The sequence below is a fragment of the Anguilla rostrata genome, chromosome 8 (genome assembly GCF_018555375.3).
Source record: "Anguilla rostrata isolate EN2019 chromosome 8, ASM1855537v3, whole genome shotgun sequence".
Classification (NCBI taxonomy): Eukaryota; Metazoa; Chordata; class Actinopteri; order Anguilliformes; family Anguillidae; genus Anguilla; species Anguilla rostrata.
In genome coordinates this window covers 51915531-52057080 of record NC_057940.1, presented here as the reverse complement: position 1 = coordinate 52057080, position 141550 = coordinate 51915531, and the positions used below count along the sequence as shown (strand labels likewise).

The 141550-nt window shown below is 47.8% G+C and overlaps 6 protein-coding genes, 1 long non-coding RNA gene and 1 other non-coding gene across 18 annotated transcripts; 2 read left to right on the top strand and 6 right to left on the bottom strand.

Annotated features, from left to right (window-relative positions):
* Positions 1–4732: 4732 nt before the first annotated feature.
* Positions 4733–13473, bottom strand: LOC135261982 (polyadenylate-binding protein 1A-like). 2 transcript variants are annotated; one of them, XM_064348707.1, is made up of 15 exons: positions 12505–13473; positions 10339–10532; positions 9838–9953; positions 9243–9382; positions 9003–9097; positions 8745–8882; positions 8316–8411; positions 7672–7944; positions 7430–7520; positions 6800–6910; positions 6542–6690; positions 6340–6424; positions 5759–5889; positions 5298–5396; positions 4733–5129 (listed from the first exon to the last, which is right to left on the bottom strand). In XM_064348707.1, the coding sequence occupies exons 1-14, from the start codon at positions 12695–12697 to the stop codon at positions 5304–5306; spliced, it is 1905 nt and encodes a 634-aa protein (XP_064204777.1). In that variant the 5' UTR covers positions 12698–13473; the 3' UTR covers positions 4733–5129; positions 5298–5303. The 2 variants fall into 2 exon arrangements, with proteins under 2 accessions (XP_064204777.1, XP_064204778.1); XM_064348708.1 differs by having other exon boundaries at positions 6542–6687.
* LOC135262295 (small nucleolar RNA SNORA5) lies at positions 8570–8706 on the bottom strand. The gene has a single exon (XR_010332175.1). It is a non-coding gene; the product is annotated as a small nucleolar RNA SNORA5 (small nucleolar RNA).
* A 6866-nt stretch (positions 13474–20339) lies between the features above and the next one.
* LOC135260413 (14-3-3 protein beta/alpha-A-like) lies at positions 20340–38190 on the bottom strand. The gene is made up of 6 exons (XM_064345626.1): positions 38032–38190; positions 33166–33489; positions 28381–28504; positions 22919–23076; positions 22086–22232; positions 20340–21794 (listed from the first exon to the last, which is right to left on the bottom strand). Exons 2-6 carry the CDS (start codon positions 33475–33477, stop codon positions 21735–21737), a joined length of 801 nt encoding a protein of 266 aa, XP_064201696.1. The 5' UTR covers positions 33478–33489; positions 38032–38190; the 3' UTR covers positions 20340–21734.
* LOC135261980 (uncharacterized) lies at positions 26667–28364 on the bottom strand. The gene is made up of 2 exons (XR_010332068.1): positions 27779–28364; positions 26667–27743 (listed from the first exon to the last, which is right to left on the bottom strand). It is a non-coding gene; the product is annotated as an uncharacterized LOC135261980 (long non-coding RNA).
* A 16357-nt stretch (positions 38191–54547) lies between the features above and the next one.
* On the top strand, positions 54548–76485 carry LOC135261979 (grainyhead-like protein 2 homolog). 2 transcript variants are annotated; one of them, XM_064348706.1, is made up of 16 exons: positions 54548–54864; positions 57999–58185; positions 58978–59045; positions 59966–60356; positions 61150–61205; positions 61397–61553; positions 61811–61922; positions 66208–66302; positions 71444–71602; positions 72249–72336; positions 72777–72916; positions 73814–73851; positions 74134–74222; positions 74583–74668; positions 74813–74877; positions 75106–76485. In XM_064348706.1, the coding sequence occupies exons 1-16, from the start codon at positions 54845–54847 to the stop codon at positions 75218–75220; spliced, it is 1866 nt and encodes a 621-aa protein (XP_064204776.1). In that variant the 5' UTR covers positions 54548–54844; the 3' UTR covers positions 75221–76485. The 2 variants fall into 2 exon arrangements, with proteins under 2 accessions (XP_064204776.1, XP_064204775.1); XM_064348705.1 differs by having other exon boundaries at positions 72249–72348.
* Positions 76486–80219: 3734 nt separating this feature from the next.
* On the bottom strand, positions 80220–113825 carry ncaldb (neurocalcin delta b). 5 transcript variants are annotated; one of them, XM_064348700.1, is made up of 5 exons: positions 113651–113825; positions 110818–111022; positions 85466–85862; positions 83122–83227; positions 80220–82642 (listed from the first exon to the last, which is right to left on the bottom strand). In XM_064348700.1, exons 3-5 carry the CDS (start codon positions 85841–85843, stop codon positions 82545–82547), a joined length of 582 nt encoding a protein of 193 aa, XP_064204770.1. In that variant the 5' UTR covers positions 85844–85862; positions 110818–111022; positions 113651–113825; the 3' UTR covers positions 80220–82544. The 5 variants fall into 5 exon arrangements, with proteins under 5 accessions (XP_064204770.1, XP_064204771.1, XP_064204774.1 ...); XM_064348701.1 differs by lacking the exons at positions 110818–111022; positions 113651–113825 and adding an exon at positions 98779–98955; XM_064348704.1 differs by lacking the exons at positions 110818–111022; positions 113651–113825 and adding an exon at positions 95692–96052.
* A 4712-nt stretch (positions 113826–118537) lies between these two features.
* ptpn2b (protein tyrosine phosphatase non-receptor type 2b) lies at positions 118538–130915 on the bottom strand. Of its 3 annotated transcripts, none has more exons than XM_064348696.1 (10): positions 130671–130915; positions 129072–129162; positions 128788–128888; positions 126649–126747; positions 125256–125393; positions 124942–125151; positions 124379–124546; positions 123935–124122; positions 122453–122551; positions 118538–119215 (listed from the first exon to the last, which is right to left on the bottom strand). In XM_064348696.1, the coding sequence occupies exons 1-10, from the start codon at positions 130725–130727 to the stop codon at positions 119194–119196; spliced, it is 1173 nt and encodes a 390-aa protein (XP_064204766.1). In that variant the 5' UTR covers positions 130728–130915; the 3' UTR covers positions 118538–119193. The 3 variants fall into 3 exon arrangements, with proteins under 3 accessions (XP_064204766.1, XP_064204769.1, XP_064204767.1); XM_064348699.1 differs by having other exon boundaries at positions 122412–122551; positions 124385–124546; XM_064348697.1 differs by having other exon boundaries at positions 124385–124546; positions 130671–130913.
* An 892-nt stretch (positions 130916–131807) lies between these two features.
* seh1l (SEH1-like (S. cerevisiae)) lies at positions 131808–138889 on the top strand. Of its 3 annotated transcripts, none has more exons than XM_064348695.1 (9): positions 131808–132107; positions 132630–132680; positions 132776–132922; positions 133303–133514; positions 133682–133780; positions 133924–134064; positions 134355–134512; positions 135147–135294; positions 138015–138889. In XM_064348695.1, the coding sequence occupies exons 1-9, from the start codon at positions 131997–131999 to the stop codon at positions 138193–138195; spliced, it is 1248 nt and encodes a 415-aa protein (XP_064204765.1). In that variant the 5' UTR covers positions 131808–131996; the 3' UTR covers positions 138196–138889. The 3 variants fall into 3 exon arrangements, with proteins under 3 accessions (XP_064204765.1, XP_064204764.1, XP_064204763.1); XM_064348694.1 differs by lacking the exon at positions 138015–138889 and adding an exon at positions 136450–137342 and having other exon boundaries at positions 131810–132107; XM_064348693.1 differs by lacking the exon at positions 138015–138889 and adding an exon at positions 136522–137342 and having other exon boundaries at positions 131811–132107.
* The last annotated feature ends 2661 nt before the right edge of the window (positions 138890–141550 follow it).

The window sequence follows — 141550 nt, the reverse complement described above, 5'->3', positions numbered from 1 at the left end:
GTCAGTTTTCTGCCTCCTCAGAGAACAAAAAAGAAAAAAGAAAACACCAAACCACTGTGGCTGACGTGCGAGATGACGTGCCATTTCCAAACATAATCAAGTAATGTTTAAATTAACAGAATGGAGCTGACAGAAAAAAAATAAAGTATGCCCTAGTTTAAAAAAAAAAAAAAACATTTAAAAAAATAAAACAAAATGTGTAAGTGTAATTCTCAAAATGACAAGAAGGGTCATCACATAATTATTGATATGATGTGGTTTATAGATAAGTCAGAAAAGTAAAAATATAAGTAAACTCACCACGCCATGTATTACATACTGTATGTACTGTACTAAAGTAGGGGCTTGTTTGAAAGCCTTTAACATTTTGAGTGTTCATAAGCAGAAACGCTGTTCAGAAAACCTTCCTGTGGTGAAGATGTCCAGGGAGGTGCTGGGTGAAATGGTTCCAAAATTCTCTCCTTTGTCTTTTACAGGGAACAAAAATATGCACCAGTAAACCAGACAGCTGTGAAATCAGGCCCCCAAAGTTTCATTGAAGAAATATGCATGAGGATCAGTCCAGATTAAACAAGGGTGTGTAAAGTGTGGAAATGTTTGTGCTGGGACAGGGTGAGACTCTGGACCAGATGGGATGTATAAAACTGCCCTGAGGCCCCAGGCCAGGCCTGGAGACTGGGCTGACACAGGCTGGGCACAGGGTGACTGTGACATAGGGTGACAGTGACATGGGGTGACATAGGGTGGGCATAGGGCGACATAGGATGACATTTTGGTGACACAAGTGATAGTGAGATGGGGTGACATAGGGTGGGCACAGGGCAATAGTGACATGGGGTGACATAGGCTGGACACAGGGTAATGGTGACATTGGGTGACAGAGATGACAGTAACATGTGGTGACATAGGGTGACATTAGGAGACACCGGTGACAGCGACATAGGCTGGACACAGTTTGAGAGTGACATAGGGTGACATTGTGTGACGCAGGTGACAGTGACATAGGGTGACACAGGGCTCAGGGCCTGGGTTTGAGCAAAAGCAATCTTCAATCCTGGTCCTGCAGTGCTGCAGATTCTGTTGGCTATTGGTGTTACTTGGCACTAAATTGTTGATAACCGTTAGCTGACCACACCTGGCTTCCCGCATACAAATCGACTGTTGATTTCAGGAGGAAGTCCAGTAAATTACAACAGTATAGGAAATCTCAGTTAACACACTCGTCAGTGGAGGTAAATTTGGCTAGAGCTTCCTTTACTGCTGCTTACATCTCCCTCTAGTGGCCACCAGTATTATATCCTGTTGGTAATGGGCATGTGATTCTTCCTTTTATTGCTGCCAAAGCATGACATGCGTCCTAAAATAGAACAGCTCAAACAGGACTAGCAACCACCTACCTGGTCACAAGGAAACCAAAATATATCATGAATTACTCAAACTTAATGAATGGTGAAATCAAGACGAAAGGTTTGAAGACTTTGCCATTCTGAAATATAATCTTTTGTGTGTTCTATTCACACAATCTTTGAGTTTGATTGCTTATATGATAGCTGTTTAGAAACCCTGTAGCACAGCTCACCCCAAAGAAACATCAGTGTTTAAATGTGACCACAATGCGCACAGTGTTTCAGAGGGCAAACGTGGGAAAAGTTCCCTGTTTAAATTCACAAGAGTCAGCCTTTTACCTGTCCTAGCTGCCAAGACAGACTGGGTAGTATTGTAGTATAATAGGTAAGGGGCTGGTCTTGTAACCTAAAGGTCACAGGTTCAATTCCCAGGTAGAACAGTACTGTTGTACCCTTGAGAAAGGTGCTTAACCTGCATTGCTTCAGAATATATCCAGATGTATAAATGGATGCTATGTAATGCTATGTAATGCTAATGTAATGTAATGTAATGTAAAAAGTTGTGTAAGTCGCTCTGGATAAGAGCATGCTAAATACCCGTACTGTAATGTAACGTGTCTACAACCCTGGTCTTTACATTACATCTATTTGGCAGACGCTTTAATCCAAAGTGACATACAATACGTGCATACCGAAGGTCATTGGAGCAACTACAAAACACAGATTCAATAAGGTACAATACTCATTTTGTATGGTTATTCATTGTCCTAGAGCAGGGGTGTCCTGTCTTACCCGAAAAGGGCCGGTGTGGGTGCAGGCCTTTGTTTTTGCCCAGAACTACAACACTTGATTTAACTATTTAACAAATCATGGTCTTTAATCAAAACCTTGAAATATAGAATCCAGGGTCTTAGATCTGGGTTGAAAACAAAAACCTGCCCCCACACCGGCCCATATTGGATAAGATTGGACACCCCTGTCCTGGAGAACCATGAGCTCAGCTGGTTTTTGTTTTAACCTTAAAATCAGCACCCAATTTAGTCCCAAGTAGCCGAGTAGAGAGTTATCGGTGTTATCAACTGCTCTAATGGAATAAGTGCAGAGTAACAGGAAAAAACAGCAGAGCCTGTGGCTCTCCAGGACCAGGGTTGCAGGCCCCTAATCCAGTGTCGGGAAAGGCAACCCCCCAGGGGCAAGCTTCTTTGCAACCGAAAAGAGAAACAATACCTAAATTGGTTGCTGATTGTCCTGCGATAGATTGGTGGCCTGTCCAGGGTGTATTCCTGCCTCTCGCCCAGCACCCCCCTGCCCAGGATAAGCGGGTATAGATAATGGATGGATGGTTGCTGATTTTCTAAGGCAGGGTTGCCCAACCCTATTCCTGGAAATATACCCGTAGGTTTTCATTTCAACCCTAACTTGGTGCACCTGACTCTACTAATTAGCAGCTCAAGAAGATCTTAACCTGTTGAATGAGGTGCGCTTTGTTAGGCTTGGAATGAAAACCTACAGGATGGTAGATCTCCAGAAACAGGGTTGGGCAGCCCTGCTCTAGCTGTTGACGGAAGTGTTCTTTGTTAGGCTGGGAGTGAAAACCTACAGGATGGTATATCTCCAGGAACAGGGTTGGGCAGGCCTGTTCAAAGGTGAAACTGAAAAGCCAGCATACCTTATGCCAGTGATCTTCATTCCTGGACCTGACATCTACAGTGTCAGCTGGTTTATGTTTTTGCCTTAATATCAGCAACCAATTCAGACCCAAGACACCGTGTGAGGTAACTGTGTAATCAGCTGCTTTAAGCAATCAAGTACTGAATAACTACAAAAACCAGCAGACCCTGCAGCCCACCAGGACCAGGAAGAAAGATCACAGTCTTATGCCTCTTCAAGGCCAGCCATATGCCTGTTCTCAACTGACATTCATCTTGAACTTTAACTTGCAACTACATGCAAGGAATGCCACTTCCCTCTCCATGAACTCAGTTTGCCAGGTTAGTGTTAACTGCTAAACGTCCCAAACCATGTGAGGACAAAGAAAAGATTGCCTCGGTCAGCCACAGTTAAGAGCTGAAATTCCAGCCACTCTTTCAGTCCCACGATTTGTAAAAAGATTTGGATACGAGCGGCAAAATGTGATAGGACTTAGGGGAAGCTCAAGATGTCATTTTAATTAAGTCTGAGCCCTGGAAACAGGCTTGTTGACAGGTCTCGTTGATTGATTACTCAGCTCAGTACACACAGTGAGGAAGCATCCCAGTCTAATCTGAGGACTCACGAGGTTTCTCTGCTTCGACTTGTACAGAACCCGAGGGCGACTATGGCACAGGACCACGAGCGATCTACTAATTATTGCCGTCTAAGCAAGGAGGACCCAGCCAACAACCTGCAAATTAGTCACAGTTTTTCAATTTGCACTTAGACGTGCCATTTCACATGCACTCTATGGAAATGGCTTGGGTGGAGGCCTTATTGGTGTGAACGTGATCACTTTCCCAGCTTAGCCCCGTTGCCAGGGGCACACTGCATTGTCGAGAAGTTCAGAGGAATGGGCAGCAACATATCCAGACATGCATAAAAGTGAATATGGTCATAGTGAGTATTTCCTGTGTCTCACACACAGTATATTATAGGAATATAGTGTAAAGAATGATGGTCGTTTGACCTACTCTGTTGTCAGCAATAGGGTAGAGGCCCATATTTTCATTCAAATACAACTGATTTGACCCCTGGCTGTGCAAGTTCTCTCAGGTTTCAAACGTCTAAATTTTCTCCTTTACACACACACACAGGACAAAGAAATGCAATGATAAGTTTTCCTTTTTTTAAGTGGCAAAGGCAGATTGGCAGCACTCTTTATTCCACATTATTCCGAGAGAAAGCTGAAAATGTCACACAGGAAAGGCCACCATTAAAACCACTTTAACACTACGGCCATAGTTAGTTTTTCCACTCTCAAAATATTGCTTCTTTCGGCAGGGGACAAAATGCTCGTCTCTGATTGGCCAGATGTGAGATCGGCCATTTTGAAATCCATGATTAGGCCGGATCACCGTAGGGGGGTTTTTCCTCAGAGCAGAGGGATCCCGCTGTACAGCAGACGGAGAGGATGTGGGTCAATCTGTGCTTATGGGTGGGAGATCGCCACCACCGCCATGTATAGCATCGCTGCTTGCCGTCCACCCCAGGACTTAACCAACCAATCAAAGCAGCGGGTTGTGGTCAGGCTGGGGGGGCTCGTCTGGAATGCAGAGGTTCTCTTTGTCTTTCTGAAGGTCTTAGACTGAAAGACCGCACAGCCAAAGATTAAGCAACACGTAGCGGAATCGGCACAAGACGCGCCCTGTTCCGTTAACCAATGACTGCATAAAACAGAGGCAAAGTCCGTCAATGTTTTAAGTTTTATTAAAGCAAGCAAATTTCAATCCGAGTTACATTTCGCAACGTCCAGCTATCCGCTCTTATGGCCAAACAAGAGCGATATTCCGAACGTTCACACAGTAAAAGGAATAAAAAGTAAGAAAGGAATGTTTAATCTCACATTTTGTGGAATAATTTTTCAAACCCCAGATTTTGCATTTTTTATTTTTCCATTTTTTTTTGCTAATTTTTTTTGTTTTATTGTATCAAGGCCTAGCGTTCATTCTAGACCTGGCTGATTCACGTTTCCTTTCCTTTTTTTCAAAACGGTTTTATTTCTTTTGCAATGTTTTGTGTGTTTTCACTTTTTTCAATGTTTAATTTTTTTTTTTTCCTCGGTGAAGCTAGTCTCAAGGCTCCCCATACCTGAAAAAAATAAAAAATAAATAAAACAGTTAGCATCAGCGAAGCAGCTCCAACACTACAGTTCACTACTCACTGAAAGCGGGACTACAGAGACAGTATTCTCCTCCATTTCCCAAGCACCAGTGCTCATAACTGCAATGCATCGTGGGATGCAGGAGGGCAACCCACCTTGGCTCAGACACTTGGCACACCGGTAGAGTTGGTGACGGTTTTCTGCGCGGCTTCCTTGGCCTGGTGAGCCTGCAGCACAGCGACGGCCTCATCCACCTGGAAACGCAACACACGTCACATGACCTCGGCGTAACCACTCGCGCTCACCCTCGAACCTGCCGCGTTTGTGTTACGCAACTCAAGCGTGCTTTCCCTGCGTGTTTGTGCGAGCGCGTACATCGTGCCAATTCCGTACCCATGGCCTACGGGTAAAAATCCTACGCGCTCAGATCAGTAAGTCACAGTTGGTCGTTTTTGTAAGCAGTGACATCATTGTTCCATCCAACAGAAAATAAACACTTCGTTCTGTCTGAAACAGTCATTTGAATAGTAGATGAGTGAAGTGGCGTGGTGATGAGTCAGTGTGGGCGGGGCTGGGGCCGGGGGGCGTGACTTGGGCCGGGGGGGGCGGGGCTCACCTTGGAGCGCAGCGACTCGGGCGACTCCAGCATGTGCAGCAGCTCCGAGTTGTCGATCTCCAGCAGCATGCCGGTGATCTTCCCCGCCAGGCTGGGGTGCATGTTCTGGATGAGCGGGAACAGGCGCTCCCCTGGGGCCGGGACAAACGCAGGTGGTTACAAATCGTGCCCGAGGCAGGGGGGGGAAGCGCAAGAACCCAAAAATATACATCCCGCCTTCAGTAAACAACAGGTCAGCCTAAATGCACAGCTGTACAGTAAACTGAGCAGCAAACCAGGGGGATATTTCACAAAGCAGGATTACCGTCTTAGCTAGATAACTGTGCTGAGTAAAATCTGGAACCCTCCCAAACATGGAACGCGGATTGCAGTAAAAAGAGCCGTTCTGGGTTTTACTCAGAGCAGTGACCCAACTGACTTAAGTAATCCCGTGTTGTGAAACAGGGCCCAGCCCTGCCATCACATGTAGTGAAACACTTGTAAACGGAGCAGAAGCTCTCATTGGGCGAGCGTGCCCTGAGGTAGCGTGCCCTGGTGTGACAGTCGCCGGGGTGTGGGAGGAGAGAGAAGAGGAGACTCACCCAGCATCTGTTTCTGCTCCTGCGGGGGGGCGGCGGCGAGCATGGAGGCGGTCAGGGGCTCCTGGCCCTGCACGTGTACGGCGGGCTGCGTGGGACAAAAAGAGCGGGGCCGTTAGCGGGATGAAGGAATGAGCCCGTTAGCCAAACACACGCTGCAGTTCCCTGAAGCTCAGAGAGGGGGCGCTCTCTCGCGGGGCCTTACCTGCTGCATAGCCACCTGAGGCTGCGAGGCCATGTGCTGCTGGGGGTTGCGCACGCCGGCGGCGTACTTGTACTGGGGCACACCGCGCACCGGAGCTGCGGCGGCGGCGGCCGCGGCCGAGGGGCGTGGCCCAAGGGTCTGAGCTGCTGCTGGAGGGAGCGGGGTGGGGCGGAGACACAGAGAGGACCGTTATTGGCTGCGTCGTACGGACTGGGGAAGAGCAGAGGGGTGCGGGGGGCGGGTGGGGAGGGGACTCACCGACGCGCTGGGTGGACATCATGCGGGGCACCTGGGAGGTGGGCCTCATGGTGCTGAAGGTCTGGGGCCTGGGGGCCGAGGGGCGCATGGTTCCTGGCATGTTCTGGAAATCTGCGGCAAGAGGAAGGGAGCGGCGTTCAGGGAGCTAATGCTAACAGTCAATAATACTCATGGCTGCTAATGCTAACGGTCGCTAATGCTCATGGCAGCTAATGCTCAGTCGCTAATGCTAACGGTCACTAATGCTCATGGCAGCTAATGCTCAGTCGCTAATGCTAACGGTCAATAATGCTCATGGCTGCTAATGCTAACGGTCACTAATGCTAACGGTCAATAATGCTCATGGCAGCTAATGCTCAGTCGCTAATGCTAACGGTCACTAATGCTCATGGCAGCTAATGCTCAGTCGCTAATGCTAACGGTCAATAATGCTCATGGCTGCTAATGCTAACGGTCACTAATGCTCATGGCAGCTAATGCTCAGTCGCTAATGCTAACAGTCAGTAATGCCCATGGCTGCTAGTGCTCACAGTCGGTAATGCTAACAGCCGCTAGCTCTAACAGCACAGACTGCAGGACGGGGAGCTGCAGTCACCGAGCCCGGGACTCCGGGGGGGGGGGGATACTCACGCTGTGGTCTCACGCCCTGCGTCGCCCAGCGGGGACTCGGCCGGAGCTGGGCCAGCTGGCTGGTGGGGTAGTAGGCAGCTCTGTTCTGGGCCTGCGGTTAACGAGGGGGCCAAAACAGGTTCAGACAAAGCTCCTCAAAACATCCAACAGAAACGATCAAATGGGCACGCTAACGTTCAGTCCACCGTCAAACAATTAGAACCAGAAAACAGCACGGAAACGGCCAACAGTAGCGCTCTGACCTGGGGGATGGCGGCCATGAAGTAGCCGGAGGGCGGGGCGGGCTGGTAGGGGTTGATGACGGGGTTGGGCACGGCGCGCACGCTGGCCATCCGCTGCATGTACTGGTTGGTGAGGTGGGCCTGCCGCTCCTCCTTGCGCTGCGCCAGCGCCACGTACAGCGGCTTGGTGGCCACGATGCGCCCGTTCATCTCTGTCACCGCCTTGGTGGCCTCCTCCGGCGACGAGAAGCACACGAAGCCGAAGCCCTTGCTGCGGCCGCCCTCCATCATCACCTGCAGGGGGAGCCGGAGGACTCAGCCACAGCGCACAACCGCTACACAGCTAGACGCACCACCACACAGCTAAACACAACTCTACACAGCCAAACACACCTCAACACACCACTACACAAGTAAACACACCTCTACACACCACTACACAAGTAAACACACCTCTACACACCACTACTCCAGCTAAACAACTCTACACAGCCAGACGCACCACCACATAACTAAACACAACTCTACACAGCCAGACGCACCACTACACAGCTAAACACACCTCTACACACCATACAGCTAAACACACCACTACTCACCAGTAGACCACATTAAATGTGGAAGAAGTCTGAATAGGGCACTGCCATGTATAACCGGGGTCTTACCTTGGCACTGGTGATGGTTCCAAACGGGGAGAACTCCTTGCGCAAGCGCTCGTCATCGATTCCATCGTCGAGGTTCTTCACATACAGATTGACGCCCTGTGAGAGAACTTAGTTAGGACAAGCGCGTTCGAAATTGCACCCGCTGTGGAGTACAAGGAAATCCCAACCTTCCCCAGGTTATGAAGACGTACGCTACACGGCTACGCCCGTTAGCAGGCTGCCAGAGAAGGCCGTGTGCGATTGCGAACAGGCAATGTTGTCGGTAGCACAAATTTATCCCCAGCATCTACAGGCATCTGACGCGGGGCCCATGAGCGACCGTTTGAGTGTGGCAGCCATTTTGGCCAGTATGATCCACGGTGGAGGACGTACTGAATTTGACGAGGCTGCGGCGGGCGCGTGTGCGGCTGTGCGTGCGGGTGCGCGTACCTGGTAGCGGGTCATGCGGTCCTGCTTCATCTGCTCGAACTTGCGCTTCAGCTCCGTCTGCCGCTCCACCTTCTTCTGGGCGCGGCCCACGTAGATCATCTTCCCGTTCAGCTCCTTCCCGTTCATCTCGTCCACCGCCTGAAACGGGGCGTGGCGCAAACGGTCAGGCTCCGCCTCCGACCGGGCGACCACGGGAGCGCCGCCGATCGACCGGATGCGGTCGGGGGTGGGGGTGGGGAGGGGTGGGGTGGGGCTCACCTTCTGCGCGTCCTCGTGCCTCTCGAAGCTCACAAAGCCGAACCCTCTGGACTTGCCGGTGTCGTCTGTCATGACGCGGATGCTCATGGCCGCTCCTGGACGAAGAACAAACAAAAAAAAAAAACCAGTGTGGCGGTCAAGACCGGGGTCAACGGCTCAAGGTCGAAGGGTCAAACGCGCGTGCGCTGGGAGCTCGGCCGGACCGTAGCCGCGTCCGCGCGGGGGGGGAAAAGCGCGTACCGTATTTGCTGAAGGCCTCCCTGAGCTTCTCGTCATCCATGTCCTCTCCGAAGTTCTTGATGTACACGTTGGTGAACTCCTTGGCTCGGGCCCCGAGCTCCGCCTCGCGCTCCTTGCGGGACTTGAAGCGCCCGACAAACCTGCGGAACGCACGCTAAATCAGAACCGCGCTCCAAACGCCAGCATTGCTGGAAGAGGATAACAGGCCGCGTTGGGAACTTGGTCAAGAGTTTAAAATCCCATGAATATAAGACTGAATGACAGGGGGAAAAATTTGGCAACTAACTGCACTAAATTTAGCCCCAGCAAAGTCCTCTTAAAGGGTCCGCATTTCTCACTTCATTCTAACAGCCATTTTGAGCCTGCAGAGTCGCCGGGGAAACAATTAACCGAGACTGACAATACCACATGCAAATAAAAACCCAGGCAAACACAGTGCAACAACTTGTTAGTCCACATCAAAGTAACGATTCCTTCAAAGCAGATTTAGTGACGAAGCACGAATAGGCCCGGAGGGGCGAGGATAAAGGGGAAGGGTTTGGCGCGCTGGGGCGCGTGCGTGTGCACAGGGCGTCGTCCGGGTCGCCGCACTTACACTTTTCTGTCATTGAGCAACATGCCGTTCATTTTCTCAATAGCCCTCTCCGCCGCCTCCTGGGTCTCAAAGTGCACAAAGCCGTAGCCCTTAGAGCCATTCTCATCACAAACCACCTTGGAAAGGAGACATTTTGTTGGGCGTAAGCAACTTTCACATCATGCAACTCAAGAAAGGTCTACTGCAGGGATCAGCAACTCACGGTCCCTCGAGGGCTGAGAACTGCTGGTTTTCCACCCTCCCTTTGCCTGGGAGTCAGGTGTGAAGACAGTCTGGCCAATCAGTAGCACCAATTACCCGGGAGAAAAGAAACCCAGGGCTGGATTTGGATTCGAGGGCCGGAGTTGATGATCCCTGGTCTATTGTCTGACATTTGAATTTAAACCCCCCACCCCCACCCCACCCGTCATGCAGGACACACTGGGCACAACACACCACACCCACAAATGTTCGGGTCACGGTGCACCCCCGCCCCGCCCCTAAAGTCCCCGTGCTGGTTACCTTGCAGGACAGGATGTTACCGAAGGCGGAGAAGGTGTCGTAGAGGGCCTTGTTGTCGATGGACTTGTCCAGGTTCTTGATGAAGATGTTTCCGACGCCGCTCTTCCTCAGGGACGGGTCGCGCTGGGACCACATGATGCGGACGGGACGGCCCTTGATCACGTCGAAATTCATGGTGTCCAGAGCGCGCTCAGCTGGGGAGGGAGGGCAATGCATAATGTAACCCCGACACATGCGGACAAAGCCCCTTGGAACTGAACACGCATTGGTGGAATTTAACAGCTGAGTCAATGTTCAATCATATTTTATTAAGAGGCACTGCCTACAAGCCTTAAACTTTGAGTAAGTGCACAAGGGGATAAAAAGAGGTCACAGTAGGCCAGTGAACCAGTCTATTGAAAACACTGCACTACACTGCAAATGGCTGTCCTGTTCAAAGACCATTTTGGTGTAAACTCGTACCAATTGCCCAGATTTATCCAAATAAATCCACACCGCACACCAGGTCAGTCTACAGTGGGGAAAGAATAGTGTGTGAATTTTGGGGTCAAACTTCAAAGCTGAGTACTACAGCTTTAGAATTCTGGCTGCTACACCTTGTTCCGGGCCATCTGTTCTTTGATCAGCCAAATAAATTATCAATTTTTAAAGACTTAGAGGACCATCTGTGTGCAGTGCTGTCTAAAGATGCACAAAATAAACCATCTGTGCAAAGAATAACTGCCTGTTGGAAGAAATTGAGAAATTGCTTGTATGGTTTATGGTTTTCAGAACCTACTGAATAAACTGTGTTTATGGGATGCGTAGATTCTCTGTGCTGTGTAGTTAAGTGGTGGAAAGATGGTATGCAAACACGTGATGCATTTCTGGCCTGAATTCCACAGGTTTATGGCTTCAGGTAGTGGAAAAACCAGCCCTTTTCCCAAAAGGCAGCAGAATCAATGTCAGGGCAAGAGAATGTTGTGAAGTGAACTAATTCAAGGTTAAAATCAGACTTGCTCCCTCTGTACCTGGCACTGTGGTTTAAGAGTGGCATTGTACCCAGGGGTGCACGTCTACATCAGATACACTGCGCCACAGATTTAAAAAAAATGGCCAACGACCCTCACACCCCCCCCCCGCAAATACTCAGAAATAGTCATAGGTTGTACTGCAAGTGCCTCAGGCCCTTTTTTCTCATCACCTGTTCCGGATTCATCAACATCAGGATCCTGCGGAATTCACGGTGAAACATGCCGTAATATTACTGCCAACCTCACGGTGGTTCCGTATTTTCCTGGGGTTGCGCAATATGACGTTCGCTTGCAAGCCACATGCTGCTACCTACATGGCTACCACTCGAAGGGTGTTGCCGCCGCCGCCGCACCCCTTCCCCCCAAACGAAACTGGTCTTTAAGGTTGCGTTATCAGCTGGTAACACATGAAACTCCACCCCATAAAGGGATGTGTAGCATTGGCACCCCCACGTTTAAGACGTAATAGTAATTTACTATTATATATTACATATACGCAGTATCGCCACACGTATCAGCACCCACTTGCTATCCTGAAAGCTAACCAACCGCACAACTCGTGTTAGCGTTAGCTAACTTTACTGTCACACGAGCGAGTTTCTCGCGGTAACTTGTCGGCGACCTAACGTTGCCTCGCTAACCAGCTACCATTTTATTTTAAAAAGGGTAAGCACGCATAAAATGCGGAACCTCGTGTGAGGTTTATTTCTTATCGTCGTTGTCTCATTCTGGCCAATAAGCGCTAATTTCAGTTAGCCACAAATGGTTTAATTCGACTGCCATTTAATGTTAACACAACTGAACAAACTGACCGGGTATTATAGCCGATGTTAGTTATCAGGCAACTTAGTGCGTAGCTATCTAACATTATGTTAGCTACAGGGGGTCGGCTGAACCGACGCTAGCTAGCTAGCATGCAAACGAATAAACTTAGCTTTGCACCAAGAAATGTATAGTCTAAGCAACGGTGCTATAACCAACCCAAGATTAATGTCTGGCGTTAACGGGTTAATGTCACGAATAGCTGTTAATTATTAGGTCTAGCCACGGCGGTGGCTATAATGCTAAACACACTTCAGCAACGCTAGAGCTAATTATAAAAGCTAGACTAGTTATGATAACGTTAGCTCGTTAGCCAATTAACTTTACTTACCGTCGGCTGGCTGTTGAAAGTTGACGTAGGCATATCCGAGTGATCGGCGAGTGATCATGTCCCTGCACACACGGATGGAGAGGATGGCCCCGGCGGGGCTGAATTTCTCATAGAGCATTGCTTCGGTCACATCCTGGTGGAGGTCGCCGACATACAAGGAGGCCATCGGGTAACTGGGAGCACTGGGGTTCATCTTCGTGTACGTGCTTGGTAATACAAAGGGGGACTGGAACTTGATAGAATTTAGACAGCTCGCTAGTTAACCAACAGAATTCAAAAAATGCCAATTTGCGGTAGCTATAGCTATCCCCGTTAGCAAGGTAACCTCGAATACGAACTAACCAACGTTAGCCTAAACGTTTTAATCCGATCTTGTGAACTAGCTAGCTTGTCCTACTCGTGACTAGCTAACGTTAGCGAGCGTGTTTTATACGCAATCTTGAAGATATTTCAAAACAAATATAGCCCGTTATTAGCTACAGTTACAACCAAATTTAATATTAGTTGGAAGGTTACCTGTTTTAAGTTGGCTAGTTAACTGAAGGGATGCTGGCGTTAATCAATTTTCCTCGCGCGGTTAAGTACGATTAGCCAGCTAGCTATAATTGCTAACACACGTTGTGTAGCCAAAATGTGCTACCGATAGTTGTACTTGCAAGGTGATCGAAGCACTGTTCTGCAAATCCACACAGGCCTTTCCTCTTCAACTGCTGCTAACTCGATGGCTAATACGCGTCGAATTAAAAATATATAAGTTCCCCTTTGCTTCACCGTTAAGTCCACGACTAGATACACCTACTTCACCGATTTTTTATACAAAAAAGAAAAAGGATTTTTTGGGTTTTTATGCTTTTTAAATTTTTTTTTGTTTTTTAATTTTTTTATATAATGTGTGCCGAGGCTAGCTCTGGAGCACACACTCACTCACTCAGCACTAGCAGCCGGGGTTTAGGGGAAGGGGCGAGCCGAAATGTAGTTAGCTATATACCCTCGTATACGTCACCTTAAAGCAACCATTCCTGTTCATCGCGCTTGAAAAAAGGGGGCGGTACGAAACCGCAACACAGTTAACTTTGATTGGTCAGTTTACGCAAGATTTATGTCTGGTCCAATCCATTTTGTCACATGTTGAATTTTTCAGTCATGTTACAAAAAAAAAAAAAAAAAAACAGAACTGTCGAGCAAGCGTGACACAGTGCGTGACACAAGAGAAATTTGAACTTTGGGATCTATGTTCACAGAACTACAACATGCTTGTAAATCAAACTGGAAAAATTTATCACGACAAAGGAGTTTAATAGCATAATGTTTTGTTGCCAATAATGTCACTTTTCTTTTTTTTTTTTTTTTTTTTTAATGTAGCCGAGTTTTAAAGGCATTTGAACAGTCGTCGATTGGCTTCCCAAATTATTATTCATATATTATTTTTAATTAGTGGTGCAGTATCTTTATTGAATGGCGTCTGAAATGTGTTCCTTTATATAATGACTATAAAAATAAATGATTGCATTTATTTAGAGTATTGATACACAAAAGCTGAGCACTGCAGAAACAAATTAACTGAAGACTGAAACTGTAGATTAATCCTTTGTTTATACTGGGAACTCACATTGAGACTCTGGGTCTCTTTTTCAATAGAGCCCTGGTAACAAAAGAACTAAAAAACAAACAAACAATTAAATGGTTCAGTTGAGTCAGAACATTTACATTCAAAGGTAGCCAGTTTCTTAATCAGGGTTCTGAATTGATTAAATAGATTGTTACCCCGAGAGTGGCTTTTGTGTTTCTCCATGCAGTTCTCATGTCTGAAGACTGGAATTCTGTCTCTATGGAGTTTTGCATAATAGGTCAATCGCCAAATGCAAAGGCTTTGCAACCAAGCACTAAATATGACAACTTTATTTCAGATTAGATTATGATTATTCAGATTATGCTGATTTATCCAATGACTTCTGCTCTCTTAAAATGAGGGGAGCTATGTCTGAAAGGGTTGTAATTCCTACAGGGATTACCTGATATTGACGTAAATACCCTTAAAGCTGACAGTCTGCACTTTAGCTTTTTATTTCATATCCAATGTGCTGGGGTACAGAGCCAAAACAACAAGAACTGTGTCACTGCCCCTATACCGTCTACATTTAACTGTAACTCAATCTTTATTGACACCGCTCTGTATGATTCATTTTTAATGCCTTTTATTTAAGCTATGTTTTGCCCCTAGAATCAGGCTAGTCTGCCTTCTCTTCTCTTCCATACAGACTAGAGCACATACAAACATTATATATTTTTTGTGACACCCTGTTTTACTATAATGCTAACCATATAAGAAGCAGTTGCATGGAGTCAATGGAAGCCTATAAGTTTCCGTCCAACCCTTTTTGCTCACAAGCTGCCAGGTCACTTCTCACCCTTCGAGCAGGGTGAAAATGTTCTCTGTCGTGTAAATGTCTGGAGGATCAGGGCCTTTAGAATGTAAAATATCCCAAAACACACTGCAGTATCGAAGCAGCTTCTCAACAATGGCCTTTCAGCCTGTTCCAATTCGCTATTGTGGTCAGTGGAGGTGATCTGCTGGAGTAACAAACTAAAAAAAAAAAAGGCTACAAAACTAAAAAGAGAGCTAAATTGAGCTGTGTTTCCAAGAATTCAAAAATATCAACACAGGATTGTTTTCTGCTATGGATGTACTTGCTAAATTTCTGGCATATGGGTTTTATTTCTATTTTAATATTTTAAAAATGTTGAAATAATAAATTTATTATCCTACATCGTGTGTAGGCCTGTGTTTTCTTGATTTGATCTGGTCTGTATTTAATGTTCTGATTCGCAGGAGTAGCAGTGTCACAATATATTTAAATGTAGCTAAATCATAACACTGTCACATTAAAACAAACCACGTGCATGTAAGAGGCAGAATATTGCCCCTGCTTAGCCCTTGTTGATGCTGGATCTGTCAGTGATTGAGTCTTTGCGTGTGGAATTTTCCGTTAGTCCTTAAAACTGATACCGATCTACTTCTACCTGTCACAGGTCAGTGGCTCGACTGCTCATGCACCTGGTCTTTATTTTCTTTCTCTCTGCGCACACTCAGGAAAGTAGCCCACAGCTGGTCCAGGGTGACCTGGCTTTTCTTGTACTGGAAGGAATGCTAATTAGTAGGCAATGTAAAAATTGGCCAATTGGCTGGTAGCTTGTTATGCAGAGTGCAGTCCGTGGAGAAGATGTGAAGAGGAGGTGAGAGGTCACATTCACAGGTTGGTTCAAATGGTTATCGTGCCCTGAGGGCGAACCCAGCCGGGGTCGCGGAAGTAACAGGGATGAAGGTAAATGACGATAGGTGGTCACAAAATGAGGATCTCAGACCCGTTCATGAAGTTTGTCCAGATGTGAACTTCAGCCTACAGTTGCCGCTCATACGGCACTCAACACTGCAGTGAACTTTAGCTCGTTCCTGATTTGGTTGATTTTCCTTGCAATTAAGAGTATTTGTAAACACAAGGAGTTGTTAGCACACTTTTATATGGGCCTGTAACTACACGTTGCCCATCTCTGTAGTTTCAGTTTATTTCCAGAACGAATTACTTGTGAAGTATGCCTTTTTCATTTTTTAAGAGTCAAATTTTATACTTGCAACTCTAAAAATGGTAATTTATGAGTTGGAGCTTTAATTCTTGTGTCCCCCTAGTGATACATATTGGGGGGGGGGGCATGGTGGTGCTGTGGGTAGGTCCTGGGTTTAAGCAAGAAGGCCCTGGTTTTGAATCCAGCCCGGGCCTTTCCGTGTGGAGGTTGCATGTTCTTCCCGTGCTTGTTCTCCCCGTGTCCACGTGGGTTTCCTCCACAATCCAAAGACGTGCAGGTAGGCTAACTGGAGTGTGTGTGCCCTGTGATAAATTGTAGGCCTGTCCAGGGTGTATTCCCACCACTCGCCCAATGCATGCTGGGATAGCATCCCTGCAATCCTTCCCAGGATAAGCTATAGATGATGGATGGATAAATATTGGCTGCAGAACAGATGATGAAATTTGAAGCATATCAGTACACAAGCAAGGAAAATTACCGTAGAATTCTGTGACAGTGCTCCACAGTTCTGTACAACAGCACCTCTGCTGGCAAGAAGGCTCATTACACAGGCATGTCGATGGCATTTTAGTCTAATTTGTCTGCCTTACTTTCTTAGCCAATTATTTATGAAAATAACATCAATAGCAGCACTTTTATTGCAGTGATCTATGCTTGCTATATTAATTTCGATCTTTAAAAAATGTTATATTTCAAGCGTGAAATGGCTAACAGTAAGTGCAAGACCTGACGCCCACATAGGTTTGGTTGTATGTGAATTCTGCTGTACATAATTTTCAACAGCAGAGGGCAGTATCAACACAGAGAGTTCAACATTGGCATTTTGGTTCCTCATGGAATTCAGAAGAAATGGGCAAGTTTTATTAGGTCGACTGGCCAGAAACAGCATTCATTTCCAAACTGGAGTATAGTTGATCTCAGGCTATGATTATAACTATACCACTGTCATGTGACGGGGACATATTTGGCACCCCCAGCTGCCAGTTGAAAAGCCCTGCTGTGGAGTATTAGCTCTCGTTCTTGAATGATGTCACAGAATTTGCGAACATGCACAGGCGATTTCTTTGGCCTAGATTTTTTTACAACACCACAGTGGGGTCAGAGTGCAACTAGACTTCAATGGAAATTGAAGCAAGGGCATCCAAGGCCGTTTCTTCTTTTGTCAAACGACACTTCAGCGCCTGTATTCAGGCTGTTTTACCAGTGTAGCTTGTATGAGGTGTAGAGTGACTCGTTGCGAAAACTGAAAGGGTCAGGCCTACATTAATAGGAGACACAGCAATTATAGTGTAATACCTAGAGCCACATCATTCAAGTCACCAATTGGACAGTGCTGATCCACTCCTAAAGCAGCCGGATACTTTGCCTAAGCGAGTCATAAAGTAGAATTAATAAATCACTGGGTCCAGGTACACCAGCGTCCAGGTGTTCTTGCTTCCAGCCCATACAGCTGATATAAGGATCAGTGGATCTGTGCAGCCCCTGCCAAATTCTCGCACCCCAGTGAGGGTCAGTAAAGGTGCACCACCGAGAGGACGGATGCGGGCACCCGGCCGCCTGCAGAGCCGAACAGCGGGCGTGCTATTACGGGACAGGAAGTCCTCAGTGCGGCGGGCAGGTTATTTTCAGAGCATCATGGGAAAAAGGAAGTGCAGGTGGCCTGCTTAAGCCAGCTGAGGAGAGAGTGACCCAACAGCTCCTGCACCACTTGAAGCCCAGAGGAAAGTGACCCAACCCCTCCTGCACCACCTGAAGCTCAGAGGAGAGAGTGACCCAACCACTCCTGCATCACCTGAAGCCCAGAGGAGAGTGACCCAACCCCTCCTGCACCATCTGCAGCTCAGAGGAGAGAGTGACCCAACCGCTCCTGCACCATCTGTAGCTCAGAGGCGAGTGTGACCCAACTGCTCCTGCACGCACCAGTGTGACCAACGCTCTCACCACTGAATCTCGAGGAGAGTGACCCAACGCCTGCACACCTGATCTCAGAGAAATGACCCACCCTGCATCACCTGAAGCCCAGAGGAGAGAGTGACCCAACCCCTCCTGCGCCAGCCAGTTCCAGTCCTGTCTGCCCTGTAACGTGCTGCATCACTGAGCTCTTTCACTTTGGCATCACAATGCTGTCAGGGGAGAACACGTTTCAGGCTGTAAATAGCAATTAGCGTATCACCTCCACACCCTTCCACCGCGACACTTGCAGCGATCGCAGACACGCCCAATGTGTGGGTAGTCACCGGACAGCAACTGGAATTCCAACGGGACTCAAAACGTGCTGGTTTTGTTCTGCTTGCATGCCAGATTCACATCATAACTGTTTTACCAGTGCAACGGAACTCAAAACGTGCTGGTTTTGTTCTGCTTTCATACCAGATTCACGTCATAACCGGTTTACCAGTGCAACGGAACTCAAAACGTGCTGGTTTTGTTCTGCTTTCATACCAGATTCACGTCATAACCGGTTTACCAGTGCAACGGAACTCAAAACGTGCTGGTTTTGTTCTGCTTTTCATACCGGATTCACTTCATAAATGGGCTGTGACTCATTGTGCCAAGGGCTTTCCAAACCCCGGACCACCTCAGGTAGGCACCATGGCACCGCGCTACAGCGCGTCCGTATAAGAACAGCGGGCGCGGCACGCGCTTCCTCTTGACGCCTAGACAGTGAGCTACGCTCCGAGCAGCGCGCCGTTGGTCTGGATGGCACTCACCGCGTCTTCTTCAAGGGAAATGGCATCACGGTGGGCATTTGTGACAGTCAATGGCTTCTATTTTCCCCTGTTTTGATGCCAGTGGCACCGCTAACGCTCACTACGCTATTACAGTAAGCAGACGTTGGGTACGAGCGACACTTCCAGAGGCCCGTAGGCTGGCGTCCTGAGGGGCGTTTCACGAAGCAGGATTACGGAGTCAGCTGGGTAACTGCGCTGAGTAAAAAAATTTTTTTATTACTTCAGGCCATGTTCCAGATTTGGGAAGGTTCCGGGTTTCACTCGGTGCAGTTACCCGGGTAACCCAGTGACCCCGCTTGGTGAAACAGGGCCCCGTTCGGCTCCTCCCGCTTCACACCGGTTTTCCTTCGGTGTCTCGCTTGAGGAAGAATCACCACCAGCGCTGACCCTTCCCTCCGCTTCGTCTCCATAGCAACAGAGACTTGCTCCACGCCCAGGGTTTGCGGGTAGGGAGCAGACACCAACCGACAGCTCTGTGGGGGTCGTAATCGGAACTCCTGGCTCCTAGAGACCCCTGGGGGGGGGGGGGCGTTTCTGGTAACCCTGTTCAACTTGTCCGTCCTGGCGTAGTTCTTTCCAGAGGTCAGGGCTTTTTTTTTTGTGTGAATAATTCCACGCGGTTCGAACTACAGAGAGGGCTGAGGACACCGCTTTGCTTTGTGCGCCCGTCTAGGTCAGTAACCGGCACTGTGAGTCACCCTCTCCGGCAGACAGTGAGTCAGTGAGTGTGGGGAAACAGACCGAGTCTGTTCTTTCGGTTTCGCCCTCAAACGTCTGGGTGGTGGATTCTTCCCTCCTCTTTGGGCGCTCGCCAACGAACCGCCGACCTGCTGCGTGTGCGACGCCTTCTTGCGCGCGAGGGCAGATTTTCGGGCCTTTCAGACCTCAGCGTGAACCGTGGTTGGTGCCTGGAGGTCCATGGGGGTCATTCCAGAGGTCACATGACAGGACTGCCTCCGATTGGCCAGGCTAGACGAGCTCCGGCCTGGTGCCCCGCAAGGCGGAACTTAGAAGGCTGTGTCGGCAAACCGTAGCCGTGGTGACCCCTTTCGGCGGGAAAACGTCCCCGTCCGCCGTCCGAAACCGTTCAGGGTCACTTCAGAGCACAGGCCTATGGCTGACTGCTTCAGAAAAACATCCCCCGTTTTCAGCCACATGATTAAGATGCACATCATTAGTCACACCTCTGTCTTCACTGACCCTAAATACATAGTGTACAATAATGGCTTTCATGCAATCCAGATGAGGGAGAACCAGAAATATCGGGATATACACTCGTGTTGGGCAAGTCGCTCCATGGACAATTATATGTGCATCTGTCACACAATTGCAGCCATTATTAAATCTCTATACAATACAAAATGATTTTTTATAAAAATCTGAATTGTACTCTTAAAATTAAGGATAGCATGTCCAAATAGGAATACCTGAAATAAATTAAATTGTATTAACACAATTCTATATGACCAAACATTGTCAGATTTCCTTAGACTTCAGTGAGAAGCAGAGGCACCACACATATTTAAGTTTCTTTTTTTTTTATTATTTCACGTACATGAAATTACATTGTCCCCTCCAAACAGTTGTTTGGGTGTTTTGTATGAAAATTCCAGACATGAAAACTAGCTAGCCTATCACAGCAATATCCGTACCCTCCCCAATAGCTATCCTCAGCCACATGCATTTAGGTAAGTATCAAAAGAAACAAGGGGGGGGGGGCAGAACAATAATACTAATAATAATAATAATAATAATAATAATGAAACAGTAATGACTAGATAAGCACAAGGTAATCTTTTAAACAGTTCTGCTCAATATACAATATTTAATTTCATTTAATTTAAAGTTCCAAATAATATCAGGTGCTTTCTTTGTTCTTAGGTTAGGTTATATCTATACCTTGTAACCGTTACACTTGGGGGGGGAAAGAGAAGAAAAAAAACCCCCCCCACAAATTTGCAAGTCACCCAAGCTGAGAAATGAGCTTCAGCAGATGACAAACAGAACGTTTCCTTCCTCTGCTGCCCGTGGTTACCGTTTTAGTGCTCGACAGTCATTTGGTTTTGTTTCGATGGCCCTTCTGTCGATTTTCTAGTTCCGTGACAAACCCCCCCACCGCCCCCCCCCCCCCCCTCCGCCCCCCCTGGAATCACAAACGATCATGTAGGCTTCATGATGTAAACCACAGATGCATAAAACAACAAAGTCAAAACACTTTCAACGTTTCACATGATGTACAAATATAAACTAACTAAACTGGACCCACCCCAACCCCCGGTTTCCGCAAAGCCCGTATCATTCTTACAAAGTAACGAGGAAAAAAACAATGACGACACGCATACCCCCCCGCACCCCGCCCTTTCTGAGCCCACCCTGCGCCACAAACACACACACACACATGCATGCACACACACTCACACACACACATGCATGCACGCACACACACACATATGCACATGCACACACACTCACACATGCATGCACACACACACGCATGCACACACATTCACACGCATGCGCACACACACACATGAATGCACGCACACTCACACACACACACACACATGCACACACACTCACACGCACACATGCATGCACACAAACACGCATGCACACACACTCACACACATGCACACACTCACACACACACATGCATGCACACACACAAGCGCGCACACACTCACGCATGCACACACACACATGCGCTCACACATTCACGCACAAACACACACACAGACACGCACACACACACACATAATCACACACACACACACATAATCACACACACACACCCGCATGCACAAACAGAAGAGAAGCAACAGAGGCTGCTGGGAGCCCTAGAGAACAGCGGGAAGGTGAGGCGGTCTCAGTGTTGACGTGTGATTGGCAGGCAGCCAGGCAGTCGGGAGGCGGGGCTCAGTTCTCTCGACCCTCCTCGGTTTCCTCTCCGTCTCCGTGGGCGTCTGAGGTCCACAGCTGCAGCGCAGGGGCGAACGCAGGCACGTCAGAGGCACGTCAGAGGCGCGCGGTGCTCTCAGTGACAGCCACGCGCATACAAATCGTCTACATGCACGCTCCATCAAGCATTTTATTACTAATTCCACACTGAAACCATTTTTATGGCTTTGCTGTAATGGTAAAGGTGCTAGCTAAAGGAGCTAGTGGCTCCCTCTCGGGGCAGTGCAGGCCCGGAGGAGACACGCCCAAACAAGCCACGCCCCAGAGGAGGAGCCACGCCCCAGAGTAGCCACGCCCGTGGGCACTCACCGTCAGGTTGTCCCTCAGGAGCTGCATGATCAGCGTGCTGTCTTTGTACGAATCCTCGTTCAGCGTGTCCAGCTCGGCGATGGCCTCGTCAAAAGCCTGGAAGAGAGAGCGGCGAGATGGGAACGCTGTGCGGGTGGAGGTGCAGTCTTAAAACACTCCCAGTCTCCTGCGCGCAGGGCATGGTGATGGTGGGTGGGTGGATGGATGTGTGTGTACGTGCTTGTGTGTATGTTTGCGTGTGTGTGTGTGTGTGTGCGTGTGTCTATGTGCGTGTGTGCATGTGTGTGCTTGTGTATGTTTGTGTGTGTATGTTTGTGTGTGTGTGTGTGTGTGTGTGTGTGTGTATGTGTGTGTCTGTGTGTATGTGTGTGTGCTTGTGTATGTTTGTGTGTGTATGTTTGTCTGTGTGTGTGTGTATGTTTGTCTGTATGTGTGTGTGTGTGTGCTTGTGTGTGTGTGTATGTTTGTGTGTGCATGTGTGTCTGTGTATGTGTGTGTGTGTGTGGCGTGTGTGTGTGTGTGTGTGTGTGTGTGTGTGTGTTATGCTGTGGTGTATGTTTTGTGTGTATGTTTGTCTGTGTGTGTGTGTATGTTTGTGTGTGCTGTGTTTTGTGTGTGTATGTTGTGTGTGTGTGTGTGTTGTGTGTGTTGTGTGTGTGTGTGTGTTATGTTGTGTGTGCTGTGTGTTGTTGTGTGTGTATGTTTGTGTGCTGTGTGTGTGTGTGTGTGTTGATGTTGTGTGTGTGTGTGTGCTGTGTGTGCATGTGTGTGTGCGTGTGTGTCTGTGTGTGTGTGTGTGTGTGTGGTGTGTGTGCATGTGCGTGTGGCCGTACCTCTTTGGCAGTTTGCGGCTGGTCGGTGCGAGTTAGGATCTCGTGAAGGGCGACGCAGTTTGAGGCCAGGCCAGGGCCGGAGGGGTGGGTGGGCTGCATGTCCGTCTTGCTGATGTCCACGGCGGCCTGGTAGGCGTCCTGCGAGTTCCCCATGGTGGCTGGGGAGAGCCAGAGAGAGGGCCTCAGCGAGCACAGGACTACGGCACCACGCCGGGGTCAAATCCAGTTCACTTCAGGCCATCTCTGCACAAAGCTTGATCATTACAAAACCACATTTTCAGGAAATTCGGTAATTTCATTGAATTAAGTTGAGAGTCAATTCACTAAATGAAGTTGACAGTTCCAGAGACTTTGTCCGAAACATATTCCTGCATCGTTTAGCCTAATACGGAAGCAAACGCCATCGCAATCATTAGCAAATTAACCCAATTAAGCCCACGTCTCCACCACTCTTTTGCCATCTGTGAATATTTTTTGGATGACCACAGATGCATTTATAAGAAACCTCAGAAAAAAATCTGGGCATTAATGGGTTAAGGAAGGTGTGTGCACTGTCCCATGACAGTCACGAGTGAAAACATTTAAATCCATGACTCAGAACTGACGGTATCGTTTTATTTTACTGAAACGAAACGAGACCGTCCCTAGGAAAGTGTCTCTTGCACTAATGCAGGCAGAAGTGAAGGCTCTGCCATACGCGCTAGTGTTTCCATAGCAACAGCATGGACTGCACGCTGCTGGCAGTAGGTCACGCGGCTTTGCGGCAGTAAGACACATAGTAAAATCCAGACTGCTGGCATTACAGGGGATTTGCGGAGTGATACTGCAGAGAAACAAGGACCCTGGATTAATACACAGCTCAACAGCGGCCACACCCGTCAAACTGAGGGCTGGAACACAAACCTTCGGGCCTATATGCACTACCATATAAACCAAAGGGGCCTACACTACCATATAAACCCAAAGGGGCCTACACTACCATATAAACCCAAAGGGGCCTACACTACCATATAAACCCAAAGGGCCTACACTACCATATAAACCTGAGGGGCCTACACTAAAATATAAACCCAAGGGGCCTACACTACAATATAAACCCAAGGGGCCTACACTAAAATATAAACCCAATGGGCCTACACTACCATATAAACACAAGGGGCCTACGCTACCATATAAACCCAAGGGGCCTACACTACCATATAAACCCAAGGGGCCTATACTACCATATAAACCCAAGGGGCCTACACTACCATATAAACCCAAGGGGCCTACGCTACCATATAAACCCAATGGGCCTACACTACAACATAAACTCAAGGGGAAATTGCAGGACCTGAAACTAATGTGGAAAGAAAACTTGTGACACAGTTGTTGGGAGGCACAGTAAGCCAGATTCGGGGGTTCTGCAGTGGCCCCACTGGCTTGCCGTAGCTGAACTGGGCGCTCTTCAGTCACAGCGCAGTGGTGTTGAGTCAGCTGCAGATCCGAGCGTGCCTGTGGCTGCACTGCTGAACAGCGAAGCGTGCTGCACCCACGCAGGTGCGTAGGCGGCTTCACCTGAGCCGCTGGAGGACAGCCAGCCTGTGATAGGCTCTTCGTAGCTCCTCCCTCCCCCCCTCCCCCCACGCTCTCCTGCTGCAGAACCCAACAGCATGACTGACTGACTGACTCCACCACTCCACACAACCGAGGCACAACTCCATCCAGCTGTTCGGTCTGCTTCTCGCAATGTCCGGGACTCAGAGCCGGACGTACCTCCTGTTCTTTTGCAAAGGCGGCTAGCTGGCTAATAGCCTACCACCTTTATACCTATACCTATAATGTGTTCAGCGGTAGCGACTTTTTACATTTTTTATTTCCTCCCCAGTTTATACACACACACTTACACACGCACACAGGCAGAAAGGCAGACAGGCAGACAGGCAGGCAGACAGACGGACAGACAGACACACCCCTGCTATCAGCAGTTGCAGCAGTTCTAAACGGCAGTACTGAAGGCTGATGCAAGAGCTGCATCCGCCTCGCTCAGCGCAGGGTAAAGCAGAGGGAACAGGGTCAAATCTACAGAACTGGAAATGGAACTGATGCAATAGTGAACCCAGACGCATTACACCACTGCCTACTTCCCCAGAAACCACAGAATCCCCCTTTCTGCATGAGCACAAGCATATGCTCACACACATGCACACACACACACACGCGCGCATGCACACACGCACAAACACGCTCACACTTGTGCATGTGCATACACGCACACATGCTCACACACACACCCTTTTGCACACACACGCACGCACACACACAGGTACGCACATGCATGCAGGCAGAGCACTGTATCCAGCTGTATGTTCAGCAAACAAAACCTAACCTGCTCTTCCCATACTGTAGCTACCCACTTGAGCAGTCCCTGTACTTTATCAGAGATTCAGCAGCTTACTAGCTCCTACCTCAAGCATCTACCACACCATAGACATTTATCTTACACATGAAAAAGAAAATGGCTGCTGAAAATCGCCAGGAAACATTCTCACAGTTAAATTAAAACCAGTAATGGAAAATATTCCATTGCTAGACATCACGTCCAGAAATCCAGCTACATTTTCAGAGAGCTTAGTGTATACCGTGTATACACTACCGTGTATACACTAAGTTTTTTCCCCCTATGGATATCACCACTTCACATGCAATAATATTGTCTGAAGGCTTAAATTTCTCTTCATTAATGTCCCTCGCGGATCTTTAGACACTCATCCCGCCGGGCACAGACGCACTTTGCTGAGACTGAACAGGCACCGTTAAATGGAGGCTCTGCTCTCCCGGCCTGTTCTCTGGCCGGCGTCTGAAGCGAAGCAGCTAGCCAGAGCTTTAGGGGTTAAAATTCCACACGACTGTCAAGAAGAGCATCGCCGCGACACCCTGGTGTGAAATGGAGTGCATACCGGCCTGGAGAAGCGTGGTCATGACACGTTACATTACATTACAGGCATTCAGCAGACGCCCTTATCCAGAGCAACTCACACAACTTTTACATAGCATTTATATCACATCCATTTATACAGCTGGATATATACTGGAGCAATGCAGGTTCAGTACCTTGCTCAAGGGGACAACGGCAGTGTTCTAGCGGGGAATCGAACCTGCGACCTTCAGGTTACAAGACCAGCTCCTTACCCATTATACTACACTGCTGCCCGTGTGTTTCCGCGACAGCGCCAAAACACTTGTTTAATATCCCGGCTGCTGACAATATTAATATTAATAACACAAGCCATCAACCCCAAGATGACATCCACTGCTGATAAAGACTTGAATAATTCTGGATTCAAATGAAGACCAGGTTGAGAATCAAACCAATGGCACTAAAAAGCAGAGGGGAATTGTGCTCCTGTGTCCTCCACCCGACCGACTGAATCGTCCTTCACTGTTCCTTCAGTTAACAAAAAAAAATAAATCATCCAAAGTTGAAATTGCAGTCAGACAACTTTCAGGGAAAACTGAGCGTAGAGAACCGGTCACATCCCATTCATACCCCCCCCCGCCCCTCCACCCCCCCGCCCCCCCACAAAACTCCCGTGAGCCGCCCCGAAGTAAATCTTACTCATCGGCGTGCCGGGGCTCGCCCCGCTGTTCGTTCGGCCCCACCCTGTCGGCACGGGGCGGGGCCCGGCCTCGGCCCGAAACGTTCCGGAACTTCCCCGCGCCGGGGGCTTGTGCGCGAACGTGAGCCGGATGGAGTCGGCATTCCGGAAAAAAGTTATTCCGGCAAAGTTATTTTCTCCGGCTCCGGCCGCAGTAGAGTTCACAGAAAGGCTCCATTGCGACGTCAAGGCCGCTGCTTCAAACGGATAAAGCACGTAGAACTCCACTTGATTGGCCAAGACATCCAGCCACGCGTTATCTGCGTTTGTCCTAATATTGCAGCTCGTTCTTCTCCCTAGCTTGGCTTGGCATAAGTTAGGTCAGAATAGTGTTCACTGCGTGAACTGAACCGTGTTCTTGGATTTAAATAAATAGCTGTACGAAATGAGTATCGTATCTCATTGAACCTGGGTTTTGTAGTTGTCCAATGACCATGATTTGCACTTTTTGTACATCACTTTGGATAAAAGCGTCTGCTAAATAAATATAATGTACTATTCGCTTCTCCTTCATCACCAAGTTAACATTCGCTAGCTTCTCAGGCTAGGCTTTCAATCACACCTCATCTTGGTCACGCTCTTGGCCTGCTCCCATCCCATCACAGCTCTTAACAGTATTTGCTAGCTGCTTTTTCAGACGACTTACTGGTAACATCAAAGCTATTAGACACAAATAAAATGACAGAAAGCCACTGGTTATGTGAATAAGGGAAACCGCTACCTTTCACTGTTCCGTGTTCCGCGTGTGAAAGTGGCCGGTGGTGAACCTCAGCCTTCACGAGCGTGCGTCTCCACCTACACCCTTTCTCCTCAGGCCAGCTCTTCTCATTCGTGTCACTCCGTAACTATCGAGAGTTACTACCGGGCTAACTCCATTCATTAGGCCGTAAGTGTGAGCCGCCAGTAATACGCAGGCATTTTGAGCCCAGAATAAAGAACACTGGCAATAAAGAACACTGCTAAAAGCTACGCTAACTGGCACGGATTTCATTCCTTCCACTTCCACCGACCACAGAGACATATTTTGAACGCTGCAGAACTGCACGGACTAGTTCGCGCTAGTCGGAACAGCTTGTCCAAGTATTTCCATGAATAGACACCCTTACGAGGCCAGAGTGCTTCTGAAGAACGTCGGCAGGTTGCAGTAGTGCATTGTACAGGCCGCGCTGGTTCCATTAACTGTCTGTCTGCGGCGACGCTAACGAGCCCGATAGCGGCTAACGAGCCCGATAGCGGCTAACGAGCCCGATAGCGGCTAACGCGCGTTCGTTTCGGCTCACCGACACGAAGCCCCCCGAATATTTCTTTCAATCACCTTCCGGGGTCAAACGCGCAGCCTCTGCATTCTCCTGCAAGAATGGCTGAACAGGTGCAATCCACTGAGTCTGCTGCATTTTCATTAGCGTGCAATTTTCAAAGTGTTTCAGGCTGCCACTTCAGTGCACCAGCACAGTCACTGGCCGCCACAGTGATTTTAACTAGTAACGCCTAAGCCGCTAGTTTGATGCTACGGGGTACAGTGCACAGCGCGATGCAGCCCGCTAGCAATGCTAGGGTTTGCTAGCCGCCCTACCAGGCAGCGTTAGCCGCGGTCGTTCGTGTGAATGTAATCTATTCTGTGACATCACAGAGCCACGGATCCTGTTATCTCTGTTTACACTGGCGTTCTTTCAATTTCAGTCCGTTTGGCATTAACAGCTCAACCGAAGAGCTTTTTTTCTCCCCCCCAGCTACATTCCAGTGGGCCTTTACGGCCTCTCCACGTCCTGCGGGAATATCACCCGGTTCGCACCTATGCAAGTCAGGCGGGTTTTCGGGACTTACAGGTTTTGTTGTCTCCCACGGCGACCTCGGCCAGGTAGCGGAAGTAGTCCCCCTTCATTTTCAGGTAGAAGACCTTGCTCTCGGCGGGAGTGGCGTTGGGGATGAGGTACTTCTCCAGAAGACCCTCGATCACAAAGAGAGACACAAAAAAAAAATGTTAGAAATATGCCATCGCCGGTCTTGATTGGTTCCCCTGTGTGAGGGCGCAGACACACGATATTCAGAGCGCAAGTCGACGCTCGAGCCCCATCCAGCCGCTCCTCCGTGCGGCGCACCGCCATGTTTGCCTGGGGAAGGACGGGGAAGGACGGAGACCAAACGCTGGCCTTCCCTAGACAGAGGAGCGACCGTGCGGCAGCGGTGGGGCAACGAGGGCCGTATCCGTTTCTGGTTTTCGTACCAGCTTGATTACTCAATTAGCCCTTAATTTTTTACGTCATCTGACAGTCCTGACAAGCGCACAAACGACAGACGAAGCCGGTTCTCGTGCCCCTGTACGAAACGTGTTACTGTGATCTAATCTGCGAGGGAACCAGTGTTGCTGCACACGGCCGATTGGCTCATTTCGCCAGGTGGGCGGAAACAAAAACACGCATGCACACCGGCCCACCAGGAACGGAACTGCCCGCCCCCTCGGCGTACGGTGGGAAACGCTCGCTAAAGCCCCAGTGTGATGTCACCGGCCTCAGCCAATCGGCCGAAGTGCGAAAAGTCACATGCTTTATGCGTTGTCCACAAAGCGCTGAGCGTCGAGTACATGTTCCCGGAGCAAATCAATCAATAAACCCAAAGAAATCTGAGTCGATTCCAGCAAGGAAAAAGGAAACATTACTCCCTGACCCCAGGATGAGACGATAATTCTGGAAAATAGCCAAATAAAATCATAATCTCGTAAATGCATGATAAATCCACTCTTGGTCGGCTTGAAGCAGTGGTCCTCGTGCGCTTAGTCTGCAAACGAGGGACCGCCCTCACCTTACGTTCCTGTGACGACCTGCGCACCTTCCCTAGCCAAAGACAGCCTGCACACTGTAACACCGCCACATGTTCTCCCATGAAACGTGGGCCTGTGTAACAAACAGCCCTGCCTAACCTCTCAGGACTTTGAGTGCACACTGAGGGCCATGTCGATGACTCCGCCCACCCGCTCTCCACGTGGTCTACAGCCAACAGGGCAGGAAGACTGTTTCAAAGGGTCTTCTACCTCCACTGTAGCTTTGACTTTTTTAACGTGAAGACTAGGTTCGTTTGTTCAACCCAAAATGGAGGACGATGAATCCCAGCCGAATAAAGCATTCCTCGGCTGAGAGATCCTAATCAGATAACGAGACGCTGGAGCCGACGCCGCCGACCACGCCGCGAGTCACATGACCGCCATCGGCATTCCATCCCTCCGGAGCTGGACCTCCGCTACGCAGCATTCGCCCGGTCAGGAGCCAGACGCTGTAGACCGGGGCTGCCACAGCACTGCACAGAGAGACCTGAAGTCCTGAGCACGTCTATTTAAAGGGAGGTGCCCGCGGCTAAGCTAACCGGCCGCGGTCAAAAAGCCTTTGTTTTTAATGCCGCCAAGGGCCGGCTGAGCTGGAAACCATTATCAGACGTGTGTAGCAAGCGGCTCCAGAAGGGCCACATCGGAGAGTGTGAACCGCGTTCACACAGCCAGCCCTCCACTTTGACCACAGTGAGGCTCTGGGGCTTGGCACTGTGAGAACGGGGAACGTTTTGTTGCAAGTTTGGCGTTTCCCGCCGAAACGCGCACCAAAGCAGCCGTTGTCTCTGGGCGTGGGGGGGAGCGCCCGCCTCAGGTCTGGCCCCGTTTCAAATCCGCAAGGTGCGGCAGCTAGCAGGCGGCCAATCACAGCGCTCCGACTCGCGGAGCGTCTCCGCCTCCTCTTTCCTCCCGCACACGCTGCGTTACAACTGCCGGCGTCACGTGACCGAACCACTACTTCCTGTAGTTCCAGGAAGTCGTTACTGCAGCGAGTGGGATCAAACGGCCTCTCGCTCTAGCCTCTCTCTGCTGTTGCCGGGAAACGCAGCAGAGGCCTGGCGAAAGCGCTATTGTTCCGGAGTATAATGGGCTGCAGCAGCCGACGCCGATGAGGAAAGATTACATAAGCGGACTCGGTGTGCGCAGAAGCGGGACCACAATGCACCGGGCCGTGTGGGGAGAGAGAGAGAGAGAGAGCCCCCCCCCGCCCGCTGTGACCCGTGGAGGTCACCGGGCCTGTGCGGCGGCTGTGCTGCCGTGGTTACGGGATTAGGGCCCGCTGACTCAGCCCGGTGGCTCTCTCCCCCGGTCACACGCCGACGCGCCGCCCCGGCAGAGAGCCGCCCCGCCCACAGCCCGCACGTAGGCACGGGCACGGGCCGGTCTCCGCCATCGCTCTCCCCTTCCCTTTCTGCTTTCCCTCCCTCCCATCCTCCAGCTCCCCCCCCCAGCTGGGAGTTGGCCTCTGCGTGAAGCAGCGCTCCTCCATGGTTACCGTTGCTACGTTGGACAAGCGCTGCCAGACGAACAATATAAACGGAGAGGAGTAAAGGAAACTGGGGGGGGGCTTTCGCCTGACATGTTCTCTTTCTGAATCCGAAACGAAGCTCTGTGTCGGCCGCCGGTGAGTTAGAGGCTCAGAAATCGGCGGCGCCAGACGCTCCTGCTTACTGCTCACAGGAAAGCGCAGCGCGAATAATTTCAATTCATCTGCCGAGACGACGGCCGATTTACAATCAGGCAAAAGCGTCAGCCAGCTAAACGCACTGCAGCGGAAATTTCCATTCTGTTAATTCGGGGGTCAGTGACTTGGAGCATCCTCTGATTGAATAACACAATCAGGGACGGGTCAATAGACTTCAACAGTGACATCATCACCGTGACATCATTCAACGGCACTCTTAGCACCTGACAGGGGACATTTTTTAAAAAAGGTGACCATTGAACTTAATGCAGGTTTTGCAGCTCTTGAAATGACCAGAACACATCGTTACTGTGTACGTTAATAATAAGATTCATTCCAAATTACATCCCTGCCAGTGGTCTTAATGCATTTTACTACAGTATACTCCCAGCAGCGAATACAAACACATGACTCATACGCACAAAACATCTCATTCACAATACACCAACATCTACATTTAAAAAGGCCAAAACGTTTCAATCTTCTGAAAGCACATTACAGCTGCGCAATAGGTCCATCACAGTAAGCTCTCAGAGGCACAGGTACAACGCCCTCGGTGTCACCCGGCTGACTGAAGCCATTCTGCAGGGCGGGGTCGATTATGACGCGATGACTGCGCGCTGAGGGCCGGCGTAGCGTTAGCGCCGAGCGTAGCGTTAGCGCCGAGCGTAGCGTTAGCGCCCGAGCCGAAGCCCAGGCTCGCGACAGTTGAGATTCCGCTAGCGGGTGACCTGGAATGCTACACGCGCAGAGCATTCCTCAGCGCTGAGCGCAGTCCTGCTGGCACTGCCGCCCGAGCCGGGCTGCCCCTGGGGCTCCTCTGCAGCTCGGTCCAGCAGCGGCACAGCGAGGGGGGAGGGGGGGAGGGGGAGGAGCTTCTCCACGGCCTCTGGGCCTGAGAGTCTGCTGGACGACCCAAACGCCCTTCTGCTTCCGCGCAAGACAAGCCGGCGCTCCCATCAGCCTCCATCATCAAAAAAAACAGGAAGTGCAAGAGCAAAGGAGTCTGGGTAACTGTAAATAAACTATCCTTACACCTCACTATTGTAACCGGTCAAATATCAAACCTTTATTCATGCATGTCAACTCTTTGCCTTTCAGCTGAACTGAAAAGGTAAAAGCAGCTGAAAACGAACATGCGCTCAACCCAGCAGGGTTGGTGCCAAGGAACTGGGGGAGAGAAAAAGAGAGAAAAAAAACCCCATGGGTACACTGAACAGGAGGCATGGTCAATTTCTGCACTGACACACAGTCCTGGAAAATAACAGCTCATCCCTTGGCACTGAAGAACACAGAGCCAAAATGGCCGCCCGAGTGGATAATCGGCAGCCTCTCTCCGGGGCTTCAGTGCGCACGCTGCACAGAAACTCGCTGCACTTTCACAGGCCCTCAAAATGGAGGACTCTCCGTCCGCTTCCCGGCGAGCAACGTCAACCCCGGGAAAGGTCTCCAGGCAACACACCTGCAGCCCGGCAACGGCGCTGACCGGCGCTTCTGATTGGGCAGTGAACGGGACATTCTCTGGTTAGACCGTACGTTTTTGTGCCCATTTCCAGTCATTCTTCACCGAGCTCACGGTGAACGCTAATTAGGGGCCACGGTAACTGCGTGTGAAGGCAAGGCCGGGTCATGTGACGTTTGCGATGTCCAATTGCACGCCAAGAGCCGCGCAGCAGCGGGGAAGCACCCGCAGACGTATCGTATGACCGCAAAACTGAACCTATGACAGGCACACAGACAATCGATCAGCTGACTGCAGAAACTGGGCCCACACATAAAACAGGCCTACACGGCCTTTACTGAAGAATACGGGCCAATGTGACGACAAATTCTCATTTAATTAACATAGAAATAGGTACCTTATATCAAAGAAAAAGGATGAACTCCAACTATAACAGAGGTATCCACTTGTCAAAGTATACCATGACTGAACTAACCGGTGAATGACCCAGCCAAAGCCGGCCCCCACTGGAGCCCCTCCCCTCCCCTCCCGTCCTGTCCCCTCCCCTCCCCTACCCGCCCCTTCCCTCCTGTCCCCTCCAATCCCCTCCCTGCCCCTCCCATCCCGTCCTGTCCCCTCCCCTCCCCTCCCCTCCCCTCCCCTTACCAGCACGTCCCCGCAGATCTCCTTCAGCTCCTCCTCGATCTTTTCCCGGTACTCCTTGACCAGCTGCTGCTTCTTGTCGCTGCCCTCGGTCTTCTGCTCGATGCTGGACACCACCCTCCAGGAGGAGCGGCGCGCCCCCACCACGTTCTTGTAGGCCACCGACAGCAGGTTGCGCTCCTCGTTGGACAGCTCCTCGCCCAGCTCCGTCACCTTCTTCATGGCGGCGGCCATGTCGTCGTAGCGCTCCGCCTGCTCGGCCAGCTTGGCCTTCTGCACCAGCGTGGCCTTCTGCTCCGCGTCGCACTTCTCCATGGCTGCTCCGAGCTGAGGGGGGCGGGGCGGGGAGGGGAGGGGGGCGGGGTCAGAGTCCTGTCACTCAGACAGACAGACAGAGGCGGGCCTACACATACACCTACACATTCGCACCTGCTCTCTTTCACATGCACCGACACAAAAAACGCACACGCTCGCTCACACAGAGGTACGGGCAGACAAACACACACACTCGTCCATAGCAACAAAGACAGAGTGGTGCATGTACCTTTTCACTGTGAAACAGGAACTAGCCCAAGCAGCACACCTTCACTAAAACTCCATTCTAGTGCACTTTTTCACTGTGAAACAGGAACTAGCCCATACAGCACACCTTCACTAAAAATCCATTCTAATACACCTTTCAGTGTGAAACAGGAACTAGCCCATGCAGCACACCTTCACTAAAACTCCATTCTAATGCACCCTTTCACTGTGAAACAGGAGCTAGCCCATGCAGCACACCGTCACTAAAACTCCATTCTAATGCACCTTTCAGTGTGAAACAGGAACTAGCCCATACAGCACACCTTTACTAAAATTCCATTCTAATGCACTTTTCAGTGTGAAACAGGAACTAGCCCATACAGCACACCTTCAGTAAAACTCCATTCTAATGCACCCTTTCACTGTGAAACAGGAACTAGCCCATGCAGCACACCTTCACTAAAACTCCATTCTAATGCACCCTTTCAGTGTGAAACAGGAACTAGCCCATACAGCACATCTTCACTAAAACTCCATTCTAATGCACCCTTTCACTGTGAAACAGGAACTAGCCCATACAGCATACCTTCACTAAAACTCCATCCTAATGCACCGTTTCACTGTGAAACAGGAACTAGCTTATGCATTCCACATTCTGGGCTGGCGTTCCGTCATCTTTTCTACCACCCTGACCTGCATCAGCGCTGAACACCAGGCTCATTAGCGCTGGCCTACTTACGAGCATAAGCACGCTGCTTCAAGCAGCACTGGTGTTAAGAGGAGATAAACACAGAGTGTGGGGGGGGGGGGAGGTCGGGGGAAGGAGCTTGTTCGGTAGACATTTACCGAACGCACCACAAATGCACCCAGCGAACAAATTTATACTGCGTGATGTCTCCACCAACGTGCGTTTATGTACAGTTCATAACGACAGCCTGTTCAAAGTGTACAGGCTGTGCGGGAGTCCTGTTCTCATTCCATTATACCACTCGGCTCAGCAGCTACATGCGAGAGCAAAGACAATGAATGTGGGCAGGTTTTGAGGGGTAAACCTCAGTTTTTTATCTGTAGACAGTATGCAGGCGGTGGCATTTTGTGTGGGCACCGAGAGGGGCATGTGCATTCAGTGGTGGTCTGCACGCAGTGCAGTGCGGGGGAAAACCCTGCCGGCACTGAGCTCCCACTCCAGCTCACGCTGACCTGCTCACGGTTTTGCCATGCAAATGGCTGACGAGCAGCTCCAGTGATTTCTGCCACTGCGAATGTAACAACGCCCTCCACGTAAACCATAGCCTCCTAAACAGCACATGTGCGTGCGTGCACACACACACACACACACACACACACACACACACACACAGGACCACACATCACACCTGTTGTGTGACAGCCCCTCCTTGGGTGACTCAACTGAACAAGGCACCCAAAAACTGAATAACATCCAGCAAACAATCTCATTTTCAAATGGCCTGTTAGTAGACTATTTACTCTTCAGGAACATTTAAAAAGGCTCCTTTAAAAGGTTGTGGGACAGACACAGGTTTCCTCCACACACAATAGACAGATTTCGAACTTCCTTGCCATTTTTGCATTTTACAAAGAGACTCCAGCATTTGTGTGTAGTCCCCTCCAAGGCTACCACAGCCTTCACAGGTTCCGTTTTACATATGTAAAACTGTTCAGAGACCAGGCAAATACACAGCCGATGGTTCAAAGTGAAGACAAACGTCCTCACTAGCCTGAACTGAATACATTTACAGCACACATTTGAAACCTGACACCAATAGAGGCAAAGCAACTGGGGGGGGAGGGGGGAAATTCTCCTGAACTGGTATTCTACACCAACGTAGCTCTGCTCCAAAATGCCTGCAGGTGAGGACTGAACTTGCCTTGGTGTGAACTGTGAACAAAGGTACGAATTCTCTCTCAGGTCGCGCGTGAAATCATTGCAGTGTGTGTTGCCATGCACTTGCACAAATCCACACTAACCCGCACCTGTGGACATATTAACCGAGTATATTTAGTCACACCGCGCTCGGGTGTTAATAAGAATATGGCGTGACTGCCGCAACTCCCGAGCAAGTGTTTGGTAAGTGAAATGGAATGCAGTGTCACACACTGGCATTCCTTCACACATTATCTCCGGAGGTTTAACTATAAACACTGATATCATGTTACATTTGTTTACTTTAGTCCATCAGGATTTACGTTAGCATTAAACGTTGCTAACGAAGCCATTCTTAAAATAGTTAAATAGATGGCAAATTCTTCATTTACATTTGACAAAGCAGGTAAATGCTTTGCACACATTACCAATATATTGCACTAAACTAGACCCTGTGAACTGAGCAGTTGAGTAAAATGTAAAAATATGTAGCTTTAAGAAAAACACAACTCGGACAGTCCCTATTAAATTTCAGTAACAACTATTAACAGTAATACCCGCGATTTGGTGCCCTCCCAAACACACACCTCACCACGGTCCTCTTAAACAGCTGCCTGCAACAGTAGCAATACGGTTACAAAAAAAAAAACATCTGCTCCACTGAATAAAACTTTCCCCTTCAAACTCCATGCAGCAGAAACGAGGACTGATTTGGCTGGAAGCACTCACTAATTTTCAATTTCCACGGGGAGCAGTTAAAAATGAGACTTGGCCATTTGCACACTGACTGTGACTGATGTCACTAAACTGGCACAAGAACATCGCATACCGCGCGTGACGGTCTCTGTTCAGTGGTGAGAAGCGCGAAACAGCTGCCACACCTCACACATTTTAAACTAAGCTACAATGTAGCTAACGCCAAAGGCTTAGAAACCCAATCGAGCATATGTTCATTTATTTGTAATTAGCAAACTATTTAGTTACAGCTCGTCGTAGACAGAGTAGCATTTCCCAGCTAGAGCTAACTAGCTGGTTGTGACAATGAGGGGAAATGTGTTATTTCCTCGTTCGCCACACCCATCTCAGTTCATTTGACAGCCATCGACGTTACCTGTTGCTAGATATTGTCACGTAACTTGACAATAGCTTGGCCGCAAAAGCTTGTTAGGAGAGCTAACGTTAGCCAAAGTTTTGGACTGTCTAGCCGAAAGGTTAATGCACACAGCCAGCCAAATTTCCTAGCCTACAGCGTACAGTTAGCGCCATTTTTTAAACTAGCTAGGACTGGCTAGTTGTTAGCTGTCTCACATCAGTTACCATTTGGTAACGACGACCAGAAACAAAGCCCTAGATTTCTATATTAACTTAGACGCGACTTTTTTGATATACAGATATTTGCCCCTGGCTACAGCTAACCCATCTTGCAAGCTACCAGCATCCTCGTGACCTGCTTTCTTCAAAGCTTAACGAAAGGACAACGAATATCCGGCAAACTAAAGAAGCTTAAAACAGACAAAGAACATTTGATTTGAAATAATCGTTCAGCAAAGAAACTAGAAAGCCCTAACTACATTTGGTCACATCTTACGTTTTACATAGACTAACGAGATCTAAATGCATGACTAACAAGGTAACGTTAGATGCAATGTTAACTAATGAAGCCAATAGGCTCGGTTAGCTAGTCTATCCTGACTAGCCATCACTAGTTAACGTTACGTCGTTGAACTTAACCAGCTGTCAACAATACGGGACTAACTTCGCTTAGTCTATCAGCTAAAATTTGAACTGCTTTAGTACACTAACAAGGTTACCTGATTACGATGCTGCAACTAGGCTAGCTATCATGTGTCGCTATGTTATCATGGAGTTAGATAGATATCGATAAGGATAGTGATTTGTGCTGACTATGCCAGGGCTAGCGTTTGTTATAACCCGTTAAAGCTGTTAAGCTTGTGTTCACACTCAAGAGTCGAGAGGCTTGCCGACGTCTTCTGTATAACTTGCTTCCTAACATTATGCGCGCAGCTCTTCAATGATGGAGCCAGTTATATCGATAGCGATTTTCTTGCCCCAGACAAGAGCTCATACCGTGTACCGTACCATTCATTTGAAAGATGGATCAATACAGTGCAAAAAACATATCCATCAGAAAAAGGCATCGATACACAAGAGCGATATGCTCATATGTTTCGAAAAAATAAAACAAATCAACCTGCGAGCCATGTATGAAAATGGTTTTCTTTCATTAACAAGGAGGGGATTCAGCGCTAGCTGCCAAACCCGATAACACAAAGCTCGGAAGCGTAGCTACGAAATACACATTGCTTCTGTCTCAACATTTTATGAAACATAAATCAATCCCGTTTTTTCGTTAATTATAGCACAATACCAATACAACTTGTCACTAGTGTATTGCTTTGGGTATTAATAGTATCCATAATTTTCAGCTACTAGTCACTTACCTTAATGTGTGAAATAATAGTGTTCTTCCTCCGACAACACAGCTGATTCTCATTCAGTCTGTCTCTCCCATCAACGGGGTTTCCCTCCCATCACCAGCCCCAGGAGCAGGGACACGGTGGGGAGGCGTGACGTCAACGGCTGCCAAGGCAACCGTTGATTGACTTACTTACACCACTACAGCTTGAACAAGGACCGGAGGCGTAGGTTGTCTCTGCTTTCTTTTCTGTATCACCAACCTCCCTTGGTGTGCCCACTCACTCGCACGACTGTGATTTGTCCAAATTACTACCCATGATATTGATTTTCCGAAGAGGAATTCAAGGTTGTACCCCGGATTTGAAAGGTTAGCCCACAGGCTACAGACCCAATAGGCGAGGCTCTTGGGTTTGGTTCGACATATCCATCTCTTGAAATTGTGAAGACGGTTTCCTTGTTGAAACGCGAACTATTGGTTGTATAAAGTAATTAAACGCACGGTTACTCTACTTCACTCAGTGCAAACAGTGCATGCCGCAAGAAAATTTTCAGCCAAATCAAATTGAAAAGACCCATTTATAGGTTTTTTGTAGACAGAAGCACCCAAGTCTTTGAGTTAAATTATTTGTAACCTTGTTCTAATGTTGGCACATAGTTAATTTCCCACATTTCTCATTCTAAAACCTCAAGTTGAATCTTCAGGTTTTAGAAAAACTCAAAATGGTCCAATGCGCAGGAGAAATTATAGTAGATCAAATGCATAATTATTATAAATGGTATTATTTTGCACATTGGAAGCCGTGTCTGCTGTAACTATTTTTTTAACATAATATGTTTCACGCAACAGTCCCTGCTGGGCATTTTTGTGTTTCGGCGCTGATCCTTAACACGTGTTATCGGTGCAGTTGAGGACATGCTGGTGGGTTATGTAATTTTACCACATGGGTAGCCATGATGTGAGAGGCAGCATGCGCTGTGGAAACACTAAATTATGATCTAACTCTGCATGTACAGCTGGGAAGGGTGTGGGAATAGCTGGACGAGTAGAACGCTGTGTCGGAATCCTGTCGGAAAACGGCGCGGGGTTTGTGTTCCGTACACGCGTGTGTCTGTTATTTCATCTGCGCGCGGTGCTACAATTAGCCAGCGCTGGAAATGAATGGGCCGCAGGAAGGAAGGATAGGGATTGCTATGGGCGGAAGACAGAGGGGGGAACAACAGCTCCGCAGTCGTGAATCACCACCTGTGGTACCGGAGCTGGAGGAAGCTGCTGAACACTTGTTTTTATGAGGTCAGTACGAGTGCTAAAAATAACAAGCACCACCTCCTCTTCCTCCTCCTCCTCCTCCTCCTCCTACCCCCTCCTCCGTCCCCCTTCAGGTCCTCAAATGAGCCCTTTCTACCATTATCCTGTCTTTTCATCTTATCATTCCAACAAATGCAACTTTCTTAGATTACAATGCAGGTCCTCTGGATTTTCCATTTATCGGTCTATCATGGCTTTTCTCTCCCAAGATCAGATAAAGCACTTTTAGTTTATTGAAGTAGGACATTTTACTCTTCAGAATGGTAGGGGATGAGTGCTTTGTCATTGATTTTTCACACAAATAAAATAAAAAATCCGAACAAAGGCAGTAAGACAGTATTACTTCTTTCGTAAATGTTAATGAAATCACAGTAATGTGTCTTAAGGCTTTACACTAAAAAAAAATACTGCTATTTAAACAAAAAAATTACTTTGAAGTCATATTGCATTGTTTTATGTTATTGCACAGACACACACACACACAAAAGGACATGTTAAAGGGTGTTTTAAAGCAAGTTTTTACAAACCACGGAAGAATAACTGACATTTTCAGCTGATATTAAGAGCCCTGTAAGAAATCTGGAGCACAGGAAGCACTGAGCTCGTAAGATTCTCTTCATTTTCTGCCTGGTTCTCAAGAGAAAAGGGAATCAATTTTACATCTCCACCCATTTCCCTGCAGACCACAATTTTAAGCCTGTAACCTATTTCCAGACTGACCTGTTGGTACCCATGGTGCAATGTAAGACCAGTGTATTGCTAATTGGATTGATGTAACTGCACATCTCAAGAGATTCATAAATCCCGAGGACCTTGTTTCTGTCAGCAACAGGAAAGAGTATCGCAGGGAAGGAAATGCTTCCTTTTGCCGTTACAAGCTGAGCATTTAAATGAGAAGCGCTCTGGTTGACAGTCATCTCCAAAGTGGCCCCGGGGCTCAGAGATGTGGGACAGAGAGCTCGGACACCGCGACCGCTTCCGTTTCCTTCAGCTCAGAGAACGCACGGCTTCTGCTGCGTCCGTAGTGCATCACGTGTCACACAGCGCTGAATGTCATCAAACCTGAGGTTAAAGTGCACCTGCCGTGCGCTATAACCGACACTTTAAATATCTCGCTCTTCAGATAGCTAGAGGTGGGTCTCTTGGGGCCAGATGCGGTTTCGTGTTCCATCCGCAAGACGGAAGCAAGAGCATTTCCCCGACAGTCAGCTGCTACTTCTTGAAAGACAAAAGCTCAGTCTTAAATGTAAAAATGAAAAAAAAACCTGCAACAATATCTGTTCGGTTACATATAATTCTAGAATGTGTTACTGATGTGAAATAGAAAAACGTGCCTCAGGTAATGTAATTCATATCTTTTGAGGGGGGCTTCAAAACCATCAAACTTCAAATTTGACACCCCCCCCCCCCCCCCATTCAGTCATGTACTTCCTGAAACAGAATGAATCCGTCAGCCAGGCTTCAGGCCAAGAAACAGTCACCTATCAGGTGAAGTTTAGACAACAAGTATCCCGTGCAGTGTGTGCATTGTGTGTCTGTGCCTGACCGGTCTGTCCACCTGCGATCGGGCGGGGCCAGGCGCTTCCGCCGTGGGCGTGGCCATTTGGGCACCAGCATTCCACCCTGCCCCGCCCCGCCCGTGGGACCAGCCCGCGGAGACAGATAGGGATCAGCGCCCTGGCAACCAGAGTTGCTCTGGCAACGGTGTGATTCTGGCTTGACAGGCTAACCGATTCCTGCAGGACATGAACACGGTGAGGTGAGCAGAAGGAAATAAGAACGTGGCCGAGGCCTTGCGTAACCAACCAATCAGAGATAGCGGCGATGACGTGGAGACAGGCTGTGGGGAAGGGGCCAAAATGAAAGGGAAGCACCGGAAAAAAGGAAGCGGGAGAGAGGAAGTAGCGTTGATTTTTCCTCTCTGGGACCGGCGGTGCCAGCTGAGAGTCGACAAAAAAGAAAATATGTTTTAGGAAAATGAGTGCACGATCCATAAAATCAGCCTGGGAATTTTGCCACACTGAATCCTCCAACCGTTCAAAACATGCAACATTTCTCAGTATGTTCTGGTTGAATTTCTGTACCAGCTTAAAATCTTTTTACTGCAGTGACAGTGATTCTGAAATTAGTGGGGACATGATTCTGATCTTTGGAATTCAGTAACGGATACAGCTTATTTCACACCTACACTACAGTATATGTACCTATAAAGTATAAAGTATCTTATACTTGTATCTGGACACCCCTTGGTCTGGGGCTGTTTTTCATGTAATAATGCAATAATAGTTGTGAATATTGCAGTACATTATATCCTAGACTGGTAGTTGTAATTGTCTGCTCTATTTGTATATCAAGGAGATTGTTTCGAGCTTCCTTGTGAGGCTACATGAAAAAATAAAATTACTAATATCTCCAAAGCTTCAGCAAATTCTTCACAAGACATTTTGATTTTTGATTACATGTTATTTTGGCTATGTACTAACAGCTTCTCGAAATAACAGTGTGGTTCATTTATTGGATTCAGATTTATGGTAGATTGGTTCGTATCTGCATTTAAATAAGTGTGTTTTACCATGGCATTAAATTACATTAGTATTTTTTCCCTCTGGTTTTTCATAGCAAAACGTTAAAAGAGGAATAAAATGTCTCTTGGCAGTGTTACTTTGGTCCTTTCACCAGCAAACTTCTGTCTCTTGAGAGTGTATCCACAGATAGAATTTGTGGGGAATAATTCATTTATCCATCTGCAGATAAGAGATGAGTTCACCTCATCCGGGTCTGTCGCTGCCAAGAGACTTGCAATCTTGCACACGGTGTGACCCAATTATTCCGCTGCGGTTCCAGGCATACAAGCGCCTCTCTTATCGCATATAAAGAGAATAAATGGGTCTTTCTTTTATCGACGCGATAAGAGACCACAGAATGTTTAACTCCTCCATCAAACTAGAGAGGCCCACCCCATTCTGAACGCGCAGGTGTCTCTACAGCAGTATAAGTGAAATTATCATATTTATATATAGCCTCAGTGATGGAATCTGAGTGATTACTAGCAGGGAGAGAAACTGATGTGCTGAAATGTAAAATAACATAAGACTGACATTTTAATAGCAAACAAATGTCGAGGTAAATACATGTTCCATTCGAGAGATTATATCAGTGTTCAATTCAGCACCTCAATAACCAGGACGCGTTTTTAGCCTTGAATCCGCGCAGCCGATCGCCGCTGCGTCTTTCCCCCATCTCCGTTGTGAAAGCAGGCGGTGTGAAGACTGCAGGGTGTGAACCGGGATCGCGAATCGCTCCCGGTGAGTGAACTCTACCTTCCGCGGCGCAGCCCCGCCCGGCCCTCCCTCGCCTTCCGAAGCTTGCAGCCTTGTGCTCGGCACAATATCTGAGGCGTGGCTCGGCCTCGTATCGGGCGGGGCGGGGCGGGGGGCAGGAAGTGGTGTGTGTTATTTTATTTATTTATTAATCCTTATTTATACAGGGTAGGTTGACTGAGCATGTATTCTCTTTTTACAGCGACGCCCTGTGAACGCCCCCTCAGTTACCTTAACCTGCATGTTTTGTTATTGTTATCTCCCACTCTACCCGCCAGGCACCCCCTAGGCCCTGATGGAGCCAGCCAACCATCCCACCTCCCCCAAATCCGCCCACCCTCTCCATCTGGTGCCTATGCAAGGAGGCACTGCGAGATGGGCGTGACCCGTGAGAGATGCAGATTGTTTCTGGCCGCACGGCGCGCTCGCGCTCGCACTCGCTACGGGGATGCAGCGGCGCCGGCAAAACAACGAGCAAAGGATTAGCCTCGCTCGTCCTTTCAGACGCGCGAGGATGAATGTGCTCTGGGAGAGACCTCTGCAGACTGAGGCAGCCTGGGGTGTCTTCACTAGCCTGAAAGGAAGACTCACCGGGGGTTCCCATACACACGGTTTCTTGTGTACCTCACTGTTCTGCAGTAAGGTTCAGTAGGCTACCAGAATGCCCATGCTAGAAGCTGCATTCTTTATTTTTACTAATGCACTAAGGGTGTTTGCTACATGAAAGTATTAACTTCAGTCGCCAAATTTGTTTGGAATTCCTTGTAAAAATGAGCTATTCACAGAGAGAGAAAAAACATAAATATGTATTGCAAATTTAAAAAATGGGTCAAAATATTGTTTGACTTTATTGGGTCTTGAAAATTTGCTGATAATCTGGCTAAGAGCCAGAGACCAATAGGGATGTCTACATGCACACACACCCGCACTGAATTAATAAAACCACTCAATCTGTGGATTGTGGCAGAAGAAGCACATAGAACACTGCTATCTTCTAACATGCAGAACCACCTCTCAGCTCGTCTTGAACAGCGCTGATCCAGAACTGGAGCCAGACTGAGCTCCACTGAGCTCCAACTAGGAAGTGACATCAGAGCCACCATGGTGGCTGCACAGACAGGGGCGACGTCCCGTGGAAACGCTTCCCCTGGCTGTTCCGCCATCCCAGCCCGGCTTGTCTCTTTCCCTGGTTTAAACGCCTGGCCCCGGTAGCGCGGAACAGAACGTTTCTCGCACAACGCGCAGCCTCCGCTAACCTCCGCAGTCGCTCACAGCGAATCGGGTCGACCGCGGCGAGCAATCAATCTTTGATGGTTCCCTTTAGGGGGCCCGGCAGAGAGAATGTCAGGAGGAGGGAAAGACTGGAACTGGGTCATTTCCCTGGCTGCTGGAGGACCTGATTCAGGTGCGTGTTCTCCGTGTAAAAAGCTGGCAAGATGTGAAGGCTCAGGACAGGTTCGTTCGTTATGGTTTAGTCCATCACATATACGACTATTTTAAATAAAGTCCATATGGGGGACCAGGCTTTCTTAATAAAACAGCCCCTGTGTGTGTGTGTGTGTCGGGGGGGAAATGAGGAAAATCCCTCCATTTGAGACATGGCCTCCTGAATGAACAGCTACTTGGAATGAATATGGTCACGTGATATGCTCACCATACTAGTTGGCATGGGGAATCGAACCTGCAGCAATATGAACACTAATGTTTTCTTTACAATGGAGTATATATTTTTAAAGGGGTAGCCTGTGAGGCAATGCTGTTTTGCTCTGCTCTCCATGGGGAACATACACAGGCGCACACGCACACACACACACACACACATGCTTGCACGCATGCACACACACACACACACACACACATCCAAGCATGCATGCACGCACACGCACACACACACATGTACACATGCACAGAAACACACACACATGCACACACACACACCTGAATGTAAGCACACACACACACACACACACACAGAAATGCACATACACATACAAGCTTTAGGAATCTCTGGTGTGAGAAGCAGGCAGGTCTGATCTGTTGGCTGAAGCTGTGGTCTTTTCTGCTTTATTTTATTTTATTTTTCCTTAATTTAATCCGATAAACTGAATTCTTATTTGTAGAAACATACTGGGGAATCACCCAAAAAATATAATAAATTCAACAATCAGTGTTCATCAGGAGAATGCAAAAAATAACAATTAATACTAATTTGCAACAACTTTACATGATGCTAGCTCATGAGTAATGATAATTAGACTGAGTCCACCTTGTAATTTTAATTTAGACTGCATTATTGTGGGCTGTTGGCTGGAAAACCTGACCTAGTAACACTGGCGGGCAGCTTGCAATGTTGGGGCAAATGGCCAGTAGAGGGCAATGATAGACCAGAATATACGTAAAATAATACTTTATCACTAATATTTGCATATCTTGCTAAAAAGAGCATCAACTTAATTCGGTTAGATATTAACATACTAGCATTATCTGTGAAATATTGCACCAAACGTCATCTCTCCCACCTACACTTTGCATTTCTTCTCTTGAATAGATATGGCATTTAAAAATATGTTCTGTGTAAATTTTGTTTACTTGTTTATTTTTTATTAGCATTTTAATTTGACAAAGTCTTACCCAGAGAACTTTTATGTGTATAAATGAAGAGAATAAACGAACATACACAAATAAATAAACACCAAATATTAGAACATATTTAAAGTATTGGAGTGATGTCCAATACGACTGCGATTATAGTTCTGAGCGCTATACTTCATTTCCCACTAGGTGGCAATGTACCCAATAAAATAGTACACGGGCAAGTGCAATATTTTCGTAGGTATTGGCAAAGGTGTTGGCTCATTTTTGCTCATTCATATTTTGGTTCTGTTTGGGGAGTATAACCCTCAGTCACTCAGGAGTCCTGTCATAAGGATATTGATTATGGATGCAGCAGTTGCACAACTCTGAAACAAAAAAAGGACAGTGATGGGACAATTATATAGAAAAGACACTTGCTGGGTAGAAAATATAAAATCATTTATTTCTGGAAGCTTTCAAAGAGTATTGGGGAATTATTTCTTCTTAATCAACAAGTTCTTATCATTTAAAGACATCCTTGGACCCCAAACTTGCTTTACATAGATGCATAAATACTCCCCTTAACTCTTTAAGGAGTAAGATCGCAAGTATATGAATGTTATTAACTGAATGGGGTTCTAGAACACTGACTGAATTTTGAAAAAAACATTCCAAAAAAAAGCTACTCTTCAAAGAAATGAGGTGATCACGTGCATCACAAATACATACGCTGCATGCATGAAAAACTGTACGTAGCATGTCAGTGTTGGCTTAATGGCCTGAGGGAAAATTAGGGCTATCTGACGAGTCAGACCATCATTTCAAAACCAACACCTGCAGCCTGAATGCAGCTTCTGTGCGTTAATGCAGCCATTGTCTGGCGCTAAGAAACAGCAGCTCTTTGTGTCGGAGTACACACAGAGGTGTACTGTGTGCGTGTCGTAGGATAGAGCGATTCCCCAGCGCTGTAAACAGGGAGCGAATTAGTTCCTTCTTCGCCCGGCGACACGCCTCAACACGTCGACGCGCCTACGACTAGTTCTCACCGAGGATGCGTCATGTGATTACCTCACACATCAGCATCGCTGGGAACCTCCTGGGTCACTGCACACCATCTGAGATGAACTGCTTTCAAAACCTTTTCCATGGTGGATTCTCTATTTCATTCATATAATCATCCATAGTGACTGTTATGGGAAGAAACATCGGTATTGTCGTTTTCTCCGTTCTGCATATAATGTAATTAACCTTTTATAATTAAGCGGTGCCATCTGGGAGCAGATGTTTCCCAGAATGGATGTGGCAGTTGTAAAAGTAACTGTTTTTGGTTGTGTAAATCTGGCTCCTCCCCCCAGTGTCAATTTTAACAATTTTTTGTCCCCCATGAGCACGTGAGTCAGTGTAATTCCATTTACATTCCATTTTCCATTCCATTACATTTCAATTTAGTCAATTCAGAAAATGTATTTAAAATCAACTAATTATTTTAAATGAATGAAATGAAATGGCCATGATGTGCTACAAGGATCTTTTTTAATTCATAAATTGAATTTCAATTGATTTCCTGAAAAACTAAATTGAGATGTCAGTGAAAAAAAGTCAAAATCTAGACGTCTAGAGTAAAGGGGTGGAAATCTAGGTTCTGAAATATTTTAATGGCGGACCTCAATCGATGTCCGGGTCAGTGAAAAACCGAGGAGACAAGGACAGATAAAATAAGCGATTGGAATGAACCCGTCTTCCCGATTCCTCCATCCTTGCGCCCTTTCCGCGCGCCCTTTCCTTGCACCCTCCGTCGGAGCTATGGAAGCAAGGAAAGAACACAAGGAAAGGATGCAAGGAGGTAAAGTGAGCGACCGGCAAGTGCCCTTTGATTTGCTGGGATTTTACCAGGACACCTTGAAAACGCCCCTGTTCTTTCACAAGGTTCCGTGTGACCGCTGGGCCTCAGTTGAACATTCTCCTCAAAGGCCAGGTGCTTGTGAAGCACAGCCCCACCTCCACGATGCTGGCTGCTGGATTTCTGCGTGGTTCTGATGGAAAGTGCCCCCTACTGGCCCACCAACACCACCCCCAGCAGAAGCTTCGTTTCTCCCTGCACTTACCAAGACCACGGGGGTCCATTCTTATCCGAAAAGGGTCGGTGAGGGTACAGGTTTTTGTTTTAACCCAGCACTATGACACCTCATTCTACTAATTAACGCATCATAGTCTTCAATCAAGATGTTGATAAGTTAGAATCAGGTGTTTTAGCTCTGGGCTAAAACAAAAACCTGCACCCGGAAACTTTTCAGATAAGTTTGGACACCCCTGTGTTAGATCTGAGGCCTAAGCAAGCCAGACTCTACTCCATCTTCAGTCATTTGACATGAGAACAGGGTACTATAGCTGCTGACCATGTGGTACAGCTTTGCACAACAGACTTCCCTTCTGTGTGTATGTTTGCATGTTAACATTTTAACTTTGAGGAAGTACATATACAGGTATATAAGGGGGGGAGGGGGGGGGGTCTTAATAGAAAACAATTCATATCACGGTAAGTGCATCTATGCTGATTTTCTGGCATGTCGGCCACTTGGTTTTTGAGCATTGGTTTGGGACAGGGAAGGTACCAGAATCAGCTTCCACAGTGTTTCCATACCTTCAGAGCAGAACCACAATGTGACCACGCCCATCTCCATTCATATGACATCAGCAGAGTAGGGTCTGTTCACATTAGACAGCAGGCACTTTCATTCGGACATAACTCTACCTTAAAAAAAACTCACAAGAGATGCATTTAAAAAAAAAATGACTTTTACTCTACTCTACCCTCCCTGCTGGTGGATTTGTTGACTTGTGAAGTGTAGGGACTGTACAGGCAGCACTAAAGAGTGACAACATGGAGGAGGAACGGCACTTTGTTGATCACATATGTTTGCTAAAATGTCTGATTTGTTTTTTAAAAAAAAAAAAGATTTTAAATGTCTTTGTAATGATGAGAGGCTCGTGACTAAGAATTCAAATGTTTGATACTAGTGGAACTTGAATTGCAAGTACTAACGGCGACATTTACAGTCCAGTTTTCATAACCAGATATCTTACCTGGCTGGTACACTTACATCCCAAGAATGTGTCCTAAAATTACCTTCAGAGAGGCTGGAATAATGCAACATCTAAAACAGAAACAAATAACAGCAAAGAGTATTTGCCAAAAACTAATTAATACAACTCATTGTTTAGTACATATTCCTCATATACTGATACCTGGAAAATAAGCAAGAAAGTCAATTTCATAAGTTGATTCAAAACAGCAACAGGGGTTTTCCAGTCATCTCAAAAGACGTGGACATATCTAGTTGATCCCTGGGGATTTTATGGGTGATATGCTGCACTCCGTGCTACGTGGCCCACATTCAGCCCTTTTACATCAATGAAATGTTATCATTGTGAGAAAAGGGCTCCGGCAATGGAAGCTATTGTGTTTCTCCTCCTGTTCGTCCCGGGCCATAGAAAGGACATTCTGAAGGGATCTATTTTTTTTCCCCCCCAGGAAAACGGCAGACAATTGCCCGCGAAGTAAGGCAGGAGAGATGTCTCCACTCTTCCGGCCAGAGCATCTCCACTTTTTTCAGTTTTTTTTTCAGTGGCTACTCGAAATGCTGAAACAAATTACGCGTAATAATTATTCCGTGGAGAGAAATAATGACAGAGTACATTGCTTTTGTGTAAATGAATAAATAATCCACAACCAAATTAAATAAGCAGACAGTAATATTTGGCCCAGCAAACTCCATTTTTTTCTTTCATTCACAAGAACTATTTTACAAGCACGTTGTTCACAAGCACCAATTGTAAAGCACTGGCAGCAGACTGTTCTTTTAGACACCATTGTAGACTTATTTTCCCCGAATAGCTCTCAGGGAAAGAGGAGAGAACTTAGCCAGCCCAAGAAGCGGACCCGGAGATGGCCAGCCTAAGGGTTTCTGAAAGGAAATCTTACAGGTGTCGACCACTCCATAGAATCTGAGAATGCTATACGGCCGCTCTTTGTCTCTGCAAAAGGCAGGAATTGCCAGAGACAGCATGAGATTCTCTCCGATTCGGCCTCTGTGTAGCCTCACCAAGGCCTTTAAACACAATGAGTAACTCGATACCCCTTTGTGCGCTTGAAATATTACATCCTGTTGCATTGAATTTTCCAGAACTTGTGGGTACACACTATTTGTGCGTGTTCTTGCAGATTTGAAAATATGAAAACAACAAACGCATATTTTTTTTTACAATATGTAACTTTTATATTTTGCACATTGTATAACTTTTTGGTGACCTTCCACATCAAATATTTCACAGTGTTTAATTTGATGAAGAAATTCACATTCATATATTTTTCAGTTACCATTTATTATTTGCATATGGTTTCAAATATTTGGAGCAGGAGAAGAATCAGATGTAAAGAAATATGACCCAGAGTATTAAAGGGGAAAAAAGGTTAAATTATAAAGTAAATTTCACACATTTCAAGCATGTTAGAGAAACGTTAAGCTCAAAGGGAAATTGGCTTTCTCGTAGGAGTAGTTGTATGTTTAGATCTTCATAGATCACAGATCACAGGTTGCAGAAGCTGACGAGGGGAGGAAGCTGGATTTACTTCCTCCTTTGCGATGAGAGAACATGAGATTTTCAGATAGGTCCACAAGAGCATGATGGGACACGTTGCTTCCCCGTATTCCCCATCCAGATACAGGGCTGTCCGTGCCAGAAGCTCTTACTTATTCTTGTCGGACAAGTTCGGCGAAAAGCCCCTTAACAGATGCAAACAGGCGGTTAATACCGTTGTAACGCTTGGCAAACTTTTAATATAATCCCGCTTGAGCTGCGGCCTAAAAGAAGATGCAAATATCCGAGAGTGAATTTTTTTTGTTTTTGTTTTACAGTTAGGCATAGCGTGCAACGGCTCGTCGCGCCATAAGAAAACGGTAGCCTATTCGACCGCTACGCCGCGAAATATAACGTTCTGGTCGAACTTGCTCGGCCCAGGGAGCGAGTTTCCGTGTGCCGCCACCTCGCCGGGTGCCGCTGCTCCTTTAAGAGCCGGCGGAATGCGTTTTTGCGCATACCTCCGTCCCCCCGGCCGAGCCCGGGCACACACCTGCCTCACAGGCAGCGCAGACGCCGCCAACGTGGGCCTCAACCAGCCGCATTCCAGGCCGCTGCCGCTCACAGTGTCTGATTGTTACCGGTTACTGGTACGCTTGGAGATGCCCAGACGCGCTCCCATTCTTTCCCGTGAAATCCCAGGCATCGCAAACGCGTATTTTAACGGAATTTCCGAATGGAAAGTTAACATCAAGTTTGACAGTCCATGCATGCAGGGCCTGTTGCCTGCCACTGTTTTTACTGCATGAATTACATATCCTACTTACATATTTTAATGTGATAGCTTGTTGAGATTACACCAACATTGTAAGAAGCTTTAAATAACTTTTGCAGATAATTACCCGAGGTAAATCTTAAAATGCAGGTACATATGTTGGATGATGTCATAGCAGCTGGCACATGCAGGCTGCTGAGAGGATGAATCTACCTGGCGATTACAAAGGAGTGATACCGCTGACCACTTTCCTATGGCTGAGAACAGCGGGAACAATGGAAGACAAATGTACCAAGACCATGGGATAGCAACAAATCCACCGCCTCCTGCTACTCACTCCATCTCTCCCAACACACACACACGTACACACACAGGCACATGTACACACACGTGCACACACACACACAGACAGAAACACACATACACACACACACGCATGTACGCACAGACACACGCACATGTACACACACACATTCACCCAAACACACACACATACACACACACACACAGTCACTCACTCACACGTACACACACACACACTCACATACGCACGTACACACACACATGCACGCACACACACACACACACACACATGACCATGTACGCACAAACACCCACACCCACACACACACACACACACGCAGAACAGCGCTTTATGAGCGAGCCTCTTTCCCAACGCTGTGGTTTCCCCTGCATTAGCAGTAATCCGCCCCGCCCCTGCAGAATGAAAGCGCGGCGGGGCCCGTTTCCAGAGGGGCCCCACCTGTATTTATTTAACAGCCACCTGAACCAGCCCCGCTGAATGGCCCCGGTGCTCACCCGGACAAATTACAACGGGAAAATAATAATCATTACCGAAGCACAAACAGAGAGGGCAAACATTCCTCGTGAGATAATGTTCCTGTCTTTTATTTTTGTTTTGCGGGGTCTTTTGTCATGCACGGTCAACATGGACCATGTCCCCCCCCCACCCCCCCTGGCAATTTATTGGATGTATTCAGGAGAGTGAGCGCTGCTCATGCACATGCTGGGCTCCAATATTACTGCGCTTTAATGGCCCAATATCTGCAGCTATTACACACCTGGTACATGCACGTGGTGCTGAGACTCTCACCTGGGGTCTTGTGGGCGGCAGTGTAGTATAATGGCGAAGGAGTTGGTCTTGTAACCTAAAGGTTGCAGGTTCGAGTCCCCCCTAGGACACTGCCATTATACCCTGCATTGCTTCAGTATATATCCAGCTGTATAATTGGATACAACGTAAATGCTCTGTAAAAAGTTGTCTCTCTGGATAAGAGCGCATTGCTAAATGTCCGTAATGTCTTATTGGTGCATTTAAAAGTAACATTGATATCCAGCCATTAATTAAACTGCACACCCACACTGGTCCGACTCCACCTACAGTACACTTCACAATATTTCATTTTTTTGCATTCACGCTACGCCTAGTCGTGTTGCAGCCGACGATAGGACCGATCTGTGTTCTATCTCTGATAGGACACTAATAGTTTAAACGAAATTAATTAGATATGTTTTTTTTGGGAAGGGGCGGGGGGGGGGGCATACCAAACAAGGAGTCTTCGCGCACACACACCCACCATATGTAAATAATGCCTCCCAACATAATTTGACCGCGTGCTTGCATATGCATGTTTGATGATAATTAACAGCTTGAAAGGAGCAGTAAGCCAGCAAGCAAAATTATAATAACCTCAGAAGGGTGTGCCTCTGACAATCATGGCCTCAGGGCCCAAGCGTAAGTTAATCGCCGTTTTGTGACATCACAATACATCCTTTTTTTCGGCTGTATGGACTGCTTAGTGTCTAGTGACTGGAATGGTTCACCTTTTCCACTGTAGTCCTTTAACATAGCCAGGTGTTTTGGGAGGCGATTCAGGGTCGGCACCGTGCAGAAGGACACGGTGGCCGTACTCCCTCCCCAGGTAGGTCAGCGCTCCCGTCAGGCTCCGCGCCGGGACCGGGCACAGACGTTTCCGTTTCTCCCCCCGCTTCGCCCCCCCCCTCCCCCCCGCTGCTCAAGAGCCGCTCTCATGGCTGCTGCATCCGAGTGCATCTCAACTGGCATCTGCCTGGCCGGATCTTAACTGCAGTGACTGAAGCAGGCTGTGGTATGCTAAACGGGCTGTTCAGGTGACTGGCTGGGGGATCTATAACATCTCCACGCTCAGCGCTATGAGGAGCCTTTGCCCCTTCACTGAAATCCCCACGGCAGGGAGCCGATGTTTTAATTGCATTAATTGCTGAGCACCTTTTCAAGTGACTGTTCTTCGAATGAGAAATGACCCCCCCAACCCCCCCACCCCCCTGCCCAGCCCTGCATTACATTGCCTTCTGGTTGGTAATAAAGAGGCTTCAATTTACTCCCACAATGGGTTAATTAGGATGACAACAGAGTTGTGTAAACAGATTACTCATTGGCACGGCCCTCAGACTGGAATTGAATGGCTCGTAACTCAAATGTCTGGAGGTGTTGAAAGGCTTCTGATTCCGAAGAACCCAGAGGTTTATCCCTGTGCCCTGATATGTACCAGCGGTGCTTAAATGATTCTAGGTAAATTGCATAATAGGGCTGGCCACCAAAAAAATAAAATAAAATAAATTATATATATATATATATATATATATATTTGTGGTGATATTTCAGCAATGTAAATGTAAATATACTGTACGTTCTATACTAACTTGGCGCTCCATCGATTCGGATAATCCTCGCACTCTCTGCAGCTTCCGGGTCTCGTCTACGCTGACCTCTGGCAGCCCTAACGGTATTTAACCCCCGCTTCACTGCCCCGACTGTAATTCCCTATCTGGGATGGTCTGGGCTGCAACGCCTCTGAGCCGTCCATTCAGTCATTATCAGGAGTGCTCTTATCTTCTATCCGCCAATTCGTTTTTATTTGCCGATACCTCAACAATATTTGCATATCATTTTAAGAGAACGAGAGGACATAGATAAATAAATAATTATTTGTGGGTCCATGCCACCCCCCCCCCACCCCACCACACCATCACCACAATCACACAAACACCCTCCACCCCCACCGGCACATATACGCACTTGTTTTTAGAGCATTACAGTTCAGGCTGAGGTCCAAGTATGCCGGTTTTTGACATGCCCGGAGTCGTCCTACCTGCGGATTCACACGGGAAAATGGCGGGGGTGGGTCTGTCCGTCAGGTGAGATCATGGGGCGTTCTATATTTCCCAGTTTAAAAAAAAAAATCACCGGAGTCTCGCATTCCGTGCGGCTCAGTCAGAACGCTCTACCTCGCTGTTGTTGAAAATAAACAAACGAATGACGCCGTTTTCACACCTGGATAGGTTCGCTGCAGGTGCGTCTGGAAAACAACGAAAGGGGCGACGTTTTGCAAGAGGCGGTTTGCAAGAGTTGCTTCACCGATTATGGAGATTTCACATGCTTTTGCCTCAACTCAAATCTGATTCGCAGACCTCTGCAGAATTCCAGCAATAACCCAGGGCACTGGTGTCTGTTTACAACAATCAATACAGGCTCTGAAGTTGGGAAGCCTACTGATTTAATTACTTTCCAGAATTCACTCATAAGTAGATTGAAAATGTATACAGTGCTACATTGCACACCTACACATCTAACAATAACTTGACAGCAAGGTGTAGCCTACAGACTGTTAATTGGACCAAAGCATAGTAAGATCTTCACTCACTCAGAGGCAGAACACTTGTTTAAGAAACTTTCAGAGATAGGCTGCAAGTACAAGGAATCGATCAATCAATCAAAATCAAACGAGCGTTTTTTGCACGCGAACTTAACGTGTGGTAATAGTACAAGGAACACAGTACACCACGCAAAGTTCAACAATACGCAAGGCGGGTCTTACCTGTTCTCCTATAGCCTATCACTGACTGTAGTTCAGTGAGTTTAGACCAATCAATGGTAAGTTCGTCCCTCCTTGAACTCAATCACTCCACACTGAAAGAATTTCTACAAAGTTTACCTACAGCCATCTGCAAGCGCAGTAAATATAGACGTTGTATGGAATAAAGGTATTCAAACAGATAGTTTTCACACGAGATAATAAATAACTTTAATTGTATCACAGGGTGCCCTAGAGTACCCCGCTGTACCTGCTAGGTAGCACGGGACTGAGAAAAGAGCGGAGCAGGAAAAAAGTAGTCTTACCTGTAGCCCAAGTTCTTGCATCTCTTATCCCGTTCTCCTGCACCATTACCTGCACCGACTTGAAAGTCCAGTTTCACAAGCAAGAACAAGAGAGGAACCCAACATGTCACAGGATACAGACAAGTAAGTGATCATACTGGTTTTAGATTTGCGTTGATAACCTGAGCGGCACTGGAATTCATCGGGGATTGTATTAGTTCATATGACTAATTTGATTAAAGCACTTCACATTTTGTAGAACTAAATTTAGCAAAACATTTTTATTTAAAAATTTTCTTCTAAAAATAGAATAATTTTTTCGTTTTTGGACAGGTATTTTTACTTTAAATAGAGAATTACGCAGGAATAAATAGCGATGGCGGTGGAGAAACCTACCGATTGTAAAAGCAGCCAAAATCGCCATTTTCTTAGGAACTGCATGTAGTGGTAGAAAACCTCCTCTCAGCTTGTCCGACCAACATTGTTTTCCATAAGGAGAAAAATTTATGAAATATTTTATTAAAGCTTTTTAGAGTTAGGCTACACTCCATCGATCAAATGACACAATTACCCTGCAGAACATAAAAGTCTTACATAGATTAAAAAAAAGACTTAAATGCAAGACACATCAAGATAGAATGATTTATTTCACATTGAGTTTTTGACATCTACTGTATTTTTTATTTATTTTTTATTTTATTTATTATTATAATTTTTTTTTAACCGATAAATGAATCCGCAACGTTAATTTATAATAATTAGTCACATATAATACCCGAGTTTAAATTATACAAGTATGTTTAATTGTAAACTGTTCTAAATAGGCGTTTTCTATATCATGGAAGTGAAGTGACAGATGATCTGGGTGAATTGTAATTGTGCTTGTTCAATTTTTTTTGTTACTGTACAATGACACCGATAGCATAAATATCCTATTTTGAAAACGACAGCAACAGCATATTTCCGTAGCTTAACTGAGAGTAAACACTATTTGAGGTGAAAATCAAAAATAAATCATAATTAAAACATTTGTGAGTATTTGTTAAAACTGTTTAGTTGGGCTTTTGAATGTAATCTTGTAATTGTAGTAAGATTAAATTACTTCAAATTGCTTATTGTGAAGCCAAGATCACACATGTACTGATCTCTAGGCATCCGCAAAGCGTTTGTCAGTGTTAACAAATACTGTTTCCACTCACCAAACCTTTACTCGTGAGTCTGATGCACTATTTGGTATCAAAAACACAAGGCATGTTCGAGATTTTGACCCCCAACCAGCCGTCAATTTGGAAATAACGGAACAATTTCCCAGTGCTCGCGATTTACGTAATATTTTTTTTTTCTGTAGCCTAAAGTCCAGAGATGTATAAATCAAGCGGTGACCTAACAACTTAGGTAACTTCTGTTCAAATACCATTAGCTTCGCATAGGTTGTAAAGTGGGTTATAATTAGTGCAAAGGACTGCCAATGAGAATGAAAGGTTAATTGTCTCAGAGAACACACCCAGGCTTTTGTGGCCCAGAACATACCCTCAAGGCTTGAAGGCTGCGGTGGGTTTCATGTGGAAGGCAGCCATGTTTAATTTAGATCAGGGTGGTTGCTGGAATGAGGGGTTTTTTACGATGTAGGAGAAGTTACAGGTCCCCAAATGGATACCTTTAGTGTAATAACTTGTTCACATGTGCTCCTGCTGTTGAATTTGAATGGGCGGGGATTGCTCTCCCCTCTTCCAATTCCACCACATGTCTGAAAGTCAGCATGACAGCTTGATGCAGATGGAAAATGTGGATGGGGGTTTCTTTTTGAAAAGGTGTTTTCCCCTCCTCATTTTGGATCTCTCTGAAAGGCAGGAAATGTCCTACCTCCTTAAATCTGTAAGTCCTGGCGCAAGTCTCCCCCCCCCCCCCCGAGGTTTTAACGTACATATTTCTTTGCTGTGGGTGGGTGTGTAGCAGATGCTTCCGCGGTTCACAAGTGTGCGTGTTCTGTTGACACGTTCGCCAATAAATGGCCTGCGTCCATTGTCAGAACAGCTGAGTGTTTGTGATCGCGATACGTGCCAACACGCTGGCGTCTTTCTCCGTTGTTGTTTCTGCCGCAGTGTTTTGGCAATGAGTCACGTGGCAGCGCGGTTTTTTTTCCGAGCAGGTCTTGAACCCGGAACATACACAACTGCTTTGAATCCTGGGACGGGTACGGACGTTGGATTTTGGGCGCGTGGCCAGGAGTAATGTCAGGAAACATCCAGCAGTTCAAATAAACTGTTTGCATAAAGTGAAGGCCATACATCGCCTTGGATACATATGGTGCTGTGGAGAGCGTCGCCTGATACGCAAATGAAAAGCATTAAATGTAGCAATGCTGAGCTGAGGATAGCCGCTGCTAGCGAGCCTTGCTGAACAGTCCTCGTATCATGTCAGCCAAATGCTGGGGAATCTTCAATTGCTTTTTATTTCCTGCTTAAGACGGAGACAACTTTCCCATGTCCATTCCTCGCATTGTTTATGTCAGACCTTCCGTTCGTGGGGAGGTGGCCAAAAAAACCCCTACTAGACCAGGAAGAGGATGTACATGCATCTCACGGAGAGTCAGGCACGTGTGTACATTCATTGCCATGACAGGTAATGACTGTACTCCAGAGTGGAAGCCTTCCTGTACAGTGCGACAGTGAGGCTTCTTTTGTAGGCCTTTCTTGTTTTCACCGACACCTTCAACGCCTGATGTGCCGATGGAACAGTTCGCTACTTTGCAGTGTTATGCTGTGGACTGTGTATGAAAAAAACTCCCCCAGTGCGAAACATGGTGACGTAGAGTTTGTAACTCTTGGGCTTGTGATTTTTCTGGTTACGTTCCTCATATTTTCTTCATGGAATCATCAACAGAAATTTTCCTTGAGATTGATCCAAAATGAATTCTCAAAAACAATGCACAATGTAGCTGTGTGTCATTCAGCTTGGTTGCAAGGAGGTGACATTGGTGTTAGTGTCTTTCCTGAAGCAATTAGTCCAACTCGTTTAAAGGTGACAGTGTGGTCTCTCTCCTCTAGACTCTAGCAGTGATCTCCAAAGAAAGAAATATGTAGCGGCTTCACATTCGATAAATGTCTTACAAATTGGAAGTCAAGAAACAACTAGTTGATTGTAAAAGTTAACAGCATTTTTTTCTTTCCAAGCCAAGGAGACAAGAAGGACGACCAACAACCAATTGAAAATGTTCTAGTAGGGGCTGAGTGGCGGCACAGGAAGTGATGCGTCTGTTGTGTGTGTGCGTGTCGCAGCAAGCGCCTGGTGGTGGTGGTGCCGAACGAGACGACCTTCCACTCCCGCCGGGCCTACACCAGCGAGGACGAGGCCTGGAAGTCGTACCTGGAGAACCCGCTAACCGCCGCCACCAAGGCCATGATGAGCATCAACGGGGACGAGGACAGTGCGGCGGCCCTGGGGCTACTCTACGACTACTATAAGGTGGGGGGGTTTGGGGGGGGCCTTGTGGTGCCCTGCAGCGATGCAGTTTGGTGGGAGGAGGGGCCTACAGCGATGCTGTTTTGGGGTGGGGGGGGGGGGGCTGCAGCAGTACAATTTGGGGAGGGGAGGGAAGGAGAGGGAAGGGGGGGGGGGTTAGAGAACATATGAAATAGTTTAGTGCTTCAGTCCAACCATCCATAAGCAATCTACAAGCAGTTCAGAAATAGTCAGAAATCCATGACACTAGCAGTCAACAAACAGTAATAGAAGAAAAAATAACAAACGGGCGAACTTATGGAACTCTTATGACGTTGCTGTGAGGGTCTAAAGACATGCAGAATGTTAATGAGACAGTGTTAAGTGTTAAGCGAAGCACAAATGAAGGAAATCAGTTCAAATTCAGGAGTAAAAAATACCTTCCTCTCTCTCACTTCCCTCACAGGCCTTAGTCAATGGCTCATAACAGAAATAAAGAGTTCAGGTCTTTACCAACGCAGAACAATACTGACCCTTACAGTAACTGAAATGAAACAGTCGATTGCCAGTTACTGGTGTTATATTTCAGGATCGTGCTGGACTTGTTAATACATGAGATGTACATCATAAACACAATTCCTTTTAAAGCACGTAATCCTTTTTTTCCTTCTATAAATTTTAGTCAAATTTATAGTTTTTTTTTCGCCAAGAAGTTTTTAATATAGAGTTTGCGGTTTGCGGCAAAGGTGTGTGTTTCCTTGACCGATCTACAATTCCTTTCATTATCAGTAACGAAGGATTGTATTGGTTTCCCAGGTTCCGAAAGAAAAGAGATTGCTGCCCATCGCAAAAGTGGTTGAAATTTCAGAGGACCACGAAAAGAGGTCAGTGTTCCTTTATGCACTTTTTCGAGGGAGACATGCAATATCAGTGAGAAAGGTCAACAATACCGGAAATACATACGTGCCATTTTCTGTTACATGCTGTCCACAGCACTCCTCCTGAAAACATGAACCGCATAAAAACTATTTTCGTATCAAATGTCACACACTTGAATCTCGTAATGAAATCCATCTCCGCTGCCTGTAAAGTTGGTTTTGAGTTCTCTGACGGTGAGAAGTTTCCTCAATGTCAGTATCTGGACAGATAGCGTGTGACCGGGCTGGAACAACCATTTTGGATGGAGGGAACGCAACATTTTGAAGCCAGGGCAGGTTCTGTAGCCTTCTCCCTGCTAAACTGTTTAAGGCAGGAAGTGTGTGAACAGCAGGCTCGGCTGTGTAGCCAATCACGTTTGAGTAAAACGATCGTCCCTGGCACACTGTGCTCTTCGCGGTAACTTCAGATACCCAAGTGGCAATTCCAAATTAGGCAGAAAAAAAGGGAAAATCAATTGTTTAGAGAAAAGAGAAGTCACAGTAAGTGCTGAGTAAATGTCACACATGATAATAACTGTTATGTGAGGAACATGCTGTCTAACTTGTGTGTACATGTGTGTGTGTGTGTGTGTGCGTGTGTGCTTGTGCGTTTGTGTGTGCGTGTGTGCTTGTGCGTGTGTGTGTGTGTGGTGCGTGTAGTGGTGGTGCGTGTGCGTCGTGTGTGTGTGTGTGCTTGCTGTGATGCTGTGTGCTGTGCGTGTGTGTGCTGCGTGTGTGCTGTGTGTGTGTGCGTGTGCGTGTGTGTGTGTGCGTGCATGTGTGCGTGGTGTCGTGTGTGTCGTGCGTGCGTGCGTGTGGTGTGTGCGTGCGTGATGCGTGCTGTGTGTGTGTGCTGCGTGTGTGTGTATGTGCGTACGTGTCTGCAGACCTGGGCTGGTGGTGCACAGCAGTCCGAGCGACGCGGTGGAGATGGTGGATAACCACGTGCAGGTGCTGAAGTCGGTGCCGGTGAACCTGTCCCTGAACACGGAGCACCCGGAGGACAAGCGGGAGCCGTACGGGGCGGGGCCGGGGCCGGGGGCGGGGCCAGGGGCGGGACCTGAGGAGGGCGGGGCCGCGGCGGCGGCGGTGGTGAAGGCGGAGGTGTGCACCTCGGTCTTCATGGCCCCTGGGGTGCACTACCGGGGGGAGGCCCCGGAGCCGCCCCGGGTCATCTACGAGCCGAGCCCCTACGCCGCCTCGCCCGTCCAACATGGCGCCTACATGAAGGACGACCAGCGCAGCTCCCCAGACAGCTGCTACGAGGAAGAGCAGGACGTGAGTACCGGGGGGCAAGAGCAAGGGCATCGGGGGCAAGAGGAAGGGCATCTGGGGCAAGAGCAAGGGCATCGGGGGCAAGAGAGGCGGGAGAAGGGCATCTGGGGCGAGAGGAAGGATTGGGTGAAGAAGGGCATCGGGGCAAGAGCAAGGGCATCGGGGGCAAGAGCAAGGGCCTCGGGGTAAAAGAAGGGCATCTGGGGCGAGAGGAAGGGCATCTGGGGCAGAGGAAGGGCATCGGGGCAAGAGCAAGGGCATCGGGGGCAAGAGCAAGGGCATCGGGGTAAAAGAAGGGCATCGGGGGCAAGAGGAAGGGCATCTGGGGCAAGAGGAAGGGCATCGGGGGCAAGAGGAAGGGCATCGGGGGAAAGCAAGGGCATCGGGGCAAAAGGAAGGGCATCTGGGGAAGAGGAAGGGATCGGGGGAGGGAAGGGGATCGGGGGAGGAAGGGCATCGGGGCAGAGGAAGGGGATCGGGGCCGAGAGGAAGGGGATCAGGGGTAAAGGAAGGGCATCGGGAGCAAGAGGAAGAAAGCAGGGCAGACAGAAGAGGTGTTTATGCTGACAGAGGGCGCTTTGAAGAACAGACGTGCTTGAACTGCTGGGATTTGAGTGTTGTATTTTTTTATTTTTCATGACCGCAGCTGTTTTGTCATATGATTAAAGACTTGCATATTTACATTATCCTACATATACATATGCACATATAAGATCTTACCTATTTTCTTTACAAAAGATGTAAAAACTTTGCCAGTCCAACTGCCCAACATTCCGGTTTTGTTTTCCATCAACAGAAATACCACACGTCGTCACTGGGAGCTAATGAGTTTGTCTACGACCAACCAGGAGTGTGAGTTACCATCTGTGATTATACATCCAACTGTTAACGAACGTGTGTTCTGTTATTTGAGCGGTCTTGTGAAGTCACTGCTCTGACTGAGTTACCTCAGACCTCAGACAATGTAAACGTGTAGCGTAGCATGCTCTGATGGCCTGCATCTGTAGTACCAGACAGAACTCTTCTTCTTCTTCTCTTAACAGGGACACTCTCCAGTACACCCTGGAGGCCACCAAATCGCTGCGGCAGAAGCAGGGGGAGGGGCCCATGACCTACCTGAACAAGGGGCAGTTCTACGCCGTAACCCTGAGTGAGACGGGCTCCAACAAGTGCCTGCGCCATCCCATCAGCAAAGTGCGGGTGAGTGGGCGGTCTGCGGTCGGTGTCGTGGAGCAGTGCATTGTGGGAGTTGTAGTCACAGACGGCCGGGTTTTGGCCAAGCTGCGATTAAGTGTGCTCGGGATATGGATCGCTTTGGAAGATGAACTGCAGTTTGCGTCAGTGTGGAACATCCTGGTCAGGTTATTTGTATTTTGGGGAGCAAGAGGTGTTCACCGTCCCCCCTCTTACTGCCTCTGCCCCGCACCCCCGTCCCCTCTCCCCCCCAACCCTTCCAGAGTGTGGTCATGGTGGTGTTCAGCGAGGACAAGAACCGAGACGAGCAGCTGAAGTACTGGAAGTACTGGCACTCCCGGCAGCACACGGCCAAGCAGAGGGTCCTGGACATCGGTAAGACGTCCTCCCCCTAAACTCCCCGTGACCTATCGCAGGTACCTCGTATCTCCGGGTCTACGGTGGAAAACCTGCAAAGCTCTTTTCTGACCTGGCTTGGCTGACCACCGTCCTGTCAGTGTTAGAGGAGGTGGGAGATTGGTTCCGTCTCTGGATTGGAAAGCGTTACTCCATGTGCCCTGTGCACGCGCACACACTGCATCAGGAGAAGTCCCTCAGGACTCTGAAGGTGGCTTGGAAGTGTGTAGAGCTGGAGCCCAGTCCTGTTCCTGCAGATCTACCATCCTGTAGGTTTTCCCTCCAGCCCAAACAAAGCACAACTCATTCAACAGCCAGAGATCTCATTGAGTTGCTAATTAGTAGAATCAGGTGTGCCAAATTAGGGTTGAAATCTCAGGGAACAGGATTGAGCACCCCTGGTGTAGAGCATGGATAGAAAAATCTGGACCTCAAGTCCAACTCCGGCCCTAGGTTTTTTTGCGCCCAGGTAGTTTACTGCACAATTGGTGCTACTGATTGGCCGGACTGTATTCACACCTGACTCCCAGGTGAAGGGGGGTGGAAAACCAGCACCCTTGGACCTCAAGGATTGTGATTTGAGTAACAGGGGTGTAGAGGTAGAAAGAGGAAAGTTCAGGGGTTGCGTCTCCGGGGACTCAATTCCTCCATTTTGTGCGGGAGAACTGCGAAATGACAGCAGCGCGGCAACGCCTCAGGGTTCGGAGGAGCCGTCGAAACGAAGGAGACGTCGCGGGACGACCCCGCGCCCGTTAAATTTGCACGTCGCGGGAGCTCCTCTCTTGTGGATCGGCGAGCGGTGCGGAGACCGCGCCGAGCGAGGCGACCGGGGTCCCCCTGGACGTGCCGCGGCACGCGCGGAATGGGAATGGGCCGGCGCGCGGCGCGGAACTCCGAATGCCAGAAATGCGTTGGCTTGTACGGGCACACCGCGGAATGTTCCGGGGGGGGTTTCACGCTTCTGACTTTCTGTAGCCGGCGTCTCAGTTAGCTCAGGTAGCGCAGCTGTCCCGTTGCAGCACAGAGCGGGGGTGGGGGGGGGGGCAGTTTGGCCAGGCAGCTTATTTTGAACTTTCGGAACTACCTACATGTTTCTTTACACACATGAACTGCCTGAACGACAACAAATGCGTTTTACCTTGGCATGATGATCGTTTCCTCTTTAATAAGAAATATTAATACACAACCTACATAAAAAAGGCTTATTAATTATTTCAATAATAGTTAATTAGTATTTACTGTATTACTTTTATTATTCGACAATTCTTAAGGAAATAATTTTTTTTAATGAAAAACCCCCCACAGTTAAAGATGAGCCTTTTTCCAGCTGGTCTTTTGAAACACAGGCTTTATCTGTTTAGGGGGGTCGGGGACACACAAACACTCCCCAGGCAGAAAAGTTATCAGCCTCATCTCTTTTAATTAGAGGGCACTGAGGGACGACCAGGTGTCTGGGCCGTGGTCCTCATTGCCTAAAGCTCGAACCCTCCAGCCTGACCTGGCCTGGTTCGGGTTCTGTTATGATCAGGTCTGGTGCTCCTCTTTATAACCGCAGGCTCAAACTGACTCAGAATCGACGGGAGATTTTTATGTTAAAATGACAAATCAGAATGATTTGGTTGCATGCGTCAGGCGTCAGTACCTCTGCTCTTAAAGAGACTTTCATTTCTTCGGGTGTCCATTTGAGCTGAGGGTTGGCACAGGGTGGGGAGGAGGGTTCCAGCTAAAACTGTGATCTTGGCTGCAGTAATGCACCACTTGGTCCAATATCTACCCCTTACCCCTCTACTTGACCAATCCCGAACAGAGTCGAGAGACGGATTTGCGGTTTGAAAAGAGCGGGACAAAAGTCCGTTGAGTCGGTTAAAACCGTACAAAGAGAGTAGCTGCGCTTTGGGAAGCGACGTCGGTTCTCTTCCCGTGTGGCAGCTGGCGATTGAGGGGATTGAGGTGGGCGGGGCGGGAGCAGGGGACCCCCCGAAGGTGAGAGCAGAGAAGGTAACGGTGTGGCGTTACGGCCGGGCGACTCCGGGGCGGCGTCTGGCGTCCCCCGCGCCGCGCCGCGCCGGCGAAGTGCAACCCGACACCCCTTGCCCTGATTTGAATAGCAGTTGAGCGCCGGATCCTTCCGGAAGGCCCCCGGGCCGTGTCGCGGGGAGAGCGGGATTTGAATAGGGCCGCTTGAACGTTGAGCCAGCGAGCCGCGCTCCCGCGGCGCCCCGGGCCAAAAGGGCCTCGCCCCGCCCCCCAGCAGAGCCGGCCGGCTGCCGGCTCCAATGCCTCCCTGCAGCCGTTTGGGGCCACGGCCGCCCCTGGCCCGGGCCGCGCGATTCGGGTCTAAGCGGTGGGTGTGATTTACGTCTGGAGCGCTCTGGAGGCCACTGAAACCCTAGGGCTGGTCCCCAGTACAGAAAGCCCACTTTCCAGAATTGAGCCATCTCTTTACTGGTCGCATTCAAACACGCTTGGCTCGTACCATTAAGCTGGGGGCCTCACGGTAAGGTCGTTTGCCGTTATTGTTGATTGTTCGACCTTGGGCCCCTCCCCAAAAGCATTAGAGGTCATTTGCCCCTCACTTCGACCTTACTTGGAAGGTGATGAATGTCTCATTTCTTCTTATTTTGTGATGCAGGCTTTTAATTGTTTTTGTGGTGTGGGAATTGGGAAAGACACACACACACACACACGCGCACATACGTGCGCACACACACTGGGTACTGCTGTCATGTTTGCCTTGTAGTTCCTCCTTGCCTCGTTGAGAGTAATGAAATTGCACATTCAGAGCGCCTGAATGTATTTTGGAAATGAGGATTCCATCAAGGAGACAAGTACCATTCTACTCAACTCTGTTTTGGCCACGTTTTGTATATCAGAACTCAAAAAAGCAGGAACAAAAAAGGAATATTGTATCCAGCCTGGCCATAGGGATGGCGGCCGATAATGCGTTTGAAACAGACGCTCACTGAGCTTCTCAAGCTGAATTAGTCGCATCCTAAAAATGGGTTCCTCTACAGAGCCCTGCACAGTTACCAGTGTTAAGCTGTTTTTTCTGAATGTAACATTAAGTGTTCGAATACTACCAATTACTTGGAAGTCCTAGCATCTCGGTATGCTGTTGTTACAACAGAGTCGTTTCACCGACCCTAATTAACATCAAAGTTTACTCTTATGAAAATGGCCAGGTGGACTCAGCTCATTTGTCAAAGGAATGCCTGCTATGTAGCTGAAGGGGTCTGTGCTACGTTTGAGACGGCAGGGTTTTGTAGCGTTCACTGGGGTTTAAAGTTAATTCACAGTAATTTAGCGGAATCTGCTTGCTGTATTTGTGCATGGTGGCAAAGTGTTTGCTCAATCCCAGATTGTGTCTCTGTTCTTATATTGATGCAAGATAGCCTCTCATTGTTCCCTGTGTGATAGCCTTTTGAAGGAGGTGTCTTTGTTTGCCAGATCGGATAAGCTTTATCAAGAGATATGAGGTATTCCGACCCGAAGTCATGAAAAGTGTTATCTTATTGAATTTTTATCAGAATTCCCCAATTATTTGTAGTGCTTTGTGTAATGTTTAATTATAACAGCCACTTGAAGCAAACAGACATTATTCATCAGACAAAAATGATCTTTTAAATATTTTGGAATAATATACAATGACTTTTTAAAAAGCCAGATTTCAGAAAGGTAATATGTCTGTATGTCCCTGAGGTGTGTTAGCAGGTGCTAGCAAATAAAGAAAAAAAAAGCTCATCTCTGCGTAAACAAATAAGTCTTTATTCCTGATGTTTCATCTATTTTTAAGACCAAAACATTAGAAAGCAAATGAAAGAAAGAAACGTTAGACATTACAAAGAAAACGTACAAGAGCTTCATAGAGCAGAGCTTAAGCTAAGCACATATTCTGTATTCTTGATGGGCGATGCCCTTTGAAAGGGGAACATCAGGCTGTTGACTTACGTAGCGTGTGAACCTCATTCACGCACCAGAAAAGCACAGAAAACTCTGGTGCAGATCAAATGGTAAATGGACTGCATTTATATAGCGCTTTTATCCAAAGCGCTTTACAATTGATGCCTCTCATTCGCCAGAGCAGGTAGGGGTTAGGTGTCTTGCTCAAGGACACTTCGACATGCCCAGGGCGGGGTTTGAACCGGCAACCCTCCGACTGCCGGACAATCGGTCTTACCTCCTGAGCTATGTTGCCCCAAAGAAAGAAAGGCAGTCATGCCACCAGACTCTCAACTCTGCTCCCCCCCCCCCCCCCCTCTGCTAGCGGACTACAAAGAGAGCTTCAACACCATCGGGAACATCGAGGAAATCGCATACAACGCCATCTCCTTCACCTGGGACGTGAACGAAGAGGCCAAGGTAAACAGGAAGCTGCCAACCGCCGTTGATTTTTAAAAAAACCATTCTGGCTTCTCAAACACACACGCGCGTGCGCACACACACGCGCACTTACAGAGATATGAGAGCGTCAGCTATTCATTGTATATATTTGCCCTGATTGTTTCTGGTAGGGCGTGTGGATGGAATCTTGGCACATCACAGATCCGTTTCAGTGAACGGACAACCAAAAGAGAATTTTGCGTGACGGATGGTTGAAGACTGTCGGTCGATTGTGGTCGTAGAGTACTTTATTCGAACTTTGGCTCCCATGTTGGAAATGGGATGTGTCACGTTGCCTGGTGAACAGTCTCCAGGTTACCCCTCAGTGTGAGGAGAAGGAGAAGAGGAGGTTGACATTCACATGGCCAACCAGATGACAGTGGTGGCGGAGGAACTTGAGTTGAACTTCCTGATATTGAAATTTTGAGGATGCTGACCATCAAAGCTGGTGGGAGGGGTCAAATTCAAATTCAGATTGTGCACATATAACATTTGCTCATTTACTTAAAACTGACCATTTTCAGATTTACCCCATGGATCTAACCCTTCCTTAAATCGATCTGATGTCAGTGTGTGGGCTGTTGATTTCGGTGAATAGAAGTGCAGTATTTTTTTAAAACGAGCTGCTGCTTCTTTCGTGTCACCCTCTCTGTTTGTATGCCAGAGGAGACCTTTCTGCCTCAGGCCAACAATGCAAAGTGTGACGTATGTGCTTCCCTGTGACAAGCCCCCACGCCCTACCCCCTTCCCCCCATGCCCTACCCCCTTCCCCCCATGCCCAACCCCCTCCCCCTCACCCTCCCTGCCCCACACGCCCCACCCCTCCTCCCCGCACCCTTCTTCTGTTACATTTTTCCCCTACATTTCCTCCTTGCCCGGTTTCCGCTGACGTGGAGCCCGCAGACACGCAGGCCCAGAGGGTGGGGTCTCTCGCGGGGCCTGTCGCTCCGTCCCTGGAGCTCAGCGCGCTCAGTCCGAACGGCTTTAAACCGACCTCAGGAGTGGTGCCCTCCTGGGTGCGTTTGTGCTTTTTAAAAAAAAAATTACGCCAGCGAGTGGTCGCCATGCCCCCTTCAGCGTGGACCGTCTCTGTCGGCGGAGGTCAGAATAAGGATGGGAAGCGCAGAGGCGGCCTATCGGATAAAAGGCGCGTCCGGCAGCCTCTGCTGACCCAGCCGCCGGGGTCCGGAGCTCAGCGCCGCTCCGGCCGGCCGTCTGTGTGTTCGGCTCCAGTGTTTAACGAGGGCCATACAGACACGCCTCTGAATGGAAATTCAATTCCAGCTCTCTGGATAAATATTTGCTCTCTGGATGGCCTCCCCCCCCCCCCCCCCCCCACGGGTCACTGCTCCCAAAAGGAGCCAAGCCCATTAAGCGCGGGTCACGTGACTCCCGGACCCCCGCACGCTCTCGGCTACCTCTCAAAGCGGCTCGTTTGTTTAGTTATTTATTTTATTTCACTTTTTTAATGCGACGGCAAAGCGATTTTGGCGTTGAAGGTTTTTAGCTAAGCGTATTTTTCTGCTTGTAATAAGGCCCTTCCTGTGTCGTTTTAGCCAGGTGCATTGTGTGCTGTTTGCTTGCTGTTGCCTGGTGGCCATTGTGCCACGAACACCGTGACTCTTCTGACCCGACAGCCATTTTACTAATGCGGGGATCAAACTCAAATCCGGGGGGGGGCTACAGCGCCTGCTGGCTTTCAATGTGTTCCTGCACTTAAGTGCTTAATTTAAGTCACTGATTGACTAAAGAGACTTTCGTTTTAAGGCATAATTTTATCTGCTGATTGATAGGAAATCCCAAAAAACCAGCTGAGACCGAAGACATCCAGCACTGGAGTTTGACACCCCTGATCTGATGAAGCTACGTATGTCAGTGCTCTTACCTGCCCAACAGAGTTTATCGGCTAAGAACTCAACCAAACTCCACAGAAGGGTACCTATTTAACACCTTGTCGAGAGGAAAGAACTGCTATAGGACATCTCTCCCCTCACCCACCTTACTGTCATGGACTGATTAGGAACATCTGTCCTACTACTTACTACGGTGACAGAGTAAACTAATGTGGTTGATTTGTTCAAAAGCGTCAGTTGTTACCTCACAGGTATCGCTCATTGCTGTGTCTCCATATGAGCTCTGACTCCACCCAAGGTGAATCCCGGGACAGAGCTTTAACCAGCACTGCACTTGGGCCCATAACACAGGGCCTAGTTCACAGTGCTGTCTCCAACCTGCCGGACATTGCCAAATGCTTGCCCACCTTGGAGCCAAAATGGCGGGGGCTGTCATTTATTTCCTAGACTGCCATTGATCTGTGTGGCATGATGGCTGAGGTAAAGCCAGGGCTTTGGAGGGGAGGGCATGCAACTTGAGTGCGTTTCTACACGTGAAGGTGTGTGCGCTGCCATCACAGGGGTCTTTATTGACGAGATTCCTTCTGAATTAGCGGTGTGCTACGCCGTTAAAACACTTAAAGTTCAGACTCTCTGTCTGCTGATGGACCTCCCCTTCAAATGGTCTGTTTGCCCGATGAGGACCGCTCCTTTCAGCGGTGCAAACACCAGCTTGTTTGATTGTGGACCCCACCCCTTTAAATGGAGCATTAGCTGCAGTCTCTCCAGTTCCTCGTTGCTGCTCTTCCTCCTCTGCAAGGCGTATTGCCTGTGGATTTACTGAAGTCAAAACCCACCAGAGAAACTGGTGCAGATGGAACAAGCCATGCTGCCAGCCCTTGTAGAGCTGATCCCGTACTGGACGCAGCCGGCTTCTCTGGAGCAGGGCTGCCCAACCCCGTTCCTGGACATCGGCCTTCCTGTATGTTTTCACTCCAACCCTAATTTGACCAGATTCTACTAATTAGCAGCTCAACGAGATCTCATGGCTGCTGAACGCGGTGCGCTTTGTTAGGGCCGGAGTGAAAACCCACAGGACGGTAAATCTTCAGGAACAGGGTTGGGCTGCCCCCGCTCCTGGAGGCTTGACGTCTCGAGAGCGGTTAATAATATTCCCAAAGTTAATAACCAACCGCTTAATTCCAGAGCTAAAGGGCACGTTCGCAGAGCGTGGACGGGTTGGAAAGTTCATGAGGAATACGTCGCGAAGCCGGGCGAAAGCCATGGCGCAATGGGAAAGCAAACTGAGACAAGGCGTATTTTGAAACGGCAAACGAGTACGACAAACGTCCGCCAGCACAAAGACCGTTACGTCTGACTGGCGTAGCTCATTTCACACTGTGATTGTGGCACGTTGGATCGGAAGAGTAGCCCTTTACATGTCTGTTCAGTGTGTGTTTGATGCTCATTGCTATAGTGATGCAGGGCGCTTACTTACAGTGCATCATTGTGCGGGATTCTTACCCAGCTAACACTAAACGTTCTCACAATGTGGCTGCCACATAGTGGCAATGTTGTAACATTGACAGAACGTTCCGGTAACATTGGGAATATTTTGCGTTAACTGTGTGAAAGCTCGGTCAAAGTGCATTAGTTCCACTTTGGGCTTTGAACTTAAGACCTTCTGGTCCAGTGCCAGTCCCCCTGTTCAGTAGTGTGACACACACACAAACACACACACATGCACACACACACGCGCACACACATGCACATACACACTCACGCACGCACACACAGACTGTATTGGCTAAAGAATGCTATTTGTGCCATGGGCGATAACATGCTTCAGTTCATGTTGAAACATGTAAGCTCTGCATGGCAAGGAAAAATGGAGGGAAATCATGGTCATATGTACAGTTCTGTCTGCAGCCTAATTCGAAATGAGCTCTGTTCTGTTCACCAGTCCTGACTGATGACACGTTCTGAAATGCACAACAATTTAAAAACAATAATCTTTTCATAGTAAATCTGAGAAGAAAAAAAACAGGATTTACCATGGGGTAACCTGCAACAAACAGATTACAAAGTCAAGTTTGCCCGACTGAAACAAGCCCAGTCTATTATGATCTTGTGCCTAACTGTTTGATGATTAATACATTTTCTGGGATGTCTCTCTCTCTTTCTGTAACGCACGCACGCACGCACACACACACACAAACGCACGCACGCACGCACCACGCACAGACACACACATGCACGCTCACACACATGCTCACACACACACACACACACACACACATACACAGAGACACACACGCACGCACGCAGACACACGCTCTCTCACACACACACACACACACACAGGTAGGACATGTAGTACCTGACGTGTTGGAGCAGATCTGCGGGTTGACCTGTGGGGGGCCCAGCAGAACAGCGTGAGGGAGCCACGCCTCTCCCCCTGTCTCCTCTGTGTCAGACGGGAGGGTTGAAATAGCTATTGAGCAACTGCCTTGCTTACACTACATTAGCCTGCAACCTATTCACAGCCCTTAGCGGAAAAAAACCGAAACAACTTAGCATTAGCATTTCCTTTCAGCCTGGCTTTCAAGCTCTAATGAGATGTGTGGTGCACTGTGTACAGGTATGAACTGCCCTGTCTGCATTGTAATTTCCGACGGACAAAGATAATCATGTGGACGCTTCATTGTTGATATCAGTTACGCTGTGCTGTTCTAAGCGTTTAGTCACAGTTGGTAGGCTTGTGGAGGGGAAGCCTTCTCAAGTCCCTCCTGTTTTGCCTGGGGTTATCTGTCTGCTATCCTGCAGGTCAAGGATTCGGGTTTCGGGTTACTGGCGTCCCCCCTGTAACACGACCCCGCAGGTGTATGCGGTTTATCCATCCCCAGCCGACCCCTGACCCCTGACCCCTGACCTCAGACCCCCTGTCAGCCTATTAAGGTAGTCAGAGAGTAGCCAGTTCAGCAGGTGGAAGGCCTCTTAATCGCTGCAGGTCATCACTTCCTTCACTTTGATGTTAAAAGGGTGTGCTCATTCACATTAATCAGATTGATGCCAGGATGAGCAGTTTCACTTGAGTGGTTTTCAAACTGGGTTTGTCTGGTGTTTTTGGTAGCCTAGCGTACACAGCTTAGCGTACACGCGGAGCTGTATCCAGCTGGTGCGTTTCTAAAACGGGCTCGCTCTGATTGGTGCGTTTTTTCCCGCCACCTCCCGACCGGGTTTCTCTCTGACTGGTCGATCTGCCGTCTCCCGCTCTCCGATTGGCAGATCTTCATCACGGTGAACTGCCTGAGCACGGACTTCTCCTCGCAGAAGGGGGTGAAGGGCCTTCCCCTCATGATCCAGATCGACACCTACAGCTACAACAACCGCAGCAACAAGCCCCTCCACCGCGCCTACTGCCAGATCAAGGTCTTCTGCGACAAGGTAATCCCCCGACTCGCGATGGCCCCGTCCCCCCCCCCCCTTTTGTTACCCCCTCGCCCCTCCGGGGGCCCAACATCTGTCTGATCCCCCCGGGCCCCCTTTACAAACAGGGGTGGAGTGCAGGTGTGTTTGCGGTCTTCACAATGCTCCGGAATGAATGGAACTGTTGGTACTTGACTTCAGCAGCGAGTTCCGTAAAAGGGCCGGCGGCTGCCACCCGAGCTCTCCGGCCACCTAGTGGTTCGTTTGCGCACGTGCAGTTTTCGGAAATTCAGTAGTGCTAAACGATTTGTGTATTTCTGTTGGCGTGAACGAAAATAACCGTGTCGCTTTTTAGAAACCCGAATCACGTTGATACGTGTTATCAGTGCGTGTGGACGATGATGTTAGTAGATGTATTATTGCTGCGTAATAAAGAATATTTAAGATTATTTTGATATGAATTATTGTACGAGCATATTTGTGCCCTGTGTCTGAAAGCGTTTGCGATTAAAGTTTCAGCAGTCTCCTGACACTGAGCATGTCTGTAACGTGGGTCGGTAGGTCGTGCAACGCTGAAGCACTGGGGCCCAGCGCTGTCCGGTCTTTAGAGGTGGCAGCTGTCCCGTCTGATGTCCGTCTGTGTCCGTCTGTCCTTCCGTCCCAGGGGGCCGAGAGGAAGATCCGGGACGAGGAGAGGAAGCAGATCCGCAAGAAGGTGAAGGGCCAGACGTGCTCGGCGCCGTACGCTAACGGTGAGGCTAACGGTGAGGCCAGCTCTCTGACCGCTACGCTACGCTACGCTACGCTGCTGTTCCTCCTTCAGACCACAAACATCTGAATCCTGTCGTTCCAACAGAACCTATTTGGTTTGACGCAAAGTCAAAACAAACTTGAGACAGACCCAGAAATTCTGTGTGTGTGTGTGTGTGTGTGTGTGTGTTAGTGTGACTGACATTCCGACATTCAGACTGATCTGTCCACAAGTCATTATCGTCACGGTAGCAAGAGTAGATTGCCATGACGCCACCAGAGTAACCTGCAGCAGCTACAGCTGCATTCAAATAATGTACCTGCATGAAACAGAACCCTGCCTGTTGACATGGTTACATGGAAACAGAAGGGGGGGGGGATTCTGCAGGTGTGTTGGAGGAAAGCAGTGTTGAAGTAACCTGTTTCCCCCCCCCCCCCACAGGGAAGGATGGGGGCCTGGGGGTCGTGCCACTGGTGAAGAAGTCTGACATCACCTACTTCAAAAACATGACGGATCTGGACTCCCAGCCAGTCCTCTTCATCCCAGACGTCCATTTTGGAAACCTGCAGAGGGCGGGGCAGGTGAGGTCACGCGTGGGGGCTGCTCTTGGACAGGCACCTTCCTACCTTATATATGCTTGCATACTTGCATACTGATTACGAGTGTACTGAGATGCTCCTGGGAGGCTACAGTATTACCGGTTTTCGGTGCTGGTGTTTGATTTATTACCTGCTCTAACCTGTACAAGTCCACCATGGTACCTCCTACCTGTCTTCATGTAGGAAGTTATGCAGAAACTATTTTGGGCGATCCCCTTTAACATTACTATTAAAAAATGAGGGGTCTGGTTTCTCTGTTTGAATGCAAGTCTCCAGCTAATGCACAGCATTACTGACACAGCCATGCAAGGCCACAGCTGCTCTTACACGAACATACTGGGCTCTGGTTATGTAGTGTGGCAGATGATGCAGATGTAAGTGATGATGATGATGATGATGCAGATGATGATATGGTCTTTAAAGGCGGAGTCAGGAGGGGAACACGGTCTTCCTGCCCATATGCCATTGAGTCATTGTCACGGGGCTGTATGTTGTATCCTGGTAACAAGGGTCTTAATGAGACTGGTGGAACATGAAAAGCTACAGTGCTCATTGTGCTCTCATTGGCTTGTTGAATCATGTATGGAGGAATGACATCCCACATAAACAAACATACACACACAAGCACGCACACACACACACACACACACATGCACATGCTTACACACATGCACATATACACATACACACACACACAGACACACATGCACATGCTCACACACATGCACATACACACACATACACACACACACAGACACGCACACACACACATACATGCGCGCACACACACTCACACACGCACACACACACACACGCATACACGCGTGTGCCGAATTGTGAAAGGAGATTTATGTGACATGTACTGTTCTGTGTTTTCAGGTCTTTGCCTTCAACACTGAGGAGCTGGAGAGGGAGGGGTGAGTGTGGCTACTGGCTCATATTCACAAACAAAATGTTTCCCCTCACTGCCAGAGTAGTGCCCCAGGGTGCTACAGTGATGGGCGTTGAGGATGCACAATTCTAATTTTACATTTTTAGATCTGTCATCTGCTTTGCATGTGATTTACATGTTATTTCCATCACTGATTCCTGATGGGGTCGTTCAAGATTGACTAGTCTCATTTGATTGGTTAACGCTATGGGTGTGACCAGGCATTCTGATTGGCAGCCTGACTGAGCGATCATGCTTGTCGTCACAGGAGCGTGCTGGTGAAGAGGATGTTTAGGTCATCTGAGGAAGACTACTGCCCCCCTTCAAAGCAGGTCAAAGAGGAAGTTCATAAGAGAGGTGAGGATCAAACATGTTCTATTTACATCACACTCCAGATCCACTGCAACCGAAACAGAACAGCTATAGAACTTTGTTTCTGAGTAAGTGTGAACAGGAAGGACGCTGGAAGTGTGAACGAGTACACACCCCTCACCGGGTGTCACAGTGCTGAAGACCCACGTCCAGTGTGCAGGGCACTAACGGCAATTGTGTCTTCACACCAGGAAGTGATGTCACAGATCACGGTGGGCTCATGCGCACGACTGAAACTGAGCCGTGTAGCGCCTAAGCTGTCTGAATGTGCACAGCAGTGTTCGTATATTTGAGGAGGAGTGAAAATGCTGATCGTTTTGTAACATAAGTGCGTCGCGTTTGCAGTCCTCCTGTACGTGCGGAGGGAGTCGGACGAGGTGTTTGACGCTTTGATGCTGAAGTCCCCGACCCTGAAGGGACTCATGGATGCGGTGAGCGCCTCTCGTTTGCGTGGGACGGGCCGCGGGTGCCGAGTCTGTGCTGGATTGGTTTCGGATTACATGTGGTGTTTGAGTACGAGACGACGTCATGGGCACAGGGCTATGAGCTGACCGTGTTTGTACGTGCCTTCGCAGATATCGGAAAAATACGCCATACCTGTGGAGAGGATGGCTAAAATCTACAAGAAGAGCAAAAAAGGGTGAGCAGGGAGAAAGAAAAACTGTGTGTGGAGAATGTGGTGCATCTGTGACAACAGCACTTTTGTAGGACTAAGTGCATGCAAAGTGAGTTTCAGAAGTTGCACTGTGAAGGTGAATGGATGTGTCTCTATATGTTTTGTATGCGTGTGTGTGTGTGTCTCTGTGTGTTTGTGTGTGTGAGTGAGTGTGTGTCTGTAAAACACATCTGAACAGCTTTTTTGTCCCAGGATCCTGGTCAACATGGACGATAACATCATAGAGCATTACTCCAACGAGGACACTTTCGTCCTGAGCATCGACAGCTTCGCGGACGCCTACAAAATCACGCTGGCCGAAATCTGAGGGGCTCGCCGGACGCCCGCGGGGGGGACCTGCGGCCTGGCCTGCTCCTGTCCTGTCCTCTACGAGAGACTCAGACCCCTGGGCATCGAGGACAGGGCCAACGCCGAGGAGGAAAACCAGCTCCGACAGCAGAGCGGACCTCTCATAGGAAATGAACCTAATCAGGAAGTGCAGCCCTGTCCAGTGAACTCTATTACCCAAGGGACTGCTCCATCCCTGTAAATACAGCCCTGTCCAGTGAACTCTATTACCCAAGGAACTGCTCCATCCCTGTATATACACTCCTGTCCAGTGAACTCCATTACCCAAGGAACTGATCCATCCCTGTAAATACAGCCCTGTCCAATATGCTCTGTCACTGAGGAAATGGAGTCTTGGCCAGTACACTGTGTTACTGGGGAAACTGACTTAATCTGTAAATACAATACTGTCCAATAGACTACATTACCCAGGGGAATGGACCTACTCTGTAAATACAGTCATAACCAGTACTCGGCTTGTAATATTCTCAGCTAAAGTCCAGTGGGCCAGAATTTATGCCACCACTCTGTTTGAGGGTAAATAATCCTCTGTTTTGGGTCCACGATGGCAGTATTTTTCAAAGAAAATGGCATCACACCACAACAAGTTTGTGAAGCTGTCCGGTGGGCTACTGTTGTGCTTCTTCAATGACCCGCACAACCATGAACCTGCCACCAGTGCAAAGGTTTTCAAGGCCACATCCTCCAGCAGTGGCCCAACAGCGCCCCCTAGAGGCGGACGACAGAACAGAACTTCAGCAACGGATCGAGAGAGCAGTATTCTGTGTTTTGGGTGGACTCTTACCACAGAAACACAGGAGGGGTGGGTCGGTGTGGAGCGATCGGGGTCACCTGACTGTGGTGCCGGGTGAGGTCACTGCAGGTGAGGCTCACCAGAGACTCCAGGTACGTGTTAAGAAGCATCTTACTGACATCACTGATCCTGCCTTCCCAACTGTGGTCACGAGGTCAAAGTTACAGTGGCGGTATGAGGAAAGCTGTGTATTGCTTCTTTGGTTTGTGACTAAAATGGATTCCATATTAGCGCTGTATAAAAAGTTTATTTTATTACTGAACAGATATGCCATACTTGTTTCCCTGTGCTGAGTATGAACTAACGTTAATGTAAAAGAAAAAAAGATTTTTAGGCGTTGTACAGTTTGTTTTATATTTTCTTAAATCTAAATACTGTAAACTGTATGGACAGCCCATTAGCATGGTGTAAAAATACATAATGAAAGTGTGTGTGTGTGTCTGTGTCTGTGCATTTGTGTGTGTGTGTGTCTGTGTGTGTGTGTGTGCTCACAGAGTACAGAGGCCTGACACGACACTATGCAGACCTTGTTCCACTCCAACAATGTTACATTCAACATGTACGTTTTATACAATATTTATTACTGATAGCCTGTTAGAACAAGTAAACAAACAACAAACAAAAAAGCAGAAATGCCTGATAATCTACAAAAAGTTTTGTACTATTCAAGGGCAATGTGGGTCACAAGAAGGAAAGAAAGATTTCCTTTAATGGGACACTGGTATTTGGATTAGCTGCTTTTGGTTTTGGCTCGATCGGGTAGAAAGTAGAAGCAGCTCATTCTGTCTGTTAAAAGTTTGCCATGTCGGCTGAACGGAAGGCCTCAGCAGTCATCCTTCACTGTTATATTTTGAGTTTGTGGCTCCTGTTGTCTCTGTTATTCTATCATTATATTATTGTTTATAATGTGTAGCTGCCACAAGGCCTCATGATACTGAGTCTGGCGACAGAATAACGCCAAGCGTGCCTCTGTATGTCCTTCTAAAGAGTGTGTTTTCAGCCATATGTGCCCATATTGAAAACATTGCCATCCTGTCAATCAGAATAATATCCCTGAGGGGGGGGTCAGGGGACTTGTGTATTGTGTCTTCGCATTGGGTTTTTTTATGCATGTGTTTTTCCTACCCGACAGATGAATAAATAATTGTACAGAAAATGCACTGTAGGTGGTGGGTCTCTGCTCAGTCACCGGGCCTGGGGCACCTTTCAGGCCCTGCCAAAAAAAGGGGAGGGTGTAGCTGACAGACCTGAGCTGTCCCAGCACACGCTGTTCCTCATTTCGGTGTAACAACATTCCATTGCATTTTGACAGATGTGCTAGTATAGGGTGACGTTCATTCGGCGCACCATCTATACCACTGAAAAATTGCGAAAGAAATTCAGGGAACGTCTCTTGCTGATTAGGGCAGTAAATTACCTGAACTGGATGCGCCCAGTTCCTAAACTTTGCCGCCACAGCATTGTTGCATGGCTGACTAGCAGTGTTTCTTGCCATGATTTGTCAAATAATGTCAAATTGGAAACGGCTGTTATTTAGTACTAAACATACAGACTTTAGACAATCAGACAGCAGAACATCATGGTTTTCAAGAATGTTTTTGATCTGTTATCGCAGGATGACTTGCACATAGCTGGTATATGACGTCATATGCTTATATACTGCTGCATTATTTAACATAGGCTAATTCAGGTTATTCTCTACCTCAAGGTAGGAAAGTGTTGCTCAAGGGTACAACAGCAGAGTGTTTCACTTGGATTTTGAATTAGCAATTGTCCGATTGCAGTCCTACTGAGGTCTTTGGTCGTCAAGGGCAAGGAACCTGGGTCAAGAAACCTCAGTTGACCTTGAGAAACAGCCTGTGTTTACTGTACCCTCCTTCCTCTCCTCTTCCTCACATACCTGCACCAATCAGCCATATTTGCTGCAGAGTTCAATATGTCTACCGGCTTGTTGTGCCTGTTTCTCCACCCCCCTAGGGACTGACTGGCATCCCAAATGGGAGAACGACCTTTGACCTCATCGAACCTCGTCTGAGGGCAACTGAAGTTGCGTGTGACCTCAGCACGACAGTGACTGGTACGATGGGAGAGGGACATGCGTGTCCTCTTTCACTTTCTCTGGTGCAGACTGGAGAAAATAGGGTTCAGACCTCCATCTCCACTGCATGTGGCCCTGCTGTCAGCCAAATGGTCAAAAGTTTCTTTGTTTTATTAACATAACACCATTGATACTTCTAAAAACAGTTTTATAAATCATTAGTCATCTCGCTTTCATTTTTTAAAATGAATCAAATAACTTTCCTTAAAGTTCTCCTGTTACAGTTCTGTTGGACAAGCTCTGTGAATTGTTTCATAGTTGACTGGCACATATTTTTGTTTTCCTGGTTTCAGTGTTGAGTATCAGTAACATTAAGTTGATCTTTTCTGAAAATTGTTTTGTGGGGCCTCCATTACCTGTATGGAACATTCCACAATGTAGACTTCCTCATTCAATAATCTTGCTCAATGTTTTAGTCAACGTTGTCATCAGAATCACATAAAAGTTTTCATTTTTGATCACGAGTTAGCACAGGACTCAAGATGCAGAATTTACCAAGGATATTTAATTTTATTAGATAACCAAAACAGAATATTGTTGTGTTTAAAAACTACACTGTCACAAAATACAAGTTACCATACAAAAAAATCTACAAAATATAATGACAAACATTTTGTTTGACAGACAACAATTGTACAGTATAAACTGATACAATACTGGTTTTACTGTATATTTGGCACTTGACCACATGGTGCTATTGTGATACAGAAATGTTATGACTGACGCTGTGTTCCAAAAGAAAGACGTAACGTACAAACCCACAGAAAGCCACGGCGGGAGTCATAACCGTCCTTTTCAGCTAGCGATGTGAAAACGAGGTTTCGTGAAGTGAAAACGGGCGGTTGCTTTCATAAGCTATCAGTGACTCACTCGGAACCATTTTGTTCTGCTGTGAACAGCAAAGACCTTTTGATTGGTTAAGATCAGCTAGTGATTGACAGCTTACTGTAGGCCCCCACCCCATTATGAGGTTCATAAAACCTCCATATCCCATCTCAAGTTTTAACCAATTTCTTCCTTTTTTATTTTTGTACATGACAGCATATGTTTGAAACAGTTTTGAGTGATGAACAGTACAACGGTTAACTGTAATTCTTCGTGTTTAGGCCATTGTGCCCAGATTAAGTCCAATGAAACAGACATAATGATACATTCTCCTAACGAGGAGGTCTTCTGCCTAACCCCATTCAGGGTCAGAGGTCAGGGGTGAGAGGTCGGGTGAAAGCTTGGTGTGATCCTGAATCTCATCCAGTCTGCTGCCGACTCTTATTCAAAATACAGATTTACACGCATATGATGTGTCAACTCAAGAGTGTGTAATCACTGGCTTTTTTTAAATTTCACATTCCAGATACAATAATTCTGAGAATATTTAGACTTAAGCATGATTTGCTCAATATCGCCTAGCAGTAATCTACACACAGTAATCCATTATGAGAGGGCTGACACCCCATCCATCGTAAAGGATGTCTTTCTGGCCACTTCCATCACGAATAACGCACATTTAAAATGTCTCCTTCCACTGCCACAGAGATTTTATGAGTGATTAATGTTGAAATAAATCAACAACAACAAAAAAAGCCAAACTAATTCCCTTTAAATTTATACACGCTATGATTCACACACTCTTGTTTTGAACACAGTATAAGCCCACAGTAATTCTATGTGTAGATACACAGCCTGATGGTCACTACTACAGAACCATATTTGAATGTGTGTGTATGTGAATGGCTCAGAATAAGAAAACTGGAGATGCAGTGTTACTGCAAGTGTGTAACTGAGAGTGTAACTGAGGGCGTACAAAAGCATATGCACAGCAAAATGCAAGGTCCTCTCTTTTGTCCTACAGTCCTAAGCAGGTACAGGAGTATACTGTACGCATGTGTATCAAGTTCATAGAGAAATGAAGGAATACGATACATTCCGACAATTCATTTTCAAAATAAAATAAAATAAAATAAGCTTAAATTTGAATCTCTTTCAAATCTGGCAAATGCCACAACTTGATCTCCGAATATAAGAATATATTTATCTACGTTTCTATTTTCATCTCCATTTTATTCTCTCTCTCTCTCTCTCTTTCTCCGCGTGTGAGATATGCGCACAACAGCCTGGAGGATGTTTTTGTGCGTGCGCACGCGCTTTGCAGAGCATGCTGTGGCAGAGAACACCGCACAAATGCGTTTCGATTTTCCAAAACACTCGAGTTCCGTTGTATTACTATTGGTCACACTTAAAGGGTCTGTGTACACTCAAATGACATGTTAAGACTTATTTATTAAGTCACTGACAAGCGGACAGTGAGCAGGTAGTAAGAAGGTAAAGCTCTAACTTAAGTGTAAGTTAGAAACAATTGCTTTAAACGTTTTTCTGGTATCTTCAAATTTGTTCATGTCAATTTAAATGGGTAAGTGCATTGTGCCAATCCGCCACGAATGTGAAGCCAGGACAAACTCTCCCTAAGGACATTGTACATTTCCACATCGACATAACTCGTCTCAAAATGCAAATGTTTCAGACAAAAATAAAGCGATAGATAACAAAAAATACATGCACATCCAAAAACTCAGACAGGTGCTGTACAGAACAGAAGACTGAAAAGGTTCTCCCAGTGCAATAAATTTATTAACAACAAAACATCACTTCTTTTTCTTTTTTTTTTTGGTGTCAATAAATTTATGACACCGGGGAGCATATTCAGTGTGCGGACTCTTCCCATTTATACAGACCAATTGAGTCAAGAAGATGGATGTGCTGACATGAAATTCAATGTCTTTTGCCATTTAAAACATCTGGAGAGAAATTGCCATGTCAAAGCAGAAGCTACTTTTATTTTATTCTGAATTCATCTCACGTTTTCACATTGATCCTTATGGCCTGATTTACCGAGACCTTCAGCGCGTGCAAAAGCTTTTATCACACGGACAACTAGTAACGCAACCAACGATTTGGTGCAGAACGAATACCCTGACCAATCACGGGTCATGTTATTGGTTTTCCATGGGCTAAAAGGCTTCGCACATGCTGAAGGTCTTAGCAACCCAGGCCCTCAAAGTGTTAAATACACTTAAATAACGTGAGGTCCTGACCTGACTACAGCAACACACAAGCAGCAAGAAAATCATATTACTTCTCCATTTCAGGCTTACCTACCTGTCTGTGAACCGTTTTATTAAAATGTACGCCATACTTAATAAGTAGTGACATATTAATTCAATGCCTTTTGATTGTACACATAGGCCCTTAGAATAACGAGTGACCGCTTCATTTTTTAATTATTCAATGAGGACGTCCTGTGAAGGGATTCCACCCTGCCCCCCCCCCCCCCAACCCCCCCAACCCCCCCAAAATGTCCTTGCCCCCCAGTGCTCACTGAGGTTCACAGAGACACCGGCACCCTGCGGAAATCCCCCGCCTTCACTTCCACTGAAACAAGAAATCAGCACCCAACTAGACACGCTGCATCTCATAATACTCTTACAAAATGGTGGAAACGTGCTAACGTTGCCACAACCTTAAAGAAGCATCGAGGGAACACGTCGAGCTGGACGGCAAACCAAACATAATACAGCAGGTTGAGTAAATGAAACAAAAACCCTGATTAAATACGTAAGACTACATTATCCTAATTTAGGTTTAGTAGCCCAGGAATAGGACAAATCCACCCCCCAAAATGACTGTACCGTAAAAAAAAAAAAAACACATCCTGTACGTTCTCAGCTTGCGCTTTCTCTAAGGAATAAAGAGCTGAGAAACCTACTCCATTTTGCATTCTGTCCGTGCCCACCAACCACACGAGCTTCCCATTGGTCTTCTTCACAGCCGAGAGGTCAGAGGTCAGCCAACTCCACTTCCTGTGACATCATTTCAGCGCAAGGGCCTTAAATCTGTGAGGGAGTGCTAGGAAGTGCCAGCCTTCACCCCGTTTCTGCATGTCCAGTTCTGGGGGGGGCACGGAAAACGTCCCTCTACAGTGGTGATTAAAATGGGGGGGGGGGGGGGGTCGTTTCTGCTTCACATTTTTGTCTCCTTTTAGAGTGTCCGTAACACTGGATGTGATCTCTACGTTTCGACTCTGCCAGCGTGAGGCCAGGGCTGAGCGTGGTGCATACATGCATGTGTGTGAGTGTGTGTGTGCGTGTGTGTGTGTGTGTGTGTGTGTGTGGGAGTGTGTGTGTGTGTGTGTGTGTGTGTGTGTGTGTGTGCGTGTGTGTGTGCCCCTCACTCAGCAGCCAGCTCTGCTACTCCAGTACCTTGTCTGCACGCAGGCCCCTGAGACCCTGCGCTAGCTCACTATGGGGTCAGATTAAGAATCAATAAGCAAGAATCAAAGAAATGAAAGATTTATAAATAAATAAAAGCGCGATCTCAGACGCGTCCGGAAGCCGAGCGTTAGAACTGGCCGGCGCTGCTCGGGTCGCACTGCAGCAGGCGCACGATGGACGGGTCGTTCTTCGCTCCCTCCACAAACTCCTCCAGGGACAACTTCCCTGAAACGGGCAAAAACAAAAACACGTCAACACTTCGACTTGTAAATCCAGTTAGGAAAAAATACAACGTGGCTAAGTTTGAACAAGGCCGCTGGTTCCTATCAGGGCCTCTCAGTCAGTGAGCTTGTAGTTCCAATTCCCCCCCAGTAGGTGGAGTGAGTTTCCTTTACAGTACATTCCAGTCCTCCCCAACCAGGACCTGAGACCGTCATTATGAGAACTCACACCAGAGGAAAGAAAGAAACTGCTTTTCATCGACACTGGTCGCTGGTCACAACCCACAAAAATCCTTAACGAGAGCAAAACTCTTGACCTAATTCTGAGACGAAGTCATGCACAATGCGAGATCAATTTAACCCTAGCAAACCCGCTGGTTGCAAACATGTCGGACGGATGCTGCCTGCTTTGGGCCCGGTCAGCACCAGGGTCCGGCGGAGCTGAAAGCCGTGGACCGCGGGCTATCTGCCGAAGAGGCTCACCGTCACGGTTGGTGTCCATTTGCCGGAAGATCTTGTCAGTTCTCTTCTCGGGCGTGGACTCGTCCTCCGGCATCTTCATCACCGAGGACACCATCTTATAGATAGCCTGGAGACAAGAAGGAAGAACAAGATGGGGGGGGTGGTGTCAGAAATCCACAGGCACTCTGTTTTGGGTGACCCGTACACCCTCTCAATCAGAGGGAAAACAGTTCAGAGTTAACGAGCACACACAAAAACAAGCCCAGCTAGATCAGCCTCGAAGGCAGGGGGCCAATCGCTCGCCCTCCGGATGCTACATCTGACAGATTACAGCGACCAAAACAGGCTTTTAAAAACACCTCCGGCGAGGGAAGCCAAATTGCAGCCCCCTGACAAATATCTACTTCGCGGGTTTCTCGACGCCCCTGAGGCGCCGATCGAGGACACGCGGGGGCGCTCCGAACGACCAAAATCTCTCGGAACTCGTTGGAGGCTCTCAGACGACAACGGCGCAATTGTTCTGCTGTCACCCTGTAACGTCGAGTGCTCTTTCTTTCTGAAGCGGGGTGGGGGATGGGGGGGTTTGGGGGGTGGACAGTTTTTCGGGGCGGCATTGTGACGGGCCATTACGCCGACGGGGGAGTCCCTTAGACCCCCCCCCCCCAGCCCCCCAGACCCGCGGGCTAAAATTGCGCCGGCAGTCTGTCGCGGGGGCCCCTGGGCTGTCGGACGCAATTTAACCCTTTGACCGGCTCACTATGCACCTCGCCCCCCATCCACCCTGTCACTCACGTTCACAGCGCCATGGCAACGCGGCCACTCCAAAGCACAGAATCCTAGTGCGGGAGTCACACTCTAAAGGGCGGACCGTTCGGCCCGGAGTGACCGGGGACCGGACTTACCTCCAGAAAATTACATCAGTGATTTTAATAAGAACCCGCACAGGAACAAAAGCTCCCCCACCCTCACCCCCACTGGCCAGACTGGGTCAAATACGTATTGGTTTAGAATTCAAATACTTTTCTGTACTCTATTGATCTAGCCTGGTGTAACTGAGCCTGCCAAAATGACCAGAAAGCAGGGTTTGCACTTTTTGAGAGTATTTAATTGGCTCCAACACACCAGATAAGATCAGTAAAGCCTAGAAAAGCGTTTGAAACCAAAACAAATACGTATTTTACCCAGGTCTGGAGCCAACACTCTCAGGAGATTTATCCTGATAGTTATCCTGATAGTTTGAGCAAAGCTAACCTCCCCGCTTCAAACTTGCAGCCTCTCAGGACCACGCTATGCCCCTTGTGACCACGCTTGCGGTTTTAAGGGGCATCTGAGCCTTTGGGAGGGCAGTAATTGCCCTGGTGAGATGCTCAGCCTGGTTAGAGATGCGTGAAGCAGCACCGGGAGCTTCATTGTTTTTCTGAGATCGGCTTTCAGACGAGCACGGCGGCTTGGTGTCACCGAGGCTCGCGTGTCTCCAGAGCACGGTACCCAGATGGCACACGGCTATTTGGCTCCATTTTAGTTAAAAAGTAATAGAAACAAGATTTAAAGTCTAAATATAAGACAAAAATAATTACGGAGATTGACTTGATTTTGGTTTTTGCAGTGATGACCTCACTGTAACCCTGCAGTCATGTTACATAAACGATTCTTTCGTTAAAAGATCAACATTTCCAAACGCTCTCCAGATGAAGAGCACAAGTGCGTGAGACACTACACACAGGTGTCCAGCACTATGAAGCAGCACACGCTGCACGTGTTATACACGCATGTCTAATTCAGAGCAGTTGGTGGCTCAATACAGTTTTTACAGTTGCAGCAAAAAAAATAAAAGCCCTGGGCTGCGATAGATTGGCGCCCTGTCCAGGGTGTATTCCTGCCTCTCGCCCAGTGCATGCTGGGATAGGCGCCAGCTCCCCCGACCCGACCAGATAGGCAAGATATGGTGGGTGATGGATGGAACCCTGGTGCACTTCGAGAAATGTGGCTGAGAACTGCACACGCAAAACTACAAACAGTTTATCTGATGTGGTCTGCCATCGCAAAGTGTCCATCCAGCGCTCTCCCACACATCCACAGTCATCCAAATATGCGAGCGTAATTACGGCTATTATTCAAATGGACGGCAGCTTTTATTCTCGAGATGACAGGGAACAGTACGTGCCGATTCTCCAGGGCCAACCGCGTCTCACCGCCACTAATATGTTTCAGACAGGGAGGCTGCGGGTTCGAATCCTGCAGCGTGACGCCAGAGCGATGGGAGCGCATGGATTCGCCAGCCAGCATTAAAAGTGGCCCAGGATGCTAAACGCACCGAACGGAAAAACAATTCTCAGGACATAATGAGAGCGACACGCGCGCTTACCTGCACGATCTCCAGCATCTCGGACTTGCTGATGTAGCCGTTGCCATCCAGGTCGTACATGCTGAAGGCCCACTTGAGCTTCTGGTCGAGCCGGCCGCGCGAGGTGACGCTCAGCGCGACGATGAACTCCCGGAAGTCTATCGTCCCGTCGCCGTTGGCGTCGAAGGTGCGGAAGACGTGCTCGGCGAACTTGGAGGCGTCGCCGTACGGGAAGAAGTTCCCGTAGATCTTCTTGAACTCCTCCAGGGAGAGGGCCCCGCTGGGGCAGTCCCGCAGGAAGCCCTTGTACCACTCCTGGATCTCGTGCTCGGTGAAGTCAGTGTTGTCCACCAGGTCCTGCACCATCTCTGGGCGGAGCTTGCTGTTCTGCTTCCCCATGTCTGCGTCTTAGTTTTAGCTGCAGATGGGAAGGGGGGAGGAAGAGGGAAGGAAGGAAGGAAAGAGAGAAAGAGATAAAAGAATTCAATTAATTTTACATTGCATTTACTTAGCAGACGCTTTTGTCCAAAGCGACATACAAAAGCGCATAACATGGTCATTGGAACAACTACAAAACAAAGGTTCGATAAGATAATAATGATCAACAGGTACATGAATTATGCTGTATTTCACTGCATCGATAAGTTTTCCTTGTTCCTTGTTCTTTTTTTTTTTACTACTCTGTGGTAACGTGAGCGCATACTTGTTGTGTAACAGTTTGAACTCGAGCAGGAGAGCAGAGGCGAGGCGGTGGGCGGCGGCATCAGCTGCAGAAACCGCGCGCGGGCAACGCATTGGCGGGTAAGCCGCCGTCACACCGACACAAACGCCGCCACCTGCATTTATTCTGTTTGTTTGTTTTTTTTTTTACTGGTGTTTCACAGCAAGTCTCTGCAACACACGAACTCCTCCGCTAACTGAATGTTCCGCTTTCCTAACGAGGCCGATATTCGCCGCTCGGTGGAAAAAGAAAAAAAAAAGAGACGCTTTCTTCTCACGGTGAGCTGAGAACAAGGGATTTTGCACAGAACAAAAAGTCAACACCAAGCGTTTTTCTAAAAAAATGTTTTTTTTTTAACCGATGATAACTCGAGCCCAGCGAGGAAAAGACAGGCCGTGACAAATGACCAATAGGGACACACAGCGTTCAAATGAAGTGTGAAGAATGAAGAAAGTGTAAAATATGGGTCTGGGTTTTATCTTTCAGTTTGGGCTCATTTCCAATTAGACCAGGGAACCGTGATTAGACATTAGCCAAAGATTACCTCTACATCAACAACGAAAGAGGATGAGAATTTTAAATCAAATCAATCCAATATTGACCGAGTCCTTTCTGTAACCTGAGTCGACAAATTCACTGGATGAACAGGAAAAAAAAAAAGCACTTCTTTGTATGAAGATTAAGAACTAAGCTACAGCTTACGTAGCTCAGACATTCACATCAGCCTTCAATCAACACAGACTTCCAGTAAGGCGTGTTCTTCATAAATCGCATCTCATAAGCAGCTCTAATTAAACGTGAGCTGAAAAATCAACACCATTTTCAATTTAATCTTTGAGTAATCCTACCCATGCACGCACGTTCAACAGCCTGCACAGAAGAAGCAGTGAGCTAAATAAAGTGTGGGCACATTAAAATGGCAGGCCAGCAAACCTCCCCTGAGCCTCTACTGCAGCGCAACCACACAGGTCACATGACAGGTCACAAACTGAACAGCGCGTGCGAGAGCCAGGCTGGATCTTTCTGAGCACCTGAGCAATAGCCCCTCCCCCCAAAAATGCAAACACTTCACCCTATAGGTGGTTTCCATGGAAACTGCCACTGATTGCACAGGTGTGAAAAACCTTGTTAAGGGGAGGGAAGCTGTTTTACCTCCCCTCAGGGGAGTCTTGGGTTTGTAACACCAGTGAACCTTAAATGCCTGGGGCCAGTGCAGAGTACTGAGGCTGACCGCTGTTGTTGCTCATCTTCCTCCTCCTCTTCCTCACACACGCACGCACGCACACACACGACACACAGCACTGAGTAACGACACTTGAGAAGGCCCAGCTGCATGGAGAGGGAAGCAGGTCTATGTCTTTGTGGTAGATGAGGGATAAGGGAGAGGAGCGGAGGGTGTGTGACACAGCCACTGCTGCATATGAGGAACTCACCTGCTCTCACATAACAACAAGACGTAAAATATGGAAGTGAAACATGTCTTTAATGTCGTTTTTCTAATGATTCATTTTGGCTGTGCTTTTTTTAATCCTTAATGTAGGAAATGCTGAGAAAGACCTACACAATGGTGAAAACAAAGCCCCTTGTGCCCAGGGGAAGACACAAACCTTTTCCACCCCACCCGTCTCCCACCAGAACTCTCAATACAGCCCTTACTCACCCTCCAGCTATGCAAAATATGCTTGGTTGCTGGGTGGGAACCCTGCTGAATGGGGAACTCCAGTGAGGTGGGAATAATGTGATTCAGCGGTGGGAGGGGGGGTGGGGGGGCGGGGGGTGACTGAGCGTCGTCGGGAGAGGGAACCTCGGCGGTTGCCCGAGTAACCGCCTGGCGTCGCGCCCTCGAGTGCCAGCTTTTATCACCCCGCATTCCCACCCGTGCCCGTTTACAACAGCGCTGGCACCGGGGACCTGAAGGCTGAAACAGTCACACAACGCGGCGCAGTGCATTGTGGGTGCAAAGGGATATTTACTCTTTCCCTTGTCAAAGGGATCCGCCCAAGTATCTGCCAAGATCAAAAAAACCACAAACAGAAAGACCCGCTGACCCCGTTAAGGTCAACAACAGGAAGTGGCTCTCTCTTCGTCAAGCACAGAAACAGCTTTGCTTTCAAGTTACGATGGGTCGAGCGGTTTTTGACACCCAAGAACATCTTCGCGTACGTTAACTATTTCCAGCATCAAAAGGAAGCAATATAAAAGGGACAGCTCTCGGCTGACGCGAGACCTCATCTTGCATCCGAGCTTGGTCTGAGAGACAACGATGCTTTCTCCCCCAGAAACGCACCCACTGTCAGGACATATCAAAGACACACGAGTGACACTAGCTTCGCTATCTACGAGTCTTTACTTTCCTTTTCCTTTGAAATGAAATCGTTTGCATGATGTTTCTCCAACAGACACGCTCACCAAATCTACCAAAAGAGGCCAAAAAGACCAAAAAAAAGTCTAATTAATGACAGAGGCCAACTTCACCACAGAATTTATACAAAATTTCGGTTTCACAGAGAAACTTTAAGAGTTACAAGTGAAAGTCGGTCGGTCCGAGAAAAGGATCACAGGTCATCCGGCTTCAAGTTCAGCCTTGATAAGCTGGTTGGATTCTCACGAATCGCCAGCTCACAGACAAACTGCTGTTGAGCTCCATATGACCCTTGTCCCGGGCCTGGCTTTCTTATCTCACCGAAACCGGGGAAGGAACAATCGTTTGTCTGTCCAGCCACTTTGCAAATGTTTCATGAGGTAACCATGATAACGGAGAGGAAAGAGACTTTTGAGAGTAAGATTATGTAATGGTTATGAAAGCAGCGATGCTATTGGCTTGTCGCAGAAACCAAAGCGTCATTGTCGCTGAAGCTGTTATTAGTCAACGCGCCACTGGGCACCCCTAGCAGAGTTCTCGCCGTCTACCTTGGACGAGTTCAGCTGCGGCTCCCGCATCAGTACCCAGTTTTGGCCTATAGGATCAGCTCCAGGGTCGGGCCTTTAGGATCAGCTCCAGGGTCGGGCCTATAGGATCAGCTCCAGGATTGGGTCTATAGGATCAGATCCAGGATTGGGTCTACAGGATCAGCTCAGGAGTCATGGAAGATCCAGATTGCTAGGATCAGCTCGGATTGGGCTTAGGATCAGCGGTCGCCAGGATCAGCAGGTGCCTAGGACAGCCAGATTGGGCCTATATGTCAGCTCTGATGGCTAGATCAGCTAGGATTGGGCCTAGGATCAGCTCCAGGATTGGGTATACAGGATAAGTCTAGCATTCAGGGGTCATGACCAGTCTGTCTGGTTCCCTGCTTTGTCCTCATGCAGCTCTTCTCTCTTGTGGAGGAACTCTTGGCTAGATAAGCAGGGGGTGAACAAGCCTAAGGAAGCGCGGGGGGCCTGTGGCGCATTATTAGAGGATTGTGCTGCCTCACAGGGATCATGGGCAATATCAGAGGGTTTTCCTTCGCCAAGCGAAAGTGAAAAATTAGAAGAAAAAAATAACGGATAAAGAAGCCCTCAAAATCAGGGAAGCAACACTAGAGTACATTTAAGTATCAGGGGGATGGGTCACTGTCAACAGTAGCAGTGCTACTAATGTAATGAGTTATTTTTATTGATACTACTGTTGCGATAATTACCACAATGATGTTGATAATAGCTGATTGATGAAAACAGGAATGATGATAATGACGATAATGATGGACGACGATAATTATGATTATTATTATTATTATTGCCGTCATTAGGATGGTTTTCCTTGTAAGTGCTGGCACAACGGACATTAATACCTACATTAACCGACTGCTGACCACCATTTGAGGAGCCAGGATCCCGCCGGCCTTGCTGAACGTCTGAACTCAGCGCCTCGAGAGGTGTGTCACGGGAGAGCAACGCAGGGGAACGTTCTAGAAGCAGGGCACCGCCGAGCCTTTTCGACAACCAACTCAGGCAAAGGTCAGCCGTGTTCCGAGCGTGTCAGCCCCCTAAATAGCACGCGGCGGTGCGTTACTCAATCTCAGAGACCCCAAAGGACCCCCCAACCCCCCGCCCCCCCACCTCCTCACCCCACTCTGCCCCACCCTGCAAGAGACATTCCTGATGACTGGGATGACTGGCCCTGAACGAGGGAAACGGCATGTTGGAATTCCAGCAGTTGTAGGACCTCCGTTCCCTGAGCCTCGTCAGAATGAGGGTGGAAGACCTCTGGGAGACCGGAGACAGAGCCTCCGCTAGGCTAAAATGAAGGCAGGGGTGTGGGGGTGTGTGTGTTGGGGGGGGGGGGGTCTCTGTGTGACTAATGGGATAATGCCAGGGGGGTAATGCCTATTACCAAAAACAGAATGGCCCTTTAGCCCTTGTGTGAGATCACAAATATGAGATTAGAACGTTCTCAACTGAACATTCTAATGCTGATGTCACAATCCCTACCGGCAACTGAAAGCAGCGGAGTTCTAGAACACTGACTTAGAACTTTGAGAAAACATTCCAAAATACCTGCTCTTCAAAGGGATAAGGGGGATCATCACCCATACTCTCATGCCTAGGAGACCCCCCCCCCATTCCCACCTCCCCCACCTGCTGCTGACACCTTCCAGAGTGTTCTGTTCAGGGTGGGGCTGTCAGAGCCTGGCTATCTGATCCCTCTCTCCGCCCATCAACTGAAACCAGCCACTGCAAATGGCAGGGCACAAAGTGCCAAAGAAACGCTGCTTTCTGAGAGCGAGGCTATTTACAGTGGCGTGATTGCACACGCATCAGGATCCAGCTGGGGGCAGGAGGGCTATGACTAACATTACCCATTAGAAATAGCTATCAGTCAGCGCAAAGTGAAATGTCTCAGCCACAGGGCTGGTGGTTAGCACCGGATGAAACCATTACAGGAAGTCACGTCTGCAGCCTGCTCAAAAAATGTACATAAACATAACCCAGCACATGCGTGTCAGGAAGTGCATCACATGACAATAACAGCGGCGGGCAAATCGGACAATTAAGCAGTTTTAAAGAAAAACTTTCGATAGCGCATACGATGAACGCCACTTCAATTCCCGCTTAAGAAGCGCTCAGGAAGGCGGGCCGCCGTGCCTGCCACATGGCCCCCGTCGCGCGAACGTCACACGCACACGAGACACCAAACGCCTCGACGTGCGTCTGCTCCAAGGACAATCCAATCCTGAGGCCGCTGAGCCAATCCGCTGGGTCTAAAATGGGCGCGCGTGCTTATCGCCCGCAATGCCTGCGGATGAGCTCCCGGGCTGCTCGATTCCCCAGAAGCAGGAGGACTTACCGGGGGGGGGTGGGGGGGTATTTTTAAAGAGCGGCGGGGACCAGCAGATTAAGAGGGATGAGGGGGTCAGGTTATGCCCGAAAGGATCGCTCCCGACAATAACCCTTAAGGCTCTTAAACGCAGAGGCCGTGTCACCACCCGGGCGGTTACGTAAGAGGGTGGGGGGCGGGGCTGGGGGCGGGGCAGGGCCGCGTGCCGACCGCCGCGATGGCCGCTCCGCGTGCTGCGACCCGTGGCGCCAGGTGGGCGGGGGGGCGGGGTTCGGTACGCATCACCCAAACGCCACAGGCACAGTTCCCCAACGCAGCTCGAACAGAACACAAAGCAGAACAGACCTGCACCATCTGACACTCCGCTCACCTGACCTCTGCCTCTTCACCCGTAAGGCATTCACGGGGCCACTGGTGACAGGTTACAGAGCCGCCGTATGCGTGATATGGCAATATCCCGGCGATGTACTACGCGTAATGCGATACACTGTACGGTGATGCGATATTCGCGTGGTACATTGTAGTAATGTCGCGTCTGTAATGTGATATACTGCAGCCAAAGGCTCTTTTGTGCCCTGGAATCCATTCTCAGTCCTTCATTACCCGCTGAGCTCCAAGTTTTTCACCACCGGCAACAAAATGCAGCCACGGATGACAACAACACCAACAGTCCATAACATCTACACTCTCTATATCTCTAATTCCATATCTCAACCTATAACTCCACACGTTGGCTACGCCTTCTTTAATGCTTTTGCTATGGTTCTACAGACAAGGAGAGCGTAGGTGTTAAAAAAGTGACCCTTGAAGCACGTCCAGGGGGTCACCTCCAGCATTCCAGGCTAAATAAGTGCCACCACCCCAAAAAACACTGCTCACTAGAACTTTGCTGACGCCCCCCAAAAAACACTGCTCGCTAGAACTTTGCTGACGCCCCCCAAAAAACACTGCTCACTAGAAACTTTGCTGACGCCCCCTTTTGCACACGACAAAGTTCCCAGTTCACCACCATGCAAAAACAACACCAACAGCACAGAGACAGGGATGCGAAAAACCTCGACGCGAACACAGCGAGCGTTTCACCCGAGCGTAGCCCACGGGGGTTTAGTCACCTCCAGGAGACGCTGTGGCCCGGCCACCGTGGAGTTACAGGGCACCTCTTCGCGAGAAAAAACGCCAAAATTCAGCCGGGTTAAAGCTCACCACGAAGAGCTCGGCTCATCTCCCAGAAAAAAAAATCAGCCTCCTCTCGAAGTAACCCACCCGCCGGCAGCCGCGGTATTTTCCCCCGTCGCGCGTTGGCGGACCGGCGGCTCGTTCGCTGGTGAAATAACCGACCGTGGCGGCGGGATTAGCGTTTAACCGCGCGGGCCGAGAGCCAGTTTTTTTTTTTGGGGGGCGCTCTCCGGTTACAGTGTGAGCGCGTGCGCTCGTCGCGGTCACGGGCCGTATCGGGTGGAGAGCCGTCGCCGCCGCGCAGAAACCGGAGCCCCCCCCTCGTCGCCGCGGTTACTGGCCGCGAGATTGCGATCACGCGCCGCTCCCCCCCCACCCCCCAGCGGAGGAACCCACACATGCACAGCATCAGAAAGGTTAGAGCGAGCGTTACACAACCGTTTCCACAGCCCCCCCCCCAAAACAGAGGCGGAGTCGCGTCGACTGCGACGAAAGGCAAAAACAAGAAACGAGGACTTTATCTGAATTGGTATGAAGGAGTTTCGATAAAGCGCATAGGCCTCGCTGTGACGGCCTTACGCTTTGCTCTCCAGCGAAACAATCAGGGCAAATACGGTATTGTTAGGGTCACACCTGACGGACCGTTAAATCGATCAACGCTGCTGTGAGAAATCGATAAGAATACGGATACCTCCGGTAGTGTAACCGTAGTGACAGAGAACCTGCCAGTGGACCCCTTAAAGGATCGCTCAACGGGACGACATCCCAACAAGCAAAAACACAAACGTGCTGCTGGACCTGGTCACCAGTGACACACCTTATAATAATGGAGGTGCCTCTCAAGGCTTAATTCATATTCAAGTAGATCAGTGGTCTCCAACCCTGGTGCTGGAGAGCTACAGGGTCTCCTGGTTTTAATAGTGACTCTGCACTTCATGAATCAATTAGAGCAGTTGATTACACAGTTAACTCAACTCACCCGGTGTCTTGGGTCTCAGTTGGGTGCTGATTTTAAGGTGAAAACAAAAAACCAGCAGACCCCGTAGCTCTCCAGGACCAGGGCTGCAGACCGACCACCGCGCTAGATGTACCGACAGCACGTAGGGCTAATTCATGCGGAATTCAGAGTAGGCGCCATTACCGTAAACAAGGCCCGCTTGAATCCGTGGGCCTTCCCTCAGAGCTGCTCCGTGTTCAGGTTCAACGTCTCAGCACGTCTTCAGCAACAATAAGCGCACCTCAAACGACAGGGTGCTGCGAGACGGGGGGACGCGAGTCGTCTACTTTTTAAACCACGTTAGCTTGGGTGAAGGAAATGGACAGAGCCCTGACATTTGTCTCGAATGTGTCTCGCCCTACGAATTTGCCCCGAAAAACAGCCAAGCCTGCTGGTCTGCCGAGGCTGAGCTTGGATTGAGCTGATGTTCTCGCTCCGACCTGGAGGAGTTTAAGGGATGACGCTTATGCAACACACGAGAGTGCCTATTTATACGCTATTGCTGCCGCTTAGCCCTTTAGCCGCTCACGCTAATCAGCACAGGCAGTCAGCTGGCCTGAAGGAGGGCCCTTTCTCTGGGACCAAGAGCAGATCTGCCTCTGGTAACCAAACAGCCAAACACTTTCTCCAGGGGCCCCACCCCTATGTGATGCTTTTTTTCTTATTTCTTTTCATTTTTAGTCAAGTGGAACACATATGACTGATCTGTACTCTAACGGGAACATATGATACTACACTGTGTTAAACAAGGTACAGTACAAACGCTGCATGTTCCCGTTAAGGTACTGATCCGTGGTCTAACAGGAACATGTGCTACTACACTACGTTAAAAACGGTACAAACACAACTAAAACCTGAGAGACGTTCAAGGCGAAGGTCCCGCGTAACTATTTCCAGCCGAACATTTCGAAAAACAGTGTCAAATATGAGTCAGTGAAAGGGCTTTGCCGAGCAAAACATCTGAGAATCCAGAAAAAAAAAGAAAAACTCCACGCAAGCTTAATTTCCTCCTGCTGTAGTCCGTGAGCCAGGAACAAAGAAGGGTAGACAGGAGGAGGAGAAAAAAGAACACAGAACAAATTTGTCCCTCGTTTATTCCGACTCCTCCGACAAGAGTAATTCAACCAATCAGGAAGAGCCAGCCCCCGCGAGGGCCGACGAATGAGGCGCACGGGCGGGAAAGGGGGTTTTTGGTTACAGGGCGGGAAGAGAGAGGAAAAGCTCTCGGGTCGACGTTTACAAGGCCGCAAACAAAGGGTCAACAAGGAGTCCCCGCCAAACACTCAACACACAGCAGCCATCAACGGGCAGGCCGGACCAACCCCCCGCCACCCCCCACCCCACCTTCACGAGGCCCAGAGGAGGGCGGGAGTAGCGCGGGGATGTGAACGGGAACCCGATGATTCCGTCCTGCTCAGGGAACGTCGCCCACCGAGCGAAAAATGCCCCCTCACCGTCCACCCCCCCCGCCAAACCCCCCCCATCCCCGGAATGGATACCTGTTCACAACTCCAGTCGCCGGTTCAAATCCTTGAAAAATAATAAGTCGTGAGCAAGTGATTGTCCTCACTACCTACGGAATGCCTTAGCGATGGAGGCCAGCGTAGAGCTTATAATGCTTTTCACTTCACCGCCGAAGCAGATGTTCCCTCTGACTTTCCGTAGAATTTACATAAAAAAATAAAAACTCGAGGCAAATATAGCGGAACGCAGGCACTCTCCATCTGCAGAACCCCACAGCTGCGTCTTCTCACAATAGAATCCACCACAATGGAACGGGACACTGCCGACCTCTGACCCCCTGCACAGAGGAACCCTTCTGAGGAGGACAATGATAACGCCCACACAGCTGTCAATCACCATTGGCCTCAAAAAAGTTCCAGCTTCTGTCCTGCCTCATATTTCCACACAAAGCGCACAGACTGTCAAAGCCCCCTTCGCAAAAAACCCCATCATCTCGATTGTTTAAGGCTGTTTAAGAAATGTGCCCTTTCTTTGGATGCTCCAGGCAAATACGCAACGCTTTAAAGTCTGTAGACTTAAACTGCCCAAATCCACAACATTATAAAATAATAATAATGACTCTCTCTTACCCAGTCTGCTGTTGTTGATGATTGGTGTATGTTCCTTAAATCAACTTTGACTGGGAAAGTTGATTCAATCTGTTCCACAAGGTTATAATCCCATCAGTGTACTCACAGCTGTTAGGGGTGTCAAAGAGTGGGGTACTAAGAGTTCTTGTTCAGTTTACCCTTAAATCCAAACAAAATCAAGCTATCCACCAATCAAGGTATCCATTCAAAACCTATCCTTGCGTAAGCTTTCTTCAGATGAGAGTCATCCCCCCTGACTCCGGACCATCTGCGCGGTGGCACTACAGAAATCTGCCCCGTGACTCCGCAGATTCGCAGGTTAGGAATTTCACACCCACGGTTCATGTCACATTCCAAACGACGGTCAGCTGCTCCTTCCAACGCAGCAGCCCCCACACGCCAACCGGCACTTTGCTTCCACTGCAAACATGGAGTAACGGAACTACTTTTAGGAACTGCGCAAAATTTAAGGAGTTAAATAAATAGTGGGCTCCAAAAACTGCAACGAGCACAACCCGCGTGTTAAATATGAAAGTCGGGCATACTGCAAGCAGTCTCTTAAATTAATGACCGGTGGATTTATCGGCAGGATTCATAACCTGCAGTAACCGCGGCATTTCCAGTCAGTCAGTCTCTGCACTGGTAATCAGTTCTAACGTAATTACCGCAGTGTACAGCAATGCAAATTCAAACATGCGAATTGCAGGTAATGGGCTGGTCTTCGTTAAATATAAATGCAGCCATGCAAGATTTAGAGCGTCAGAGAAAGCGCACTGCATTTACAGCGGGCGTCAACGTGCCACTGTACGTAGGTTTTAATAAATTAGGAGGATTCAATGTGTACTAAGAGGGCAGCACCACAGCTACCGTATTCGCACAGCCATTTGAGATATTCTGTTAAACAACCCAACAATTGCATTACGAACGGAACATTTTTTTCCTCTTTATGTTAACAACTCAAACATCCTCAACAGAGCAAACACAGGCTTGCAAAAGCACACGAACGCACGCACACACACACACACACAGACACACACACACGTCTGCACAGACACACACACACACGCACATACACATGCCTACACATACACACACACATGCTTACACACACACACACACACACACGCCTGCACAGACACACACACACGCACATACACATACACATGCCTACACATACACACACACATGCACACACATGCTTACACACACACACACACACACACACACACACATGCACACACACCACACACACGCACGCACGCCACACACAATCACAGGCATTCACACTCACTGCTTCAGTCTATGCGTGATCTTTTCAAGCCCAAATAAACACATTCAGTGACAGTAGCATGCCGATCCCCCTCCCCCCCCGATTAGCAATCCGGTCTGGGACTAGCTGTCCACACCTTCACCGCATCAAAGCTCAACTTGCACAGAAACGCTGCCACACCCCCCGGCCCCGACCTACCGAAACGCAGAAGACGAACCGCCGTCTCTGGGGTGGGGGGGGCATTTTGACGCCGTTGAAAACCGGAGGACACGCAAAGCCAAGGGGTCAGGGGTCATTCCTCTAAACCACACGGCGCATCCGTTTACCGTTTGATCTTTCTCATACCGCCAAGTGTCCGTGGCCTACCCTACGCGCTAACGCAGCCTTCACAGCGCAAATATGGTACATGCTGTTCAACCTCAGCATTAGCCCCCATTGCAGACAGGGGACACAGTGGACAGGCATGTTATGTTTACTGCAGGCGTCTTTGCTTTCCATTTGCTATGCTCGCAAAGTTACGGGTGATTTTCCGTTCCCCCCCCCCCCTTGCATTATCTTTAACGGCAGTCTTACACGCCTCTCTTGCTTGCTGCTGTTCTAAGGCTCCGCTGTTTCCCACTCTACCACAAAGATCTGTGACATGTTGCGATACTCACACAGAATATCGCAATTAAAGTGCTTATCTGCGACATGCTGCGATACTCACACAGAATATCGCAATTAAAGTGCTTATCTGCGACATGCTGCGATACTCACACAGAATATCGCAATTAAAGTGCTTATCTGTGACATGTTGCGGTACTCACACAGAATATCGCAATTAAAGTGCTTATCTGTGACATGTTGCGATAGTCAATGATACAGATACAGCAGGGCCGCTGCAATCAGCAGCAGGAGAGTTTGTGCATGGGACACGCGTTTGGCGCATAAAAACTAAACATCCCTGACTGGCACAGAAAGTCTACGGGAAAGGGCTGGCTCTGCCGTTGCTCCACGGTGGTCCAGGAGGAGAGAAAGAGAAAAGTTTTCCCCTTTCTCCAGGTAGTGCCTTGTCCTGGTAGTCCCTCAGGCTGGGGTGAATTAGTCTTGAGCAGGCACAGATCCGACAGCTTTACGCTTCCCAGCCAAAAAACCTGTACCCCAAAACCCGCTCAATCCCCCCTCTCAGCTTCCAACTACAGCTGTTGGCTCCTTCCTATCCTTACCCAAACACACACACACACACACACACACACACACACACACACACACACACACACACAAAGCCCTCTTGAAACCAGTACTGCTCCACGGAGTTGAGTGAGTAGTTTCAAATTACTGTGGTTTAGCACCTCTAAGAGTGCATCTGTCACTTTGTGCACTACCTGACAGAAAAATATCCGTACACAAACACACACAAAACACACACACAAACCCACACGCACACACAAACACACACAAACCCACACACACACACACACAGATCACGAAATACCCCTGGGACAAACCAACATCTCCTCTAATACAAAATCAACGGAAGCCCCAGCCCCTCTGTGCCACTCTCCTTCTGTGTCCCAAAGTCTCACACCTCAGCCACTCTGTACAGGACAGTTCCCGCTGACGCCCAGCTGCATTCACATTCAGTTAACCGTCTGTTCAAACACCGCAAGGTTCACCTGCAACTGCCACTGGCTACCCTCCAAATAACACTCGCCACCAGTTTATTTCTCCGCACTACTTCCACAGGCTAGTCTACAGAATCTCTGTCCAAGACAGCACTCCAGATCTCTTAGACAGCACAAGACTACTGCCAAGCACGTGAAAGGCGGACAGCTTACCTCACTCAGAAGTACTGCTCCAAAAAGCCCTTTAATAGTCCATAACCTGGTACTTCCCCACTCAGATAACAGCAACAACAGGCAGTCGGCGACAGGTAGTGGGAGCAGGAGGAGGAGGAGGAGCAGCCACACCCAGGCACCAGCAGCTACAAACTCTAAACTCCACAAGAGCTTCTCAAGCTCAGCTCCGAGTACCAAACTCTGCCTCCCCTGCTGACGTCAAAGCCCCAGGTCACATGGCCAAAAGGAAAGCCAGAGTGAGTCTGCGTTGTCCCGGCAACAAGAACACCGCAGCCCAATCATTTCAATTGGTTATCCTTGTCGCACACGACCAATCACGCTTCCTGCCAACTCTCAAAAATAAAAAAAACAAGGCAGAATGCATAAGATTCATTTTTGACAAATTACTTTCTAAAACTGTGTATAATGACTACACAATTTTCTTAAATAAAATGTACACTTAGGCTACAAAAAATGTGTGCGCTTAGGCTACATTTTGCATTTTTGCAACTCTTAATGAAACAGTTTGTTTATATATGAGGAGGATACTTCGGGAAGATAAATGAAATATCCTAAATGTGCACTAATACACTAACACAGTGCATAAGGGTCACACTGCAGGCCAGATGTCTTTGCTCACATTGGAAGCCATGCTTTGCCTAAACAGATTAGGCAAATTAAGCCCGTCTCATTAGCCCTGAATTAGACAGACTGTTTTTTCCCCTCTTAATGGCTTTCTTTGAAGAACAGAGGCAGAAACAAAACAAAAAATAAAAATACATTTGGCACTTGCTGAGTCAGGCTCTCTCACGAGAGCTCCTGGCAAGAAATTTCCAGAAACTGAAACAACAGAACAACAGAGAGAGAGAGGTAAAAAGGGAGAATAACAACGTAAATGCGCACTTCGTCACACAAAAGGTTATATTGATTTGAGGATGTTATTTGGCCACCGAAGGGGGACAATGCACCCTTTCTGGGGTCTCAGAGCTACAGCAGGCTGCTGCAACAGCAAACATGAGCCAAAACGAAACACACCCCCCGCCCCAAACCACACAGGAACACTGCCGCTTCAAACATGAAAGCCAAAGAGAACAAGTCAAAGAACTAAATGAATTCAGTCCCTCAGCCTGTTGATAGGGGTGTGCCTAACTGTATACTTTGTGCACACGTACGTGCGCACACACACACACACACACACAGACACCATACGCATTTACGCGTTTATACATGGATGCACTGCGACATTGCAAAATCTTTTAAAAAATCTTTCCAGTGCCTCAACCTGTAGTCTTCGTTTTCAAATTCTTATTGCCTTTTTCCATCGGTAGCACAGACATACTAAGTATACTTACAAAATTGAAATAAGAACATAAACTGCAGCACAGAAACAGGCGGGTTCTAGGGAACAGTCATTTATTACATTAAATAAGGGAAATTAAGTCGTTTTCCTTTTAAACAAAAATCACCGTTCCTCCACAAGGCAAGGAAAAGGCACTTGTTGGTTTTGGTTTCGGTTGGGATCTGGGGTTTAGGGTATGCCCCTCCCGACCCACAGCATGGGGAAATGTCTAGTGGCCTGCAGAACTTTTGTTGGGCTTCATTTGAATACCATCTGTTGGGCCAGTGAATGGGGGAGGGAGGCCCGTGGTAGCAGGTGATGGAACAGAAAGAGCAAGGTCACTAAAGGCACAACCACCCCCCCACACCCCCCAACACATCACCACCTCCCCACCCCACCACACACACACACCTCCCAACACACACCAACACACCACACACACCCTCCCAAAACACACACACACACCACACACACCCAAACACACACACACCCTCTCCCAAACACACACCACACACCGCACCGCACACACACCACCCCAAACACACACACACACCCTCCCCAAACACACACACACACACACACACACACGCACACGCAGCACACACCCTCCCCAAACACACACACACACACACACACACCCTCCTCGCCCCCCCAAACACACACACACACACACACACACCCCCCTACGCAGGCACCAGGCCCTGACCCACCAGGGCCTCTGTGGCCAAAGGGAAAACGCTCCCTCACTGGGCACAAACAAGGGTCCGCAGCTTAAAATCTCAAGCTTAAGAATTTATGAAAAAGTTGTGTGTGTGTGTGTGTGTGTGTGTGCATGTCAATGCGAGTGTGTGAGCATGTCAGTGCGAGTGTGTGAGAGTGAGAGAGATAGAGAGAGAGAGAGAGAGAGAGAGAGAGAGAGAGGGTTCAAGTGGGGATGCTGAGGAGGACAGCGGAAGAGACGTCCTTCAATGTCACAGTCTGAGGGTTCGGGGGGGCCAGGCTAGTTCTAAGAGCTCTCAGGGAACAACGGGAGTTTCATCTGCTGGGGCAGAAAAAGCACTGTACGCATCTTTTCTCTTAACAAAACCTACATGCTCCAAAAAAAAAAAAAAATCTAAAAATCAAAGGGTACATTATTATTATTTCATTTAAAAAGATAAAACACTTTGGACATGGCAGAAACGGAACATACTGAAAATATACTGAAATACTGAAATAAAATAATAATCAAGATACTGCAACACATATATATGGCTTTCATGTAATGGAATATACTTCACTGCTATGAAATATATTAATCAAGCTTTTCAACAAGTCAACATATTCCCAACAGTAGGGTGTATTGCTTTTCTGAATTCCATTACATTTTTTTCATCAAAAACAAAATGGCAGCCAAAGCACCCGTGTGGTTGCAGCTGGTTATTTTGAAGAACCCTCCAAGTGCTTGATAAGCTTCAACAGAGAATTTGAGGTCACTGACCCCCTTCACACTCATGCCATGAGAGGTGTGCACCCCTTCCCCCCCTCCCCCTCCCCACCCCACCCCTGTACTGTAGATCAAACCAAGAGGCTTTGAGGCCTTATTATAAGCCTGGCAGCTACACGCCGCGACACGGGCTCCTGTGATTATATAACTGCTGCTTTAAGGCTGCTAATCAGCTGTGCAGCGAAGACACGGGACAGCTAATGGATCCGTCCGATTATCTCTGACTTAACCGAGCCCCCCCCCAGCTCTATTTCGGTCGGGGCTGACTGACGGGCGCCAGCTCCCTGCAGCTGGTGTTCCAGCGTTTCTGGCGGTTTCCCCCTTTTTTCAAAAAAGCAAAGCACAGCGGCGACTCTGACCGTCAGAACGAGCAGGGCCGTTCCCTCCGCCCCCCCTCCTTCCCCAAAAGCGCTGAGGTTGTCCCGAACACATTCCAGTCTTCGTCCGACCCGGTGCAACAACAGAATGGTAAAGGTCAAAGGTCATATTTCACAAAATGATAGAAAGGAAACCATTAAAAAAAAAATATGCAAAAGGTGCTAAATACCATTTTAAGTATACAAGAAATGGAGAAAAAGATGCACTTGGACCAGCAATTAAAATTTATACCGAGCTTATTTTCCCGTTTTGATGAGTTAAACTGACTTCAACAAAATGGATGTCCATTACATTGTCCAAAGGATGTCCATTCGCACCATGCAGATCGCATTAAAACAGCTCCACCCATTAAGAGATTAGAGAGACAGAACGGTTTCTCCCAGATCAGCAGACTCTCGAGGCATTACCCCTCGGGAAAGTGCGTCATCGCCGAGGAATCGCCGACACTTAGCACGGACGGGCTTAGCGGATTAGCCGCCGTGCGGCGTGCGTCCGAAACAGGTGCGGCCGTCGGGCCCAAGCGGCGGGAACAGGTGAGGAGCACGCAGGGGGCGCGGGCGTAATCCAGAACGTTCCTAAGCTCTAAAGCCGCGCGGCTGCTCGGTGGGGGAACAGGCCGCGGGGCTCCACCAGCTCATCCCGTTAGCACGTTAGCCAGCGACGGTAGCACGAAGCCCGGCAGGTCACTCAAGAGCACGGTCATAACAACCGCCTCTCCACTGAATATCTGATATGGTGAATAAAAACTGAAATAAATCTGTCCCTTAGCTATTATTATGAAAGTGACCTCTTATGGAAATAAAGTAGATACCCTAATTGACTTAACACAGAAAATGTGTGGTAACATGAAATGTGAGGAGTTGTGAAAAATTGAGTTTGAATGTCTTTAGCCGAGGTGTATGTAAACGTTTGGCCTCACCTGTACATATTCGTATATGAGCGCACCATATCTTTTGAAATCAGACAGTAAGATAAAATTACGCTTATGTCTGAATGGATGGATTTTCTATTTTCGTTTAAGGAGTGACAAAAAAGTTCCTAATTTCACACCCATTTTTCGCAGAACTTTTTTTCTTGCTTGATAGTGTACCTTTCTCCAGAGGAGCACTGACAGGACATTTTTTTCCGGCAACGAAACCTTTTCTCGTCCAACAATGAGAAGAGAACATGAATGGAGACAATGGAGCTCGTGCGACATCAAATGCTCCAGCACAAGGTTATTACAAAGGATGAAAGAGACTGTGCCCTTTGTCTGCGGACTAGCATGGGAATGGGGAAGGGTTAGGTCGGGCCACGGGTTCGAGCATTCGCATCCCTACGTGGCTGCTGTCACCTTGAGCAAGGTCACGTATGGTAAAACAACAACAACAAACAAAAAAAAAACAGAACTGTGAACGAGCTCTGCGGTGCTGGGTGAGCTTTCACTCAGCTCCACTGTGAATCGCGCAGGTGCACAGTAAACAACAGTGTTCAAGCCCAGAGTCTGAACTGCAGTGCCTTTCTAATCCCAGACGCTGGCTGTCAGCCAATGCATCTGAGCCCTATGTGGGGATTCTATGGTATCTGATCCCATTTGGGTATTCTATGGTATCTGAGCCCTTGTGGGTATTCTAAACCCACAAAACACTTACTTACACCCTACTTCAGTCTCCTCAAATTAAACTGAAGCCTTGCAATAACAATCATTCATTTTATAGGTGTGTGCCGTGAATTGAATTACGAAATAGCACGTGTATAATTTCTAATATTTTAATTTTTTTATTTATTACAGGACAGTGACTCCGGTTCCGCAGTAGTGCGTTATGTCTTGTGAGACATAAAAGACTGGGCTGGACTCCCTTCTCACCTCTTCCGAAAGGGAAAGCCGGAAGACTGTTACACAGAAACACAGCAGAGAACATTCGCACATTTTCGGTTTTAACTGTCAAACGATTAATTCGCCATTCAACCGGCGTAAATTTAAATGGGTAATTCGCCTGGAAGCTGAGAGAAACGGCAGTTCCACCAAAGGGGGCGAGAGTCTCGTGATCCTTCCGCAACCCAAGTGTTTGTTTTTGCTCGCGAGAAACGCTTGGCGCACGCACGCCGAGCCGTCTTAAGAGGAGGTTTCTCACGCGCAAGCTCGCAGGCAGGCAACCGTTCACAGGAAATTTGCAGAAATGAAACCAGATAGAACAGAAATAGAAACCAGGCCGTGATTAAATGTCTCAGGATGTTGTTGGTATAAAAGTTCTTTTTTTTTCTTTTTTAAGTATGTCAAATTGAAGAGTGGCAGTTGGTTGCTGTTCATACAAGTCAAAAGGATGTCACAATGGAATGGGCTTACTATTTAAACTGAGACATTAAAAAAAAGAAAGGAAATAAAAGGTTCAAAAATAGCCTTAAAGGTGGCTGCGGTCCAACAACGGAAGCTTGACAAATATCACCAACCCGTTTGCTTTCACAGAGCGCAAACAAAGGCGGCGGCAACTGCATCACACGGTGTGCCTCTGCGATGTGAACAGGGCGCATTCGATACGAACAGCTCCAAAACCTTTAAGATACCGAAAGGTTTGATGCGTGCAGCTTAGCATCACGTAAGAGATGAGAGCAGTGACTCAGAAGACTCAGTTAGCATGGGGGTAAAATTTGATGTTGATTTACAGCCAGGATTTAGGTGTTGAGACATCTAACGTGGAGAGCAAAGTGACCTCTGCACAGGTTGCCATGCATTAAGGTCTCCTTGACTTTAATTCTCTCTCACCTGCCTGTGACGTCACCACCGCATAACTCCTTCAGCCAAGACAGGTGCTCGGACAAGCCAATACAGGATGCCATTATTTTTTTATTTAGTCACACTGAATATGCATATTTGTCACACTGAATATGCAATAATAAAGGAAATCAGGAAGGGGGCAAATACTTTTCCACTAAAAATATGTATTTGTCATTTTATGTAATTTTGGAATTGAAGACCAATAACGCCATTTTGTAGCAGCCTTTTCCAGCACCTGTCTTGGCTGGAGGGGATTTGCGGTGATGATGTCACCGGCAGGCGAGGCAGAATTAAACTCCAGGAGGCCTAAATGCATGGCGACCCGTGCAGAGGTCACACTGCTCTCCACGTTCGATGTCTCAGCACCCAAATCCTGGCTGTAGCTCAGCATCCAATTATTGCCCCCATGCTAACCGAGCCGCCCGAATCGAATCATCCCTTGAAAGACGCTGAGTTGCACGCATCCTTGGGCGGCCTGTACGCACGGCACCAGATCGGGGAATGACGACACTAATGAGTTTCGCCTCTAATTTCCCCTCCTCCTCCCCCCGTCATCCCTCCATCGCGGTGAGCCGGTCTTAGGGGCCCGAGCGCAGATGGACGGCCGTCTCCGGCATGTGAGTCATCGCCAGCGGGATCTGCGCAGTCACGGTCCCTCTCCCGCCGGGAGGGGCTGGCCCGGGGCTAAACGCGCCCTGATTGGCTCATTGGCTCATTGGTTTTAGCAGAATGCGTTTATGGACTTGAGACACTTCTGGGCTGGGCGGGGGGCTTGGGGGGGGGGGGCAGAGATGGCGGTAAACTGTTGCGCGATGATGTAATGATGTAAGAACGAGCAGAAGTCATGCAACGGCAATCAGTTAATGCGGCACCTGACCCTCGCACGTGCCGCTCCTGTTTGCCAAACATCGCTCCCTCTCCTCCTCCTCCTCCTCCCGTCTGTGTGCGCTGGTCACCTGGGAACAGTCAACAGAAAGCTCCACGCCTGAGCGGCGGAGCGACCTGCATGTGCCAGCGAGAGGCGACAGAACTCCTGACCCAAAGGGTTTGAGTCACAACTCAGCGCAGTTCTTAACTTTTACATCAGCCTTCAGCTGGGAAAAGTGGCAGAAAAATGGAAGAATATTTAAAAAGTCTACATGAATGAGATGAGGATGGGCCAAGATGTACTGACCTTGGCACAGATAGGGGTACCAGTGCCAAGCTCTTTGTATACACATATACATTCAACCCACACTCACACACATACACACCTACACGCACACATACACACACGGTCACGCTCCCACACACACACACACACACACTAACAAGCTCACACACACATGCAAACACACAAACACACACTAACGTTCACACACACACAAGCATACACAAATAGAAGCAGGAACACACACACACACATACACATCCTCACGCTCACGCACACACACACACACACACTCACACGTTCACACACACACACACACACACACACACAAGTAGAAACAGAAACACACACACAAGTAGAAAGAGAAACACACACACACACACACACTCATGCTCACGCTTACACATGCACACACAAGTAGAAAGAGAAACACACACACACACACAAGTAGAAACAGAAACACACACACGCACTCACGCTCACACACACACACATGCACACACAAGTGGAAACAGAAACAGAAACACACACACACACACACACACACACACACACACAAATAGAAACAGGAAGACACACACACACATACACATCCTCACACACACACACACACGCACACACAAGTAGAAACAGAAACACACTCACACACACAAGTAGAAACAGAAACACACACACACACACTCATGCTCACGCTTACACATGCACACACAAGTAGAAACAGAAACACACACACACAAGTAGAAACAGAAACACACACACACACAAATAGAAACAGAAACACACACACACACGTGTCTGACAGTGGCTCAACACTGCCCCCATGGAAAAGTCAGTAAGAACAGGATGAGAGTGTGCAACGCCGCCCCCCCTCCCCCCCCCCTCCCTCCCCCATCTCGCCTCAGACAAACAGCAGGGTGTAATTCATCAAAGAGCCCACAGGTGATTCAATTAAAGAAGGCTCCCCAGGGAGGGGAGACTACTCCACACCGCACAAAAATGGAAAACAAATATATTCCCTTTTGAGAATATTTTTAATAATTTAAGGAGATTATTATTCCAGAACGTTCCGTGAATTACGCCTGCTGATGTTCTTCTTTCAGAAATTTTATTCATCATAATTATGCAATATGTATAACGTACAAATAAAACTGCACGTCTCATGCAGATCAATTGATTTGGACTACCTATGTTAGTTATGGCCTTTGATACAATGACGTCAGACCTGGGTCAAATATGTATTTGTTTTGGATTCAAATAGTTTTCTACGCTTTACTGATCTAGACTTGTGTATTGGGACCAATAAAATACTCTCACAAGGTTCAAACTCCGCCTTCTGGTCATACTGGCAGACTCAATTATACCAGGCAAGATCAATAGAGCACAGAAAAGTATTTGAATTCAAAACAAGTACATATTTGACCCAGGCCTGCCCGACATCTCCTTTCCACCCAGTGAAGAATCAAACAGCACACTATGGGAGTACAGCCGAGATGTTTCCCCCTGTACTGGCAGTAAGAGGTGCTGTGACACCCCCCCTTCCCCCCCAAACCCCCACCCCCCTTGTACCGCCGCCCTTCTGCCACACAGGCGCGAGCGCTTCCTCTGGCAAACGGCCCCCTCCCATGAGCAAACGCCCGACTGGCTCTGGCCGCCAGCGCAAACAGACGAGCGTGCCAAACGCCGTCCCCCGCCGCCACCCCGTGTGCTAGCGCCCCAGCGAGCGAAAGCCGGAACCTAGACGTCTAAAAGGGCTGGGAGTCTAGGCTGGGAGACGCGTTGACAGAAACGGACTGATACGGCTCCGCTTCTGCGCGGATACAGCTACGCGGCTACGTCCCGCCCCGGCTAGAGAACCTTCCGTTTTCAAACGAACGTAGCCAGGTTTTCCTCCCGGACGACGCTTCACACCGACTTTTCTCCGCAGAAACGCTCGCTGGGTTTCCTCTCTGGAAGCCCCGTCGAAGCAGGAGCTCCTGCCCGCCCCCGAGCTCTCATCTCAGAGCGGGGTCCCCTCTGCGGGATAGAGTGCAGCGGCAGCTCCCAGACGGCCCAGGCTCTCTCACCTAAGACCGCCCGTCTACGAGCGGCGCCGCGGGGCGGCCTGGGCTGGCACAGCCCCGCCGCGCTCGGACCCCCGGCCTGCCTCTCCGGAACCTTCGCCCCGGTTCTCACTGCCCTTTGTGACACGTACAAATCTTATCGCCATGGCGCCGAAAGAGAAGCTACTCGGAGATAAGAGAACTTGCCGACTAAATATATAAATGAATAAACCAATGAATAATTAAATAAACAAACAAACAAACAAATAAATGGAAAGACAATGATACCCTTGAGCCAATGCTGCTGACATAATTGCTCCTCTCAAACATCACGGCAGGGTACCCAGTGGCAGGTCCAAAGTAATGCATTTTTATCAGTGCTATCGCACACAATGCTACGCTGACAGAATTGCAAAGACACTTAATGGTGTTTTCGCTTTTGAGCTACGCGGCTCGCTACGTGCACTGAAATGCAATGACGGTAGCACGGCGAAGGCTGTGGAGTTCAGTGTGCTTTTATGGAAGAGCGTGGACGGCTTTTACTACAGTACTTCTGTGACTAAAAGGTGTCCAGCCATTTTACAGCAAGCCCTACAGGTTGCCTGAAAATAGATAAAATGCACAGGTAACAGATCCCACTTTTATTTAAGGAAAACTTTCACAGGTAGTGCCGTTTTAGACTCTTGAGCACACAAAGAACAGCCAGGTACAGATCTTACGCGAGGTACAGATCTTTCCGACTCTATTTCTAGCCTGATTGCTGCATGCCAGGTCCTGTTCCCCCTTCATCCACTCAATAAAAGTTCACATCTGCACACAGAGTGAGTACTCGGGCATAATGGACGTTCTCACAGAGGGACACAGCCATATACATCAGAGCTGGTCCACCCACGTTCGGATCAATCTGGCAACCCTGAACCAGAATGAATGTATTCATCAGAGCTGGTCTTCCCTGCCTGGGATCAATCTGGCAACCCTGAACCAGAATGAATGTATTCATCAGAAATGATCTTCCCTGGATGGGATCAATCTGGCAACCCTGAACCAGAATGAATGTATTCATCAGAGATGGTCTTCCCTGGGTGGGATCAATCTGGCAACCCTGACCCAGCATGAATGTGAACCATACGATCTCGTACGGGTTCCAACACAAGCACGGCAAGATAGCTCAGATGCTTGAACGGTGCCGACAGATGTCCCCAACTTACAATACGATTGGAACACACGGACGTGAAACACCAAACCTCCACCAATCGGCTTCCCCCGTTTTAGGGCTGTCCGTTCTCAGACTCCCAACAGTACATCATTCTGCACCGGGGTACAAAATGTTCCGAAAATGCTCGCTGGCAGGAACAAGTCTGACCCACGCAGGGGCGGAGCGATACGCTACCTGGTTGCCGACGTAAACAGTTTTAATGGGCGGAGAGGATGGAATCTGCTCCACTGACATGGTGGGTTTGCAACTTGGCATTTAGATTTCAGGCCTTTTTAGCAGATGCTATTATCCAGAGTGACTCACGCAGCTTCTCTCGCATACAATCCAGTCATACAGACCCAGCAAATACATAACATGACACAACAAGGTAAACCAGGGAGGTTACATGAAATTATTATGCACATTACATAGGCTAGAGCAGTGGTCTCCAACCGTGGTCCTGGAGAGCTACAGGGTCTGCTGGTTTTTGATTTCACCTTAAACTCAGCACCCAATTGAGACCCAAGACACCAGGTGAGTTGAGTTAACTGTGTAATCAACTGCTCTAATTGGTTCATGAAGTACAGAGTCACTATGAAAACCAGCAGACCCTGTAGCTCTCCAGGACCAGGGTTGAAGACCACTGGGTTAGAGTGTGTTCACAGCCCTCCAATGCCGATGTCATGATGTGCGCACGCATGACTCATGTGAGAGGATGTGTTCACTGGTGGTGCACTGCTGAGGTTGAACCGTGTCACTTCCTTTCTGAGGCACTGGTACCAACTTCCTTTATACCCCACAGCACCCCTCAAAACTCTCTCCAAGCATCTCTATGCTGAAGCTCACTATGGGGGTTCTTTAACCCATTATAGTTGTAGGTTTTTTTGGAATGTTTCTTAAAAATTCCAAATCAGTGTTCCAGAACTTCATTGCTTACAATCACTAGTAATGAATCAGCTTTAGAATGTTCAGTTAGGAACATTCTAATCACATATTTGTGACCTTGCACCTAAAAGGGTTCATTTAAATTCACTTTCGCAAACTTCCAAAGGCATTTCACAGTTCCTAAAGTTTCATTTTCTCACTCAATGAACCTATGCGGTGTCAAAGTTTCTCAACTCAAAGCAAGAGGCAGGAGACAGTACGGGTTACTGGAAAGAGGAAGAGCATTGCAGTACCGCAAATTACGTGACCGCAGTGGAGCGGGAACTGTCATCTGCGACTCACCGCAAATCATTTTTTACATCTACAGCAGGATTCGGCTGAGAAATTAACCCACACACACCCAACGGTACCATGGTGGGTGCTTTAACCTCAAGGTCAGTGGTCAGGAAGTTCCACCACCTATAACCGCTTAGCGCTTCCCAGCGAGCGAAAGCCGGAACCCTAGACGTCTAGAAGGGAAATCCAGGCGGGGAAACGCTTTGACAGAAACAGACAAGGTTAACCGAAATATAGCTCCGGTTCTACCTGGATAACAGCCCGGCTACGTCCCAGCCGGTTAGAAAACTTTCGGCTGGGGCTAGGCCAACACTGGCTGGCCAGCCGATCGGCATCATTGCGTTCTCATTCTCCACAGCACTTCCTGCTCCAGACCCCTGTCATTGACAGGTTGGGTCCAGCTGAGTGACTCGTTTGCCCCGGAGCAGACGCCAGTCGGGACAGGCGACAGGCGAAGCTCGGACGGACGGTCTCACCTGATTGGGGTCACACCGTGGGGACGGTGGGGCTGGCTCCACCCCTGGGCGTCGGCTCTGGAACTCGCAGGGAGACGCAGCGGCGCTCTCTCTCTCTACGGCAGCCCGACGCGGCTGATCCGGAGGGGGCGGGGTTCGCCTCGCTGCAGCCTCGGAGGAGGGGCCTACGGAGCCTTCTGGTTTTCAGCCGAGGCTACTGGGAGATCTGAGGGCGGAGGAAACAAACTCTCATTCGGACCGGCCCGCTTCAGACAAGACTCAACGTTTCACACGTTACACAACATATCGCCCCTTCACCCAGCAAGGTCTTCGCCTCCAAATGTACTTTGACTGAAAGACCGTTAAACTGCCGAATTCTCAGCCTACAGGTTCACCAGTCTACGGTGTTCTGCCAGGACTAGTTTCGTTACGTCAGTTTCCCGCGGAGAGAGAGATTCAGTCCCTTTACTGTAAAAGCGTGAAAAGGCAGCCGCCTGTGTTACAGTAACTGCTCTTTCACCAGGACTAACCGCTATTGATTAATCAGCGACCTGCAGGCACAAAAGAAGAAATGCACGCGGCATATGGCCATTAAATATTTACAGTGGTTCTCTTTTCTTTTTTTGTTTTTTACTGGAAATGTGCAGCACGTGGCCTCCCTCGCAGGTGAAGAGGATGTGCGCCGTTTTGGACGTGCAGCACGGGTTCTATTTCTGCATGCGCCGCCACGTCTGAAGACCGCGCTCCCCACACAGCGCGTGGTTTTCTCCACCTCGCTCCTCTGAGCGGGCAGACAGGAAACGCTAAACCGTTGAAATGTCGCACGTTTCCTGACACAAAGCCCCCACACGTGCGCAAACACGTCAGGTCATTATTCACAGCCCTTTAAACAAAGCCCACAAGCAGACGTAGTCGGTTTCTTCAGCACTGGCGTCGCCCGTATCAAGTTTTTATCGTTGGTTAAACGTTTTCAGGTTGGCATACATAACAATTACAGTGACTCCCTCTATGACATCACGAATGGCCACCCTCAAATGCAATGTTTCCTTGCATAAGTGATGTTGTCTACCAGCTACCACCTTCACAGTGTAAAAGGTTCAGTGTTAAATGAACTCTCACAGAGTAGATGTGGTTCCGATTGGACTCGTGTGTACTCCGGGAAGAGTTGAACTAACACTGTACATTTTACAGTTCTGAATTTGTGCCTTGTGTCTGCTGCCACGGCACACCCTGCTTGTATCCATTTCACCCCCAGCGTTGCATTTTATCCCCCCCCCCCCACCAACCCCATCCCTCCTCCCAATCTAAATACTGTTTGGCACCTAGGAAATGGCACGTATACTGCATGTGCGTTTCAAACAAACAGGTTTGAGAGCAGTATTGTATGTGTGAATTTGAGACCTGACAAAGTTTTCTTTCCGATGATTCTCTTTTTTTCCCCCCCTTTTCTACTCTGTTCAACATGTAGCCAGCCCAAGGACCCAGCTTGACCGGAGAGAAAATAAATCAATTGATTTGGTCTGTTGCAGAACACAGTGGACAGTGTGATACTGATTTTCATTCCAGTGCTTCTGTTTGTCGTAAAAGATTATTGTATCTTTTGGTGTAACTAGTTTATAGGTGCACAGATGGCACACCTGACATATGTGAACAACTGTGGATAGCAGCCTCGCTGACTTCCGGACATAGACACTGCAAACATCAGATGTGGCACCTTCTCACACCGAAGTAATTCCAGGCTCAATAACATTGTTCTAACCGACTGAACAACGCAAGGCATTGAGGTGCCAGAAAGTATCATGATGCAAAACACTGTCGGTACAGCCAAGACTCTGTCAAAAAAAATGAAAATTATTCAATACGCATTAGAATAAAAAACTTGTTTACATTTTCTCATAGTCAAAAATAAAAACGAGTCCTAACATTACAGACGAATGAGGATTTGTGATGTAAGTCCTCTTCACAGACAACATACACTGAAGATATGAGTAGCCGATACGTCCGGTTGCGCGTGCAGTTTCCCGTAGCTTTCGTGCGTTTATCGGCATCTCTGTATTGCTCCTAAGTGCCCTGCTTTTCTAACCACACAGTCAGCACAAATTGTATAGATAATCATAAAGTCAGTGATCTTTGCTTTCGTATTTGTAACACAGTGCAAAGCGACTACTCAACTGCTTCTTCAGACTGTTCAATACGCGTGCGCAGCCGTGGACACGAAACTAACCGGTTCATTGTGAAAAAAGAAGATTCAAAGAAAACATTCAAGCCTAAACTTTGCACCGAGACAATTGCATCTTGGTGTTGGTCTACTCTTTTTTCTGCAGTGGATGCATTAAAAATCACGGCATAGCCACGTCATATATTGGTAAAGTATCCAACTCTAAAATATTCGGGTGAAAGGCCATTTGTCCTCGCTACAATTGGCGACAAATAACAAAAAGTTTCAAAACTATAAGAAGGGTACTAACTTGCTAATACCTGGTGGTAACAGCCCACCGGATTATAGTACCGACTGTATTTGCATTTCATACCAGTTTGACGAACTATAAAGTTAGGATACACTGACAGCGAGTTCTTTATTGCACAAGTGTTAGCCTACGAAAATACGCATAATTACGCAAAATCCACCAGAGACTCAGTTAACAAAAACTACCAAATCTACGCCATACTTGACAAGCTTTTGGATGAAGTATGGATACAACATGCCACAAGTTTGCAAGATCATGAAATCCTATAGCTAAATGCAAGTCGCATCGTCCTAACGTAGGCGAATGCCCTGTTGTAACCGGACGCACACCACTTGCATAGCAATGAATTAATTCGTGTTTCTTCCTCTTTTGAAAAGAAAACTTACTGTATGCTTGGTGTCGGACTGCCATTAACGGAGAGTAGATGAACTGTTAAAAGGTGTACGTACTGACGTTCCGAATTACCTTTCGTTGATCAAGAAAATACTGTAGCCTACCGCTTCCTATCCTTGTCTCTTTTTGCTTTGCATAGTTGTACAAAAATACAGAGACGCGTTTGATGACGTCACGATGTGGTTCGAGGAAGGGCGTAACACAGTTCATAACCTAATTCACGTGCTGGGGAGTTAAAATGATCATCTGGAGGCAAGAAAATAAAGGCGTACTTCGTTTTTTCCACCACCACAGTGCCACAGTATTATGCTTTAATCTGTTGGTTAAAACTAAGTATATCCGTTCATGTAGCTAACAGAGATATCCGTGCAGAAAGAAACTTTCAAAAGGTGTAATTTAGCAACGTTTTGCAAAACTTTAGCGTTAACTACAGCACCTCGTTGATTGATGCATGCGGTTTTCTATAATAATAGTTGGGCTTTTCTTAAACTGAAAACTTTTTGCAAGAAAAGATCTTCTAAATTGTCACTGGTGGTTTTGCAATCGAAATCGATGTCACTATGTAAAGTTAAAACAGTATACGTGTGTCCACAAGGTGGTGGTGGTGTGGCACAATTTTTTTGACTCCAGTTAATATATGCATATTTATTGAATAAGAAACCTTTTTTCATTTGCTACCTACATTAAAACAAAAAGCTGAGTTTCCTATAAGAATTTAAAAAAAAACTATCTTAGACACGAATTTCTTCGAAGTAGCCTCCTTTGGCTTCAATTACAATGAAGCAAAATTGTGTGTAGTGACAACCACGCCATTTACCTGAGACATGGACCACTCTTAGCCTGAACCGTTTGAAGAGTTGCATCATTTCCTCCTGGAAAATCTCTGATGTTGTCTGTGACAGAAGCCCCTGCCAAATGTCATTACGACCATTGTCCATTTTGTACTCTCTGCCTCTGTAGGTAATTACCAAAAGCCATTTTTCTGCATTTCAAAAAAGGACATTTGTTTTCATCAACTTAGTAAGAACATCACCTACAGTTGAAAAAACATGCTTACTTTTTCATTGGTGTGAAAATTTGTTTCAGGCTACATATGAACTTGTCAGTTTTTTCTTCACAAACATTGCATCCATAGGCATAATTTGGCAGTCTTATGCAGAGTCACTTACAATGGAAGAAATCATACAGACAGGTGACAAAATAAAGGAAAAACCAACATAAAGTGTCTCGGCATGGTGTTGAACAGCTTTAATGTTCATTGGTGTATGATTCCACAAGTCTCTGGAACTCTGCTGGAGGGATGGAACACCAGTCGGGGGTGATTCAGGTTTCGGAGCAGGCGAGAAACTGCAGGGAGGGTATATCTATGATGAACTCATGCTGACAGACCCCCCCCCCCCCCAGTCTTTTTCCAATCAAGTCTCCATCTGGAGGAGACTGCCACTGTACTTCAAAGGGTCCTCCTTAAATGGCACTACTACCCGCTAATGGAAATAAGCTGCAGTGAGGTCACTCTTCTACACAGCTGCTCCATCAGCTGATTAGTAAAGGCCATTGCTCGTGAAACAGCTGATTAGCAACACAATCGGTTAAGCAGTAGCACTGAAACCGCAGTAATCACAGGGCCTCACTACACTGCAGCAGGGAGACAGGGCCTCACTGCACTGCAGCAGGGAGACAGGGCCTCACTGCACTGCAGCAGGGAGACAGGGCCTCAGTGCACTGCAGCAGGGAGACAGGGCCTCACTGCACTGCAGCAGGGAGACAGGGCCTCACTGCACTGCAGCAGGGAGACAGGGCCTCACTGCACTGCAGCAGGGAGACAGCCTCACTGCACTGCAGCAGGGAGACAGGGTCTCACTGCACAGCAGCAGGGAGACAGGGTCTCACTGCACAGCAGCAGGGAGACAGGGTCTCACTGCACAGCAGCAGGGAGACAGGGCCTCACTGCACAGCAGCAGGGAGACAGGGTCTCACTGCACAGCAGCAGGGAGACAGGGCCTCAGTGCACTGCAGCAAACTGAAGGTAAAAAAAGGGGCTACCATCAAGCATGAAGACCATCACAGCAAACTGTAATTCATGGCCAAAACAGGTTCTGGGTTCTTATATCTACGTTGCTGTAAGGTTTGGACTAGATTACCATGTGCTCTGGGTCATATGTTTCCCTGGCTTGTTTACTATTCATGGGACCTCGACTGCAGTTTGATAAGGACAGAAAGAGTATTGGCTGTTTACAATATCGATATGGCAGCTGTACCGTTAAGAGAGGATTTGCTTCTCATTGTGGTGACATAGCCAAAGAAGGGCTCCGATGAGGTGCTCACTGGTTGAATTTAGGATTGGAGGGAGGTGGGGGTAGGGGTGTTGTTGCCATGACAACACTATGCAGTGACAGTGTCCATGGTGATTTGCTCGAGAAGGCCTCTTTTGATCATTCTTGAACCCTTATTGGAGTTCTGGCGTCGAGATATTCATGACAGGGAAAGGGTCAGGCCATGTTGGAATAACAGAAGTTCAGGCACTGCACCTTGGTCAAAGTAAGGCACAGCATGCCAGCAGACTGCAAGACAAACCCACTTCCACCCCACACCTCACTGGACACATTATCATTCCATGTGCAGAGTCAGAGACAGTGGTGCAGCAAGGAATTCATCTGGGGGGAGGAGGGGGGGCTTTTCCATCTTTCATAGTTTTCCAATAATAATATTGCACACATGCTGTTGTTGTTTTTTTTTCTCTTTAGTTTTTTTAAAGGGGGGGGGGGTGTCTTTGCCATCAGCATGCTTATTCATACTGTAAACATATCTTTGGAATACATATAGTTTGGATATAAATAATTTGTTATAACATCTGTCATTGTCCAGCGGATAACCCTAGGAATAGTTTTATTATTATTATTTATTTGTGAATAAACACTTCTGTTCCAGAGTGAACATTTTGTTTTTTCCTCATCCAGAATCCACAAGAGAGCTCACTGGGGCTTTGTGTAAATGTAGCGTGTCAGTCTTGATTGATTCTAAAATGGTTATTTATCCAGTCATGAGGCCAGTCCTTGTTCTATGAGCGCGCACAGTTGTTCTGGTAAAGGAAGCCATGTTGCTCTAATTCTGTGGCATGCTGGCCCCGGTCAGCTCAGGACGGCTCAGGACGGTTTAGGACGAGTGGGCGGCGGGAGCCGTTTACCGCGCGCCCACGAACGAGCCGCACCAGCGCTCGGACTTTTTTTTCCCCCGTTGGCATTCAGACTGCCGCTCACAGCAAGGCTCTCATCGTCCGCAGCGAACTCGCGCATCATTTTTTCATACGGTCTGTGATGAAGCCCACTGCCACACTGGTCAATGTCTGCAGATGTACAGTGCATTCTGGGAAATAATGCGAACATCACGTACAGTAGTTATGAAAATAGTTTACCTGAATTTCCAGTCAATTGTGTATTTTAAACAACACAATGTCCAGATGAACACTAAAAGATAACTGAAGAATATTTAAAAAATAAAAATAAAATAAAAAACAAACAAACTAAAAAACATTAGATTTTGTGGTTAAACTGAAAAGGTTTAATACTCTATTGGAATATACTTTCTATGCATTCCTTTTTAAGCCGAAGCCAAGCTTTCCTGTGAATCTGATCCAGGAACCATCTATCAGCGGCTGGAGAAACGTAAGGCCACCCCACTGAACAGCCTGTTACAACATCACTTTTCCCAAAATAGCTCTTAAGCCCGCTAGCACGTGCTGCTTTCACCCTGTTCCGACATGTCTGAATTAGACCTTAATTCAAGTAAGCAGCGGTGACATACTTATTCCGGGAAACGCTCCCCCGTTTCTGCCACATGAAATCATTTTCAGCAAGTGCCCCGGTTACTGCAAGCCAGCCGATCTGAAATGTCACGTCAAGCTGTGAAAATGTGAATTTCAGGATTCTATTCAGTAAGATTAGCCAGAAACGAAAAAGAATAAAATGCAAATTGTCAACATTAGGCGAAAAGATTTTTTTGCATCTCCATTTCTAAGAATGATACATAGGGTAAAAAGAAAGCTTTCGTCATCAGTGATGTACGACCACTGTTTCATGAGGCTAATAAAGTTTATTCAAAACAGTATCCGACTACAACTTGTCTCATGTAAAGTCGTGTAACATGGAATCTCAACAAAAACGTTTTCAATGCACAAAAATGCCAAGTTACTCACGCATACAAAGCACTGCCTATAAGTCATTAAGTAAAACTTGCTAAATCTAGGCCTGCCGTTAGCAGTAGCTTGACCCAGTGTTTTTTTTTTTTTTTTCCCATCTGAAGATAATGTGGTCATTCAAAGTTTGTGTCACATGAAAGTGTGAAATGGCAATCATTTATGGTGGAAATAATCAGCAATTCAGCTGCGTTGCACTTTAAAAAATAGTAAAAATGACTACGTCTGTTTGAACAATACCGTGCATTTGGTGCTGCAGGTGTATGAAAAGCACAGCAGGAACAAAGAGCATTATGACTATTATTAAAGTGCCAAACTCAATGCTGTATGGGGCATCTCGCCCCACCAAGCCACAACTTGGCAGGATGGCATACCAATGATGCCATCCCAATAACAGAATGGGTCCCTACCTTCCCCTGCCATTTGCCGAAAAGTTGGACTTCTAGGAGACGCAGGCTGGCAAAGAGCATTATGCACCGTATACTTGAGAGCTTATAACCACAGGGAAATGGTCCAGGTTCGTCCCAGCTGGTCACTGTCAGTGCATACTCAATGTGTACACACCATGTATGCAGGATGCAAGTTTTCCTTTAGTGAATACCCACCTTTCCACAAAGGGACACTATCTATCTGAGAAGATATATGAGGTGTAAAATATACACATCTCTGTTAATAAATGCAAATCAAATTAATAAAATGTACCAATTTTATTCATTGATTACACTCTTGGATAATGATTTGTAAGACTTTTTCAATTATTTCCACTTGACCACTTGCAAATGTCATCTTTCATCACTGTCGTACAATCAAAAATACCTTTTGGACACATTTTTAAAAAGAACATTATACACACAATGGAGCCAACTATTACGTTACACATCTTTTTAAAACACTTTCCACAAGTGGGCTTGCGGTTTGCTCTCGAATGCAGTAGGAAATTTCAAGTAATTTCTTATAAAAAAATAGAGAACATTTCATTCTGCCATCGAAAAAGATTCAAAAAATATATATATGAATAGCAGTACAAATTGGCAATGATAAGCCTACTACCTTTTGCCTTTTCAATAGATGCAAGCAAAAGAGAGGGGGGAAAAATGATCAAACCAAACTGAACTATGACAATGGATTATCATGAGTATTCCATGAAAATATGTTCCATGCTGGTGTTTTCATAAAGGAAAAAAAATATTTCTTTCTTCATCCAAAGAATGTCGAAGATTATGTTGTAAACAGTTAGGGGTCGGGTAGTCGGGGGGGAAGGGGGCGGAGTTTGAGCTGGAGATCCCTGCCGATGCACATTCGCTGCCCTGACCAGAGTTTCAGCGATACGGAGAGTCTGTAGCGTTAGGTGTCAGTCGTTCTCGACCTGCCGGATACACAAATGCAAAATGTAAAATGAGAGCGTTTCTGATTTCAGACCCTGCGTTTTCCTACCTCGGGGAAAGTTTGCTGCAGTCCCAGCAGATTACACTGCACTAGGTAATTCCACAAAGCAAACCATTAGAGGAAACATCAAGGTTTCATTTCCGATTTGCAACAAAGGTCAGTTAGTATGAATTTCCATGATTGTTCACTGACTGGACTGTGCACTAAAATCACCCTCCGCTCCAATGGAGGGGTTCTCGAATGTTCCAAGTCCACTGAGGACATCAATGAGTCTTCAACTCTTCCAATCCAGTGGGTCACTTTTCCCCACACAGTGTATTTTGCATTTTACTTGCTCTGCATTCATAGCATTTACCTTAATTTTTCATGCCATGAGATATGGGGTTTCATCGGGGAGGTCAAAATTTTCATAAAATCACTCGCCCCTCTAGACAGCGACAATTCTGACCTGGCGGTGTGGCGTGCTTCAAAAACCCTTCCGCCTCCATTTTCAATTGAGCTGGTAGACCCAAGCGCAACTCCGAAACAAAAAGGCAGCCACAGAAATATCAAGTTTCTGAAAAGCAGTCAGAGAGTTCGGGACAAACACCTTTTTTTTGTTGATGAGAAGTCGCAGTAGTCACCTTGTAGGCTAAGGAAGATCTCCACAGTTTACGGCTGAAGGATCCCCCATAATGAAGGAAAGCCCAAACGCCTGTCCAACACTTTTCAAGAGGCAGGCGTGAGTGTGTCAGGGACTACCGTCTGTAGAAAATTTCAGGAACAGAACTACCGAGGTTACGCTGTAAGACGTAAACCTCTAGTTAGCCGCCAAATCAGGATGGCCAGGTTACAGTTGTCTAAGAGCCAGCAGAGTTTTGAAGAAAGGTCTTGTGGACAGATGAGACCAAGATACACTTTCATCAGAGTGATGGAAAGAGCAAGTTGCAGAGGCTGAAAGGAACTGCCCAAGATCCAAAGCACCCCCCCCCCCTTCATCTGTGAAACACGGTTGGGATGTCATGGTTGGGCTATGTATGGCTGCCACAGGTACTGACTCACTTGCCTTCACTGATGGTGTACCTGCTGATAGCAGCAGCAGCAGAACGAATTCTGAAGTGTACAGAAGTATCTCATCTGTTCAAGGTCAAGCAAATGCCTCCAAACTCATTAGACGGTGCTTCATCCTACAGTAAGGCAGCGATCCCAAACAAACTGGTAAAGCAACAAAGGAGTCTATCAAAGCCAAAGACTGGAATGACTGCCCAAATCATTAATCTGAAAACTTAAAGTAACCAACCCCCTGAAACAAGCAGGAGCTGAAGATGGCTCCAGTACAGGTCCGGCAGAACAACACCAGAGAAGATACTCAGCACCTGGTGATGCGTACGAGTCAACGACTCCAAGCAGTTACTGCGTGCAAAGTACATGCGACAAAGCACTAAACATGACTCCCTTCATTTACATAACATTAACATTTCCCCAAACATGATGGTGCCCTGAAATGGGGGGGGGGGGGGGGCTATGTATAAAAAGCGCCATAATTTCTACATGATGAAACCATATTACAATAGTGGAGGGCAGAGCCAAAATAAGGAAATGTCTTTGTCCCAAACACTCTCCATTTCTAAACATGTGTAGCCCATCCAGTGAAAAATACATGGTTGGCTTGCACGCCTGTAAACAGGGCAGTGAGAGCAAAAAAAAAAAAAAGTTTGCTAGCAGACTCAGAAACATTGACACGATCATGCCTTTGCTCTGCAGCAAACAGCAGCACACAGCAAGCGCACGCCAAGACTCAGGCCAAGTACAGCACGCCACAGTGCGGCCAATGAGGCTCCGGTCAGCTGACTGCACAAAGCCACGCCCATTAAACCACTCTGGATGGCTGGAGGCTACAGACCGGCATCCCCAGGGGAGGCAACCGTCTGAAGGACAACAGTGTGTCTTATTACATCCAATCTGGGTCATGGCAGTGCAACCTGCAGTGGGACTTCAGTGTGGCACGTTAAACTGGCCAATGAGGTTCGATTCATCGTAGTACCTCCCACCTCTACCACTGGAATGTCTTGTTTGATTGGATGCCTGGGATCAACCTGTGACATCACACCGGGCACAGGAGCTCAGGTAGCTTAGCGTGCTGCTCACAGAGCAGAAAGAACCAACCAGTCCCACTGCAGCAGTGTTAAACTGAGACGGGAGAGAGAGTGCGTGCGAGTAAGTGCGCACACACACACAAAACACACACACACACACACACACCATGCTAGAGCTCCAGCTTTGCACTCCACCCAAAAGCAAACGTCACCCCAGCCTCGCAGACCTCTCCGGTCCGACGTACGAGCGGGAGGAGGGGGGAGGGGGGCGCGCGTCCTATCGCCGTCGGCGAGTCCCTCGATAAAAATCTTCGCGGTGGAGCGGCTGCCGCGGGGGGGGGGCTCTCTCGGGTAAACCGCCCCCCTCCCTCCCCCCCTCCCCCCCCCAGCCGGACAGCCCGCCGCGTGTCACGTACAGCAAATGCAGCGCACGCTGTTCAAGAGAAGAGAGAAGTGTCAAAAGCGCTCGTCCTCCTCGGGCTCTGGGCTGCGGGTTCGAGAAAACGCATCAGACCGGCGGGAACAAGGCGGCGCGCCGATCGGCGACCAGAACCACACGCGGGGCTGCGGTCACACGGTCGGGCCTCGCAACCACGAGGCCCAGGTCTACCTGGAGGAAACATCCCCACCTTCACCTGTATTCCTCAGGTTCACAGCGGCCCACTAAAGACCTGGCGGTGTGGCAATGAGAGCTGGAGGGGAAAATAGGAAATGGAAAGACGTTTTGTGAAAGAGCGGTTAAAAACCCCCTTGGGTTCTTGACGCAGGAGGTCAGCCGGTCCGGAACTAGACCTCGACCACGCCGAGGCTAACTGTGCCCAGGAAGCACGGACAGCAGCACATAATTGGGCCTGTAGGCTCGATTGAGGAAGGAAGCAGTTCGACATAATGCAAGTCCAGTGTGGGGGCAGGGGGGTCAAGGACTGAACAACACAACTACCTGCAATTTCTGTATGTGCCATTCAAAACGAAAAGGTGTTATGATTTCACATTAATTTGAGCCAATTTTTTTTCTCTTGTCCTTGAGAAACGTTGCTCTGCCTGCAGCGTCTCTAATGCTTCCTGCAGTCGAAAGCTTCCCCCCCCGCAACCCAAACAAACCCGCGGCTTTTTCCGGCGCACTTCTCCTCCTCGGTAGCTACCTTTTCCTCTTCTTCTCCGTCTCGCTCATCCTCTGCTTCCCCTGCAGGGCCTTGGGCGCGGCGTTGGCCACCCTCTCCTCGCGGTGTCGCTTGCGGGCGCTAGGAGACACAAAAAAACAGACCCGGGAAGAGAGACGCTCCTGATAGTGTGCGCACGTTTTTCGTGCCTGGACGAGCCCACACATACGAGAGCCACTGCTTATGACAGCACTGCTCTAGAATGGATAACAACAGACGTACACACGATATTACCTCAAGCCTAGAATGTGCTCATTCTCCTCACCTTTCTACACAACGTTCTTATCTCTCCCAACTTTAGCTGTGCTGTACTCACCAAGTAAAATAAAGCTAGTACACCAGCTCTAAGCACTTTGTACCTGGGTCCCCAAATTTTCATGGTACAGTACTGTAATGGTACACTTGCTTTGGAGGTGCAGCAAATACACCAGCTTTAGTGCAGGCCTGCCCAACCCTGTTCCTGGAGATCTACTATCCGGTAGGTTTTAATTTCAACCCTAATTTGGCACACCTGACTACTAATTAGCAGCTCAAGGAGATCTCTGGCTGTTGAATGTGGTGTGGCTTTGTTAGGGTTGGGAGTAGAAGTCTACAGGACAGCAGATCTGCAGGAACAGGGTTGGGCAGCCCTGCTCTAGCTGTTGAATGAGGTGTGCTTTGTTAGGTTTGGAGTGAAACCCTACAGGACAGCAGATCTGCAGGAACAGGGTTGGGCGGCCCTGCTCTAGCTGTTGAATGAGGTGTGCTTTGTTAGGTTTGGAGTGAAAGCCTACAGGACAGTAGACCTCCAAGAACAAGGTTGGGCAGCCCTGCTCTAGCTGTTGAATGAGGTGTGCTTTGTTAGGTTTGGAGTGAAAGCCTACAGGACAGTAGACCTCCAGGGACAAGGTTGGGCAGCCCTGCTCTAGTTGTTGAATGAGGTGTGCTTTGTTAGGTTTGGAGTGAAAGCCTACAGGACAGTAGATCTCCAGGAACAGGGTTGGGCAGCCCTGCTCTAGCTGTTGAATGAGGTGTGCTTTGTTAGGGTTGGAGTGAAAGCCTACAGGACAGTAGATCTCCAGGAACAGGGTTGGGCAGCCCTGCTCTAGCTGCTGAATGAGGTGTGCTTTGTTAGGGTTGGAGTGAAAGCCTACAGGACGGTAGATCTCCAGGAACAGGGTTGGGCAGCCCTGCTCTAGCTGTTGAATGTGGTGTACTTTGTTAGGGTTGGAGTGAAAGCCTACAGGACAGCAGATCTCCAGGAGCAGGGTTGGGCAGCCCTGCTCTAGCTGTTGAATGAGGTGTGCTTTGTTAGGGTTGGAGTGAAAGCCTACAGGACGGTAGATCTCCAGGAACAGGGTTGGGCAGCCCTGCTCTAGCTGTTGAATGTGGTGTACTTTGTTAGGGTTGGAGTGAAAACCTACGGGACGGTAGATCTCCAGGAGCAGGGTTGGGCAGCCCTGCGTTAGCGGGTTCCCTACTTACTTTCCCACGTTCCCGTCCAGGTCCGGCTCTTTCCCAGCGGTCCTCCCGATGTCGGGGTCCCCCGCCTCGCCGGGGTGGGAGAGCCGGCTCCCGTTGAACTTGTCCGCGGGGCGCTTGGCGGGCTGGGCGGGCGGGGGCGAGACGGACCCGGGCTCCTGGTCCTCTTCGGAGAGCTCCGGCCACCGTTTCTGCGGAGAGGACCCAGCAGGGGATCACTCACTCACTCACTCACGTTTTCCAGGAAGATACGCACGCAGAGGATCAATAGCTCTTCCAGAAGCTCGCAAGTCGATAAGGCTCTAAAAAAATGACATGCTAAAAATTCAACGTAGACAGGCTGATCGTTTTCGACCGTTTCTCCTCACTAATGGCGGTACGGCAGGCGCCCGTGCTAATGCCCCCAGCCCGTGGCCCCGCCCCAGCCCCCCAGAACATTGACTGCACCTGCACCTGCACTGAGGAATCTCCCATGATGCACTTGCTGCCCTCCATGATGGCCAAGTAGGAGAAGCGCAGCTGGTCGGGGGTCTGGATCAGACCCATGCGGAACTTCCTCATGTCGAGGAGGATCTTTTTTACGTCCACGGACGAGGGTTCTTTTCTCTTGTCCAGCTGCGGGAAGACGGAGAGTTTTACACCCCAGCCAGAGTAGACAGAAATTCCGTGGGGGGTGGAGGGGGTGGGGGTGGGGGGGATATTTTAAAAATAAACAAGAACAGACTCAAAATACCCAGAGTCAGCGCTGTAAAGGAAGGAAGAACCTATCGACTTGGAAATGGAACAACCGCGAGTATTTCACAATGTCGCTTTCATTTCCACATCCATTTACATAGCTGGACTTTTCTAGTGGAATCATTCAGGTTCTTGGCTCAAGGGTACAAGGACAGTGCCCTACCTGGGAATCAAACCTGCAACCTCTACGTTACACTTCCCTAAATATTACAATACACTGCGTCGAAAGCCTTCGTGTTTTCATTGGGTCTTGAGCAAAGCGAAGAAGCACTTACCAAGACAAGACAAGTGTCCACCAATGAGAAGGTGCCCGACCGGCCAATCCCGGCACTGCAGTGCACCACGGCGGGCCCGTGGTCGACGCCCAAAGAGCCGGACTCTCGCACCTTGAACAGGAAGTTGAGGAAGGAGGCGGGAGACTCCGGGACCCCAAAATCAGGCCAGGAGGTATAGTGAAAGTGGCAGATCTCCCTCGTCTCGCCCGTCTGAACAGAAGAAGGCGACAGGACACACGCGCACGGGTGAGGGGAAAGTCGAGCCCGGCGAGTGGCCGCGAACGTTCGACGCGCGGGAGGAGGGAGGCGCTCACGTTCGAGTTCCGCAGCTCCAGCGTCCGCGTCGTGTAGCACGACTTCACGTCCTCCGACACCAGCGTCACCGCGAAGCGCGTGTCCCTGAACGCCATCTCCCGCACCTCCTGGGTCGGCCAGTACTGCGCGCACTTGTCCTGAGGGGAGGGGGGTGGGGTGGGGGGGGTGGGGGAAACCAATGAACCGAGGTGAACCGCGAAATCACGGCAACCGCGGACCAATGAAGCGCTTCGCGCCGTCCAGGGTCTCTCTTGGCTGCGGGAGAGCGTTCCTTCGTGAGAACCTCCGGAGAGCGTTTGTTTGGATGAACCCGGCTTTATCGGGTCACCGGGTTCAGGCGCCGACCTCTTAGCATTCGTCGGACCGGCGGCCGGGAATTTCCATCCGCCGTCGCTTTGCAGCTCCTGCTCAACTTCCAATCGATAGCAAAAAAAGCAGCATTCCCCCCAGAACCCTGCTGCCAAACATCTGGGTGTCATTTTCAAATACTTACAGCTCCGTTCCAAAACGCAATTTAAAAAATAAATAAATATTTTAAAAAAACAACGACGATCTTCAGGAATCCGCTCTCTGCTGGAACACGAACCGTGTCCGGGCGAGGGACGGCGAAGCCCCACGATGCATTTTGAAATGAGTTCAACGCGAGGCTAAAAAAAAAAAAAAAAAAGCGCTTTCCGCGCCGCCGGCAGCGACACAGAGCGATCGCATTACCGGCCCTCTTCCGCTGGCCAGGGGGCGGGAAACGACTGCTGCCCAAATGGCCTCGCCAGGCTAGCGATCAACTGGCGCACAACAAGACCTTATTATTATTTGCGCATTTCCTGGCCTTTTCCAGCGCACGCAATGTCGCGATTACCCGTCGTGCGCATCTCGGATTCCGAAAACGGCACAGTTAGCACGGGCTAGTTAGCCCCCAGCTCGCTCTGCTGTACCGATACTTACGAGAACTAACACTTTCTTCTCTTTTCTAACCCGAGCAGGTTTATTCACACTAACATAATGACACAGACATCACTCTGGGGCTTCTGGCTGGCATGTCAACAATAATGTGAAGCACAGTAGAGTAGCTGTGTGCACCAATCCAACCAGTATTTGGCCAGGTGCAGGATAAAAGTACACGTGAAGACTGAAAGAGAATGGATATCCGCACACTGGATTACAGCTCCCAATACTTTATTGACTAAAAAAAAAAAAGCAAGGCAATGTTTGAACCCTACAGGGTCTTCATCAGGCAAAATGATAGCAATAATGTGATTCACTTCACAGCCTGGGAGGAAAGCCCGAACAGTGTCAGGTGACGAGAGGCCAGCCGGCGCAGCAGATCCACACTTTGTTAGCCGGCGCTGACGTTCACGGGAGGCCGAACAGAAGAGACGGGGGGGCTGTACTTACTATTCCCTTCTCAATGACCCGGTTCAGCATGATTACCGCCTTGGTCCTCTGCTCCCAGATCATCAGCCAAAAGTGCCCGCAGGTGCTTTTCAAAGGGCCCTGCGGACGCACGCAAAACACACCCAAATCAGGACGCGCTGCGCGAGCCAGCGGCCCAGCGGTAACACAGAGCAGCACACGAACATGCAGGGTGACTGCGCCAGGTCAATCTTCTCGCCGAGCTATTTATTCTATGGTAACTGTGTTTACGAGTCGGAATGCGGGGCTCTCCAGTAAAACCCCCCGCGCGTGACTCCGCACGGACTAGTTCGAATTTCGTCGTCACGGCGACTGGCAGAAGCGAAGGCGAGGCCCGGGGTCCGCGGCGGGCCGCCAAAACCGCCGTCTCGCTCTCCGTGGCCGCCGAGGGAGCCTCCAAAACAACGCGGTTTGGAGCCGCCCCCCCGCCCCACGCGCCTCTCTTCCCCGCCAGAGAAGAAAAAAACAAAAAAAACAAACGCCGCTTCCTGTCCCCCTCGCGCCGAGTGCACGCCGCGTGACCGAGAGGCCTCTCGCCCCGCCGCCTCGCCGGAGAACGGCGGTTTCGAAACGTCGGCGGGCCGCTCCCAGCCCTCACCCAGGGAGATGTTTTCCCTGCATTTATCTAAATTACAGGGGGGTGGGGGGGTGGGGGGGGAGGGCGGGCTAGGAGAATACAAGAGTCTGATCCAACAAAGCCAGATGAAAGAACGGGTGATCCACATGACCCCTCCCCCCCCGCCCACTGCTTTCGCTGAGCGCTTTACCGGAATCCTCACAATGGGACGCGGCCCAGTTGCTTCCAGCTGTTCCACTGACACGGGCGGGGAGCACGGAGTCCGCCGCGGCCGCTTAAGGACGACGAAAAGAGGCCAGGCCGATCGCCGGCGGGCGTCGCGAACTTTCGCTCCCTCTCGGCACAGCGCCAACACTTCCCTTCTGCGACGGGCTTTCCTTAAACTATTTGCATTCCCCCCTAACGGGACAGTCATGCATGCCATTTTCGCAAAAAAAGATTTAAAAAATTTTAAAAAAAGACTGGAAACTGGTCTTAGGTTTGCCCCACGCGACAGTGTCATAACCTTTTGGAACTAGAAGCCTGAACAGATCGGCACTCTGGTGTGGGATAAGTCCAACTGAGCAAATTCCCAGGATAAATAAACTAACAATCAGTTCATTCTTCAGACAAATCGTGACCTGGTTTAGGTGCGACTCCAACCCCAACTCTGCTACTGGCCAGTCATATAAAGACAGCGAGAACTTGCTAGAGCCAATCGGATTTCCTTTTCCAGAGAGCATAGCAAAAAGCCAGCCACCTCCCTGGTTTCTCCTGATTGCACTTACATTTCGCAAGGAATCAGCGTCATCATCAACAACAACAATAAATGTCACACAACCCTCTTCCCATCGTGTTCTGACGTGTTTTTTTCCCCCCGACTAGCTTGCTACTGAAGGGATGTTCAAAATACTAACATCAGCTACATTTCGTAACTTTCATCACAGGACCATTTCCACGCGATACCCAGCTGGACATTGGGGGTGTTTAAAATACACAGCAACCAATCAGAGGTTAGCGAGCCAACGATACCACCGAACCAAAATATGTTTGCTAAAGTCGGTCAGATGCTATGGTACGTCCAAGCCAGTGTGCCAAAACCGGACCGCCTCTTTTAACTGAATGAGGTCAGTGGTCTTCATTCCTGGTCCTGGCAACCGCAGGGTCGGGTGGTTTTTTTGTTTTCGCCCCAACATCAGCAACAAGTTCCTACATAAGGAACCAGGTCAGGCGAGTTAAGTGTAACTGCTTTAAGCGATCACTTATAAGTGCCGAGTAACAACATAAACCAGCAGACCCTGCAGCCCGCCAGAACCAGGAATGAAGGTCACTGGTCCTGATAAACACGAGTTATACGTGGATGTACAAATCAGATCAAGAACGATCAACTATTTTTGCTTACAGTATACACTTTGCAGCCTGTATCAATTTTGTCAGCCAGTGACAGAGCAAACAGCAGTTGTTTGTATTTTGTGAATTTTGACAATTATGCTGACATGCCCCGCATGTCAAATTATACAAGCCACAGGGGTTCTTACAAGTGATAAGTGTTCCGAAGCACTTACCTGTGTTAATATATAACTTCTTTGGGCCTCTTCCATCACAACTAAGCTGGCATTAATGTAGTCATTTTCTGAATTTTTCAGTTTTACTCGACTGTGATCAACTAAAATGAAGGCACAAAATTTGGATTAATGCACAGAATTGTATACAGTTAGTGAATTGCAAAAACTACAGACGGTGCACATATATAAATCAATTGCATTTATATTAAACAAATAATGCATTAGCTTAATATATACAGTACATTCGGGTAATGAACCAGGGATGAGGAGGTTCCGACACTTACAGGGGCTGACGTCTCTATACCGGTTCCGATTCCTATTCTCTGGATATTTCGCCACCTTGTACGGACATTCATGGGACTGACTACGAATTTCCTGAAAACAAAAAGGGTTTAAATACTGAAACTCAGCCTTATCTGAAACTCATCCAAAAAGAAAAAGGGAAACAGACAAATAGATTTATTTAACATTTACAGTAAATATAGACTTGAACACATGGCTTCCCGGTGTTGCAATGAAGTGATAGCAGTCTGATTAAATAAAACGGCGGAACATTATAGGCTAGATAAACAGTTCTAAGAAGCTACGATAAGGTGCAATTCCTCTACGCTAAATGCTACTGATACTGTTTTACACGTGCTTAATTGCCCTTGAAAATTAGCTATCTTTAAACGTCATCACTAATGTAAAACCGGGCACCTAGCTAGCCAACTAAATTATAGCGGATACCGTTTCATGTCCCAATTGATGCACTCGACAAAATTGCAAATATTAGTACAAAACAAATTTTAAAAAGATATTTAATTCTGATGGATTCGCCATTCCCGTGCAGTTATGTACTCATGTCATTCAAAGGGGGCCTTAATTACGCTAAAAAGGTTGATATGTCCCACGCTGTGGCTCCACCGATTTCCTCCACATCAGTTTAACGCTAGCAAACGTTACCTGGCATAATTATTGATAACAATACACTGTGTATAATGTGCAAAATATAATCACGACCAGATCAGGGAAGAAATGTGTGCCGTTAAAACTGGCTGTAATAGGATACGTAAGGTTTGCTCGTCGACTTAGCTAACGTACCACAGACAATGGTTTGTTAGCTAAATCGGCTGATTTAGACATCGGAGTCTCTAAAACAAATGTTCTTGTTTAGCGTGTTCGAACATTAAGTTCAACAAAGAGACAGTCGTTCAGTTTAATCTGCACTTTTTCGGGAAGTCTGACTTCTCATTAACCGTCATATCGCACGTTTCCGGGAAAGTCTTAACGTTACCTAGGTGGCTTGCTGTAGTTGTATTTACAACTGGGGCTAGCTAGCGAAGTTACATTAACGTTAAGACATTAAGCTACTGACTTGCTGTGTATGTTAGCACCCTAACTTAACTACAAAACGCCAACTTATCCACAGACTAGCTACTTTGCGGCTAGTACTTAATTTATTGATCTATCTGACAAAGCAACGTCTTATCCTAACGTTAAACGTGCGATGTCTTGAAGGATGGACAGACCAACACGTTACTTAGATTAAGTTACAAGGCTTATGGGCATTTTGAACAGCTATTATACGTCCGTATTTATGTAGCTAGCTGGTTATTTAGCCAGAAAACTAAGACCCACCAGCAGTCGCTGGGTGTCCGCCTTAGCTATGTTTACCGTGAACATAGACGGTAACCATAAACCTCTCACATTCCTGGCAATTCACCGCCTGCGAACAGCATAACCTGTTTTTAAAGCTACGCAGGCGCTTTCGCCTTAGCTTCGCAGCGCCTCACCGACACCGACACGGGCTCCGGGCCTGGAAACTGGTGCTGAAGTCGAAACACTCACCAGACATCTCCAACAAAAGTAAAAGGATACCATCGCTGCCAGTCGTAACTTACTACGTATAGGTTCTGCCACCGCCCCTGTGAGTCTATGTCCGCAAACTCCTGGTCCATTTTACGCCGTCGATCGCTCCAGTCTTTAAAAATGTGTAGCTACTCGTACTATTTACGGCTTCACTCATCACACATCTTCCAGTACAGCCATTTGCCAGAGCGCAAAGAAATATACTGCGCGTCCTCGGAAACTGACATCAACATCGAGTGCGCTTCTGCGCATGTCCAATGGGTCCTTCTGCGCTGAAGTGCCGTGCCCGCAGTGCCCTTTACTGGAGTTAAGACATGAGAGTTGAGGTGACGGTTACCGGAAAGGGAAAGTTAAATTTTTATTATTATCTCATATTATATTTTTTTGGTTAGAAAATAAAAAAACACATGCACAAATAAATGATTTTCAAAACATAAACATTTAAAGATCACTATTATTAGTATATTCCTTAGGTCCCTTACCTTTAATTATCACGTATGCAGTTGTATAAAATTAAATTTGAATAATAATGTATGCACATTTTGAGCAAAAATCATATTATGTATTATCACATATTATCACATAATTATGCAGTCCAATGTGAATGTTTTGAAAACCAGCAAAACGTTGTTGGTCATAACAAATGAGAATTATACAGAAAAACGTATCAAATATATTAATAACTGTTTGGTGAACTTTGGCTGTGTAAGTTTTGGCTATGTGCTGCCAGCCTGGAACTTCGTGGATGGCATTCTTAGCATACCATCCCAATGTGGCAAACCAAATTAACCCACACAGAAATAAATATAAGGACATAAGAAATAGCATTTTTTTGTAATTCAGACTTTTTTGACAATAGACTATATTTATTCATTAAACTTTATCAATCAGTAAATGGCAATGCAATTAACAGTATTTGTTCAGTGAAATGACAACATACCATAAGGAATGACTTGGATTTATGTTTTTATTTGCTTTTGACAAATTGAGATATAGCGAAATTATGATACATTTAGTCATTATTGTAATAACTGATTTTTAGTTTCTTTAGATCTATATAAAGTTGAAAAATAAAACCAGGACTTTTGTAGATACTGTTCACGTCGATTGCTCCAAACTCCACTACAGTAGGTGGCAGTATGGATCTTTGATGGCTATGTATCACACAAGAAATCTACGAAAGAAGAAATGGAAAAAAGATTTGAATAACGTGGTGTTGAATTGTGGCGGTGACATCATGTACTGATCTGCCACAGATCAGTAATCCAGGGTCAGAAGAACTTTGGTTAATTATAAAAAGAACCAGCGGACCTTCTCAAATAAGTTGTATACGTGCAGCGAATGTGTAGCACGCGAAAATGTTTGTTGCTCGGAGCATTGCAGCGGACCACAAAGATCTCATCCATGATGTATCCTACGATTTTCACGGCCGGCGAATGGCGACTTGTTCCAGTGACCAAAGTGTCAAGGTAGGACAGTGGCTAGCTGTCCGTGTTCGGTCAAACTGCGCTGGCGTTTTACGGTTTTAGAGCTAGTTTGCTATGCCGACCGAAGTGCATTGTTGCGCATTAAACCGGCAGCATTTCGGTGCTAGTGCCATTGGTCTAACAGTAGATAATTATTAAATTAACAGTATAGTTAGCCAAGTTAATCTAGCAAATATGCATGTAAAGAAAATGCGTCTATACATGCCAGGAAAATAAAATGATGCTGATAATCTATGTCCCGTTACCCGTATGCATGTAGATTTGATTGCTATCCAGGTAGTTTGTTGACTTTGTAAAATAAACTGTAAAACAACAGCATTTCTGTAAGTACTCGCCGTTTTCTGGCAACCCTTGGTACTTACTGCAAGCTATATATAAACATGCCAGTGTTCACCGACAGTTACCACTTAAGCTATATATAAACAGGCCACTTTGTGAACAGCTGTATTGCTTTCTACCCGATCAATGAATTAACGTCAGTTGGCCTTGCCCTTGCTGTTTCAGGTTTGGGACAAAAGTGAGACTGGGGAATGGCACTGTACAGCCAGCTGGAAGGTAAACACTTAGTAGCTTTCAACAGCAAGAGGGAGCCGTTTCCAGCTCCGCTCCAGTAAAGACTGAACTGAACATTTTTCTTCGCCCGCTTCCAGACTCACAGCGGGTCGGTGTGGCGCGTGACCTGGGCCCACCCTGAGTTTGGGCAGGTGCTGGCCTCCTGCTCTTTCGACCGGACAGCGGCCGTGTGGGAGGAGATTGTGGGCGAATCCAACGACAAGCAGAGGGGACAGAGCCATTGGGTGAGCCACAGGGAAGAGATTTTTTTTTTTTAAATCTAAGGGAGAGGTTGAGAGTATTTCAGATTATTGACACATCTAGTTTTCTGGGCCATCATTGTGTTGCTCTCCGTGATACACAATGCATGGATAAGAAAGAAGTATTTTCCCAATAGTAAATACAACACACATTTTTTCATTGCCCTTTGAATGGCTTGCAGATAATTGGCAGGTTTTAATGCACATCATGTACAGTATGATAATAAATGGCATTGTATCAAGTGTTATGCTTGCACATTTTTTTTCGTGTTTCAATCATTGCTTTGGCGTTTTGAAGTGTAATAGATGTGGGGCTTTAATTAAACGAACCTCAGTCGAACGATTTCCCCCCCAATGCTCTCCAGATCAAGAGGACCACGCTGGTGGACAGCCGGACTTCGGTGACGGACGTGAAGTTCGCCCCGAAGCACATGGGCCTGATGCTGACCACGTGCTCGGCGGACGGGGTGGTGCGGATCTACGAGGCGCCGGACGTGATGAACCTGAGCCAATGGTCCCTGCAGCACGAGATCTCCTGCAAGCTCAGCTGCAGCTGCATCTCCTGGAACCCCTCCTGGTACAGGTCCCTCGACCCCCGCCCCTTTTGCCCCTTTCTCCCGACTGGCTCTGTGGTGCTGACGGTGTTCTAGCGTGCGTGTCGCGCTGCGTTCGGTGGAAACGGGCGGCTCCTCCGAATGACGCCCGTTGCTGACGGCTGCTGTTTTTCCCCGCCGCTGTGCTCAGTTCCCGCGCCCACCCGCCGATGATCGCCGTGGGCAGTGACGACGGCAGCGTGACGTACGCCGGAAAGGTTCAGATCTACGAGTACAACGAAAACACGAGGTACGTACAGACCCCCCTGTGGCCTCTCCCACTCCGCTCCCCTTTTGTAACAAGTGGGCGGGAATAATGGAACTGAGCCAAGCCTTAATGTCGGGGTCCTGCGAATTGCCACTGAGAGGGCTTCATTGATTTCCTCGTGGCAGGAAGTACGCCAAGGTGGAGACCCTTATGACCGTGACGGACCCCGTGCACGACATCGCCTTCGCTCCCAACCTGGGGCGGTCGTTCCACGTGCTGGCCATAGCGACCAAGGACGTTCGCATCTTCAAGCTGATACCGCTTCGGTGAGCTGGAGGGCGTTCGTCAAAGGGCACGTTATGCAAATGCACCAATGAAAGTGCACGTGGGTTCCTTCTGCTCCATAAGACTCATGTTTCCTTTGTCGTACAGATGACTGAATGGTGGCGCTTATGTATCTCAGCTGTAGAGCTGCTGTTGGTACAGCAGTAGACAAACGTGCTCAGGGTTTGCGTCACGTGGTCGGTTAGCCGGGGCGCGTAACGCGAGCGAACCCGCGCTCACGCACGCGCTCCGTCGAACCCTGACGACCCTGGCTCCCCGGTGTGATTGGCAGGGCGGAGACGGCATCCTCGGCGAGCCCCACCAGGCTGGAGGTGCAGATCGTGGCGCAGTTCGATAACCACAGCTCCCAGGTGTGGCGCGTGAGCTGGAACATCACCGGCACCCTCCTGGCCTCCTCTGGGGACGACGGCTGCGTGCGGCTCTGGAAAGGTGAGTATCCGGCGCGGTCGAACGCACTGGACCGCTGTGAGTGTGCAGTTGAGCGGGACCCAACGCGGTCGAACGCACTGTGAGCGTGCAGTATGAGCCTGCCCTTTATCAACCCGGCTCAAATGTAACACGCAAATGCAAACATATGATCAGGGCTGATAAATACGTAACACAGGGCTGCCCAACCCTGTTGCTGGAGATCTACTGGCCTGTAGGTTTTCACTCCAAGCCTAACAAAGCACATCTCATTCAACAGCTACTGATCTGGATTACTGCTAATTAGTAGAATCAGGCGTGCCAAGTCAGGGGCGAAATTAAAACATGCAGGACAGTTAGATCTCTGGGACCAGTGCTGGGGAGCCCTGACTTGACACATTCAGCCCTAAAAGTAAGCACACTCCACAGTAGGGGCTTGCTTTCCCACTTAGTACTCTGTATGAGCGAATAATTAGCGGCGTTTTGCCAATCAGACTGCGCTCCTAAAAAAACCGGTGAACGGTCGTATTTGTTTAATGTAACCGTGGTTTCGGGACCATGTGCCGAGGTGCCTCGTTGTTTCTGTACTGCTGTCTGTCCGGTGGAGGGGGAGGTTGCGGCGAAACCGCGATGTTAACCGTGACCGCGCTCTCCGCAGCGAACTACATGGGGACCTGGAAGTGCACGGGGATCCTGAAGGGCGACGGCAGCCCCGTGAGCGGCTCGTCCGGGCAGCAGGGGGCGCCGAACGCCGCGGGGGGGCCCGGGGCCCCGCAGGGCTCCCTGAACGGGACGTTGGCCGGAAGGTAGGCGTGGCGCGTCACACGTAACCCCCCCCTCCCACCACCACCTCAAAGCAGGGGACATTTACCCCACCAAAAAGGCCTGTTCAGTTTCAGTGTGGGGTGTGATGAGCTTGCTAACAGCAAGATGCTAAATTTAGGTTTGTTTACCGATGTGCTCTTAAATAAAGTTACGGTTAAGGAAAGGGTCTTTTAATCTCTGTAGATCAGCTAAACTTGACTCCTGACTACTGAGGCCACACAGGATATGACGGAGGAATTATAGGAGCACGACAAACCAAAGTGCCGGCCATGTTGGATCCTTGCCCCCGTTTTTAGTCAAAAAAGAGGTGAACCTTTTCAGTTTACGTGAAGTCCTGAGGGTTAAATGTTTTTATAATTTCATATTCACTCACAGATATGGTTTTCCAGATTCTCTTCAATATTATTTACCCAAGTGCACTTTGGGAAATGGGATATATTTATACAGAGGGTCTATAGTGGTGACAGGAAGGACCTGAATAACTGAAAAGAGCTGTAGTATAGATTTACTCATTACAGTATAGTTTTGTTAAATGTTGTCTTGATGGACCAGTTGTCTTGTTTGTTCGTCTTTTGTGCTCGATGTGTGGTCAGGGCAGTGTTTTTATGAAAAGAGGGAAGTTGTTGGTTTGCACAGCTGGGATTCTGTCTCGGTTGATAGCTTTCAGGTTCTCTATCAAATCTCGGTTGAACAAAATGGGCCATTGTCGTGCATGGAAAAATTATGGAAAGAAGTTCACCTTCTAGGTGTAAAATGGTTTGCGTAAGAGCCAGCACCACGCACCGTCAGTCTGGAACGATTCCATTGCAACATCGTTTGCCTGGTTTGCCCCATGGATCGCAGCTGAACTTGAATAGCCTTTAAACTAATCCCCCCAGATTGGAGCCTTACTGCTCTACTAAGGTCACGTCGTGTTTACGGCCTATGTTCTGCTGTGTTTTGTACAATTTGCTTGATTTGTGAATGTTGCATTTGTTGAGTGTGTGTGTGTGTGTTTGCATTTGTGTAATTGTTTGTGCGTGTACGATTGTCTGATTTCAGATGTTTTTTTTTGTTTTTTAAAAAAAAAGAATTGTTGCCAAACAGTAACACGCCCTCCCCTTCTCTTCACGTGTATTGTGTGTTTATTTTAACAGAAAGACAGCTCAGCTGATGCCTGCCTAATTGGAGTAATGTAATGTTTTGCTGCTTGTTGCATGCGCACACAGGGACGGACAGAGAGCTCACTTTGCCCCTCCCCTGCGTAGAGCCACTTCACCAAAGACACAGCAGCACCCTGCATACTACTAATCCCAGAATCCTCTGCTCCTTCTCTGTGGCCCTGCAGTTTGTTTTTTCGGCCTCTTCGTTCGGTCGGAAAAACTGGAATGCCGACGTTCTGTCACGTGATTGATGCCACTTGCATCCGTGCAAAAACGAAATCCTGAGCACTCGCTTATCTAATGCAGAAATGTTGTTTTTTTAAAAAAAAGTTGTTTCTGTAAGGGATGATACAATTGTTTCTCTGTCAAAAAAAAAGCATTCCCAGAGTCTTTTTCCATATGTTGGTTGAGGGCCCTGTACATCTTTTATTTCGTTCAATAGAATATTGAGAATATGTCAGTTTTTGTCTCTTGAAACTCAGTTGTGAGGAGCGGCAGTGCAGCCGAGAATGGCCGTGGCTAAGCTGCTCAAATGATTTGAGGACTTTTCTGAGACAAAAAAAAAAGAAAATGGAAAAGCCAGGGTCCCAGCCACGCCTTTGTGAAGCGGGGCTCGGCTGGGAAGAGAACGAACCTGGAATCTGGCCGAAAGACCGCATAGGCAAACGACGGCAGGGTGCTCGGCAACACTCTGGGATGTGAAGGAATAATGGTTGAAATCTCCTGGAAAAAAAACAACAACAAAAAAAGAAAACATTCCGAGTCTGCATTCCGGGTGTACATAATGGAAAATTGAATGCTTTTGTAGATTTCTAAATGAATTTTGAAACACTTCAAGGTCACTTATATTTATACGGTGAACAATAAAGTTCGTTTTTTCCACGTGCCGCTCTTAGTTTGAATCTGCTGTTTGTTTGTCCTGTTCCTTGCCACTGTGAAGCATTTTTTCCCCCCCAACTCTTTTCTTCCTACAACATTTACACGGGTGTCGAATTTTGGAAACGGCGCAACACTGGAAACGAGCTTTTCGCAGCGGCCGTTAAAGATGAGAACACATCTAATGTTGTTATGTTCCTGCAGCCCTGCAAAGGCTGTAGCACCATTGGCCCCAGGTGTCTTACTGTTAGACACGGTAGCACTGTAAGAAAATAAACCCGAGGCCATTTTTTGTTAGCGGTACTAGAATTTATAAATGAGTGTTTTGAGGTCAGTTGACACCAGCCTTTATCTTAGATAATGTATGTAACAATGCAGCATCTGGTAAAGTATTTGCGTTCTTGCCAAGTTTTGAGCAACGTTCTGATTTCTGAGGTTGTGCAGCTGTTTCGTGAAAAGACGTCACATCCTTTTCCATATTCCACGTCCGCTTACTTTCTCATTTTCTTTCTTCGAAGGTGTGTGGAGTCTCTTCTGTCCCCTTGTTTCTCCTTGTAATTTCTACCTTTTCTCTTTGTTTTTGTTTTTCTTTATTGTGTTTTTTTTTTTTTTGTTTGTTCTGTTTTTTTTTTCCCTCCTCTCCCTTTCTGTGCGTTCTTTCCTTTCTGTCTCCGTCGTTTCAGGTATCTCTTTCCCAATCTGGACCCCCCGTGGGCTGGGTCCAGGTGTGCCCAGCTCCTGCCCCCTCCCAGCGCGCTAGAGCAGACTTGCGATAGCGACTACGCTAACCCGCAGCAGCCTCAACTCTCCTGGCAGTACACAGCCCAGCCCTTAAACCCTTTACCAGAAAGCGACGGGTTGTGAAAGGGTTTACTGTAATAAAAAGGACAACACTATCGAGCAACCCTGTATACACCTGCAGTTCTCTTTCTCTTTTTGTAATTTCTTTCCTGCTTTTCCTTGGGTTCTTGTATAAATATATTTTTGTTATGACTGATCTCAGCGAGCTCATTAGAATGCAGACTGTGTCAGCCAGCATGAAAACCGTTTGTTAGGTTTTCCCTTTTTCTTTCGTTAAATTGCGGCAGGGAGACCAGCCTCTGAAACGGCCTGTTTAAAATGGGTACCTTTTCTGCTACTTTGTTTTTTATTGATACTGTTTCTGGTAAATTGAATCTTGAGTGCTGCAGTAACACACAGTCTTGGGTTTTACTGGGCTGTAAACCTCTGTTCCTTGGAAAACCTTAAACTTTTATTTCCCACAAATCTCTGCTCTTAATTGCATAAGCATGTGATTAATTTGCTCGGTTTGTCCGTTTTTACAATCTTGCGGTGATTGAATCACGACTGAAGATTGTACTTGTGCCTTACACTGAGGAAATACTTCATTGGATTACTTTGGGCAATGAGATGTTTGACACACTTAATGTAATATACAGTGTATATAGTGGTACTAAGCTTTTATCGTGTTTTTTTTCTTCTTTCTGGGGAAAAATGCCTGGCCATTGAGTCACTGCGTATTGCTTTGGAGTCGAGCAATAAAATGTTTCATGGCTGATGCTCTCTTCATTTGAAATCTTTGTTTTCCATTTCCAGTTCAGAGATTCAGTGGAGTTTGGCTGTTTTATCAGACAGGTTTATTGAAAATGGAATGGAATTGTGTAGTCATTCAAATTTTACTGTGCCACTGCATATACAGTTGAGTTTAGTTCTAGATTCAGTTTCGACTGTGATATTAGTGTGTGTTACTATATCCAAATTGTGTGGAATGAAGAAGAATTATTATTGTTGTAATATTCCCATGAGCCTTTTCAAATCTGCTGGTCAAGGCTCAGCAGCTGTGGACAGGTTATTTTATGTTGTCTATTCAGCATAAGAAACATCCTGTGAAATGAAGTAAAGTCTCTTTACACATACACGTTAGGTTCTGTGATAACTGGGATAGGAATTACACAGACTTGGGTCAAATACGTATTTGTTTTTGATTCAAATAATTTTATACACTTTACTGATCTTGCCTGGTGTATTGGAAGCAATGAAATACTCACAAAAAGTGCAAACCACGCCTTCTAGTCTTGGCAGGTTTAATTACACCAGGCAAGATTAATAGAGCACTAAAAGTATTTGAATCCAAAACAAATACGTCTGGTCTGGAATTACATCAGTTAGTCGCTGTCTGATTTATAGCTTCATATCTCCTGCTGCACAGTGATCCCATCTGCACTGGATAAAATATTTTACTCGGGAGTCTAGTTTTTTACAGTTAATGTCTGTGTTCACAAATGTGTTTAAGATTCATATCCATACAGATGCCCTTATTTGTTCATTCAATAAGATTATTTGATTGGCATAGTGTGTTTATTCATAGTTATGTCACTACTGAGGTGAGTATAGTGAAATGACAAATTCGTCATAAAGTGTATTTACTGTCAGTTCCAATTCACTAGTTGCAATTTTTGTATTTTTAATATAGTAGACGGAAAAGGTGTTGGTTGGAGGTTAGTCTTGGCAAGTCTCCAGGTTTTGCTATTAAAATGATATGCCACTAGAGGGTAGACTTGCTTACTTTATGAAGTAAATAGTAAACTACAGTGTAGTCCTACGTGGTTAGAAAAAAAACAACGGTCCTCTGCGATGCAGATTCCACAGGTAGGCTAATGTACACCTGGATTCTAAGGTGGCTCGCTAATGATACATACAAGTAGTTGTAGATTCTCTTTTCCTTGCTGATTTAAGTTTCGGCGTGTGTGAGATTTCACGTCCTTGTCCGACGCTAAAAGTTACAGTAACATTTATCCACATACTTGTCATTTATGCTTATTGTAGGCCTACTCGAAGTTCTGCCCATCGCCACACAAGCTGTTAATAGCTAGCTGGTTATGTCCAATTTTAGAATACTATTCTGGATTATTCAATATGAAATGTAGGCCCTGTATCTTTTTAAATTTTAAATACTGAATCCCCTTTTTTGGTGTAGCCTAGGCTACTAATGACAATCATTAGCCAACACATTTGAAAAGCGGTACGTTACCTTAAGTGACCTTGTGATCGCCTTAAAAAGTGAAAAATACCATACGTTGTAAAATAGGTCTTAACTCTGAACTACGTGCATATTTTTTAACAGTTGTGATTTTACAAAAATATGCGGGTTTTTTTCTTTGTTTGTTTTCATTTTCGAAGAGGATTCAATTTTTTACATAGTTCGCTTGAGATCCATTACTTGCCCTAGCCTACTGTAGATGTCGCTGCTGTGCCGGCAACAGCATTCCAACAGGTGAAACGGAATAAAAAATCGTCTAGTTCTCGTTCCCTTTAAATCCTCGGTCTGAATCGTGGCTCATAAGCATTTTGTTGTGGGTTTTACCCCTGTCTTTAATACTGTACGTTGCTGTTGGTGGTCTACTAGTGATGACCTTACCATATTGGGGTGAAACCTACGCATCTGCTGTTGAGAGTTGAGCATCGTCAGCACAGAGATAAGCTTCAAGTAAGCTAGTCAGCATTTATTACAGATGTAGCACATTCCATTTGCTAATGTATAATCTGGTTCACAGTTGAGCTGTCGTTAGTATTCAATTTGAGTAAACGTACATAAAGATTATGATACTTGATTTTCAGATATAACAGAACAACCTAACACTAGCCAACAATCGAGGGGTGTCCAGTCTTATCTGAAAAGTGCCAATATGGGTGCAGGTTTTTGATTTAGCCCAGCACTAAGACAAAAATAGCTTCATGGTCTCATCAGGATCTCTATTGGCCAAAGTTTTCATCTCTTACAGTTTATATTATTTATTAATTGATTTAACCTGATAGTTGCAGAAGCACCCGCTCTCTTTTTGAGAGGTTAATTGATTAAAAAAAGGTTATGTGACAAGTGGTATGTGAGCAAGGTTGCCCGTCTGATTTCTAAATCACTAACCAAAGCTGCTGTCATTGGTTAAAATAAAAGGCAAGTTTGTCCTTAAAGATAATGAAAGTGCAAAAATAAGAAGCCGCTAAAAATACAGAGCTTTCAATCAGGTTGCTGCATACACAAAGGTAAGGAAAGGATCCATTCTTGCCATTTCCACTCAAAAATATGCAAATTTAATGTGATTACTGAGGAAATAGGTAAATAAAATATTCTTTTCTAATCATTTCAATCCCACAAGTCAGTCTGAAAACACTGGAATTGTGCTACAATTTTCCAGCTTCATTCTACTTGTTTCAAAAATAC

What these genes read in the sequence shown, in the direction of transcription:
- LOC135261982 (XM_064348707.1), bottom strand. Translation starts at nt 12,697, where the DNA reads ATGAACCCCAGTGCTCCCAGTTACCCGATGGCCTCCTTGTATGTCGGC. An exon ending in TTGCTCAATGACAGAAAAGT is followed by an intron (nt 9,383 to 9,837) that starts GTAAGTGCGGCG and finishes TGCGTTCCGCAG; the next exon opens with GTTTGTCGGGCGCTTCAAGT. An exon ending in TCATGGCCGCCATCCCCCAG is followed by an intron (nt 7,521 to 7,671) that starts GTCAGAGCGCTA and finishes CGTTAACCGCAG; the next exon opens with GCCCAGAACAGAGCTGCCTA.
- LOC135260413 (XM_064345626.1), bottom strand. Translation starts at nt 33,477, where the DNA reads ATGGAGAAGTGCGACGCGGAGCAGAAGGCCACGCTGGTGCAGAAGGCC. An exon ending in AGATCTGCGGGGACGTGCTG is followed by an intron (nt 28,505 to 33,165) that starts GTAAGGGGAGGG and finishes TTTGTGATCGAG; the next exon opens with GGTCTTCTGGAGAAGTACCT. An exon ending in TCCTGAGGGACAACCTGACG is followed by an intron (nt 21,795 to 22,085) that starts GTGAGTGCCCAC and finishes CCTGCGCTGCAG; the next exon opens with CTGTGGACCTCAGACGCCCA.
- LOC135261979 (XM_064348705.1), top strand. Translation starts at nt 54,845, where the DNA reads ATGTCACAGGATACAGACAA. An exon ending in TCAGAGGACCACGAAAAGAG is followed by an intron (nt 59,046 to 59,965) that starts GTCAGTGTTCCT and finishes ACGTGTCTGCAG; the next exon opens with ACCTGGGCTGGTGGTGCACA. An exon ending in TCAAGGTCTTCTGCGACAAG is followed by an intron (nt 71,603 to 72,248) that starts GTAATCCCCCGA and finishes CTTCCGTCCCAG; the next exon opens with GGGGCCGAGAGGAAGATCCG.
- ncaldb (XM_064348700.1), bottom strand. Translation starts at nt 85,843, where the DNA reads ATGGGGAAGCAGAACAGCAAGCTCCGCCCAGAGATGGTGCAGGACCTG. An exon ending in AGATGCTGGAGATCGTGCAG is followed by an intron (nt 83,228 to 85,465) that starts GTAAGCGCGCGT and finishes TCTTGTCTCCAG; the next exon opens with GCTATCTATAAGATGGTGTC. An exon ending in AATGGACACCAACCGTGACG is followed by an intron (nt 82,643 to 83,121) that starts GTGAGCCTCTTC and finishes TGCCCGTTTCAG; the next exon opens with GGAAGTTGTCCCTGGAGGAG.
- ptpn2b (XM_064348696.1), bottom strand. Translation starts at nt 130,727, where the DNA reads ATGGACCAGGAGTTTGCGGACATAGACTCACAGGGGCGGTGGCAGAAC. An exon ending in GGTGGCAGAACCTATACGTA is followed by an intron (nt 129,163 to 130,670) that starts GTAAGTTACGAC and finishes TTTTGTTTTCAG; the next exon opens with GAAATTCGTAGTCAGTCCCA. An exon ending in CTGGACGGGAACGTGGGAAA is followed by an intron (nt 122,552 to 123,934) that starts GTAAGTAGGGAA and finishes TGTGTCTCCTAG; the next exon opens with CGCCCGCAAGCGACACCGCG.
- seh1l (XM_064348695.1), top strand. Translation starts at nt 131,997, where the DNA reads ATGTTTGTTGCTCGGAGCATTGCAGCGGACCACAAAGATCTCATCCAT. An exon ending in GAGTACAACGAAAACACGAG is followed by an intron (nt 133,781 to 133,923) that starts GTACGTACAGAC and finishes TCCTCGTGGCAG; the next exon opens with GAAGTACGCCAAGGTGGAGA. An exon ending in CTGCGTGCGGCTCTGGAAAG is followed by an intron (nt 134,513 to 135,146) that starts GTGAGTATCCGG and finishes CGCTCTCCGCAG; the next exon opens with CGAACTACATGGGGACCTGG.